General features: G+C 36.4%; 6 protein-coding genes and 1 long non-coding RNA gene across 13 annotated transcripts; 4 read left to right on the top strand and 3 right to left on the bottom strand.

The window, feature by feature from the left end:
- Positions 1-4,746: 4,746 nt before the first annotated feature.
- LOC106074952 (uncharacterized) lies at positions 4,747-24,022 on the bottom strand. Its single transcript, XM_056016582.1, has 6 exons — positions 23,799-24,022; positions 22,699-23,469; positions 20,091-20,329; positions 15,998-16,137; positions 7,163-7,251; positions 4,747-6,113 (listed from the first exon to the last, which is right to left on the bottom strand). Exons 2-6 carry the CDS (start codon positions 22,927-22,929, stop codon positions 5,562-5,564), a joined length of 1,251 nt encoding a protein of 416 aa, XP_055872557.1. The 5' UTR covers positions 22,930-23,469; positions 23,799-24,022; the 3' UTR covers positions 4,747-5,561.
- An 18,801-nt stretch (positions 24,023-42,823) lies between these two features.
- On the top strand, positions 42,824-49,035 carry LOC129923952 (uncharacterized). The gene is made up of 2 exons (XR_008775909.1): positions 42,824-43,007; positions 46,169-49,035. It is a non-coding gene; the product is annotated as an uncharacterized LOC129923952 (long non-coding RNA).
- Positions 49,036-53,217: 4,182 nt separating this feature from the next.
- LOC106079076 (zinc finger protein 708-like) lies at positions 53,218-58,999 on the top strand. Of its 2 annotated transcripts, none has more exons than XM_056017689.1 (3): positions 53,218-53,291; positions 55,425-55,540; positions 56,322-58,999. In XM_056017689.1, exon 3 carries the CDS (start codon positions 56,418-56,420, stop codon positions 58,494-58,496), a length of 2,079 nt encoding a protein of 692 aa, XP_055873664.1. In that variant the 5' UTR covers positions 53,218-53,291; positions 55,425-55,540; positions 56,322-56,417; the 3' UTR covers positions 58,497-58,999. The 2 variants fall into 2 exon arrangements, with proteins under 2 accessions (XP_055873664.1, XP_055873665.1); XM_056017690.1 differs by lacking the exon at positions 53,218-53,291 and adding an exon at positions 54,943-54,966.
- Positions 59,000-59,716: 717 nt separating this feature from the next.
- On the bottom strand, positions 59,717-68,129 carry LOC129924050 (uncharacterized). The gene is made up of 3 exons (XM_056017692.1): positions 67,992-68,129; positions 62,517-62,567; positions 59,717-61,118 (listed from the first exon to the last, which is right to left on the bottom strand). The coding sequence occupies exons 1-3, from the start codon at positions 68,029-68,031 to the stop codon at positions 60,196-60,198; spliced, it is 1,014 nt and encodes a 337-aa protein (XP_055873667.1). The 5' UTR covers positions 68,032-68,129; the 3' UTR covers positions 59,717-60,195.
- On the top strand, positions 67,968-80,776 carry LOC106079066 (zinc finger protein OZF-like). 2 transcript variants are annotated; one of them, XM_056017691.1, is made up of 3 exons: positions 67,968-68,091; positions 74,603-74,834; positions 77,051-80,776. In XM_056017691.1, the coding sequence occupies exon 3, from the start codon at positions 77,122-77,124 to the stop codon at positions 78,646-78,648; it is 1,527 nt and encodes a 508-aa protein (XP_055873666.1). In that variant the 5' UTR covers positions 67,968-68,091; positions 74,603-74,834; positions 77,051-77,121; the 3' UTR covers positions 78,649-80,776. The 2 variants fall into 2 exon arrangements, with proteins under 2 accessions (XP_055873666.1, XP_013095641.2); XM_013240187.2 differs by lacking the exon at positions 67,968-68,091 and adding an exon at positions 72,264-72,448.
- Positions 80,777-81,247: 471 nt separating this feature from the next.
- Positions 81,248-94,615, bottom strand: LOC106079058 (uncharacterized). 5 transcript variants are annotated; one of them, XM_056017697.1, is made up of 3 exons: positions 94,525-94,615; positions 85,253-85,360; positions 81,248-84,438 (listed from the first exon to the last, which is right to left on the bottom strand). In XM_056017697.1, exons 2-3 carry the CDS (start codon positions 85,305-85,307, stop codon positions 83,519-83,521), a joined length of 975 nt encoding a protein of 324 aa, XP_055873672.1. In that variant the 5' UTR covers positions 85,308-85,360; positions 94,525-94,615; the 3' UTR covers positions 81,248-83,518. The 5 variants fall into 5 exon arrangements, with proteins under 5 accessions (XP_055873672.1, XP_055873671.1, XP_055873670.1 ...); XM_056017696.1 differs by lacking the exon at positions 94,525-94,615 and adding an exon at positions 91,466-91,625; XM_056017695.1 differs by lacking the exon at positions 94,525-94,615 and adding an exon at positions 87,046-87,282.
- Positions 94,616-107,551: 12,936 nt separating this feature from the next.
- LOC106052736 (uncharacterized) lies at positions 107,552-140,530 on the top strand. Its single transcript, XM_056017070.1, has 2 exons — positions 107,552-107,763; positions 137,926-140,530. Exons 1-2 carry the CDS (start codon positions 107,688-107,690, stop codon positions 138,846-138,848), a joined length of 999 nt encoding a protein of 332 aa, XP_055873045.1. The 5' UTR covers positions 107,552-107,687; the 3' UTR covers positions 138,849-140,530.
- The last annotated feature ends 3,649 nt before the right edge of the window (positions 140,531-144,179 follow it).

The raw sequence follows: 144,179 nt of genomic DNA, 5'->3' as shown, positions 1-144,179 counted from the left end.
ATATAGACATAACGAGAACGATTTTATAACATTAGCAAATGTTCATTGACCTAGGCCTATGGATGAAAAAGAAAAAATACGGTTGGGGGTCGCTGTCTAGTGGGGAATCGTTTTGGGGGGTCGCGGCAACAAAAAGGTTGAGAACCGCTGTTTTAGAACCTTGCCTCTCTACAGCCACGTCACATCAGTGTGAAATAGAGGAAGACGTTGAAGCCACCAAGCTCAGTACAAAGAAGTAATTATCAATAAAAAAATGACATGTTACACTCACTAACTTTAATTGCCATCTTTATCCTCCAGCAAAATACCCTTCTTAAATATGTCACTCTAATTTTTTATTAAATTTCATTTTGACGATGGTTTCCATTTGTTACATTGTAGGCTATATGAATAGTGTCTCTTTGTTTTGTTATACCAAATGAACATGTATACAACCTATGGTGCCTAATATGCTTGTTACAAAAAAAATAAATAAATAATTTTTAAAAAAATCAGATGATAAATAAAAAAATTTTAAAACCCAAATTTTCGATGGTCTTAGACGACTCCTGACAAATGATCATTCGACCTCCATAGGGGTCGCGACCCACAGGCTGAGAACCCCTGCTTTAGACATTGCCAGTGACAGATTTTTGTGGAAGCAGCTTGCCGCACAATGATAAACGGCGCCTGAGGATCTAAGTCAGTAAGAATAGCAGATTTGGTTTTTGAAATAAAACTTTTTAATAGCAGGATAATTCACAGTAGATACCTCAGAATATGCATTTTGTTGGCTTTCAATACCGGAAATGGTATTTGGCGGTGGGGGGGGGGGACATCACGGTGCTGGCGTGGGCGGGGAGTCTACAATTTTTCCACTAACTCCAGAACCTATTCTAGGGTACAATAAACGTCTTCCGACAGGACGAAGGGTCAGAATGTATTAAAGATTAATTGTGCACACACACACACTCATATATATATATATATATCTATATACAAACATATATATATATATATATGTGTGTGTGTGTGTGTGTTTGGCGGGGGGAATTTCCCTGAAACCCCCCCCCCACCCGCCAAAAAAAAAATAATCTTGGCTACGCCCATGATGATGTTCCTATAACTCAAGAGACATTTCAGATTTTTCCTTTATTTATTTATACATTCAGATTTAACAACAATCAAGTTTATGATTTTTATGCATGAAATGATGAACATTGGTGTGAAAACAAATACATAGGAATGACACTGTAGCAAGTTGAAAATACATATCAAATGAGAGATATATTACAATGACATTTTTGTATTGCAATGGAAAACATGAGACATTTGCGTTTTATACTATCACGAAACAAGGGAGATGATGCAGGACTATAAACCGTTCAGAAGTAAAATGAATCCAAATATTGAATTCAATTACAGCTTAAAGAGTTAATAAGAGATTATATCTAATTATGAATAGTTTTTATTCTGATGATTTAAATATTTAATTAATTAAACACAAACCAAAATACGAGTAGATATTTCATTTTCATCCTAAAACAATTTTTCATATTTTCTAAAATTATAATCTTTAAATAAAAAGACTCTCTGGCCTGCGAGGATAACCCACCCCATTCTATAAGAGTAGACTGCGGTAATAAATAATTGTATATAGACTTAGACTATTTCCACGTATGTTCAAAACAAAAAAAAAATAGAAGCAAAGAAGAAAAGATAACACGCGATGACACTGTCATGATGTTAATTCTGTTTGGGTTCATTCCCTTGACTTGGACATAATTATCCACATATAATTTTGTGTGTGAGTGAGTGAGTGAGTGAGTGAGTGAGTTGGAAAGACGTATACAAAGTTATAAATACAAGTTTGATCCCATTCTCTAACTAAATGTATTTGGAATCATGATTATCATAATTAAAACTTTGGAAACTTATAACATATATCTTTAGATTATTTTCTTGACGTCCCCTGATGTAAAAGTTTGAGTAATTTTTACTTTAAAAGTGGAACAGATGCGAGAGACGTAGTTCCCTCCCCTCTACCCACACTTCACACACACACACACACACATCACATGCATTCATTCGTGAGTGGATATGTTTGATAATGGTGGGGTGCTTCCCGTTTCTCGACGATACATTGTGGACATTGCTTACTACATATAGAATGGTCTATGTTTGACTATAGAATGGTCTATGTTTGACTATAGAATGGTCTATGTTTGACTATAGAATGGTCTATGTTTGACTATAGAATGGTCTATGTTTGACTATAGAATGGTCTATGTTTGACTATAGAATGGTCTATGTTTGACTATAGAATGGTCTATGTTTGACTATAGAATGGTCTATGTTTGACTATAGAATGGTCTATGTTTGACTATAGATTGGTCTATGTTTGACTATAGAATGGTCTATGTTTGACTATAGAATGGTCTATGTTTGACTATAACATGATTGAAAGATATCAGAAACCTACACCAACTCAATCCTGTATCTTTGAAAACAACCAGAATCAATAAAAATGTGAACTTTTGCGAAACTGAAATTACTTTCTAAATTCTGAGGGCAACTGTCGGTGTTTGTCGTTTCCAAACGAGGCCGTCTCGTTGTTTTTGAAGGTCATGTCAAGTCTTCCAGTAAATCTAATTTTTTTTATGTCAGTCTTAAAAGTTAAGAGTACAGTAGGGCGTAGTGATGACCCCTTGTAGTGATAACCCCTTGTAGTGATGACCCCTTGTAGTGACTCCTTTTGTGATGAATTCACTTCAACCAATGTGATCTGCTTCAACTTCCTCATTGTCCTGTGTAAATGTTGACTACTTGCGTCACTAGCATCGGTTAAACTTCAAGAGAGCAGGAAACAAACGAATCATGTGAGCCTGACACTCATTTAATTCCTATTACTATTATTTGAGTCTTACACTGATTTAATTCTTAGAACTGCCGTTTAGAATCCCAGCAACGCAGAAATACCAACAACAAAATCTGCCATTTACTTTGGGCATTTATGCAAAGGAAGTTAGGGCGAAGACTTGAAAAATAAAGCGCATCTTATGTTGAGTCATCAAATAAAGAAAGTAATATATATGTACATCTTTAAAAAAATCGAAAACCGGATAAAATCATAGCTAGTAGATATATATAGACTGGATAATGTTTTAATTCCTATTTGATCATTTTGATATTTTTTCTAGTCTGATTTTGAGAAAAAAAAAAAAAGGTCGTTAACTATGAATTCGCGCTTCATCCAATTAAAACAAGGTTACAAAGACAGTTTGTGTGAAAACACAAACTCAAAATCGGCCCCCGAAGTGGTCCACCCAGGCAGGTAAAAAGGCAGGTTTCAATATTTTCAGAAAAAACATCAGAATGAAATTCTATCAAAGACAAATGACAGAGAAGAATGGAAAAAACAAGGTTGACTGATCTTGTGTGATGCCCTAGCGGTCCTGCAGACCAAAGGATAGATGAAAGTGAATGTGAAGTTAGATGTGAACCTGGCCTAGCTGATGTCTTCTAATGAATATCTAATTAATCTGTTTTGAAAAGGGTCAGTCTCTTATTTAAATCCTCAAGAAATGTAAATTAACGTAAAAAAATTCCTATAGTTTAGTTTTCTATAGTTCCAGTATCACACTGTAGCTCACGCGATAATATAAAAAACTACTTATTAATTGTTGTTTTAAAATATGTACAACTAATATGCATATTAAATAGAGGTTTTCTCATTTTAAAAAAGTAAAAAAAAATGTGTATGTGTAAATGTAATAATTAGTATGACAGAACTTACGTAACTTACCAATACAAATGTAAAAACATCTAAAACCATTTGCATAAATATGTTTAAAATATGGTGTATGGCAGTTAACCCTACTAAAGAGCCTTCAGTGTTTTTTACTATTAATAGTGAATAGTTGTAAAAGTGGTGTATTTTCACGAAAAAACTGCTTCTATAAGTGATTTTAAAAATTAGATTTTTTGCTTTCAGAAAAGAAAAAAGTAGCCGTTGCATCAGAACTTTGAATTTGACTAAAATATTATGATGTCGGATTTTCACTTTCTTTGCTAGTTTACGAGATCTAAACGGGGCGGACGGACGGATAAACACAAAACTAATAGCGTTTTTTCCCCTTTTTGGGGCCGCTAAAAAACCTGCAATCTTCAGTTTTATAAATACAAACCCATTGCCATATTCTATCAAATCTTCGCAATGATTATATTTTTGTTTTATGCCTTTCCGGCAGTCACGAAGCTATAACAAAATAATATGGCTGACATCTCAGCACTGCTTTTAATTGTTAAATCTATATAGTTGCAAAAATTGTAGAATAAACTGATCAGGGGCAACTAAAACACTACAAAGATCAGGTTAGTTATTTTTAACAACAATATAGACTCTAGATTTAGAACTAGATCTCTAGACCCAGTAGAAGCTTTGTCTATATGTTTATATAGGTTATAATGCAGTGCGGCTCAGTTTAGAACAGCAGGCCACTTCTCCCTTGCAGACAGAAAAGAGCCAACAGTAACATCAGAGGAAATCTTGCCAGATGGAGAAGAAATATAGCTTATAACAAGTTTACATTTCTTGATCGGTTAAATAGACATTGTTTGTGGTTGAAATTGAAATGATTCCATGACATTTTATTGCAAAATGTATTTCTTCTCCAATGGTAATTATATTGTGTAAGCAATGTTTTCAAATACAAATAAATAACATGAACAAAATATGTCACAACATACAAGACACACAGCAATGTATGCATTTCACAAAATTTAGTAAACTAAAGGAGAACATTTCTATTATACTAATAAATACATCATTTCATGCTGTACTAGGCTTATTTCAGAGAGTCGTCATATACAGCGCTCTCAACATCATGGACATGTCAGTTGTCAATCAAACTAGCAAGACAAAGCTCCCTGACAGCAGTGCACATCCGACCAGCCATTCATCACTCAGTGAGATCAATAGAGCGTCAACATACAAAAAATAAATACATAAAAACTACATTGGCTGGTTCAAATGTTAGAGGGTTTGGTGCAATATCATTACACACTTAGAAATGTTTGAGCCACTGAGATCATAGGAAAGGCATGGGCCACCACAAATTGAGCACAGTAGATAAAATGTTGACTCAGCTATAGAAATATTAAACTAAACTAAAACAAACATACATAGTCCATGCAGTATTATTTTCAACTCAAATCTATGATTTATCTTTTTTTAAAATGAACACTCCATATCATAGAGAGTTGAGAGGAACTTTACTTTTATATCATGTAGCCCTATTAGGATTTTTTGTTCTCAAGGCGAATGGCTAGATTAGGGCTGCACAAAAAGATTTTGCTTCTGTTGTTTCCTTTTTTTCTATGATAGGGATTTACGGTAATCTCCCATTTTCATCGACTTGACTGATTGTATATTGAAAATGAAAAACAGTCAAAACAGTCAATGACTGATTGGTCCATCATGTGGGTTCATTTGGAGACAAAATGTCCTTCAAGTACAATATTATGCACTCACTAACTATGGACACACATGGCTGAGAACACAATGTTAACACACTCAACAGTTAGGGACAGACTTGAACTGAACACATGTCCTCGCACGATTCACTCGGACAGTAGGACGAACACCAGCCATTGAGTCCTGGAGTTTTGCTCCACAGTGGCGTGGTTTTGTAACAAAGGGATTTCCCGTTAGCTAAAGAGTTCGGGTGGAATTGTTTGCTGGTCGCCACCCACTCGAAGGCCGAGGGGTCAATGTGAATTTTAAACGTTGGATACTTGCAGAAGCAGGTGCAAAATTCAGACCTGCAGCTTCCTGCCTGACAGGTCCGCAGGCACCAAGTGCCCATTCCGGGTATAAGCTTTTGAATTCCACGAGCCTCGCAGGTCACGTGCTCCGCCAGTGGCGTGCAGGGTTGCCGGATGTCGGCGGTCACGTGACTCGGCCTGGTGGATGGAAGGGTGGTCACTTGTGTGGAACTAGAAGGGACTGTTGTTGAAGTGGTCACTGCTGGCTTGCTGCTGGTGGTAGGTAGTATGCTGTTGGATGTCGCTGTGGATTTACTTGTGGCTACACCAGCTTCAGGGTCCGTTTGGTAAACACCTTCTCCTAAAATCTATAATATAAAAAAAGCATAAATATATTGACACCACTTTGTATTTTTAATTAATAGTCATGACATGTAGCAGCACCATGTACACAAATTACTGGGTGAGGAAAGGGAAGAAACTGACTCCGACCAGAACATCGCCTAGCCGAAGGAACAAAGCTTACACTTTACTTGACCACCCAAAAATAACTTTTAAAAAGCTAATAGAGTTATCTGGACCTTTATAATGCCTGAGGGGAACGTCGTACAGACCTGTGACGAGCTATTGGTCTAAACTGCCCAGATGTGACGTTGCAGGTCAGTGTTCAGGTCTTCTATAATGATTGGTCTTGGATCTGCCAACATCCATCCACACTCGCTTACACCAAAATTAGAATCTTTACATGAATAGTTGGGTTATTTCAATCGCTATTTCAAGTGTAAGTTTCGGGTTTTACTCAGCATTTCATCTTGAAAACCAACAATTTATGAGTAGATACGGTTTTATATCGAAATATTTGGTTTTAAGAAAACAAACAAAAACTAGATCTACCAATGTTGGCTTCAGAATGACAAATTATTTCTTTTCGGGAAAAAAGCATATACAATACTGTAAACTGTCTTATGTGCTGAAGATATAAATATCCAACCTAACGATGTATTGGCATATCATGGGATAAAGGTAAAGAGGCTATAATTTCCAATAATAATCTATTACTTTATGATCTCAAATTGGAATGACAAAATCAATCGGCCCACCTATTACTTCAACTAATGGACACAATATAAATCAATTCTGAACAATAAATGTACATGGATAGTGACGAAATCAAACGCACTAAGTAATGGACCCCCAAATGTCCAGTTTCTCTCCCTTTTGTCCCCGGCTATCTCGCTACTCTGTAAATTAAATGTATTTCTAATTATTTCCTTGACGTACAAACGTCCACTGATTTCTGGACTTTAACGGGAAGCAAAGCAAACTGGGGTTCTGTCGACCTTGACACATTTTATCACGTGATGACGGGAAATTAAAAATAGACAATTTTTTGGCTTTGTAAAGTGTTCTCACTTACCTCTATATCTGCACAGTTGACGAAGCGTTCTTGCGGTTCACATCCCAAACATGATTCACACTGACTGTTGACTTTATGTTCTCTGTAACCTGGAAACACAAACAGAATGAAGTACTCAGTTGGAATACATGACTCAGTCATCATAAGATAAGATAAGATAAGATTGTCTCACTGATAATCTCATACTTTCAAAAAAGAAAACGCATTCAAGTGTTAGACTCCTAGAGCAAGTTTCATTTCAGATTCGACTTTAGTTTGTCATTGTTCTTAGCTGATATTTTCCTTGTTTGATTGTCACTCGGAACACTCGTAAGTGGAGATTTATCTCAGATAATCCTGATTTTCTATCATTTATAAGATTTTTATTTATTTTCCTGTCATGGACTTGTGATCGAGATTTGAACCAGAAAATCCGGACATTTTATTAAATTAGATTTTTAAAATGTATTTGTCAGTTTTTGCTTTGTGTTTTCTACACAGATGCATGTAAAACTAATTCCACAACTAATGGGGGCCCGAAAGATAAAACCTCTTTTAATTTTTCTATGTCACCTTAACATCTCAAAAACTCAAAGCGCCATTGAAAATTTCAATTTTCTCATCGCATTGACCATGCTTGAACCCGATGCAAAGTCTACTTGAGACTCTCTGAATGCAAACTTTTTTTTTCAATTTATTATGTAAACAGTTGTTGTAAATAGTTCCATTATTTTAAAAGTAGATTCAAAACTGATATGTGAGATTACTGATTACTTCTACAAAGCAGTGCACGTATAACTTAAGAGTTTGTAAGATTACTGATTACTTCTACAAAGTAGTGCACATATAACTGATGAGTATGTAAGATTACTGATTACTTCTACAAAGCAGTGCACGTATAACTTAAGAGTTTGTAAGATTACTGATTACTTCTACAAAGTAGTGCACATATAACTGATGAGTATGTAAGCTTACTGATTACTTCTACAAAGTAGTGCACCTATAACTGATGAGTATGTAAGCTTACTGATTACTTCTACAAAGTAGTGCACCTATAACTGATGAGTATGTAAGCTTACTGATTACTTCTACAAAGTATTGCACGTATAACTGATGAGTATGTAAGATTACTGATTACTTCTACAAAGTAGTGCACCTATAACTGATGAGTATGAAAGATTACTGATTACTTCTACAAAGTAGTGCACATATAACTGATGAATGAAATGTTTAGATCAGTGATTCCCAAAGTGGTCTATATAGACCCCCAGGGGTCTACGAAGACCTCCAAGGGGTCTACGAAAGTAAAAAAATAAATTGGGGGTCTATGAGATGTCCACGGGGGTCTACGGTAATAGATTTCATTTAAGCAGGTCGTTACTTAATTTTCACATTCCATTAATATAATTATTTCATACACTAATATATGATTTGTACCCAAGTTAATCCTTTCAATATTTATCCTGCTATTGAAACGAAACATTGTTGTATTCAATTTCAATACTTATTTAAATAGCTTAATTTTGTCTACATATAACTAATATTTAGAAAAAAAAGAAATGTAGACAGTACAGCATTAATTATTTAAAATTGGGATTCATTCCTTCCTTGTTAAACACACAGTTGCCTAAGTGACTCTTTTATGACAATATGAGACCAGTTACGCTGGAGGATCATCTGAGACAATGCCACCCTGACAAAAATTAAGATTTGAACAACTTTCGAACACTCAAAGTTCAGAATAGACCCACAAAATCTCTGCTCGACATCATATAGAGAAGATGATGGTTTGTGAGCGTCTTTCAAGATTTCTTTACTTATAGCAAAATACGGAAAATAGCAAAGGTCAAACATTGATTTTACCAGCCGTTTTACAAAAACCTAGATCTGTTACTATTAAAAGAATTTCTTTAAGCGACAATACAGTTTAAGGTCGCTTCGGTGGCATGAGTTATAAAATTAAAAGCTTCTTATGTAAATCTTTGCAAAAGATATAAATATAGTTTGGTCAGACAAGGTGTAGCGCTGTGTGCTACAAACTGTCTAATTGTCACCATCTTATCTCATCTCTGCCTGTGGTCCTTTCTGTGCATAGGCCACCAACCAGCTTCCTCCAGGCATCTCGGTTCTTGGCGAATATCTTCAACTATTCCCACGTCTTGCCCATCTGCTTGGCATCTGCTTCCAAATCGCGGTGCCATGGTAAAGCTCGAGCAGCCTTCCATCAGCTTATCAACACCTGGGGATCTTGGGGAAAAAGCACCACCACCAAGATTAGGCTATGTAACACCATTGTTAAGCCAATACTACTTTATGGATCAGAGACCTGGAGAACTACCATCAACACCATGAAACAATCCAGGTATTCATCAATACCTGCCTGAGGAAGATTCTTATAATCCGCTGGCCAGACAAGATCTCGAATGAGGAAATGTGGCAAAGAACAAAGCAGCAGCCCATTGAAGTAGATATCCTTCAGAGACGCTGGAGATGGATAGGTCACACCCTTCGCCAGCCTGCATCCAGCATAACAAGGCAAGCCCTAACCTGGAAACCACAAGGAAAGAAGAAAAGGGGACGGCCCAGGAATACATGGCGCGAATGGTCACCGTCTCCTTATATTTCCTTAAGGTTGACCCACGAGACCTGGTTTAGGCTCCAGTTATTCACCTTTGCCCCTCTCCTGTTAATGAAAACAGTTCCGCAGATTTAATATCTGAGCCACACGTGAAAGATCAAGAAATACACTAGCAACTGCTATTTGCGAAACTTTTTACAACGATACTTAAGGCATATTCATTAATTAATTAATTAACATTTTATGTTAGAAAGACTAATTCATAGAAAAACAGATTCGTATATAAAACATAATATCCTTAGTTGTGTAGTTTTAAATTACTATTTCACTCTTCAACGCACTAAAGCTAGAAATTGGTTTAAAAATATTGTTCATGAATTAGCAAAAATTGGCAAGTTGAGTAGGGGGTCTACCGAAAACCAGAAAACATGCCAAGGGGTCTACGAGACAAAAAAGTTTGGGAACCACTGGTTTAGATGTACATGTTTGTCCTGTAGATGGTACTGTGAAGATCGAAACGTGACAGACTGACAGGCAGCACAAAGACATCAGCGATTAGTCCCTGGAAGACTGTCAAAAAATGTATCAATTATTTTTTTTTTGCTTCACTTTTAACATGAACTTTGGAGCTCTATGTGTGTATGAGCACATGTCGTGTGTGTGTGTGATGTGTGAGTGGGTGTGACAATGTATCTGTGTGTATATTTCTTGGCACTGTCTGAAGACTGCAGGACGTGTAAAGCTCGGGCCCTAGTGTGACGTGATTGCATTAGTGTCACCGAGACAGCCGTGTGTCATTTATTGCCTTGACGTGACGTCACTCGTGGGTTTCTGTTCAGCTCGACAGTATTATGTCAGGGAGCGGATCATTTCAACACCGCACACCACACAACATCGAAAACCACAAACTGTAATTGAATGCTAATAACATTCAACACCGCACACCACACACTGTAATTGAGTGCTCATAACATTATTTGATCTTATTAATATGGAAAAGTAATATTCAAATCTGCCTTCGAGTGTGTGCAACTGTGTGGCCAGCAAATCCTTTCCCCAAAATCACTTTTCTACATGCTCATATTAGGCGAGAGAGAAAGAGTGTGTGTGTGTGTGTTAGAGAGAGAGAGAGAGATAGTGTGTGTGTGTTAGAGAGAGTGTGTGTGTGTGTGTGTTAGAGAGAGAGAGAGTGTGTGTGTGTGTGTGTGTGTGTTAGAGAGAGAGAGACGTCTTAAGCATAACATGAGAGCATTGATGTAAATGGTTGTTATTAATTTTGCTTTAATTGTAAGGCTTACATAAATCTATCTTATATGACAACTTTAAAAAAAAATTACATTCTTCTCTTGAATACATCAAATCTATTGTGTTGATTTCAATATTTGGGCTGTAAATTAAATGCTAATTCATAAGCTTATGGCAGTGGCTTGGGCAAATAGCATTTCCAACCTAGACTTCCGCATTCTTTAGAATTACCGTTTTGTTGACGTAGTGGCTAGACTAAGTCGAATAGACATGATTCTAACTTTAGGACTAGACTAGGTTTTAACGTAACAACTAAACGTAAACATTGTATTGGATTTAGTTTAATTTTTACAAGTGAATTACGACTAGATCTAAATGATCTTTTTTCCGCCACATGACACCCTCGTTAACCGTTGGCCTACAGATGACCTTTACACCATCTGCCCATATAGTATACTGGGAGAGCGTTACTTTTTTTTTTTTTTTACTTTACTAAATGATCTAAATTTTAGGTCTAGACTAGGTTTTAAACCTTCCAACTAAAAAGCTTTTCCATTAGATTAGGTTTAAACTGAACAAGTAGCCTTAAACTGTACAACTGGATTAGGTTTAAACTGAACAAGTAGCCTTAAACTGTACAACTGGATTAGGTTTAAACTGAACAAGTAGCCTTAAACTGTACAACTGGATTAGGTTTAAACTGAACAAGTAGCCTTAAACTGTACAACTGGATTAGGTTTAAACTGAACAAGTAGAATTAAACTGTACAACTGGATTAGGTTTAAACTGAACAAGTAGCCTTAAACTGTACAACTGGATTAGGTTTAAACTGAACAAGTAGAATTAAACTGTACAACTGGATTAGGTTTAAACTGAACAAGTAACCTTAAACTGTACAACTGGATTAGGTTTAAACTGAACAAGTAGCCTTAAACTGTACAACTGGATTAGGTTTAAACTGAACAAGTAGCCTTAAACTGTACAACTGGATTAGGTTTAAACTGAACAAGTAGAATTAAACTGTACAACTGGATTAGGTTTAAACTGAACAAGTAACCTTAAACTGTACAACTGGATTAGGTTTAAACTGAACAAGTAGCCTTAAACTGTACAACTGGATTAGGTTTAAACTGAACAAGTAGCCTTAAACTGTACAACTGGATTAGGTTTAAACTGAACAAGTAGCCTTAAACTGTACAACTGGATTAGGTTTAAACTGAACAAGTAGCCTTAAACTGTACAACTGGATTAGGTTTAAACTGAACAAGTAGCCTTAAACTGTACAACTGGATTAGATTTAAACTTAAACAAGAGAGTAAACAAATTAATTAGAAAGTATCCTGATTGCACTAATGAATCTTGTTTGTGATGCTTCATCATTTATTGAAATGATTTTAGATAGTGGAAACACAAACTCAAAATCGGCCCCCGAAGTGGTCCACCCAGGCAGGTAAAAAGGCAGGTTTCAATATTTTCAGAAATAATATCATAATGAGATTCTATCAAAGGCAAATGACAGAGAAGAATGGAGAAAGAAGGTTGACAGATCGTGTGTGGTGCCCCAAAGGTCCAGCAGACCAAGGGAAACGTGAAAGTGAAGCTGAAGTTAGATTTGAACTTGACCTAACTGATGAAATATAATGATTATCTAATTGATCTAATTGTTTTGTAAAGGGTCAATCACTTATTGAAAGCCTTAAGAATAAAACATTTTTGTAAAAAAAACAAAATTCCTTTAGTTTTGTGTTCCACTAATTGTATATTTGATTTCTGCAGTTCTCGCGATAATATGAAAAACTACTTATTAATTGTTCTTTTAAATTATGTCCAACTTATTTGCATAGTAAATAATTTTTTTCTTTAAAAAAAAACAACTTTTTTTTTGTCATTGTAGTATTTACATAACTTAGCAAAAAAATTGTAAAAAAAAAATATTTTTTGACCAAAAATCTAAAATCCTTTGTATAAATGTGTCATCTCCCGTATTAAAAAGCCTCTAGTGTTTGTTACTATTAATAATGAATAGTTGTAAAAAATGGTGTAGTTTTATGAAGAAAAAAAACCCTGCATTCATAGTTGATTTTAAAAATTAAATTTTTCGCTTTCAAAAAAAAAAAAAAGTAGCCGTTGCTTCAGAACTTTGAACGGTCTAAAATATCATGATGTCCGATTTTCATTTTCTCTTCTAGTTTGTGAGATCTAAACTAGACGGACGGGCGGACGGACAGACGGACAGACAGACAGGCCACACAAAACTAATAGCGTCTTTTCTCCTGTCTAGGGCCGCAAAAAATAGGGGGATTTTTCCACTAAAAGTTAATGAGACACAATTATCTGTTCTTTACATTATATCCATAACATTCTGTCAAAGAAAAAAAAAATAAACGAAATAAAAACGACAAGATGAAATGTGAGAGAGATATTGAAAGGTTAAGACAAAGTCACAAATGTCAAGGCCGCTCTATTAAAAGATGAAATGTGAGATATTGAAAGGTTAAGACAAAGTCACAAATGTCAAGGCCGCTCTATTGGAAGATGAAATGTGAGAGAGATATTGAAAGGTTAAGACAAAGTCACAAATGTCAAGGCCGCTCTATTGGAAGATGAAATGTGAGAGAGATATTGAAAGGTTAAGACAAAGTCACAAATGTCAAGGCCGCTCTATTGAAAGATGAAATGTGAGAGAGATATTGAAAGGTTAAGACAAAGTCACAAATGTCAAGGCCGCTCTATTAAAAGATGAAATGTGAGATATTGAAAGGTTAAGACAAAGTCACAAATGTCAAGGCCGCTCTATTGGAAGATGAAATGTGAGAGAGATATTGAAAGGTTAAGACAAAGTCACAAATGTCAAGGCCGCTCTATTGAAAGATGAAATGTGAGAGAGATATTGAAAGATTAAGACAAAGTCACAAATGTCAAGGCCGCTCTATTGGAAGATGACGGCTGCCAACTAAATAATGCTAACTACTAAATGTTATTAGTGATAGAACTTAGAACCTTGATTCTTGGTCACACATTAATTAACACCTCTGTATTAAGGACACCGGATGCACTCAAACGCTGGCTTGAAATAAAACTTGTCTAATAGATCATCAATTTGAAACTATTTCAAATATTCTTAAAGTAAACATGCAGACATAAAATAAGGGACATTACTACCATACAAAGCAAAAAAAAAAAAAAACAATAAAAAACCAAACAAACTAGGTCACAGTGTCCTAGTCCTGGTGATTCTTGTGTTTAATAAGCGTTTGAAGTATTTTATATCTGTTTCACGAGTTTTTATGTGTATAATTGTTTATGTTTTTCATGTGTTTAAGCGTTTATATGTTTTTCGTGTGTTTTTGTGGTTTATATGGGTTTCACAAGTTTTATATGACTTTTATGTGTTTCGCAAATGTTATGGTGTTATTTTTAAAATATGTTTTATGTGTTTTATATGAGTTTTGTACGTTTTATATGTCTTTCATATTTGTATGGTTTTTTTTTAATGTGTCTTAAATGTGTTTCGTTTTATGTTTCGTGTTTTTGTGTGTTTAATGTGTTTTGTATGTGCTTTATATAGATCTATGTTGCGTGTGTTTTATTTTATTTTTATATGTTTTTTTGTTTATTTCCAGTGATCTATTTGAGCACCTCGTACATTTCCTATGTGCACATTGTGTGTTTCATTTGAGAATTTCATGTTTGTGCATTTCGTGATTTATATTTTCTACATAAAAAGCGATAAATCTAAAAGTTGAAACGACGATCACCTTTACATTTGAGCTTAGTTCACTTATCCTGTCAGAAATACAAGCCGACAGATTGATTCCCAACGAATTATTCTTACTGCCAGAATATTGCATACACTAGTGTCTTCCTTATCACAAGTCTAGCCCTCTCTGTTTATTACTGGTGTCAAGGTGACCTCGTAACAGTCAAGTTTTGTTGACTTAGTGGTTGTTCACTGCCACTACTAGACCGGCTTTAATTCATCTCGTTTGTAGAACATTGTCTTATTTATTTACATTATACATGGTGCTGTTTTACGTGCTATGCATTTGTAGATCATTGTGTTTTGTGTTTTCTACTGGAAGATCTAAACTTAAGTCTGAATCTTGAGTCAGATTATTAAGTTTAAACTATGGTATTAAATAGATTTATTTCTCTCCAAGATTTGCTTAGAATATTATCTAAAAAAAAATTATCATAAATAGCGAACCAAAAGATTATTTTAAAAAAAAAAGATAATTTATGTTCTACTAGACAGGCAGTGGTATACTGGGTGAATCACCGCTGTATCTGTCAGACGAACTCATAACATCCTGTGAATATACCTGGTGACCTCAACTTAGTTATGAAATATTCAGTCTGCGCTTTGAACATTGAAAATTAGAGATACGCTGAACATTAAAACAGAGAGCTTTATAGAATCAGAGGTCAGGTCAGGCTTCTCACCGATCTCTCTCTGTCCGAAGGTTCCCCAATTAGAGGATAATTTCATCACATCCGTTTATATTGGGGTCACAACTCCTTGAGTCACATTAAGTTTTTCCCTACGAGGGATTCCTTCAAAATCCTACAATGTACCGCCACATAACCGTGAAAGGACCACATTAACAGAGTGTGTCTGGAACGGCGTGGTGGTTGGGAAATGCTCTTTCTTCCTTTTTTTCCCTTCTGTGGAAGCCCTCGGGAGGCTGTAATTCCATTTCCTGTTTATCTATCAACATCCTCCTCAGAACGTTGTCAAAACGGCGCCACATTTAGGATTGGAAAGATTGTACACTCGAGTGACAGAAACTTGACCTCTTCAGAGCTTCTCAATTTATAACTTTATTTTTTTTACGCAAATTTTTAAAAATATCTCCTGGAAACAATTATATCTTAAGACAATACACTTTTCTTTGTATAACTTTTTAAAGGGTCTGTTTCGCTTTTAGTGTTGGTTAAATACTGCTCATTGACATAATTTATGCATGTTTCCCCCCCCCACACACACACACCAAATGCTTAGACAATATCACGTGACTAGCGCACCTACTTACCAGTTATGTAATTCCATTGCAGTATACAGTGCTGACACGACAGATTGGCTGGGATGATAAGGTGAAGGTCGTGGAAGCCTTTTAAGCTGCCCGGGTAGTAGCGAGTAGATCCAGTTTCATTGATGACCAGTGGACTGCGACTAAACAGAAACATCGGATAGAAACAAATATTTAAATAATAGAATCATTTTCCAGTGGAAAAAAAACATTTACATTTGTAATTAATTTCTTTTTCTTTGTTTAAGCTTATCTCATTGTCTGACTTCAAGACATTATAAGATGCAGTAAAAATGTATCTGTCCCAAAGTCCCTTTCCTGTTTAGGTACAACGAACTCATGAGTACTTTCGACCGCACAAAGTTTCAACCATTTAAAAGTATATTTAAAAAATAACTATTAAAAACAAACTATGACTTCAAATATAAATGAGAACTTTAGCTCTGACCAAACTCAATACTGTAATGTTTGTGTGTTCTGTCATCAAAGAGTTAAAGGTTAAAGAGAATACATTTTCCGCGATGTTTTCTTCTGTCCTTGACCGTCTTCGCCTTCTGCCCCCGCCCCCTCTTCTCTCACCCTTCCACTTTCAATATTTTATATCATATCTATTTGAATACAAAGAAGTTACTAGACATCACGTATCTCTAAATAAAACATTGATTGCAAAGCTGTTTACATGTCCACATGAGAAGGAAAGTGATTGGGCACTTACTAAAACAAAACAAAATGGAATGGACAAACAGACAGGGTCTACCTGTTCTGACTGACCTAGTTTCTGTTACTTTGAGACACACACAAACAAATGTATATTTAAAAAACTCATACGCGACACACACACACATAAGCGTACGTTAATTAATGCGAATACAAATACACACAGACACACACACACACACACACATAAGCGTACGTTAATGAATGCGAATACAAATACATACAGACACATACAGTGAAGAGACGCTAGAAAATATATTTTATTTCTTTTTATGCGCTGTCAACATTTTGGCACTATCTAATCAATATTTATCTCTGTATAATCATTCTATGATCCATCTACCTGAATCTAGACAGCTTAAACAAAGGCGATGGTTCAAACATTTAGAATATAATTAAAATTATTCGAATTTTGTATAATAATGAAAATAGCCACCCTAAGGAACAAGTTATAACAATAGATGTATGGTGAGCATATTTAATTTATTTATCAGGCAACTCTAGTTTACTTTTTAGTTTAGTTACGTTTATTCGATGCAATGAGGATTTACTGTTTTCTACTTTCTACCCCGAAGGATACCGAGGTACCTAGAATGAAAGCTTCCCCATCACCGACCTATAAAAAAGATTTAAAGTTACTCTGTTTCTAATGCAATGAGCACACTAATGACAATCACCCATTAGAGCTGGATGGAGCTCAGGCACTTCCTAGCAATCCCGAAGCTCAAATTCCAAGTCTGATTTTAGCTTTTGCTATACGTACATGAGTAGCATATATAGTGTGACCTATAGTTTCTTTAGGAAGCTCTCAAAATGTTGCTGTTTACACGTTTTTAGTAAGGCCAACATGTTTAAGAATATCAGTTCTTATCTGCCAGGTCATCAGACCATCGTTCTGCTCTAAGACCTCGTAAAGTCAATGGCTGCACGTCGGAAACATGGGCTTGAGAAAGCGTGATATCTAAGCATATTTCAATGTTCCCTAACGACAGGGAAGTGACTCAGGTTGTTACATTTATCTCCCCTTCCTTTTTTTTTTATTACTTTGTTCTCACGCAATTAACTACGCTCTTAGAACTTTTGATTAATATGACATTTATGAATGATGTTTGCGTATGGAGATTCAAAGGAATGGTCAAACAAGGTCTATAGTCATTCATCTTGAAATAGGTGCCCATTGCGTTGTCTAGCTGATGGATGTGATTTGGCGTGTTCACAACCTGGAAATGAAAATCCTTGGTCAAGGGGAAACTACTAGACACGAGGTAAATGAATGAGAAAGAATTAATCAAGTACCAATTAAAAGGAAAGATGTACGTTTATGTACAAGGGGGAGATAACCTCACTGGAAATCGTCGAATCGGTGACGAGTTACTGCTGCTTGTAAAACTAAAGGAAACAATTAGGAGTTTGTTTCTTCCTTATTTTTGTAGGGAAATCAAAATTAATTTGAGGAAATAAAAAAAAAAACCTTTTTAAAAGGGTGGGGTCAGGCGCACATGAACACTTTCAAAACGTTAGCTAGTTAAAAATAGACCGACCACTGACTGGTTAGTTAGAATTACATCTAATGGAAATTACCGGAAATTTTCTCCATGGAAAAGTCGTCCATAAACATTTTATTTTTATACGAGGAAATCGAAGTAGGTTTCCATGTCTGGATTGACTTTTCCTCTCCAGAATACTACAAATCAACAGGTCATTGTTGCTACTTTGTGTTCTGGATTATGATTTATTAACTTCCTAACATTTTGCTAATCAAGCTTGCTATATGTCATCTATCTGTTTGACTTGAAAAAAACATTATATAAGAAACAAATGAATAGAACTGATTTTTTTTTTAAGAAATTGATTTTATAATATATTCTTTCTTACGAGGTTGAAAACAGAAATATATCAATAGAATAGGCTAGATTCATGAGTATTATATTATTGGTATCTATTTTTACTTTTACCTTGTATTAACTCACTCCGTCTGTCTGTCTGTCTGTCTGGGTGAAATCTTTTACAGGTTATTTCTCCCACTTTCCATTCTCGGCTCAAGTTCAAACTTTTTACAATTATTCATTGACAATGACAACACATGAACCAATCAAAAACTTAACCAACTAGTTTGTAAAATGTTTTACATGTTTCGGATGTTCCTTCAGAGTTGAAGATAGTTTACTTCCTAGTCCAAACCTCCCGCAGGACGACGGTGGATGGGAGCGGGCAGGGTTTGAACCCTCGACCGTCGATAAATCCGAACGACAGTCCAGCGCACAAACCGCACGACCAGGCAGCCATGTTTGTAGTTAATCAATAAGTCTTAATTAATTAATTTTGTTTTATATTGAAAATGCAATAAGCTAAGGCTGATAAGCCTTGCGTAGAGAATAAGGTCGCTACAAATTTTAAACTTATAATAGATTATAAAACCTTTTATTCTTAACAGTACTTCAATAGCTTAGTGGTAAACACGTAGGAATTTCGTCGGGGTGGCTCGAGTTAGAATTCATAATAAAGCAACTTTTTTAAAAATTGCTTTTGAAAAAGCAGTACAGAAACCTTCTCCCAGATACCCTTTACCCCCCCCCCCCCCAAAAAAAAAAACAAAAAAAACTCGTCCACAAAAGTGATTAAAGCGCAAAGAGTATGAGGAAAGTTGCGTTAAAATATTTCCATTCTCACAAATTTAATATGTTAAATTAATTACAATAATGATTCAAAATAAATGATGCATATAGCTCAATAATAAACTTTGCTTTATTTTTTTTTTTTTAATTTTATATTTTTACTTGTTTTGTCTTTGGTTCTGTAGCAATGTCTGGAGTGAATGTGAGGCAGTTTGATGTAGCAATGTTTGTATTGAATGTGAGGCAGTTTGATGTAGCAATGTCTAGAGTGAATGTGAGGCAGTTTAATGTAGCAATGTCTAGAGTGAATGTGATGCAGTTTGATGTAGCAATGTTTGTATTGAATGTGATGCAGTTTGATGTAGCAATGTTTGTATTGAATGTGAGGCAGTTTGATGTAGCAATGTCTAGAGTGAATGTGAGGCAGTTCAATGTAGCAATGTTTGTATTGAATGTGAGGCATTTTGATGCAGCAATGTCTGGAGTGAATGTGAGGCAGTTCGATGTAGCAATGTTTGTTTTGAATGTGAGGCAGTTTGATGTAGCAATGTCTGGAGTGAATGTGAGGCAGTTTGATGTAGCAATGTCTAGAGTGAATGTGATGCAGTTTGATGTAGCAATGTTTGTATTGAATGTGATGCAGTTTGATGTAGCAATGTTTGTATTGAATGTGAGGCAGTTTGATGTAGCAATGTCTAGAGTGAATGAGAGGCAGTTTGATGTAGCAATGTCTGTAGTGGATGCGAGACGTAAAACACACGTACCTTGTAAAGCAAGTATCCAGATCCAGCAAGTTAGGCCCATCTCGAAAGGGACAGATGCGAAAGAAAAAATATCCCAGCAGATTGCCTGAAGTGTACACCGTCACGTTAATTTCTTTGCCACTCCTGTAGGCTCTCTGAGCAGGAGCATTGGAATATTTTCCTGGGTACTCGTTCTCCTTGATTCCAAAGACTCTATCCCCACAAGCGCCACACTGCCCTTTCCCTGGTCCCCACATGTACTGAGGAAACAAATAGACATGAAATAATGAGATTAGCACAGAGAAAAAAAAATATAATCCGTACCGGAACTTTGGGGACGCGGTGGTGTCCTGGGTTCGAATCCCGGTGAAGACTGGGATTTTTTATTTCGGGATTATTATGGCGCCCTTAGTCTACCCAATTCTAATGGGTACCTGACTTTACTTGTTGAAAGTAAAGGCGGTTGGTCGTTGTGCTGGCCACATAACACCCTGCTCGTTAACCGTTGGCCAAAGAAACAGATGACCTTAACATCATCTGCCCCATAGATTGCAAGGTCTGAAAGGGGAAACTTTACTACCGGAACTTAAGTAGAAATAGCTTCTGAAGTATTTTGGTCTGCAATAAGACGGAGCGTCTAAATGAATGTTCCATCTATTGTAACAGAACACACACTTTTTTTAAAAACAAAGTTTAGTATTCTTCATTCGCACACTCCGAGATAAGCTTCCAGCGACTACAGTTCATTTCGGAAGTTTTTTAAGCACTAGTCTTTAAAAACTAAAAACTGGTTTTAACAAAAGTGAAATGCTGTATAATGAAACAAATAAAACAAAAACCTTCAAATTATCAGACAGTTTTCACGGCCAACGTCATGAAAACATTTTTAGAAAAGAATTTTGATTAGGACTAACTAAAGGAACCCAAGTTTCTCCTCTCGTTCTCATACTCTCCCTCTCTCTCTCTCTCTCTCTCTCTCCCTCTCTCTCTCTCTCTCTCTCTCCCTCTCTCTCTCTCTCTGTATTGTATTCTATTTTTTCCCATGATAATGACAACTCAAGTTAATGTGCATCTAATCTGATGACGTCAAATGGCATTCTTCAGTGACAGATTTGGTTTAAAACGTGTGCCACCAATTAGTAGAGCTTGCTTTTCAAACCACTTTTTTCCCCTCAGCCTAAGTTTCGTATAAATATGTTAATGTGTCTAGAAAAAAAACAACATTGTCTTGTATAACTGTAGCCTTAACAATGAGTAAGGACGTAATTATATTTTTGCTCGTATTGTTATTCTCAGAAATCGGAGATTAAAAAAAAAAACAGTATTCTTTGTATTATTTTTGACTCTATTTAAATGACAACATGTGTGCTAATTTTGTCCCTTTTTTTAGTACAATAGGTAAAAGTTAAGAATTTTGATAATGAATTGAACAGAATGGAAGTTGTCCCACTGATCAATCCAATGTCTTATAACCATTCACTTCCTATGACCACAAAGTAAGTAACAGAGCCAATCAACCAGTTCACTAGTGAACATATCACTAGCTACATAGTATGCAAGATAGCAAGAGAAGACAACAACATTGTGATTTGTTGAGTTGAAAGCAATGCTACATAGAAGCCTCATTGCCTCCCTTCTATCAACAGACCATCTGTTCTATATCTATTTGATCTCTCTCATTTAAATCAAGAAGTAATTACATTTGGTATGCAAGTTTTAAAATAAAACATATAAAACACCAAAAGCTTTATTGGCGCAAGTCAACGACAAACTTGAAGGGTTTTACTTGGACAGAAAAACAGTAAACCGGTCAGCGCTTGAAACAATAGATTTAATAACATACCTTTAGAAAAACGACTTTTGAGTTTGTATGGTATAATGAACTTAGTTTTGTATCAGCCAATTTAGAAAGAGCTTTAGAGCGACAACTGTTAAGCTTGCAAGCCTCTAAATGAAAGAATTTTGTCCTAGGGAACATTGCACATGCAATCAAGTAGTGCTTGATGGCAAAATGAAAGAATCGAACAAGGAAGATTTAAAGTGTAAATCTGACTGCAGTGAAAGACGCTCAATAGGAACCTTTTTTTTTTTTAGATAGAAAAAGGATCTTAATACTATGATTAGATGTTCTTTGATATTGTAAGCATGGAAAAGTAACACGTTAGCATTGAACAAAAAATACAACAAATCGTTGATCTGTAAAACCTCAATTTAAAATTATTTTGACTTTATTGTAATAAAAAAGACAACAACTAAAGAATAGCAACTCTTCTCCTACTTCTTGTCATCGGTAGCACTCGAACTTTCCTAAATCTCAGTCCCATAATGCTAAGTCTAAAACTAATTTAAATAGTTAATTAACCGTAATCTCAATCTTTATATTAACCCTCACCAAATCTCTAGTACTCAACAAACAATCCATCTAATATCTCAATCTTCTAGAATAAAAGAGAATAATGGCGTCCTTAGTGACCGCACTAGGACAATAGATAAAAAAAATAAAGACACGCATAACTTTTTCTTTCTTTTGACAGGGCATTCGGTAAGATCAAAAAATGTGTGCCAAGGCCTATGGTAGATTGTAGCGAAACTATGCACTAGATCTGCACTAGGTGGCGTATGGACCTACCTCAAACCCGCCGCAATTCAGTTGTTCGTCATAGTCATTGACAGATGCGTCCGCCACTCCCTCTCTCCAGTAGCTTGACCTCATCGGGGGCTCGACCAGCCTGGCCCTTGCCCCGGTGTCTTGGCCTTGGACGAGATGGACGACTAAAGACAGCAAGAAGGCCAGGACACACTGGTAGTGGCCACTGCTTCTCCTGGGCGAAGTGTTACAGTGGAAAGACCATGACGTCATATTTCGGTAAATCAGCGCCCCCTGTCTTGTGTGAAAGCCAAGGTCGGACAGGTGAATGGATATCTCCGAGGGACGATTGGTAGATATAAATGCTTTTACCTACAATTTAAGTCTTTCTTGTAGTCCAACCACCTATCAACGTCAGTGGTAAGGTTAAATACTTTGGTCGATAGGTAACTTTCTTTGCTACAGGCAGTCCTGGTTTAACTTTACTCACACTGTGAACTACTCTAGCGCCTACAAAAATCTCAGTTTTATTTTCAGGCTAGTCCGCGATTGAATTAAATATCACTCCTGAACTAATCCCTTTATTACCAACAAAGGGCCCAGTTTCCTGTGAAGGAAATTTATCAAGATCGTGACGAGCTTGCCAACTTCAACACTTAAACTTTCAAGTTAGATCAATTTGCAGAAATGGCTTCAGAACCGCCAGCAACAAAATGTAGATTACGTCAGACAAGAGAGATAAACGTGGAAGATTTTCTTGCTTATTTGCTGTTTCTGACTGCCTTTGTTTACTCCAGTTATATCCCTTGTTCTCTACAACGAAATAAAACAACACAAATCGAATATTCAATGAAAAGTAAAATAAGAACCACGAACATTAAAAAATACTATTAAAATACTTGGCACATTTTTAAATTCCAATAACAGGCCTACCATTTGTGCAAATCTAGTTAGGAAACAAATGTATATTTTATGGCTTGTATTCTTAATAATCTGAATTTAAAAAACATTTGTTTTGCAATATCTTCATTTCCCCCCCCCCCTTTTTTTTCTCTTTGGTCTATTGTTGTTTTTTTTTTAATTTAGTAGTAGACTAACACTAAAAGCCAGAGTTACTGAGCTTTAAAAACAAAAATACCTACACACACTGTCTCTAAAGCTAACACTGGCGGTCGGTCAAACTGTTTCTCACTAAATGATGAGTTAGTAAAACCCCATTGTATTTGTAGTTTAGCGTGTCTTTTTTTTTTTTTTTTTTAATCGCTTGTCACACATACACAAAAAATACATCATTTCCTATTTTTAGCTCTTCTTCACTGACCTGTACATAAAACATTAATGGCTACGTCAACACACACACGCACGCACTAATCTATGAGATCCTTTACGTCTAAGGGAGGTAAAAAAAAACAACCACCAACCAATTGACAGGTTATAAAAACCTACAGGCCGCGCCATGGGAGACAACTCTCTTACTGTTCAGCGTGCGCGGAAGTACGAAGATCAACGGAAAATATGTACTACGGTTCGAGGTGTGAACTGTCAATTTGTTATGATTAAATCTTTGATTTGATTTCAGCAGCTCAGAAAGCTGTCCATGAACCGGAGTCTCGAGGGTAACGAGCTAGAGCGGAAGGGTATCCCACGGACAGCAAAAAATGACCTCAAAACAGCTGTCAAGAAGATATTGTTTAAATAGAAAGCCAAGCCCTGCGGCCGACATAGGTACATTGTTCTTTGCTGGCGGCGGTGTTGTAGATAATAGCCATGTTGTTGATAATAGCGGTGTCGTTGATAAAAGCCATGTTGTTGATAATACCGGTGTCGTTGATAAAAGCCATGTTGTTGATAATACCGGTGTCGTTGATAAAAGCCATGTTGTTGATAATAGCGGTGTCGTTGATAAAAGCCATGTTGTTGATAATAGCGGTGTCGTTGATAATAGCCATGTTGTTGATAATACCGGTGTCGTTGATAATAGCGGTGTCTTTGATAATAGCGATGTCGTTGATCATCTTGGTGTTATTGTTGATGTTTTTGTTGACACTGTTGTTGTTATTGTTGATGATGTTGGTAGTATGGAAGTAGATTTTGTTTTAAAATTCAATGTTTTTTTTAGTTGCTATTCATTGTTGTTGCTGGTGGTGTTTTTGTTGTTGTTAACCGTGATGGTGGAGGTGGTAGAGTTAGTTTTGTTCGTGTTGCTGTAATCGCAGGGCTTGCTTATGTTGTTGAAAGTGGTGTTGATGTTGTTGGTGCAGTGCTGTTGGTGGTGTTGTTGATGTTAGTGTTGTTGTTGATGATGTTGTTAATTTTGTTGGTGCTCTGGTATACGTTGGTCATGTTTTTGTTTTTGGTTGCTATTGCTGTGGATGACGCTGATATAACACTATTGGCACAGAACGCGAAAGAAAAGCTATTTCATCATCTGAAAATGGTTGTCAGGATGTTATTTGAAGAGATAGACTTGTGTTACATCTTGTCCCAATCCTCTGGCATGTGGATTCAGAGGTGCCGTTGATATAAGACAAACGCTACTGAGTGGCAATAAAATGAAACAGTGTAGACATTATTTTTTAGCGGCCCCCAAAAGGGGAAAAGACGCTATTAGTTTTGTGCGAAATGTCTGTCCGTCTGTCCGTCCGTCCCGTTTAGATCTCGTAAACTACAAGAGATATTGAAAATCCGACTTCACAATATTTTAGACCATTCAAAGTTCTGATGCAACGGCTACTTTTTTTTTTCCTGAAAGCGAAAATTCTAATTTTTAAAATTAATTATGCAAGCAGTTTTTTATAAGAAAAAGCTAATTAGTATGCATTATATGTTAGACCTAATTTAAGACAAATAGTAATCTTATAAACATCATTTTCGTGAACATTTTCTATATAGCAGATTTCTTTTTTTTTTTTTTTTTTTTTTTTTTTTATGAGATTGAGCCTTTTCAAAACAATTAACTTATTTAGTTCGAGCCGAGGGTCCCGGGTTCGAATCCTGGTGAAGACTGGGATTTTCAACTTCTGAGTCTACCCAGCTCTAATGGGTTCCTGACATTAGTTGGGGAAAAGCAAAGGCGGTTGGTCGTTGTGCTGGCTACATGACACCCTCGTTAACCGTAGGCCACAAAAACAGATGAACTTTACATCATCTGCCCTATAGACCACAAACTAGTTAGGCCAGGTTCACATCTAACTTTACATTCACTTTCACGTATCCTTTGATCTGCGGGACGGTTGGGGCACTACACAAGATCTGTTAACCTTCTTTCTCCATTCTTATCTCTCATTTGTCTTTGATATAATTTCATTCGGATGTTCTTTCTGAAAATATTGAAGCCTACCTGGGTGGACCACTGGTCGTGCGGTTTGCGCGCTGGACTGTCGTTTGGATTTATCGACGATCGAAGGTTCAAACCCTGTCTGCTCCCATCCCCCGTCGTCCTGCGGGAGGTTTGGACTAGGAAGTAAACTATCTTCAACTCTGAAGGATTATCCGAATTATGTAAAACATTTTACTTCGGGGGCCGATTTTGAGTTTGTGTTTCCACACAAACTGTCTTTTGTAACCTTGTTTTTTATTTTAATTCTTTCAAACTCGGAAATTAAAACAATAAATATAGATACAGTAACTACAGGATGCAATAGGATGGATGACAATCGCATCCCGAAAATCATTCTCTACAGGCAACTCGCGTCTGGCTCAAGAAAAACGGGTTGCCCCCACATCCTTTACGTGGATGTAATAAAGCGGGACCTCAAAACAGTGAACATCGATACTGACCATTGGGAAGACATAGCCCTAGACCGCACTAGATGGAGAGAGACGGTGACCAAGAAAGCTATGGACAATGAAAAAACATGGGCCTTAGATCTGGAAGAAAAGCGTGGTATACGAAGGATGGCCAGCTCCTTTATCACCTAAGCGAAAGCCACCTTGACTTGCGATATTTGTGAACAAGAGTGTCTTTCCAAAATAGGGCTCCACAGTCATACGAAGAAGTGTTCGAGATGAGCCATAGTCGCTCTACGACTGAAGGTGGCCAACAGGATGCTATAATATTAGTAATGATTAAATAAACTAAGCAACTTTGTACTTACGACATCTATTTCTAGGTCCGAACTCTAACTAACTCAAAAATAACAACTTCAACTACTTAAATAGTTTCGTTCCCAAAATCTCTAGAATTTTCTTTTCAGGTCCACGATATCTTAACCTTCACCTTTCTTTTCCAGCCTTTTTGTTACCTTACCTAACTCACGCACATTGACCTTGTACTCATGATCATCTGATTATTCTTGCAACTAACCTTGACCTTGTGTCCGTTCTACACATTATAGCGTGACAATGGTATTTAAGTTTACCTATAAGAATGTCAAGAACGAAAAGATAACTTTATATTGACTCAAGTTGGGGTATTATTTTACCCATGAACATATTGCCGTGATTGTTTTAGCGAAACTACTCAATTAAGTAAACCTGGGCATGGTGGACAAGCGGTAAAGCGCTGGGCCTCTGAACGAGGGGTCTCGAACTGGAATTCCGGTGGAGAGTGAGATTTAATCTCTTTTATTTCCTTGGACGCCCCTGAGTGAAACCGGCTCTAAAGGATACCTGACATACATAGTGGTCATTGTGCTGGCCACATGACACCTTCGTTAACCGTCTGCCATAGAGACAGATGAGCTTGAAATGATCTGCCCCCATTGATCGCAAGGCATGAAAGTTTTTTTTTCACTAGTAAACAGTTGAATATGTTTTGTTTGACATGTTTCGGATGTTCCTTCAGAGTTGAAGATAGTTTACTTCCTAGTCCAAACCTCCCGCAGGACGACGGGGGATGGGAGCGGGCAGGGCTTGAACCCTCGACCGTCGATAAATCCGAACGACAGTCCAGCGCGCAAACCGCACGACCAGGCAGCCATCATCATAATAAGGGAGGGGGTAGTAAAGAGGGAATGTTGGCAAGTGGTAGAGCCCTCGATTTCTAAACGAAGGAACTTGAGTCAAAGCATGAGCTTATAGCCTTATATGCTTTCAATAACCTTTGAATAGGCCAACTTGAATACCGATAATTCTCTGAGACAAAGTGAAAGCGATAGGTCGTTGTGTTGGTCACGTGACGCTTTTAAAAACTCATTCTTATATCTCCCCCATGGGTCTGAAATCAGTGTTCATTTAGAAAAGTATTTGAAGAATTCCATTTTTATGCCTAAAATAGTGACCACATTAACCGCCTAGGCCTGTCCCAGGCTTCGGGCTAACTGCACTCCCAGACACTGTTTTGCCCTCCCCCCCCCCCCCAATTTCTGTTAACGAAGCTAACCTATCGATATAAACTTGAAAAAAAAAATAGCACAGCTTGTCTGACCCACCTGTGTTCCAAATATAGCAATGTCGTTTTATTTAGAGATCTAATTGTGTACTTATTAAACCGCATTCATTTTAGTTCTTTCCTTTTTTTTTAAACATGAATGGTGTTCAATTAAATTCTTTTGATTACAACATAAGAATTTATATTTTTGACTCATTGACCTTTCACTGTACACTCCCACTTTCAAAATGTAGTTCGCATTAGCGCTAATGTCGCTATTTGTTTTTAAAAACTAGATCGAAGATTTAATAGTCATCTAAAAAAAAACTTAACGGAGAGAGATGCGAGATCAACATTATATTTACATTGATGAATTCATGAAGGTCCTCATTTAATATTCATGTCTATCTATCTATCTGTCTATCTATCTATCTATATCTATCTATCTATCTATCTATCTAACTATCTATCTATCTATCTATCTATCTATCTATCTATCTATCTATCTATCTATCTATCTATCTATCTATCTATCTATCTATCAACCTATCTATCTTTCTTTCTTTCTTTCTATCTATCTATCAATCTATCGATCTATCTATCTATCGATTGATCGATCGATCGATCTATCTATCGATCTGTCTGTCTGTCTAAAACTAAAACCAGAGAGTAACTTTTGCATCGATACACTGAATGTTTGTGTGTGACAATGGTTTCTTCCTAATATAGGTTAGGCTCTTGTCTGTCTCGAAGTTGTCACTTATCATGACGTCATGTCAGTTAACGTCAGCTCCCAAGAAGGATGCCCCAGTAATTTGCCGGCACGTATCGCCAGCCATCGTTTTTTATCTCAGAACTTATTCGATGCGCTTTGCTGTTTCATTTCAATGTCCTCATTTGTTCTCCTACACCTTTGTCAGCCGTGGGAGAAGGGGGGACTATGGGAGGGTATGAACATTTCTTACGCAGGCCTCATCAAAGCAAGACATCTTCACATCCAATGGAACTGAGGTGTTGATGCTTCATTATGCACTGTGGCCAAGTGTTTCAATGGGGCAGGATAGCACAGCCTTACGGGTCGGATAAAGCCCTCGGGCCGTTCTTTGAGCATCACTGTGATTCATTGAGGTCAGGTTATGAACTGAAATTCTGACTAATTGTGCAGGGTTTAAATAAAGAAACAAAGGACTTTATTTGAATGTTTAAGAAAGAAAAAAAAGTGACAGATATTTTCAAACATGGAAGCACATTTATTAATAAAAATCTTTTCGTTGTATCCGGTGTAGAGAAAACATGGGGGGGGGGGGGGGGGGATAGTGTTGGGTACAAAATGTTCCTTTAATAAATTCTATTATTCATTAGTTATTAAAAGTAAAGTTATGGCTCTTGTAAAAAGTTGTAGCTTCATAAAGGAGGAATTTAAAAAAAAAAAACACTTTTTTTAAAAATGTTACTTATTAATTAGTTGAGAACAGTGGTCTCTCTCTATGGCATCTTTGACAATGTTTGTTTTGTTTAAATCTATTTCGACATTTCCCTCAATCTGCCTCTTTTTATTTTTTACTTTTTTTTTTTCATTAGCTTCCACTATGGCGTCACCACTTCACTTTTTTTTCTTTTTTTCTATCTTATAGTATTTTTTAGCTAACAACAAAGGGGGATATCATAATGGGTATGTAAACAAAGGGCAGATTACTGTGATTTATTTTAGTGTGAAAATCCACAGTACGAGTAAGAGTTATAGTGCCTGCTCTAAATCGTTGCTCCAGGTTGACTGATTGAGAAACTGCTATCTGGAGGAAGAAATAAGTATATAATTTAAGACTAAATCTAAAATAGGGAATCCAATATGTTCACCTTGACCTACTCTTTTGTCTGTTGAACCAGTGTGGCACCACAAATGATCTGTCGACTGTCTTTCTCCACTCCTGTTTTTTTTCCATCGAGAAGAATCTCTTTCAACGACAGGCCCTTCCATTCTTTAATGTTGGCTTCACATTACTTTCTCTATCTGCTTCTTCTTCGTTTTCTTGGTGCTGTTTCCTAAAGGAAAGTATTGGCAAAGTCCAATATGCTAAAACAAGTTAAATATTAAAAAAAAAAACTCTTATATTGAGTGAGTTTGCATTAATTAATTATTTTAATCAATCGTGTAATTAATTTTTAATGACTCAAAATTGAACCAATTAGGCCTACAAGCAACACCATATGTTGTTTAAAAAGGATAAACCGTTTAGTTCATTATTGCACCTGACTTAATCCGACTTGACTTGACCTGACCTGACATGACAAGAGCGCTATTAGAATTTCTTAAGTCACTGTATGTATTTGTCATCGTATTGGTAATTTTGGTTAACTATTATTTCAGATGGGGGTGCGGTGGCTGAGTGGTTAAGCACTTAGGGGTCCTGGGTTCGATTCTCGGTGAAGAGATTTTGAATTTTTAGGGAGCCCCTGAGCCCACCCAACTCTAATGGGTACCTGACTTTAGTTGGAGAAAGTAAAGCCGGTTGGTCGTTGTGCTGGCCATATGACACCCTGCTCGTTAACCTTTGGCCAAAGAAAACAGATGACCTAGACATCATCTGCTCTATAGATCACAAGGTCTGAAAGGCAAACTTTTATTATTTTGGATGGCATTTAGTGAGATATTCAATTGTTACGAACATAATAAGAGAGTCGAAAACCATGTTGGCTTAGTCTGGCTTGAATACACTGAATGACTACACAGTCTGGCTTGAATACACTGAATGACTACACAGTCTGGCTTGAATACACTGAATGACTACACAGTCTGGCTTGAATACACTGAATGACTACACAGTCTGGCTTGAATACACTGAATGACTACACAGTCTGGCTTGAATACACTGAATAACTACACAGTCTGGCTTGAATACACTGAATGACTACACAGTCTGGCTTGAATACACTGAATGACTACACAGTCTGGCTTGAATACACTGAATGACTACACAGTCTGGCTTGAATACACTGAATGACTACACAGTCTGGCTCGAATACACTGAATGACTACACAGTCTGGCTCGAATACACTGAATGACTACACAGTCTGGCTCGAATACACTGAATGACTACACAGTCTGGCTCGAATACACTGAATGACTACACAGTCTGGCTTGAATACACTGAATGACTACACAGTCTGGCTTGAATACACTGAATGACTACACAGTCTGGCTTGAATACACTGAATGACTACACAGTCTGGCTTAAATACACTGAATGACTACACAGTCTGGCTTGAATACACTGAATGACTACACAGTCTTCTTATCTTATCTTATATAATACAGACGTTACTTCAAAAAGAAGATGATTACGTCCTACGCGTCATGCATTTAGTCATGCATATTAACCAATGACTTAAATTCTGCCAAGTCACTGGTTTTCCTGGCTAGCTCAGGCAACCCATTCCATGCTCTAATAGCACTAGGGAAGAAGGAGTATTTGTACAAATTTGTCCTAGCATATGGGACGAGGAATGTGCCTTTATCTTTGTGTCTTTCAGAGTATTTTATTAAATTTTGTTTTTGTATTTGAAGTTTATGGTTCAGTGTTTTATGTATTATTGCTACTTTACTTTTGAGCCTTCTGTCCTGAAGGCTTTCTAAATTTAGTGATTTTACTAAAGGTGTTACTCTAGTCAAATGTGAATATTCGTTTGTTATGAATCTCACTGCTCTATTTTGTGTCTGTTCCAGTTTCTTAATGTTTTCTTGAGTTGAGGGGTCCCAAACGGAGGATGCATATTCTATTATTGGCCTAACCAAGGTTAAGTAACATTTTAGTTTTATGTTCTTATTTGATTTATAGAAATTTCTTTTAATAAATCCTAATGCTTTGTTTGATTTTTTTGTAGTTTCATCAATATGTGGATTCCATGATAGTTTTTCATTTATTATAACACCTAGGTATTTTGCGTTTTTAGTCTGTGATACTGGTTTGCCATGAATAAGATAAGTGGAATTAATTTGTTTTAGTTTTTTTGTTACTCTTAACAACTGACATTTTTCTGGGTGGAAAGACATGCTCCAATTTGATTCCCATTTCTGTAATTCATCTAATTCTCTTTGTAAAATATCTGTGTCTTGTGTTGTTTTTATTGTTCTATATATTATGCAATCGTCTGCAAATAATCTGACTTTTGTTCCTGAAGTAATGCAATTTGGTAAATCATTTATGTAAATTAAAAATAGTAGTGGACCCAAGACTGTTCCTTGAGGTACACCTGAGTTTACTGTTATCGGTGTTGATTTAGAACCATTTATTATTACAGTTTGTTCTCTCCCTATCAGAAAGTCTGGCTTGAATACACTGAATGACTACACAGTCTGGCTTGAATACACTGAATGACTACACAGTCTGGCTTGAATACACTGAATGACTGCACAGTCTGGCTTGAATACACTGAATGACTGCACAGTCTGGCTTGAATACACTGAATGACTGCACAGTCTGGTTTGAATACACTGAATGACTGCACAGTCTGGCTTGAATACACTGAATGACTGCACAGTCTGGCTTGAATACACTGAATGACTGCACAGTCTGGCTTGAATACACTGAATGACTACACAGTCTGGCTTGAATACACTGAATGACTACACAGTCTGGCTTTAATACACTGAATGACTGCACAGTCTGGCTTGAATACACTGAATGACTACACAGTCTGGCTTGAATACACTGAATGACTACACAGTCTGGCTTGAATACACTGAATGACTACACAGTCTGGCTTGAATACACTGAATGACTGCACAGTCTGGCTTGAATACACTGAATGACTGCACAGTCTGGCTTGAATACACTGAATGACTGCACAGTCTGGCTTGAATACACTGAATGACTGCACAGTCTGGCTTGAATACACTGAATGACTGCACAGTCTGGCTTGAATACACTGAATGACTGCACAGTATGGCTTTAATACACTGAATGACTACACAGTCTGGCTTTAATACACTGAATGACTACACAGTCTGGCTTTAATACACTGAATGACTACACAACACACATCACTAACATTTCGTGAACACATTGTTAAGAACGAGCACATGTAAACATTAGAACCACAACCGATACAGTATATGATTTTCATAACACTTACTAATAACTACATAAATGCGTAAGTTACTATCCTGGTCTTGTTACTTTTACAAGTCTGTTATCTTACACTAGTCGCTATTTTGAAGGGCCGGCCTTAGGCTACTACAACCTATGCGACAGCAGTAGGCCTTGCACTTTCATAGGACCCGCGCTAATTCTAGGTGTAAATTATTAAATTAAACCATTTTATAACAGGTTTACCGCGGCCTCCTGATTTACCAAGAGCTCCCGGTAATCTCCTGACATTGCAAAATATACGAAAAAGTCCTGGAAATATTGGGAAATTATTAAAATCTTTTGAAAACTCATACAAATCTTCTGAAATATATAGACACAAACTTGTCATTTTGGGGTGTCATTCAATATGGAAAACGCCAATCCTACGCGCGATTAAAAAAAACGGCATTATGCAATACCCGTAATTGTGGAATCTGGTGAAAGAAGCTTCTCGCGCCTCAATCTAATGAAGTATTACTTGAGGTCAACAAATCTTGAAGATAGATTGAAACATTTGGTAATTCTTGCTATTGAGCGTGATCTATGTAGGAAACAGAATTTTTATGATATACTGTATGACTTCGTAAAGTAATTCTTTACTTAGTAAAGAATGAATAAAATGCCAAGATGAATTTATTTTCTAATACAAACTCTTAATTTTCACTTTTATCCGTATCCCTACCCAAACCTGGCCACGCGAAATGCGTTTTGCATTGGGCCCCACAATGGTAAGTCCGGCCCTTCTGTTTAGTGACGGGTGAATACAAAGTAGATTACTTGTTCTTCTCTCCCCCCTCTTTTTTTTTCGCCGCTTAAGTGACGTGGGATAACTCTAGTCCGATTTGCAAAAATAAAACAGTGATCTTTCCATGTCCTCTAGATGTCAGAATGGTTGAGCCATGAAGAGAATTAAATATATAAATAGATGCTGGCAAGAGTCCAATTCGCGCTGTGCTATAGGCGAGGTAAAAGACAAAGTACCTGAGTCTGAATTGAACTCGAGCCTCCACGATGAAAAGCCGACTTGTTTTTCCACTCAGCTATTCAAGTACTTATGAAAAAAAAGAGGCTTCATTTGTCTATTATTAGTTTAAAGTTTAAAAACAAGAAAAACAAAAGACATAGCTTATACGAAGTATAATTGTATCGATTAGTCTGGATCAGTCATGTAACTAAATTTGTGTATCCATAAATCTAATCTAGACCAAAAACATTAAATCTGTGCAATTAATAATATTTTTACCAATTGATTTTGTTAGCGCTATTTCATGCTTTTACCTTTGTCAATACTCTATGATCCTATCACTAATCTGGAAATTTGGGGGAAAGGGGTGTCGAAGAAATTGATATCTGGGTGAATTTTACCGTATTTTTTTATTTGAAATCATTTTAAAAAAAAAAAAGGATGAAAAAAATGTTAACGACATGAATTGAAACTCATAGCTCACGCCTCTTCGGGCCGACATGCTAACCACTCTGCTGGTGAGGTACTTATGACTAAAATTTAAATCAATCCAGGTATTATCCAGGTGTTCCAAATTTGTTTTTCAATCAGTTTTAATCTGTCATAAAGTGAAAGTCTTGTGCTTCCTTCATATGGACAGGACTTTATACTACAAAGGGAGATGTTTGGAAATTAAATTATGCAGTTTTATAATGCACACACAATTATCCCATGCCTTACAAAACAAAAGGTGATCAACACATTCCCTTTAGTTTGTACACAGGAGACACCAAAAAGATAGCTATTTATAGCGTTGCCGCCATTATGAAAATCTCCAACATACTGACGTGCTTTAAATGTATTTTTTAAATGGGAGTGTAGATTAGCAGACGAAAAGAGGTAGACCTAGAAATAGATAGATAGACAGACAGACCAACAGATAGATGGATAGATAGCTAGACAGACAGTCAGACCTACAGATAGATAGATAGATTGTAGATGACAGACAGATAGATAGATAGATAGATAGATAGATAGATAGATAGATAGATAGATAGATAGATAGATAGATAGATAGATAGATAGATAGATAGATAGATAGATAGATAGATAGATAGATAGATAAGTTCAGAAGCGCTGTCTAAATCGAACCATGTAACCCAGGGAAAAAATTCATATAAGGCATTTCAACGTGTGGTAAGAACATGACATTTATAGTTGTCTAGTGGCCAAGTTCTTGTTCTTATTATCCGAACCAAAAGTTGTGCACGAGTCAGTAGGGCACGTAATGAAATCGCTCATAATAAAGCCTCAACGTTGTCAACAAACTTCAGCGTCTGTGGCAATCAGACGTCAGGAAATGAATGATAGCTATCCGGCAGACGACATTCTACGCCGCTACGTGTTTCCGACATTTTGTTCTTTTTATCTTTGACGTAATCGCGCCCGTAGCTCGTGTGGCAAGAGAAAAAAAAAAGTAGGCCTAATATGTATGTAAAGAAACTGTCTGTGTCTGTGTGAACACGTGAAGTAAATAAGTAAATCTACCTCTTTCAGACTTTACGATCTTCTATAAAGGGCAGGTGATGTAAAGCTCACCCATGTCTTCGGCCGACGGTTAACTAGGGTATTGGTTTTCAAACTGTGGTACGCGGACGCCCAGGGGTTCGCGAGACGACCGTGGGAAGGTTAACAAAAAAATGAAAATTGTATACAACTATAATAACTTGTTCTCTAAATCCAGTTCAATACGATCGGATAATTTGAATAATAATCAGCTGGCACCGCACTACTATTTAATATGTCTATTACGAACTATTCTATGACTATTGTGGGCGTAACTTGACTAAACAACACTGATTTGTTTTTTGCGCATGAATATCAAATTTACTAATTTTACAAACTAATTAACTTTTTTATTCTCTACCTTATCGCGGCATTGAAAGAATATAACAGTACTTATATACTAATAGTAATACAGTAATACTAAGGTTATACGATCTCTGGACCAAGCCGTAGGCTACAAAGGAAAAAGCAACAATGTGTCAAATGTTGAATGCGTTTTCGAACGAAAGTTTAAAACCTGCGCAACTGAAGCGTCATCTTATAATAAATAATAATGAACTATAAGAAAAACTCATACATTTCTTTAAACGTTAAGCAGGAAATTATTAGCTCTGCGACAACAGTGAATGAATCTCAATGAAAAGCTCTTAAGGTTCACTATTTTATTGCGAATTGAGCACAGCATAAAACCACACACGGTTGCGGGGAGTCGGATTATACCAGCGGCTTTAGAAATATGGGATTTGGGAAGACTAAGGGAAGAACTATGGCTGCGTCGTATGGCTTGAAAAGGTGTCCCTGAACTGAAAAAGTTTGAGAACCTCTGAACTAAGGTTTCTTGCGTCCAGCCCCACCGACGAAGTGTACTACTCTTACAACGATTGAGAGGTACCCATTAGATTAAGAGCCGATAGTATTGTATTGTGGTGTATATGTAAATAAAATATGTGAGTTAACCCCCCGTTTATAGTTAAAATTAATTAGTAGTTTTATCTAGATTTATTTCCGATTGGTATTCTGTTGTTGTTATTTTTTTTTATATAGAATTTATCTGTAAGATATCATGTCTAATTGAATGGCTGCAGTGGGGTCGCTTGGTGGTGCCAGGGGTGCGGACCGTAACTAGTGACTCCCATCAAGGGTTGACACCAAAATGAAAAAAAAAAATATTTTTTTAAATTGACAGTTGATAGGCTACATAAAGATTCTGCACATTTATTTTTTCTTTTAAAAAAAAATGTGTTGAAAGTCCAAATGTCCAAAACGTTTTGATGTCAAGTCGCTAAACTGAGGAAACGTCTCGCCCAGATTTCTTCATATGAAACTGATTTCAAGGCTGAATTAGACATTCCGTAGCCGCGTTGATTGAACAGCGATCATTTCTTGAATACATTGGAAACAATCAGCAAAACAATGTGAGATAAAGAAGCAGTAATGCATACAAAGCATCAGTTTCTTACTTTTCAACGCCAACTCATAATAAGTTGATTCATGTCATAGAAAACATGACAGGAACAATAAACTGAAATGCACCGTTATTTTGTTTTACAGCACAATTAACATCGCACAGACAGATCAAATGTCCGGAGTAAAACTAATTTTTACAATACCTCTATTCATAATTCAAGTCAAAACTTCATGGAACCTGCACGCACAGCGCGGATCTCAAAAACGGCTCTATGATTTTCCTAGAAATTTAACAGTTGATGTATATCGCTGAGAAAAGAATTACAAGCTCGTTGGACACACGGGGAAAACTCTTTTTTGACCGTTATAATTTTTCAAAGTAAAAAATAAATCCTATAATTTTGAGTGATCAATTTTAGTATGTATGTATATATATTTATATATATATAAATTTTATTTCGAAAACGGCTCTAACGATTTTCTTTAAAATTTCAAGGTATGTGCATAATAGTGAGAAAAAAAATTCTCAACTCATTGGCCACATAGGGAAAACTCGAAGTCGACCATTATATCCAAAACTTTGGAGTCGGGGGGGGGGCAATTTTTTTCCAAACACTAACCCTAACGCCCAGTAAACCTTAACCCTATGCATAAACGTGCGTACAGTACACACACACACACACACACACACATATATATATATATATATATGAATTAAAAAAGCAGCATTTCTCAACCTTCGGCGAAAAACAAAACAACTGGGGCAGCGCTATAAGGTTCTCTTGTGGCGAAGCCCCGACGCCAAAAGCGTTTTCTTGCATTTTTCATTGCAGAAGGGCATTCTCCTGACTTCTACAGCTCATTATAAATCAATGGAGTTCGATGCCAAAAGCATTTTCTTCTTTTTTCACTGCAGAAGGGCATTCTCCTGACATCTACAGCTCATTATTCATCAATGGAGTTCGAAGCTCATTATTCATACTATTAAAAAAGGACCTTTTGAATAATGTTGTACTTGAAAATTATTCTAATATGAATTTATAGGCCCTTAATACATTGCAAATAAAACCGATTTGTTCCTTGAAAAGATAAGATACCCACATATTTAGATTTTGGCTTTGAGGATCGCCGCCGAAAAAAAAATTATTCAATAAATAGTATTCAATAAAATTAAGGTATAAATTGTGAGTTATAGTCCCAAATTTATTTAACTAGAAAAATATCAGATTGAGTAAAGGTTGGTAAAAGGTGACTAAGAAGAGATTATCTGGGTTTAGAACTCATCTCAATCATGACTCTTATACTAAAAAATTTTGTTTGAATTCTTACTTTTCCAATGCAAAGTCTTTCTTAAAATAATTATGATAAATTCATGGGAAATTACATAAACTTTGTCTGGAAAGGGAAGGGGCGGTAGAGTGAAAATGATTAATCCTCGCTCCTTTAATAATGTCTGCTAAAGATTGCATTAGGCATTAAAGAATAGGGTAATTTCTTAACTATAATACAAAAAGAAAAAGTATTGGTTTGTCCGATGGGGGAAATGCGATTGCATGTATCGCCCCTCCCACCTGGTACAACCCTTTTTCATTTAAATTTACTAATGATAAAATTTGACATTAGTGTGTGGTACGACATAATATACAATGGGTTCACATATCAATACGTAGTTTATATTATATAGATATTAAACTAATTTTGTTCACAAACTATGATTCTCCACAAAAATAGGACCGCCCCCCCCCCAGCACTCAGAGGGCTAGAGTGGGGAGGGCAGTACATGCAATCGCCCCCCCCCCCCCCTCAACCCACCGAATCGGCCAAAATACCAGAAAGGGAGCGACATAATATAAAATTCATATATTTATTCAACTAATTTTGTTCACAAACTATGATTTCTCCATAAAAACGGACCGCCCCCCCCCACTCAAAGGGTTTAGATGGGAAGGGCAGTAGAGGTATTCGCCCCCCCCCCCTCCACCAATCGGCAAACAGGGAACGACATAATATAAAGATTGGTTAAAATATCAATAACAAACTCGACTACCAAGCTGTGATTTCTACTAATAAATTGGACCGCCCCCCCCCCACTCTAAAGTTTAGGGGAGGGGGCGGGATTGATACCATCGCCCCCTCCCGACCCCACCAAATCGGCCAACATACTAGAGGGGGGGGCGAAATAATCTAAAAATAGGTTGAAATATAAATAATTAGTATATATTTTTAACATAAGTAATAAATTCGTATAGAAATTGTGTGAATCCTTTACTAAAGTTCGCCCGCCCCCCACCTGAGGGGGGGTGTCGGCCGAGGGGGGGGGGCGATCGCCCCTACCGCCCCCCCCCCCTGGATCCGCCAGTGTCCCCTATGGGTGGGGATGGCGAGTACCTCAAATTGGGGGAGGGGGTAACGCAACTTCCTAACAAAAATGGGTGTTATAGAGTGTGTATGTGTTTCCTGGCGGCGGTAAGAAGAGGTTAAGCGATTAATTTGTGTTTATGCATTGAGGATGATGAAATTAGCATAATACAAATGTTAAATCGCAGACAATCTTGAGACATGAAAAAGTAAAGACGTTGTTTCGTGGTGAGCTAGATTTCGTTTAAATATCAGTATATTTCATTAATATTATATCTCTATGTCAAGTTAAATATGTGAATATTGTAATAACAGTTAGGCTACATTGAGTTGTTCACATAAGAAATTTCTTTTAAATTTTATTAAGGAAAAATATGAAACGCCTTTATTGATTCAATTGTACTAGCTGTTTTGTAATCGACAAACCAACTACCAACTAACAAGGAGAGGGGCGTCGAAAAAAATGTTTTCTTTTCAGTGTAACTAATCTGAATATTAATAAAATGACATGTTTAAAAATTAAAATATATTAAGTAATTAAATTAATTTTTGTGGTATCTGGAACAAGGGTAACAAGTTTTACTTAACTGATGTGGTGGTATAAATTGAATTAGCCACCTTTTATACTTTGTAGGTCACTGCTTCAATGTTTGAAACTAACAATAGAATATATATATATATAATCTTCTTATTGTTGCTTCAAAAGTTAAACGTTAATGAAAAGACAAACGAACAAAGTGACGTCATGTAAAGCAGTGTTCTGCAATAACTCTCGAAATCCAAACATACTTTTTTTTTCTCGGTGTGTCTGTCGACTACAAGTAGGACCAACTCAATACCCCGTTTGCCTGCCAGCAGTCTCGCCCTCCTTAAGATGCCATCCTTGAAGTGTTCCTCAACTTGGCCAAGTTGGTATTTATGTCATTAATGTGACTGCTGATGTGCTGTTAAGCGGCCACTTTTGCTAAGATGGACAGACTGCAACAGCACGGAAACTGATTCATGAAGAGATGAATAATGGACAATTAAAAGACAAATCAGAAACGCATGAGGAGCAGGCACAGATTACACATATACAGTTTGTCAGGTTTCACTTACAGCAGTTATTTTAAAATACGCCAAACAGTCAAATATCTTTTCAAAGTTGTGACTTAAAGCGCGAATAACTTCGTATTTTCAGTCCATCGCATTTCGTTCTTTGTCCTGATGCTTGACATCTTTCTGGGATACAAGTTTATTAATATCAGGTGGAAGTTTGTTTGTCACTGACACTATCATCACTGACGACAAATTTTGATCAGATAATCTCGGAGGGTGAGGTGATTTGTAGCTTTCATTCTAGAAAAGAAATGCTCACAGAGAACAGTGCTTGCAAAAATAGCTAGAATTCTGGCTGCAAATTTCCGCAATTCAACGTACCGTTTAGGTAAATGACTAAATTTGGGCGCAGCCACTTCTTTATACTTCGCTCTCAAAAAAAAATCTAACTGCTATTCTATCAGCTCTAGTTGCACATTACCAGCAGCATTTTCAGAAGCAAATGAAAATGGAGATAAAAATAACGAAAATTCTTGCTCGTATCAAACGAAGTCATGAAAATGGCCAGTGGAAGCATTTACTAACGATTCCAGGTGTAAAAAGACAAATTTACCAAATGTTGTAGCTGTATTTAATCTTTTTAGTTCATGACACGTTGAGAAGTGAACAATATTTTCTCTTCATATTTGGTTTATCCACAGTCGTAATTTTGCTTGAAAGCACTTCACATGGTCACACGCAGTTGTGACAATTTAGTCTTTACTTTGAAGTTTCAAATTCAAGTCTTGCAGGTGACCAGTGAGATAAACTGCAAATGCCTAATCCTGAACCCATTCGTCAGTATGGAAATGTTCAACAGGTTCACCTTTCATGTTCAGAAACAATACTATTTCTTCACGCAGTAGGCCTACAACAAATCTCTTTAATTCTTTATGACAGGAGAGCCAGCAAATTTCGTGTCCAATGTCATACAGAAACATTGAAAATTGGCGATGATGAAAAGAATAAAATTGATATTGACTGAAACCAATTTTATGAAATGTTGGAATTATAATTGCGTTATGTTTCTTGGTAAATGATGCACTGAAAATGAGCAAATTTAAAATTTGCATTAGTCTCTCTTATTTTTGCAAGTAGCTTTGCATCAAAACCATTTCATAATGGTTAGTGCGCCATCCGTTGTTAGACTAGCTAGCTTTACCAAAGGTAAATTGTACTGCAATATCACCTGTTATTTCTCAAAAACATCCTCGCTTGTTGTGGCGTTATGCATAGAACAAGTAGCTCCTCATGTATCTCAAAATTCTTGTCACAGGTCCTTATGAATATAGCCAACTGTGCTACACCCGTTATATCAGTTGACTCATCGAGAGCCAATGAAAATAATTCAAAATCTATTTTTTTCTTATTCACGCGAGCTGATTGACATGTCATTTATTCTCTCTGCCACAGTGTTCCTAGTTAACACAATTACTTTGAATACTTTTCACCTTTTCTGGACAAATTATTTCGGCAGCTTTAACGATACACTCCTTCATAAAATCCCTTTGACTAAATGATTTGCTATGGCTTGCAATTAAGTTTGAAAAATGTAGCTGGCCTTCACTGCAGACTCAATCTCGTTCACAGTTTAACAAATACTATTTTCAATTCAAGTAGCTTGTCATCTTTTATTTTCCAGCGTTATAGTTTAACATTATTTTGATAATTTTTTAAGTGACCAAACGGGCCGCATGCAAGGTGGTCCATGCGGCCCCCGAACGCCTTGTTTGACATGCCTGTCCTAAACAGTAGTGATTTGACGGGCGAAATGATTATTATTCAAATTATCCAATCGGATTAACTGTTTTTACGAAGAAATTATTTTAATTGAATAGAATTTTATTTCTTCGGACACCTTACACTTACAGTCATCTTTCGGACCCTGTGGGACCGTGGACATTAGTTTTAGAATCACTGTAATAAATAATAAAATTGACCATCACCACGTTTTATATTTGTATCCATAATATATCTAATATCTAGATCTAGAATTCTAGGTCTAGATCAATCTAGAATAGATTTAGAATCTAGACTAGATCATTATTATAATTATTTTATTTTTGATTTTGTAGTTTTTGTTTTGAATGGATCTTTATTTTTTTAAAATAGAAATTCATTTTATATAAATATAATAAACAAGGCCGAAATTGCGGAAAAAAAAAGGTAGACAGAGTAAAAAAAGAAGCAACAACAAAAAACAAAGTTTAAACATTTTTATGTCTAAATCTATATCTAGAATCTATATAAATAAAATAAATTAGATATAAATTTAATCTAGTTCTAGATATAGCTACTTATGGTGTAATAATTAACACAAAAAATAGATTCGTAAAAAGTATTTTTTCTTTTGAAAGTTAAACATTTTATAATACTGGACGCTATTTTTTTTTTCTATTTTTTTTTTATTAGTAATTAGAGTCTATTTTCTTACTCAACGTTTTGCTCATAAGATTGACAGTAAATATGATAATCTAATTATCTAATACTGTATAGATCTAAATAGAAAAATAAAACTAAATCTAGTATCTTTATTGCAACACTAGATCTACTGATCTAGTAAGTGATTGTCTAAAGATTAGTACTAGTAGTTACTTAGTAGTAGTAGATAGATCTAGATCTAGTAGATCTAGACTAATCTTAGTATTCTTAATTCTTAGACTAATAAATCTAGAGTGACTAGACTCTAGAGTAATCTTACTTAAGTTAAATCTAGATCTAGACTTAGATTCTAGAATCTAGATCTAGAGACTAGTCACTAGATGATCATGATTCATGATGATCTAGTCTAGATCTAGATTAGTTGATTAGTCACTAGAGACCCAGTAGTTAAAAACTCAAAGACTCAGTAGTTTATTTATTCTGCCTTTCTGTTTCACAACTGTTTGAAAGTGTTTCTCAACTTTCTGGACATGTCACATTACCTGAAATGAATCCATACAACTCGTTTTTTGTATTCATTACATTTACATCTTTATTTTGATTAATAAAATATTAATATGAAACTAGTGCTGTTTAATAATTAATTTTCATGTCCATTTTTAGATTTTTCACTGGACTGAAGTGATTCTGACCAAATTTCCTTCCTTTTATTTACTTAATCCTGTGTACTCCCAGGGGAGCATAGGGCCGCAACCACATCTCTCCACTGAACTCGGTTCTGAGCAGCTTTCTTCATCTGCTCCCATGACCATGTCATTCCAGTACTAGGCAGTACCCTCAGCTTCAGTAATGACTGAACTCTTCCAGGTTTGCTTGGGTCTGCCCACTTTCCTTGTGGGTTCCAGTCAAGTGTCTGCCTTGCAACGTTGGTAGCTGGTTGTCGCAGGGTGTGTCCTATCCAGCTCCATTTTCATTTTGTGATGTCTTGGGCTATGGGGCTTTTGTCTAGTTCTCTCCCACAAATCGATAGTAGTTATCTTTTCTGGCCACCTAATTCCTAGTATCCAGCGTAGGCATTTTCTGCATAATCTGTTAACAAAAGTCTGGAGCTATTCCATTTTCTCTCCAAGTTTGTATTATAGATTCGTATTTTGTTATGTAGAGATAGTGCCTTAGAGCACCAGATTGTTTGAAGAGTTGAAAAGGCAGACCTAGCTTTATTGATCCAAATTAGTAATATATATATCATCATCAATTCCGCCGCCTTTACAACTCTACTTCCCAGATAAGTGAAGTGGTCCGTATCAAGGATGTAGAACGTCAAATATCCAGAACTGCTTTTTTTTTAACAGCATGATATCTAAGCGGTCTTGCTTAACCTGCTGATGTGCAGCAATAAATAGCAGTTATTTCTCTCTACAGTGGTTGGTTATTATGTATAACACTTTGTTCCCCTGTATATTTTACTTGAATTTTAGGTTTACACATGGCGGAATACACAATACCTCCAAATGAATTTTCTTTCTTTTTTTGATAAAATGGACAGTTTTCCACATTTGATTATTAAATCCGGACGATCAATTATCCAGACATACGCTGTTAAGTTTTGTAATATCATGTATACTTGAGTCAAAGAGATTTTGAAAAAATTTGAATTATGCTACATAATAATTCTGAAGTGGGCCTCAGTTTAAAACGTATTTCTTTTCATACATTTATCTCAAGTTAATTTTAGTATGATGACCCTTTATAGTTTAGAAATTTTATTTTGTCTTTCTACCATGTTTGTAAAGTAGGCTAATGATGCATTTCACTTTAACCTAGCATATTTATATTATGGATATAGTTCGTCCATCGTGGTTCGATGATGACCACTTTTGTTATCCAGGGGGCTGAGGGCTTTGCACTGGGGTGAGACCTATGTGAGCCCGGAATGTTCGACTGCACACTGGGCAGGTTATTCCAGCTGGGGCTGGTGTCAATGGCCTTGCTTTTCTTCTCTGGCTTTTTTTCTGCCAGCGTTGTTCTCTTTTCCTCAGCAACCTGTGCGCCAGTTTTCACAGCGCGACGCCATGATGCTCTGTCATGTGCCTCTGTCTCCCAGGTGGCTAGGTCTATGCTGAAAGCCTCCAGAGAAGCGTTTTCTTTAACTGCCTTGCGAGCTTTTTCCTTCCCTTAATTGGCCATACAGGAGTCGTTTAGGGATGCAGTGGTCTTCCATTCTGCAGACGTGTCCTGCCCATCGCAGCTGGGATTGCATCAGGATTGTGTGGATGCTTTGCAGACCCACTCTTCGAAGGACTTCAGTATCTGATATTTTTTCTTGCCATTTGACATTCAGTATTTATATTGTAGATGATCAGTGGCTGGACTCAAATTGGATTCAATTGTTAATGTTCAGTTTACAATATATCTAGATAACTTGAGTATGCTTCAATTCTTAGAAGTCTTTCTTGTAAATAAATTGCAGAGGGCTTGGCTACTGAATCAGTAGTTTCAGGTTTATATCTTGCACTAGCAAGTAGAGTTGCCAAAAACAGTTTCTTGACTTAGAAAAAGCTGATTGAATATCAGACTTGCCATGGAGAGATTAGAATGTGTTTTGTAGTCTTCCTGTATGTCCCCCTCCCTTTTCAAGTCGAAGAAAGCTATATGTAACATTATCTTGTCTGTAAAGTTTGCAAACTCCACCAACTGGGTTTCAGAGCTAGGTCCCAGTGCCAAATGATTGATTCTTGCATTTGCCATCCACATTTTATATTATTACAAAGAGTACAGATAAAATAATGAAAGAGCAGGATGAAAAGGCATATAACGATGTACTGGTAGTCAGTGGATAGAACTGAATTATGAAAGACATTTGTAGTATATATGTAGTCTACATGTGATGTTGGATTATCCTAAGATTTCTGTACAGGACCTGTAGACTTAGCAAATTTTTTTACATTTATTAACAGCAAAAAATTTATTTATTTTTTCATTGAAATATTGTGTACAAGTACACCTATGTACAGGCACAATGTAGAAATTACAATTAAGCCTAAAGTTCGTCTTTGAGATCAATTTTCCTAGTACATTACATTTCAGGGTTACGGTACTTAAGAATTTTAATAGGTCAATTGAATTTATATTTTTTTTTTTTTTTGTCATTAAGGGGTATAGGCTAATATGTAAAGTCATTCTAATGTTAAAAACTTTTCTTTGTCTCTAAGAAGAGTGACATTAAGCTAAGAAAATATTTAAATTCAATTAGATTTTTTAAAAGTATTACATATATATTGATTTTAAAAAATTCAATTTTTAACTTTTAGTGATGATTTTTATTTTTATAATTTCAGATGAATTTGATGAGCATACTGAGCACAACATTTATATTGAAGTAAAATCTCTTGTTTTTAGAGATATTTACCAAAGTAATTGGTACAGTTCCTCAATCATCAAAGACAAAGTGTGTTCTCAGAACTTACTATTTGTTCTTCATAGAACATATCAACACAGTGCTCTGAGTACATTAAGTAGAAAATGGAGAATGCAGGTGTAACCCTTAGTGATTGTGCTATGGTGGCTGGCAGTGACCAATTAGGCAAGAGGAAAAACTCACCTGGTGCTGAAAATAACATTGAGAGTAAAGTTCCCAAAGTTGGTGAATCAAAAGAAGAATCAGAAAGCCAAAACCAGCGTGGTAATAAGAAAAAGGGCTCAGCTGGAAAGCATCTCAAATGTGATGTCTGCAGCAGGTTATTTGGGGATAACTATAAATTAAATAGGCATAAACTTATTCACACTGGAGAAAAGCCTTTTAAGTGTGAGTACTGCCAGAAATGTTTTGCACGGAAGGACAAATACACACCACATGTCAGACGTCATGTGGAGAACGGCACAGACAAAGTAACGGCTGTTAAAAGTCACTAAAAGTGCATTAACTTGAAACTTTGCAAATCTTGTATGTTGTTGTTAGGATGTTTTGCTGATTTAGTTTTATGTTCTTGAAGTTGACCAGATATATTCCAAGCAAAGCATTTCTATTACTGTTCTAGGGTGGGATGATTACAAATTTACACTTTAAAGAATTCACTTAATAATTTGTTTTCTGGATAAAATTTAGATCAGGGGTTCTCAACCTATAGGTCGCGGCCCTCTTGGAGGTCAAATGACAATTTTCCAGAGGTTTCCTAAGACAATTAAAAAATAGATTTTTGTCTAAAAACTTGACATTAGTCACATTATACAAAATTTGCATGGGTAGCTACTTTTTTTTTTTTTTCGTACTATGATTCTCAGAATAGATGTTGCATACAACTAAATTAGAATACTTCCAATCTTCTAATTGTCACAGTATAAGTATTTGTAACAGTTTAAACTACTGTCCATCAATCAGTGTAACAAAACGCAATGATACACATTGCAGAAGCCAATGTATTATTACTGTGGTGAAGATTTACTCACTTAATTTAAAACAACATCTGTTTATAAATGGTAATATGCCATCAATTTATAGTCTGTGCTAGAAAAGGTAATGATTTCATGATGGAACAACCTGTGAAAATGAATCTAATGAAAAGAAAATATTACGATTTTCACTTCTGGTATATGGTTTTACTTCAATAATTAAAGCATGAATTGAGAAACCACAATGTAATGTAATTAGTAATGAAGTTGTTTTAACAGAATCAATGAAGCCAAACAATCTGAAACATCAAACAAGCTTTATCGATGACTGCATAAAGTTTTTATTTAGAAAACACAACCAGAATTGTAAGCATATTATAATGGTGAAAATGAACTACAGAAAATATCTCCTGTTTGACATTTTGGTCATCCTAAATGGGTTCAATTTCCAAAAACATATCTTTGCAAAACAGAATTGTCCAACTTGTTCAATACAGAAGTAGGTGACATTCATTGTGATCTTGTACAACCTAAACAATGACGTTGATGTTTTTCACAAACTGGCGCAACAATTTTGCTGCAATGTAGAATACAGTTGCCTTAGCTGTTTACTTTTCTCCTTAGTGCTTTCTAATTGCCATATAAGTATAAAAGATGAATATGGTGACCATGCGATATAAAAGTAAATAAATGCAGGTAATATAATTATTATAAAGGTAAAATTTCATTTAATTGTAATTAAGTTATTAGCAGAAATATTTAGTGTTTCGTGATTAAACATACAGCTTTTGCAATTCTTATAAGATATTTACATTATGATTACGATTTATAACATTAGCAAAAACATATTTTAGTTTTGAAAGTCGCAATTTAGTAGACAATTGTAAAAAGGGGCAGCAGGACTAAAAAGGTTGAGAACCGCTGATTTAGATAGAGATATGTCTAGAATGATAAGAGATAGAGATATGTCTAGAATGATAAGCCAAAATTACACATATTTTTTTTAAATAGAACACATTATTTTTTTAAGTGGAGCCTATGACCTTTATAAAATATAGTTTTAAATTGAATACTCAAATGATTTACACTTATGATATGCCAGCTGCAAAGTTACATACTTCATTGTGTGAGCATCCAACAAGCCCCATGACATAATGCATGTTTTTTCTCTTGGGCTTGGAATGATCCAACTGTAATTATTCATTTTAGCTGAACTTTTTATGAAGTTAATATCACTGAAAAAAATGATTAAGTTCTTATTTGTTCAGTCTGTAATATGTGCATCTAATTATCAACAAAGTAAATAATTTGACTTCATTAAACAACCAACCTTGCAACAAAAATTTTTCTTGTAAAAAAAAATTGATGTATGATCTCTTTTACAGCATTTTTCATTTTATTGTCACTTTTTTGTTTCCTCATGTACTTGTTCTACATTAATTATTGTTCTCTCCTTAGAAATATATTATCATATATATATATATATATATATATATAGACTTATTGATTGCATTATTTTAAGTCTTTTTTTTTATTTCCTCACTTGCATCTTTTTATGTATATACTTTAAAGCGTTTTTTTTTTTTTCGGCTTATAAATTGGGATAAAGTATTTTTACAAAATTAGGAATTTAACCAGGAGATACAATGTTAAGGGTTGAGTAATTTTTATTAATTGTAAACTCATGATTAATAAATTAATTTCATTTTGATTGATTTAACAAAATTCTGTAAATGTTATATGATTAAAAAAAAGATTACTTGTATCCGCTAATCTTTATATATTAAACAGTCTGAAAAGTGTCATTTTAACTGAAGTTAATGTTGTTGTTTTTTATATTAAATACATAATGTTGATCAATGAGTAAAATATAATACAAATTAATATTGCTAAGTAAAATTTTTACTTTGAAAAGTTTTAGTATTTGCTAGAGTTTTCTTTTATCATAATGGAACTATTCAATATATTACTGGATAAATAACTAATTGGTAAAGTTAGCAGTATAACTTTTAGTATTTAGTTTAAATCCTGGTGGTGGATTAGAATTTCTGGGTAATTTTAATAAAACAAATCTTCTCTCACATTGCCAATTCTAGTTAGGTCTACAGTTACTAATATAAAAATAATAACAAAGCAAATTAGTACAAATACCGACAATGCAATAACGATAAAAATATTTGTAATTCCTTTCGCTAAGACAGATTCTTCATAGAAAATATACAGACGTTACTATAAAAACAAAAGATGACTACGTCCTATGCTTGTCCCTTATTGATTCATACAAATTTTGTATTCAGAATAACATTTTTGCTTGAAATGTTAGGTAATAATGTTTTGAATGAAGTTTCTATACTTCTTATAAATATTTGGGAGTCGTTAAGAAGAGAGGCAGAATGCAACAATTAAAAAAACTGAATTAGAAATAGATTCTTAGTGTGTGTTTCCATGTTAACATTACGGAGTCATTCCCTTGTACTCGCTTTTTTTTTTTTTTAACTCCTTTTAATCATTGGAGAAGTCTTAACTAGATCTTCTTAAAATTCAACTATGTACAGAACCATTGGAGGCGCGGTGGCTGAGAGATAAGCCGCTTGGTTTCCGAACTGGGGGGTCCCGGGTTTGAGTCCTAGTGAAGAATTTTTTGGGTACCTCTGAGTCCACCCATCTCTAATGGGTACCTGACATTAGTTGGGGAAAAGCAAAGGCGGTTGGGTTGTTGTGCTGGCCAACCGTAGGCCTCGGAAACAGATGACCTTTACATCATCTGCCCTATAGACCACAAGGTCTGAAAGAGGAACTTTACAGAATTATTAATTAATAATATATGCAAATGTAATTCAAGCGTAAATATGAATATATGGTTTCCCAAAAAGCTTGTATTATTATTATTGATTTTTAAATAGTGTCGTGATACAGTACATCATGTACATGATGAAACACTGTTGATGGTGAAGTAATGAGGCGAAAGATATAAGTACTGGTATTATTTTGTAAAGTACAGCTTTACATGTTATTGCACGCATGCATTTTTAGCGGTTATGTAAAACTGGACACGTATTTGAAAAGCGACCCACAACCACACTGTTACAATAAAGTAGGCCTACTGCTTTACATTGCTTGCATCTCGAGCCTGGTGAGTATTGTACAGTAGAAAATAATCTAGCTCTTGTAGAACCAAAAAATATATATTGAGAAATAAAATTGTATCTAGGCTTAAAATGGGATCAGATTGCGTGCTAAAACAGAAGAATAGTCTACTTTGATTGTTGTGTTTAAAGGCACCCAGCTAGTCTTAAGTTGTAGTCCGTAAAGGGGAAACAAAAGGGAACTGTTTACTTGTACAAGGTTCAGATCATGGGCGTAGTCTGGGGGATTCCCCCCCCCCCAACTGAAAGCCCCTCGCAGGAGGGTGGTGGAATATTAGGACTGTATTGCTTGAATTTTCTTTATTGGTGGGGAGATTTTAATGTTAAATCAGTATTGCCAGGGGTTTTTGAGGTTACCCCCCCCCTTCTCCCTCTTCAATATAAATAAAGGAGAACTACAGTCTCTAAATACCAAGTGGGTTCTGAGGTAAAAAAAAACTCCCTTTCAATTTTTTTTTTTTAAAAAGCAAATCCAAAGTAGCTAAAATGGGATTTTTATTTTAACCTTTTTTTTTTTTTTTGAATACAAAAGTGAAGTAGCCTATAACTAGTGACTAGTCACCTAATTCCATACCTCTGTCTCAGGAGTGCATCTTGTCTACCTTCCTTTTCCTTCTTGACATCGACTACAAAATTGAGGAGACAAATGAATCAGGCTGCCTTAGGAATTCTGAGGCGTGAACAGAATCGATTGACGGACTTGGACTTCGCTGACGACGAAATTGGTCTCCTCATAAACTTCGATTAAACTAAAATTGTGCGAGTGGGGTATGAGGCGATGTGTGTCAGACTTTGTGAGTCAGAGCTTGAAGAGATGTTCACATAACCTATCATGACGTAGTATGCCGAATAGGAAAGGCTAGGGATCATTTTCCAAATGATGCGGCCTATTGGGACAAGCCAAGCTATTGGACTTAAGACAAATATCCACACAGCAACGCATGTGAGCCTATGCTTGCGAGATATGGAAGGCATCTGCCGAAATCGAGGAAAGACTAAATGTGGCTCAACAAAGATGGGCTAAGACTGATTTTAGGAGTCAGCTACAGAGATCGGGTCTCAAACAAAGAAATCCTATGCCGAACTGGGACACGACCACTTAATGAAGTTGTGACCCAGCGTCGCAAGAGGTTTGGTGGACATGTTCTCAGAGTGAATGAATTACCAAGAGTTGCAATGACATGGGGGCATATATGAGGAAAGCGCAAACAGGGGCGTCCTCGTTTAACTTGGCGACGCACGTTCATAGAGTACCTCTAATCAGAGCAGTGCAAATGGATACCAGGTAGAAGGATGCTTCAGACATTGACAGATCTTTAGGGCAGGGCCGGTCTTAGGCCACTGCAACCTATGCGGTCGCAGTGGGCCCCACGCTAATTCTATGTGTAATTATTAAATTGTAAAATATATACAAAAAATTCCTGGAAATGTCCTGCATTTATTTAAATCTCCTAAAAACTCATACAAATCACCCCAAAAATAGACAAAATTAACATTTGTGGGTCTCATTACGGAAAACGCAAATCCTACGCGCGATAAAAAAAAAAAAAAAAAGCAATGGTCAGCTTTCATGTAATAAAATGTAATAATCGGACGAATTTTCTCCTAAACCTATAAATAAAGTTCCAATACCTTATTTTCTTTTATAGGTTGCAAGATTCGTAAATTAAAGTTAATTTGATCGCAATTTTGTACTTAGTAAAGAATGAACAAAATGCAAAGTCGAATTTATTTTCTAATACAAAATCTTAATTTTCACTTATTATCCTTATTCCCACATAGACTAGGCCCCGCGCAATCAGTTTCGCATAATATAGGGCCCCACAATTGTTAGGACCGGCCCTGCTTTATGGAGACAGCTTGTCGTCCAATGCTCCGAACGGCGCATTACTCTAAGTAGCTTTCATAATCTTAGCCGGTGAGGGGGGGGGGTTACGTTTTAAAATTCCCCTTCAAATTAAAAAAAAAGCTACAGCCACTAGTATACCTTACATGAGTGTAGCAAAGAGAGGGTTTGAGGTTTAAACTCCCTCTAATAAAAACAAAACAAACAAAAACAATTTCTGTGATAGTAAAATCACAGCCCAAATTAACCACACTCGAATATATATGCGAACGCCGGTATGGACAGTTTAGAGGGACTTCTTTTGGTCCGACAGTTACGCTGGGTAGGGCATGTATCCCGTATGGGAGTCGAACGTATGCCAAATTCAGTCTTTTTTGGTGAGCTAAAAGGTGGTCGACGTAACAGAGGCGCCCCCCGGAAACGCTCCAAAGACCAGCTTAGGCGTCAACTTGGCTGACAAAGAAGAGAGCACCTGTTTGCATGCGGCCTCAGAACGAGACAGCTGGAGGTCACTCACGAAGGCCACGGGATACACATTTGAGACCAAAAGAAAATCTTCTGCCGAGGACAAACGCAGACGGCCAAAAAAATCTAAATCGACCACCTGCGGACAATGGTTATGCTTGCCCTGGATGTGGCAACATATGTAGGTCACAGCTGGGACTGCGCAGTCACGGGAAATACTGCATACTTCACTGATCTTCGGACTCGAAGACTATAATAGCCTTAAAATTATATACATGGTTATATTTTTTTCAAATTAAAATAAATATAAGATTTGGTAAAAAGTGAAAGTAAAAAGGTTGATTTTAACCAAGTGGGGGCCAATTATATTGTTGTAAGAGCGAGTTTTTTTTTTTGTTTTTTTTTTACAAAACTTATGCCTATATTAACTCACTCCGTCTGTCTGTCTTGTACAAACAGACAGACAGAGTTGATATAAGCTTTTTTTTTTTTCACTACCAACTCTTCAATTTTTAGAAAATAATGCGCATGCGTTTGTATTTTTGTTTTCAAAGTTTCCGGTCGTTTATATTCACATTTTTCCTTTTCAATTTCCAAATAATTCTTGAATATGAGGTAGAGTCTAGATCTAGTCTAGAATAAAGATTTCTTGAAAATTAGATTAAGTATTTGATCTTGATAGTCTATAGATGTACTAATTTAACTTTTACTACTAGATTTAAAGAAGTCTAGTTGATGAGATCTTTATTTTAGATTATAATTATTAAATATTAATAATAATTAATATTATTATTTAATTTATTATTATAAAAAATATTATTATTGTAAGAATTAAAGAATATTTAAAATCAGTACTGTTCGTCTGTTGTCAGTGCTGACTGTTGTGTTAAAAAAAGTGTTTAACTGTTACTCAGTTACTGTTGTTAATGTTAGTGACTAACAGTTAGTCATAATAATAATAATCTTTATTATCCGTAAGCCGTAAGGAAATTTGTCTTACAATTTGTGCATTACAATTACACCAAACAAAAAAAAATTATAACTATAAGAAACCAAAGTGTACATTCACACCAGACTCACTCATAATTTACATACATGTGACAAAGTTTATACCAGATTGTTCTTATTTAATGATTTGATTGCCATGGGAACAAAAGAGTGTTTGTGTCTGTTTGTCTTTGCTATCTGTGTCTTAATGTATCTCTTTTGTGATGGTAAAATCACGAAATCCTGACACAAAGGGTGATTCTTTATTTCGAGGATCTTGTTAGCTTTTTTAGAGATGTTTGTCTCAAACAACTGCCCAAATGGGGTTTGTTTTTTGCCAATATTACTGAGTAGACTAACGACTAAGTCTGACTAAGTATAGTCAGGGTCTACTAGACTAGATGAGTAGATCTACATATATATATTATTTAAAATTATTACAATATAGATTCTAGATTAGTAGATATATATTATTTAATTAATTTGAATTATTAAATATAATAATTTTATATATTGACAGTCAGTGAGTCAGGACTCAGTAGGTCTATTAGTATTATTAAACTATTAGATTTGGTTCTTAGATATCTAGATCTAGATTTACATCTTGATTCTAGATTTAGATCTAGACAATCTAGTCAACTAATATGTAGAAATAGTAATAAGCATGTCTTATCTTATTATATATAATACAGACGTTACTTCAAAAAAGATGATTATGTCATACGTATCATGCATTTAGTCATGCATATTAACCAATTCATAACTTAAATTCTGCCAAGTCACTGGTTTTCCTGGGTAGCTCAGCCTCAGGCAACCCATTCCATGCTCTAATAGCACTAGGGAAGAAGGAGTATTTGTACAAATTTGTCCTAGCATATGGGACAAGGAATGTGCCTTTATCTTTATGTCTTTCAGAGTATTTTATTAAATTTTGTATTTGAAGATTATGGTTCAGTGTTTTATGTATAGTTGCTACTTTACTTTTGAGTCTTCTGTCCTGAAGGCTTTCTAAATTTAGTGATTTTTCTAAAGGTGTTACTCTGGTTAAGTGTGAATATTCGTTTGTTATGAATCTCACTGCTCTATGATCATATGTGCGGATAGACAGCTGCCAAATAATTGACCTGAAAAACTAGGGGCCTTCGATGTAAATTTTTACTGGTTAAATAACATTTTAGTTTTATGTTCTTATTTGATTTATAAAAATTTCTTTTAATAAATCCTAATGCTTTGTGTTTGATTTTTTTATAGTTTCATCAATATGTGGATTCCATGACAGTTTTTCATTTATTATAACACCTAGGTATTTTGCGTTTTTAGTCTGTGTTACTGGTTTGCCATGAATAAGATAAGTGGAATTAATTCGTTTTAGTTTTTTTGTAACTCTTAACAACTGACATTTTTCTGGGTGGAAAGACATGCTCCAATTTGATTCCCATTTCTGTAATTCATCTAATTCTCTTTGTAAAATATCTGTGTCTTGTGTTGTTTTTATTGATCTATATATTATGCAATCGTCTGCAAATAATCTGACTTTTGTTCCTGAGGTAATGCAATTTGGTAAATCATTTATGTAAATTAAGAATAGTAGTGGACCTAAGACAGTTCCTTGTCTATCTCACTCAGGCTAAACAAATCCTCCACCCAAACCATTACATCATACTACCTCTATGATCAAATATAACTTATTATGATATAAAGTTTAAGTTTAAGAAAATTTTAATTGTTATTCATTATAAAAATTGCTCATTTTTATTAAAGCTGTACTAGAATGCAGTCAAAGCCAAACAAATGGAAGCAAGATAATGCTCAATCGCATTTATTGTCTAGTGAGTGTGAGACTGTTATGTGACCATAAACCAATCTGTCCTTAACAAGTAAGTAGCGACATTGAGTAGGACAGTATTGTTTATTCCCAGCTCTTCTCAAAATATCCTAGCATCAAGACTTGTTTATACTTATTAGGCAAAGTTATTATATTAATGATATGCCCTAGAATTTGTTTGCCAGTTTTTTTTAAACACAAACAGATCATTTCACTTCTAAATTTTAGTTAAATTATACATTCAGTTTAATACTATTGCACAAGTCACTTATACTTTAAACTTTTGATACTAATTAAGTCTTTCTTTTCAAAACTAAGAATAATGATTTTGAGAGGCTTATTTTTAGCACCAGTTTGCCTTATAATGATTGCTATTAAAATGATTAAAAATAGATTTATATTTGAAAAACTATATAGTAACAATTGTAATGACTTTCAATGGACAATACCAAAAAGTTTCTCATTAATGTTTTTTTAAATATTGCGGCACAAACATTCACAAAATACAAAATTCTCTCTTTCTATCAAAACTTCAGAACACACCTCTATTCTAGTAGATTAGGTTTAAAAACATTTTCGTTTGGTTACAAACCCTCCTCCTCTTAATAAGATCATGTATTTAAAATATTTAAAAAAATTAATAGAATTTCTGTCTGAAATCTTCAGCTTTGGCTGAGCCGTGTATTAAAGCTTCTACCTAACCCTAAAAATTAATTAAGTTTTGTCAGAATACTTCAATGGTCATTTTTGTCATGAATGACATTGTAGCTCTAGATATCTGTATTTTAAAAAATGAATGTTAAATGTAATTTTTGTTATTATTCTATTTTTAGGAAGTAACTGGGTCATCAAAGGCATGAGTAAATGTAAGAGAGAGAACAAAAACATCTGTTTGCTGATGGAGCCAGACTTGAGAACTTTGAAATAAGATGGAGGCCGAGGTTGAGCAGCTGCCTGAAGGAGATGATCTTGTTCGTGAGATCAGAGAGAAGTATTTTAAAATCAAGTTGAAGCATGACATATTGAAGAAGAAGTATGAAGAGATCAGGAGAGAGTACTGTGATGTTAGGAAGGAGCTTGACATTGTCCTAGAAGAGCTGGACAAGCATGAATCAGGTATCATTCAAAGAAAGAATTCAGCTGTTTTAAGTCACATTCGCAATGGAGTCAAACCCAATTCTTTACCTAATGATGATCTAGAGAAGCATACATTCAATAATGTTTTGATTAAACGTGAAGTTAATGAAAATGAAGAGACGGCTTATTCTTCTGATGAGCGCCACTACATCATGACTCTCAACCCTAATATTTCTTGTGATGACATCAGCAATGAATTTGGGGATACAGTAGTAAAAGTGAATGTTAATGGCAGACTTAAGAAAAGGTCTAGAGATTTTTACAAGCGTCACAATGAGTTCATGCAAAACAGTTGTCATAAAGACCTGGCAAATGACCACCAGGTTTCTCCCTACCCTAACATTTCCCCTGTCCAGTGTTATTATAGTGGAGATAATCCTAAATCAGAAATTATTGATGGTGATGTAATTGGTGAGGATAGTTGGGCACTTGGCAGCTGTGGTTTGACACACACTCCAGACTCGTTTAAGGACTGTAAAATTTGTTCAGTAGATACACAGTCAGATGACAACATTTCTCACTCATTACTGCACCTTTATGGTGACCTGTCATCTACACCTGGAACTTGGCGCAAACGTAAAAAGCTTTCAACACAGCCTTACAAATGTGAAATTTGTGGCAATTATTTTGCAGGTACCTATAATTACAACCGTCATAAGCTCATTCATACTGGGGAAAAACCATTTAAGTGTGATCTTTGTGACAAGACATTTAACAGGAAAGATAAATACAAAGTGCACATTAGGTCACATCATGAGACCACAAACCTTAACAATTACCTGAATGATCAATCTGTTCAACCTGATAACTCTGTTACCATTGATCCTAGCCTTATCAAAATTGAACCTGTTGATGAAATGTCAGCAGCAATTATCAATGGTTCCCTCTTGCCCAGTGTTAAAACAGGCAAGAAGAAAATCAATAACATTACCTTCGAATGTGATATTTGTTATAAGAAAGTCCAAGGCTCTTTGAGTCTTATCCGACACAAGGAGAGACATGCTGCCAAAAAGCCTAAAGAATGTGATGTGTGTGGGAAAGTGTTCATCAAGACATACAGTTTTAACAGGCACAGAATGTTACACACTGGGGAGAAGCCCTTCATTTGCAACCTGTGTGGGGAGGGCTTTTCCAGAAATGATAAGCTTCTGGTTCACACTAGGAAGCACAAACGATATTCCCCAGATAAAATGAAGTTCAAGTGTGATGTCTGTGATCTATTTTTCTCAGAGTCCGAGCATGTGACCAAACACCAGTCCATGCACAATGGTGAAGAGTGGTTCACTTGTGATATTTGTTTCAAAAGTTTCAAGCTTGAGTTGGACCTCATTGTGCACAGAAGAAGCAGACATATAATTAGGGATGAAACTAAAAAAAGGAATGATAGTTTTTCTCAGTTGATTGAAACCTATGCCAAATCAAAAGTCCCATATATCTGTAAGAAGCAACACAAGTGCAATGATTGCGGGAAGGGGTTTGCCGATAGATTTCGTCTGGCTAGACATAAAAGGGCACACACAAGTGGGAAATCCCACAAGTGTTTAGAGTGTGGGAAAGAATTTTTAGAAAAGTTTGTGCTGAACAGGCATGAGAAAACACACAGCAAAGACAAGCCTCACAAGTGTGAGGTTTGTGGTAAGAATTTTCTAGAAAAGTCCAAGTTAATGAGGCATAAAAAGATCCATGATAATGTTAGGCCATTCCAATGTGGAGACTGTGGCAAAGCCTTTATAGAGAAGCACAGGCTAGTGAACCACCAGAGAATCCACGCCACTACCAAGTGTAACTTATGTGATGAATACTTTACAGATCCTGATGCCTATCGTGATCACCAGCTTCTTCATAATGAAGACAAATTAATTTTCACTTGATAGATATTTGTTATTTAGGCACTGTTGACTTGGTGATTTTTTTTTATTTTTTTTTTTACATACTGTTGATTTGACGAATGTTTGGTTTCGTTGGCAATGTTACATTGAAGAATTTTTTGATTAATGCACTGTTGACAATGAGTGTTGTGTTCGTATGCAATTCTGATCTATATGTTGATTCTAATTATAACGTTCATTTATTAAAATGCAAAAAAAAATATTATTCTATTAATATATTCTATTTAATAAACTTATAAGAATAGCAATTATCATAAACGACTTTCTATTTTGTCACTGTATAAATGTATATCTAAACAGGACCAACAAAAAAATGTAAATAATGTATCAACCTTTTCTACTCTAGCACTACTTGGTTGCATGGTTACTTTGCTCTAGCAAGAGTTGACTTGTGTTATGTGCTGCATGCATTATTGTCATGTACTTTGTCACTCTTGACCAGGGCAAAGATTGTTTTGTGTTGATAATAAATCATGCATTATCTACTTACAACTTTTGTTTTATGGTCTTTCACTCTATGAAAATGTTCATATGAATATTACATTTTTAAACATATTATTGGTACCAGTATTGTAAATGAACTAAATTGAAAGATTAGGCCTGTAAAATATTAGTAAATCTATCTTATAAGATTTAAGTTGTGGAATTAAAATAAGAATGCTCTTTATTAACTCTTTCTCTCCGTAATTATTTATCACATTCTGGTGGAATCAACGCTGGTATAGAGTTAATACTACTTTTTATTTCTAAGAAACTTTGCTGCCAGTTAACTATACAATACTGGTGATGCTTGTTTACAATACTATCTTGTTTGTAAGATTTTGATATCACAAAATAACATGAACCCAGAATTATAATTTCTACTTAAAGCTAGTTCTCAGGTTCTTGACCAAATTACATGTACCTGTAACAAGTGTTTTAGTTAGCCAGCTAAATGTTTGGTATTGAAAATCATATTTCAAATATTCCATGCAGTAACTAGTCCACTTTGGCTCTTTTAATTGACTGAACTCTTCCATTCCATTTCTAAGAACAAACATCAGAACATTCAAGTAAGCAATGAAAATAATTCTGTTTAAATGAGAACACACAAATGTATTTGTAGAGATGAGGCTTTAATAAGTGTCAATTTGAAGAGGTGAGGCTCTAATAAGTGTCGATTTGAAGAGAAATCACTTCGTTCAAAGAGAAACAAAACAAAGTTTGAATTGTCTAAATGTTTTATTTATTTATTGTGTTGTAAAGAACTCATAACCTTTAGCAAATGGAAAGTATGTTGGATCAGTTAAAAATACAAGCTTAAATGTATGCAGTTTATAACACCACACTCAAAACCCAATAAAAGAAAAAAGCATTGAAGAAACTAAAACAATAGTGCCATAAACAAATTATTTACTCTGTCACTGACCAAAGACTTGTAGGCTCATGCTTAATCTACCGGTATAATCCGAAGATTTAATAAAAGCAAAAATTAAAGTAGACATATGGAAGATTTCACGAGGAAAGTTTGATGTCCTGATCATGTTCCAGGGTCTACAGGTACAGCTAGTGATGTAGCGCCTTATTCGAAAGATTAATTGATATCAAACTTACAATATCTAAAAGCTCAATAGAAAAGAAAAAAGGGGGGGGGGGGCATATCACCCTCTTGCAAGCCTACAAAAAGCTATCTGTCCTAGTACTAATCGCAGCCAGTTCCGCTGTAGTTAAACCTGTTGTTGCTATCATAGCCACTGTGTACTTGGTTGTACCACAGTTTCCACTTTCGTCCCAGAATATACAGAGTAGCCCCACTTGACCCTTGGCAAGTTGCTGTTGTGTAGTTATACTTGACATAAGGGTGGCCTTCTGATGACTTGTCACCAGTCTCATCTCTGTATATCCAGTCACCTATGGACACTTGTTTGGGGCACCCATGCGGGTGGGCAACGATTATGACTAGCTTGTCGTCAAGAGCGGTGAACTTTTTCAAGACATTGCTGTGATAAATGGGATAACTACTCCACTTGGGTTTTATCTTCTGAAGCAATGAAACATCGTGAGTGACACACGAGAGATGACACCGGTCGTCATTTGTATCCGCCCTCTCCATGCCTACGCCTTCCAAAAGAGTGGGAACAGCGTCCAAGCTGTCGAATCCGAACAGACACTCGGAACGAAGTGCTTCCTTTTGGTCAAAAACAACGTGCACAGCGGTGATAACTCTTATCAAACCCCAGACCTTGGTTGGATTACCCGAGTTGTGGCACTTTGAACAAGGGCATGGCTTATCGTCGTTTTCCGAATAACTCCAGACAGTACCGATTCTTCCTGTACCGAAATGAGAATCTTCGCTTCCCCTGAATTCTGCTAGAGGATACGGCTGATTAAATTCATCTAACAGAGGTCGATCTTGACTTACACATTTGACGATGATTTTGACAGTCAAAAAAGCAATAATGTGCACAATCTGCAGCAAATCAATGTCCCTGTAATGTTCTGGAAAGTCCATCATTGAAAACATCTTGTAAGGAATGAACTCCTTATGTTTTATTTTTTTCTCGCAGTTTAAAACTTTGGTCGGTGAAGCTACCACCTCAGGACATAGGCCTATTTCGTGACGACCTGAAATAAAAAAAAAATTGGCTTAATTTGTTTTTTTAAAGAGGAAGGTATAACATTAAAAAACAAAAACATATTGTACAGTGAAATACTGAAAAGACAGTGATCCCATTACGTAGCATGATAACTTATTGACCTCTCCGGCTAAATATAAAGGGCGTGATTAGTTATGGTGTAGATATGTTACAGATATTTAAAAAGTATGTTATATCCATTACCGGATATATGTAAGTAAAGGCCCCGTGAAGATTTTTGTGGAAGCCTCTAAACACTTCCATATGCTTTAATAAAAAATGCTCTTAATAAAAATAATTTAATTTAAAATTAAGCCATATAAAAAAATGAGCGGACCTAGTTGTATTTTTTTTTTAATTACAATTTTCATTCTTTATGTGTATTAGAAAAAAAAAAAGGCTATAGTTGAGTTTCCATTGTTGTTTGTTATTAAACTGAAGATCTATTTTTTTCTTTAGTACCAGTCTTTTTTCGCAATGTATCAAATTCTCTTATATCTACCTTCTGTTTTCATTTGCATCGTTATCTCCCTTTGTGTTTATCTCCTGTTATATCTACCTTCTGTTTTCATTTGTATCGCTAACCCCTTTGTATTTATCTTCTGTTAAATATACCTTCTGTTTTCATTTATATCGCTAACCCCTTTGTATTTATCTCCTGTTATATCTACCTTCAGTTTTCTTTTGTATCGTTATCTCCCTTTGTGTTTATCTCCTGTTATATCTACCTTCAGTTTTCTTTTGTATCGTTATCTCCCTTTGTATTTATCTCCTGTTATATCTACCTTCAGTTTTCTTTTGTATCGTTAACCCCTTTGTATTTATCTCCTGTTATATCTACCTTCAGTTTTCTTTTGTATCGTTAACCCCTTTGTATTTATCTCCTGTTATATCTACCTTCAGTTTTCTTTTGTATCGTTAACCCCTTTGTATTTATCTCCTGTTATATCTACCTTCAGTTTTCTTTTGTATCGTTATCTCCCTTTGTATTTATCTCCTGTTATATCTACCTTCAGTTTTCTTTTGTATCGTTAACCCCTTTGTATTTATCTCCTGTTATATCTACCTTCAGTTTTCTTTTGTATCGTTAACCCCTTTGTATTTATCTCCTGTTATATCTACCTTCAGTTTTCTTTTGTATCGTTAACTCCTTTGTATTTATCTCCTGTTATATCTACCTTCAGTTTTCTTTGGTATCGTTAACCCCTTTGTGTTTATCTCCTGTTATATCTACCTTCAGTTTTCTTTTGTATCGTTATCTCCCTTTGTGTTTATCTCCTGTTATATCTACCTTCAGTTTTCTTTTGTATCGTTATCTCCCTTTGTGTTTATCTCCTGTTATATCTACCTTCAGTTTTCTTTTGTATCCTTCTATTCTTGCACTTACCTCTATAACGTCCTTGGTACTTCAGTGTGTCATTGCTGTCTATATTTTGGTCTTTGAAAAACAAAAAAAAAACAAAAAAAACTATTGTATTAAAATTGTTGGAATTGCTTCTATTGTACGACACCCATAGACATATGACAACAGTGTGTGTCACAAGCCAATTGTACGACACCCATAGACATATGACAACAGTGTGTTTCACAAGCAAATTGTACGACACCCATAGACATATGACAACAGTGTGTTTCACAAGCCAATTGTACGACACCCATAGACATATGACAACAGTGTGTTTCACAAGCCAATTGTACGACACCCATAGACATATGACAACAGTGTGTTGCACAAGCAAATTGTGCGACTTTATGGTTTTAATAATCATATTACGAAACAAAGACTAGGTGGCCTTAACCATTAATAATGTCCCACTTGCTTTAGTGCATTGGTCTTTTTTACGAGTCTGCGAAATGGGAAAATGCTTCATCGACTGCAATCAAGTTACAGAAGGCCTATGTTTCATAATTCATTTTAAAAACGCCACACTCATTCTCATCTTTCTTTATATATGCTAAGCTCATGAGCCATAAGGGTTTGGTTAGACTCCGCGGGAGGTAAGCAAAGATGACGGTAAACATGGTTAGAACTCATAAAGACAGTCACGTGGTCATACATTCGTGTACTTTACTGCAAAATAGTATTTTGAACTCTTTAAAATCTACTATTAATTTGACTTCTGCAAGCAAAATATATTGCTAATCAGTAATTTATCGTTCTTAGGCTATATAATCTTAAATAATGATCGACCAGCTAATTAATCGAGACGGGTGGCTCCTCCTCCAGGGATGCCCTATCAGACGTCTGGTCGACATCTGGGAGAGCAGGAGACGTCTCAAAACCGGCCCTGCTTCAAGCATGTGGAGGATGGGCTGGTCAGAGAGATGAATCTGCCGGTGGAGCTGCTCTTTCCCCATCCGGTTCTTTCTTCCCGATGGAGGCTCACTGCATGCCGGCGATACGGAAGTGCCTCCTTGACCCAGTGGTAACAAGGCAGAGTCATCCCACACGGCTACCTTATGCAGCCAGAGAGACTATCGCATCGTATCCAGCTGGAGTGACCACCTTCTACACAGCTCTGTGCAGACGCTCGAGGGCACTGTGAAAGCTGGGTATGGGGCGGTAGTTCGACTGAGCTCATGGGACCCTGCCGGGAAAAATTTGCATCGAGGCTGAACTGGAGGCAATGTTCCAGGCACTGGAATTGGTGGAAGTGCCACCCAACGACGTGGTCTTGTTTACAGACTCGATGTCCTCTCTAGAGGCATTAGAGGGGCTAGAAGAAGGTGTCACAAAGGTATGGGACCTCCTCATGGTCGGAGAGGTGTGAATGGGTGCCCGCCCATTGTGGAGTGGTCAGTAGACCAGACAGAAAGGATGCGTGGTGATAACTCAGTCGTGCGGAACAGGCCGTCCTAGCCCAGTTTCGAGTCGGTCACTGTCCAATAACAATTAGTGTTTACTGCGGACAGTGGAGGGAAAAATACGACACACGGTGCCGCCACTGCATGGAGGACGACGAGACAATAGAACACATTCTTTACGAATGCCGAGTTCTGCATGAAAGACAATCGGGACAAAGATTAGATAGAGAGAAAACTGGTACATGTCCGACATTAGGGCTGTCCTTGTACGGGGACAAGGTGACCTTAAGACTCACTGCTTGCTTCCTTTCACGTGCTCTAAGGAGTAGTTCTCAGCATGGTTCGCTACCAATGGGGTTTCTGATTCGACTCCTCCTCCATGTAAAAAAAAAAATAGTTATACTAACTTCCGTATTGGCTAATTTTAACTTTAATCTACAGCGATTGAAAACTCATATTTAAGCATATTGATTAAATGATTAAAGTGTTTAACCTTATAAAAATAAAACTGGTATTCCCGCAGAAACTTTTTTTTTTCTCTTGTTCGAATTTCTTGGAAACTTTATTTTAAATCCCCGAAAGGAGAAAAAGCGCTATTAGCTTTGCGTGCTGCCCTTCTAGCACGTTTAGAGAATCAAAACTACAAAAGGTTTTGAAAATCCGATATCATGGTATCTTGCAGCTTGTAAAGTTCTGGTGCATCTGCTACTTTGTATCTTCTGCAAGTGAATCTTTTGTTTATAAAATTATATACTTAATGGCGGTTTTTTGTTTAAAAAAAAAAAAAAACATTTTCAAAACCTATTCACTATTGATAATAACATACACAGGGTGATTTATTAAGAAGAGGAAATAGTAGCCCTTTAATAACATTTATGTAAACGGTTTTGTTATTTCTGAATATATAAATGCTGTAAATAAATAAAATACTAAATAGTGTATTTTATGTCATAGAAGCTTCTATTAGCAGAATACGTATATTTTTGTTTTTACAAAAGAAAGAAGGCATTTTGTACGTACATAATTAATACATATTTTAAAATAAAGTTTAATAAGCAGTGTTAATAAGCCATGAATGACATATTGCCCCTTACAGATTTATTACTCACGCTGAGCCATATTTTCATAACCAACAATTCATGGACTAGTAATGATGCAATAATATTGTTATGACTTTGGGATTATAGGCGACTCAACGAGAGGAGGTAGGATTCTAGCACAATGGTATCTTTGAAACAACTAGACCAGCTTTTAGTTAAAGAGCTAAGCAGAACTTCGTTACAGACGTCTGAAGCTTGGTGGTAGCAAGGAGGTGCTTACAGCTCGTCTTCGGCAAGCCCTAATTGATGAAGACGAAGATCCGGAGACCTACCTATTTGAAATTGAACCGGAGATTTATGAGCTTATTGGCAAGATAAATGAAGGTATTGATGCAATGTGTGAACAAATTAACAGTATGGGGAACAAGGTAGATAAAATGGTGTCTCAATTGAAAGAAGGAGTAGACTCGTTGGTAAAAGAGCAGTTGCCTGTAGACTCGTTGGTAAAGAAATTGCGTGGTCAAGACTGTGGATGCACAAACAGTGGTGACGGAGACGCTGGGGATTGGAGCGCCGTCTGTGTTGTGAGCAAGTCTTGTGGTTGTGACTTTCAAGACGAGAAACGTAACAATGATTGCTGTGATGATCTCAAATCGAAGGGAAAGAGACAAATGAAGGAACTGAAGACTTACGTGCCTGAAGCGTTTGTTCCTGTTGTACCTGATACATGTATCTCAATTAGCCGGACAGATGAAGACAACGTTGGGTCTGCGTCTAAGCCTGTTGCTGTAGACCTTAAGGACCTCTGCCTATCTGCCGGTGCTTACGAGGGAAATTCGAAGCTTGACAACTGGATCCAGAAGTTTACCATGAATTGTACGTGCGGCGCTTCACACATAGAATTTAGATGCCAAGAAAACCACCAACAGGACATATGTACTTCTACCATCATCATCGACATTGGCATAGATGAATGTCAATCAAACCACTCTAAATCTGAGCTGTCAAGAGGAAGACATTTTCCACTTGAACCTGAAGAGACCTATCTTCTGGACGTAAGACTGTTGTCTGAGGATGACTGCGGTGCATTGGACTTTGCTTGCAACGTGGCTGCAAGCGAACCTGCAGCTCCCTTGAGAGGCGTCTGTCGGGAAGGTCTGCTGAGACAGCGTGTCCAATCAACGGCTGTGCTGAAGAAAACAGTGCTCGACAATATCTCTTTGTGTGTCAAACGGCCACGTCATCGTCGCAACAACAGCCTGGTCAACTGGAGAAAGAGAAAGCGGCACTGGAGGAAAACAATGCGGATGGCTTCGTGGGGAACACGCTCCATGCCGCCTGTGGCTCCCACTGATTGACCTCCACCTGAACTGTCAAACCTCAGCTGCACTGTTTCTTTTCGGGACGAAAAGTGCTAAGACGGGGGCAATGTTATGACTTTGCCATGCGCACCGCCATCCAAGATAGTGCAGAAAGAAGGTGCGCACTATCTGTGACTAAACAAGTCGGATGTTGACATTAGGACTAACGATTTCCGCCCAAGGAGAGAGCCAATATGGAGATGCTGTACTCAAGGCAGATGCCCTCTGTGTTTGTCATGTCTCTATGTAAATAAACATCTATGTCCTCGTTGAGTTTGCCTCCCTTCAGTTATTACAATATTAATAACATATTAGCATACCTCGGCACTCGTGCACCCTACCGAGGACCCGCACACGTTTTTTATTGACTGAGTTAGGGTTAGGGTTAGAGTTGTGATTGTTGATTGCTTGTTTATTAATAACTTCTAATATTCGTACTGAAAATATTGAAACCTGCCTTTTAAGCTAGAGCTGCCTTGGTGGACCACTTTGTAATCTTGATTTCATTTTTTTTTTACATTGGCCTATTTTAAAATTATCCTCCTCCCCTTTTGAAAAATCATTGTTTAGATTTGTTTAGAATGTTTACTGATATACTGATAGATACAGAAATATAAAGACTAGTCACATGATTCTATTTGCTTTTTTAATCGAACTGTCTTGATATAGACGGTGAAAATGGTCATGAAGGATTCTGTCGATTCACTCTTCACTCAAAAGAAACTTGTCAATTATGAGATACAACAGTAACGACACTATATTATGTTTGTAAAATGTTTTACATGTTTCGGATGTTCCTTCAGAGATGAAAATAATTTACTTCCTAGTCCAAAGCTCCCGCAGGATGAGGGGGGGATGGGAGCGGGCAAGGTTTGAACCCGGGAACATCGTTTAAGTCCGAACGACAGTCCAGCGCGCAAACCACACGACTAGGCAGCCATCCTATCGAGATTTTGCTTTTTTTTTTTTTAAAGAGATCTAAACAATTCTTAATACTCAATTATATTTTTTTTAGCGGCCCTCACAATGGAAACACCCGTAATCAGTTTTGTGTAGTCTGTCTGTTTGTCTGTCCGTCCGTTACGTTTAACTCTCAAGAACTATAAAAGCACAATTTTTGCATATTTTGTGGATTGCTAAGTTTTGATGACACGGCATGTCGTGTGAAAGTCAACCGGGAAAATCTTGACGAAAAAAAAAAAATATAAATCAAATTTAGAATTTTCTTGAGTGTTCAAGAAAGAGTTGAGCTTAAGGCCGTTGAGATTCTTAATCAGCTAACAAAGTAATAATGAGTACTGTCGTGTAATTAACTACTTTGGTTAGAGCTATCACACTGTGGAATCACACATTATTTAAACTCAAATCAACAAATGCGACTATAGCAAGATTTTTTTTGGTTTATCAGTAATACAAATAGGTCATTCCCACATGATCATTTTTTCCTATTATTGATAAGAACTTTTGCCGAGTTCAACAATGTAAATGTTATTCAAAATAAAATAGCAGTCAAAAGTAATGCTGCAGCCTAATTCTTTTAAGCTCAATAAAATATTAACACATCAATTTTCAATGTTATTATACTATAAATTAGAGGTACACCTTATAGACTACAGCCTATTTTCTTTTTTTTTTTAGTTTTGATTTACAACTAACCTGAGTTCGTCTTCACTGACTGTGTCGAGAGGTCCTCCATGGTGCACTGAATGATTTAGGACATGCGTCAGTAGGCACGGCTGAATCGTAACACCAACAGGTAAAAAAAAATGTATTCCCGATCGTGATAACATAAATAGCCTGCAACAGCTGGGCTACATGTTTGTAGTTCAAGAAATACTTTCGGAAATACCTGGTAAGTTTCAAATAATGATTTAGCTTTCCCAAAGTGGGTGTGTCATTTTATTAGTTTGTGTGTGAGGAGAGGGAAGGTGTAAAGATCCAAAACCAAATAGTTTTTTTTGTTTTTTTCGTCCTCTATCTGGGACCCCCTCAACTCCAGAAAACACAAAGAAACTAGAACAGCCACAAAATAGAGCAGTGAGATTTGTAACAAACGAATATTTATATTTGATCATAGTAACTCCATTAGTAAAATCACTAAATTTAGAGACACTTCAGGGCAGAAAACTTAAAAGAAAAGCAGCAGTAATAGTTAGACATAAAGATTACATATGCTAGAACAATTTCGTACAAGTGCTCCTTCTTCCCTAGAGCATGCATTCGATTGGGTTACCTGATTCAATCAGAAAAACCAACGACTTGGCAGTGGACTACCATGCGTGACTTGATTGACACATGAAATACGTATTACGTAATAATATCCTCTCGTTGAAATACCGGTAATGTCTGTAATCTATAAGATAAGATAAGATCATTTATGCAAATGAGAAACTACAGTGGGCAGTTTTTTAAGCGACAATGAGTTTACGGTCACAAATTATAGAGGCCCTTTGAAAAAAGATAATAAAGCAGTTGCTCTCAAAACCCTTTTATGGGTCCCTATATAGCTGAGACAAGGTTGCCGCCTATGACACATCAATCAAAGGTATTTCCGCTCCATGTATAATAGCTAGTGTTTCCGCTTTCAAAACGACACTACATAAAAACAGTGTTCTTCGGAGCGCCAATATGGACAGCGTAGAGGCGCTACATATAGTTAGCTTGGTTGGTTACCTATCCCGGGTGAGGCATGGCCGTTGGCGAAAGACGAACTTTCGCCCCGTAATGGAAGGTGTACCTTATAGCATTGGTACCTCATGTGCTCGCGAGAAGCGCTTGTTTCAAGATCAACTCAAAAAAATTAATAGATTATTAGGCAGAAAATGGAATCCGAAAGTGACGAATGAAGAACTCTTACAAAAGCCACGGGACATTTGAAATCAAAAGAAGAAAAAAAAAAGGCTACAGCCGAAGGATTCATAATTATATATACATAAATAAGCAGAAAGTAAGGCGTATGTATGTGTGTGTGTGTGTGTATGTATGTATGTATGTATGTATGTATGTATGTATGTATGTATGTATGTATGTATGTATGTATGTATGTATGTATGTATGTATGTATGTATGTATGTATGTATGTATGTATGTATGTCACTGGCGGATTCAGGGGGGGGCGGTAGGGGCGAAGAGGGTGGCGGACGATTATTAGTAGAGAAATCACACAATTTATATACGAATATTTACGAATTCTATACTTATGTTAATAATATATACTAATAATTTATATTTTAACCTATTTTTGGATTTTATCGTCCTGTGACAAGGTGGATTAAAGTTTGACCGTTTTGGGTGTCTAGGGGGTTTTATGAGGCAGCAATTGCACGAAAGCATCTACATCAGGTTTCGTTCAGACGGCAATGTGTTCAATCTTCGACGTCTACTATCCCATACAAAAAACAAGAGATGGTCATACCGGAGCTTCTCTATGCCGATGATTGCGCCCTGCTAGCTCACAAGGAACATGACCTCCAGAACGCGGTCAACGAATTTGCAAACGCTGCCGCATCTTTCGTTTATCTATAAACCTCGGGAAAACAGAAGTTATGTTCCAGAAGTCACCAAAAAAAACAACAACAACAACTACTTAGCCCCAAAGATCACTGTAAACGGACAGCCCATTAACGTGGTAGACCACATCACATATCTGGGTAGTATAGTATCAAATGGCGCCTTACTTTCAGTGGAAGTTTAATACCGTCTGACCAGGGCCAGTAACGCTTTTGGACGCCTTCAGGCTAGAGTTTGGCGGAACAAATCGCTCCGCCTGCCTACAAAAATCAATGTCTACCAGGCGGTGGTTCTCTCAACACTTCTATATGAATCTTATTTCCACGGGAAATACTGCATTCCTCGCTTGTCTTCGAGTCCGATGATTAGTGAGGAATACAATGTGCTACGCTACGCAGCCCCAGCTGTGACCTACATATTTTCCCACAACCATAGCAAGCATAACCATTGTCCGACGTGGTCGATTAAGATTTTCTTTTCGCCGTCTGCGTCTGTCCTCGGCAGCAGATTTCCTTTTGGTCTCAAATGTGCATCCCGCAGCCTTTGTGAGTAACCTCTAGCTGTCGTTCTGAGGTTGCATGCAATCATGTGCTCTCTTCTATGTCTGCTAAGGCAAGTTGGCGCCTAAGCTGGTCTTTAAAGCATTTCCATGGGACACTTTTGTTACGTCGACCACCTTTTAGCTTACCAAAAAACGACTACTTTTGGCAGGCGGAGCGATTTATTCCGCCAAACTCTCGCCTGAAGGCATCCTAAAGCGCTACTGGCCCTGACCCTATATATATATATATATATATTATAGCTTTTATATATATATATATATGTATATGTATATATATATATACAGGGCCGCCGCAAGGGGTGTGACCGCCTGCGTGCGAAATTTTAAAATGCCGCTCCCCCCTCCCCTCTTTTTATTTCCAGAAAAAAAACATCATATAACTGATCTGGACACTGTACCAAAAGTGCCCTTTGATTTAAAACCATTTTTGTAGATTATTCCATTTTTTCCTTTCATATTCGCCCCGTTGTATCCCTCAAGTACAACTATGAATCATGCACTAGGAACAATTTTGGATTTATGTGCATTCAGAATTATTAATTCTTTCTGATATATATCAAAAACGCATCTTATTCTGACTACTCGCTTATAGTTGCGACGATGGTATATTACAATAAACAGTGTAAATGATCTTGATCAAAAACAGTTTCTCGATAACCTTGACTGCTCAACAGTGTTATATGGTCTGGACAATTATATGTTAACTAAAAAGACTCGAAATACAAAAGCCATTGACGGTGCAACTTTTTCAACTTTTTAACTTTAATTATAACGATTGTATTTTGGAGAAATGGGCATTGTATCCACGATCTTCTGACAGACGCGGTTTCAGAGGTGCCTACAAATTTATCCAACACCACTAGCACAAAATAAAGCAACTCAGCGCTGAATTGAAATTAAAAAAAAAAAAAAAACAAGTCAAGTGTTTCTCACATTTCAGGGGGCGACCTCCTAGATAACAAAATTTTCGTTCGAACCCCCTTAGAAGCTGGTGTTTTCTTTAAGAACGCACTATTAGTCGTAGTAAAAAAAAAAAAAGTCGAGGGTCATATAAAGCTTAATAAGATGCAGCCTGGGTCAATAGTATTATGCGAGGGACATTTTAGGTACATATAGTGCACGGACGTCTGTAATTGGCGTGATCTTTTTTTAGTTAGACATTTCTGTTGCGGACCTTTTTTTTCACAAAAAAAGTCATCACTATAATGACGAAGAAGAAATTCGACCATTCTAAGACAAACAAAAATCCAAAGAATGACCCATTTTTTGCATACGCCTCTTGACAAGGTCTTATTTAATTTTTAAAACATTGAAATAATGTTATTTTACCAATATTCTGATATGGATTAATAACTACAATGAAAATAAAACATTTATTTGTCGCCGCCCTCCCCCCTTTTCATATCGTTTGCTTGTAGCTCCAGACAGCTAGTAGGCCTACAACTGACACCGATGGAAGCGTTTTATAGTTTCTAATAAATAAACTTACAATAACTTGACCTGTGGAAAACATTGTAATCCCTCGCGTACTGCACTATTTGATTTCTTCGAAAGTTTACAAAATAATTTCTTATTTATGAATATCTTTTTTTTAAGTTTTCAAAGGATAATGGAATAATTAGAATGTAGACTATTAATTAGAATATATAAAATATTTAAGTATTTTGTTTTATTTTACTTAATAAAAAACAAACTTTAAATAATGATTTGGCCGCCCCTGGGATTCGGCCGCCTGCGTGCAACATTGCACAATAGGCAGCGGCGGCCCTGGATGTATATATAGATATAGATATATAGATCTAGATATAGAAATAGGTTTGTGATTTTTCGAGTTACATTTTGAAATTGCCAAGGCCAGTAACTCTAATAGGTTGACAATATTGACATTTAGTTTGTATAGATTATATAGAGTCTAGATCTCTAGTCTAGATTTTCTAAAACTAAAAGGGAAAATTACTTAGACTAGATCTAGACTTACGAGAAACAAAAAATATGGCTTATTATAAAATAATAAGGACTTGTCACGCCAGTCACAGTCACGGTAAAACTTAAAACTTCCCATCAAACTTTATTAATTAACTCATCATCACCTGAGCCTGAGCCTGATTGATATGATTTTATGATGATCAATAAATAATGATCATGAATATTGAATGACATGACGTCACATGATGATGATGTCGATGATAATAATCATCATTATCTGATTATGATAATTAATCATGACCATGATTTATTGATTATGATTGATCATAAACATGTTATTGTTCATGATGTTATTGTAATCATGGTACTAATCAAATTTAAAATTAAAGGCCTCACTGTTTGAAGATAATATTAAATTAAATAGTTAATTAGATCTAAATAATCTAATAATTCTGATCTATTATATTATATTAAATTATTATATATATCTAATTATATTATATTATATATTGCAACTTTGAAGTTTGAACTAGACTAGACTAGAATTGACTAGATCTATTTTAATTTTAGTCTTAGTATTAGTGTCTACACTACAGACTATACTTTACTAGGTCTAGATCTAGATTGACCTTAACTGTCTGGTCTGAGTGTTAGAGTCAAACTCTAATACAGATAGGCCGTTCAGTCCGCCCGGAAAAAATGTCCGTATTTTTTTTTCCCACTTCACTGTGAAATGAGGTTAGGGTATATCCATTTTCTATTTAAAAGCCTCTTGTGAATATAAGTCGTAGATACACCGTTGTACACAGAAATGGATGACGTTTCAATTACTGTTTGAAATTTTAAGATAGCTATAAAAGCAAGTACGAAACTGTTGCAGGTGGAAGAAGTTTTCTCTTTGTAATATCTTCATATTCTGTTTAACCCCCCAAAAAATTTCAAACATCGTTTTAAAGCTCATCAATTGCCGATTCTATGTGTGAAATTAGTTTTTTTGTAAGTATTGACAATTCCAGCGGCTTTTGATTGAAAGTAATCTTTTATTTTGGTCCAATCAAATCACTCGCTCAGCCCTCTTTTTTTCCCTTTGCATCATTTTAAGATAGCTATAAAAGCAAGTCTTGTACGAAACTGTTGCAGGTGGAAGAAGTTTTCTCTTTGTAATATCTTCATATTCTGTTTAACCCCAAAGAAAATTTCAAACATCGTTTTAAAGCTCATCAATTGCCGATTCTTTGTGTGAAATTAGTTTTTTTGTAAGTATTGACAATTCCAGTGGCTTTTGATTGAAAGTAATCTTTTATTTTGGTCCAATCAAATCACTCGCTCAGCCCTCTTTTTTTCCCTTTGCATCATTCGCGATGTTAAAAGTAGGTCACGTGACTGGGCCCAGCCAATCATCTTGTGCTGTATAAATGGGTCAAATGAATTTTTCCTTTATTATGTTTATAAATGTATTTAGCCGTAAAAACAAACATTTTAGTTGATTTTGTATTTATTTAATTACACTTTTGATTTTAGGCCATCTTTGTATGACATGGTCATAACTCCAATAAGTCAGATCATGTACATTAGAATTAGATCTAGACTAAATCTAGACATTGCGTAGGGAGGGGGGGGGGGCCGGAAGTGCCATGAATGAATGCCATGTCAGATGAACATATTGTTATAACCCCAGTTGCGGACTGAAAGGGTTAATGTGTGATTGGCCTGAATCATGTGTGTCAGTAGGCCGCACACACATTTACCCTTTCAGTCCGCAACCCGCAACTAGGGTTATAAAAATATTTTCTCACTTAAAATATTATTTCATAATGTTAATTAACAGTTAAATAACATTGAAAAAATCACAGGAATATTGATTTTAATGTATCTTAAAATATATATTTAAAAGCTAAATAATATTTAGATCTATATAGATTTTAAAAAATAATTCAAAGTGGCAATGTAAGACAAGACAACCAAAGTGGGACAAAAAAATAAGTAAAATACAAAGGCAAAGAAGAGGTCTAAATAATTAACTAAAAAAAATTATAACTTTTGAACTAATTATAAATCCGATTTTCAAAATTCTTTTTGTGTCATTTATATCTAAAATTATCCATCTAGCTATAGTAGTTTCATTGCATATAAGTAAATAACTATTTTATCACTGAATGCCCTAATATAGATCTGAAATTCTAGATCTAGATGAGCTATAATATATAAATATATATAGAATAAGACCTAACATTTCTATTGTTAACTTGTCTGAATTTTTTTTTTTCAGCAACCCCTGGATATTCCTTACTTCTTTCTTCTTATCTTATAAATTCAGACTAACATTGCTTTGTTGATCCTTATGGAAATTTGTGATTACAACACAAACAGAAACATACACATAAATACAACCTGAGGTAGACAAAACAGAAAGAGTTCATTCAGCGACTACACACAGGCATCTTGGTGCTTTTCCTGTTTCCTGATCAACGAGTGGTGGTGATAAAGTCTGACCTAGTGAGGTATGAACATGTTTTTGTACCGCTCTGTTCTTGTTTTGATTGACAGCAGTCACCCACTTCTGGACGACCTGACGTAGTTCTGGTGGAGCGGGTGGCTGTTGTCTTCCAAGATTTTTTCGATTTTTCTTAGACACTTTTGTTCAAAAAGTTTCTTTAAATGTGGTAATTTTGTGAGTGTGATTTGTGATGCCCCATAACATTTTATGATGTTTTCTAGACGGCGTAACAGTTTAGATGAAGTGTTGCGTTGCCAACAACTTATTCCGTAGGTTAGCAGATTTTTTATAGTCGCGCCCAAAAAAATATCTAGGATCTTCTTGTTTAGTTTAAAGCTATTGAGTTTGTATAGAAAAAAATTTAAAAAGTCTCTGGGCTGTTTTCATTGTCAGAGTTCCAAGGTGGTCTTCCCATGAAAGTTTGTTATTAATTGTAACACCTAGATATTTATGCCTTCACTTGTTCTATAGATGCAGTGTTTATTTGCAGTTCACATATAGTTTGTTTTTTCTTTCTGAAATCTATTATAAAAGTTCTTTAGTTTTTGTGACATTCAGTTCTAGAAAGTTGTCAGTGCACCAGTTTGTAAACTCTTCTATCGAGCTTCGATACTGAGTTTCGTCTCCTGAAATAAGACCAACTATGGCAGTATCATGAGCGAATTTAATGAGTTTAACTGAGTCATAGATGCTTCTTATGTCATTAGTGTAAAGAGTGTACAGTACAGGAGAAAGTACACAACCTTGTGGAGCACCTTTACATAGTACTCGAGTTGAAGATTTGGTGTTGTTGACTTTAACATACTGGGGACGTTGGGTTAAAAAGTTTAGAACCCATGCTTGTATGTAAGGGCTTACATTTAAGTTACTCAGTTTGTTTATCATTAGATGTGGCTGTATGGTATTGAAAGCTGAGGAGAAATCTATGAAGAGGACTCGTGCATATGTTTTGGATGTATCGAGATGCTTATAAAGCTGGTCCAAAAGCAATAGAATTGCATCCTCAGTTCCCCTAGCTGCTTTATATGCAAATTGGTGAGGGTCTAGGCTGTTATTGACTTTTGCTACAAGTTGTTTAAGCATATATTTTTCAAAAGATTTCATAACTATAGGGGTTAGTGCTACTGGGTGGAAATCATTTAAGCTATAGATCTATTATTGGTTTCTTTGGCACTGGTACGATCTCTGAAGTTTTCCAGATGTGTGGAATTACACACAATTGCTGTGGTTAAAGATGTGAGAGAAGATAAATGAGATTTGTTCTGCACATAGCTTGATCAGCTTGCCACTAATTTTATCTGGTCCAGAAGCTTTTGTTACGTTTACTCTTAAATAATAAGGTCACCTCATCTTCAGTTACAAAATTGTCCTAGGGTTCTTGTTTTTCCTTGGTCAGTGTTGAAAATTTCTTTGTGTAGATCAACAAAATCTTCTTTGAGAAACAATAATAAAAATCATTTAGTTCTTTGGTGAATTTCTCCTCATCCACTGAAAATCGTTCTCATTTTGAGGCGCAGCCTGTTATTTTCTTTAATCCCTCCCAGCATACTTTTGAGTTGTTATTTACAAAGAAATTCTCAATTTTTTCTTTGTATGTTTTTTCCCTTCAATTATTGCTTTTTTCGTTTTATTTTTAGCATTTTTAAAGTCTTCGTTGCTAGCCTTATACTTTCTTTTCTTTTCTATAATAAGATGTTTGATTTTTTTGGTCATCCAGGGCTTATTATTTCCATAGACTTGTATTGTTTTTGTTGGAATTGTTAACTCCTCGCAGAATAATAGATACGAGTTAACAGTTTCTGTTAGTTCACTTATGTCTGGACAGTTCTCAGTAATGATTTCCCAGTTAGTTTTCTCAATGCATCCTCATAGTTTTTTACCACCTCTTCAAACCACATCTTAACTGTTTTTATTACTCTCTTTGTAGTTTTAAGAGTAGGTTTGTAATTTAGTATAAGATGGACTAGTGCATGGTCAGATTCTCTAAGTGGGAACAAATGCTAAATTTGCTTTTTTGGAAATTCCATTGACTTATTTTGTGTATAGGGTTATGGCTAGGGTTGATAATATCTTTTGATCAAAATGTTAGGTCACTCTGATAGTTTTACTATGTGCTCCTGGAAAAAATGCTGAGAGAGTGTTATACCCTAGAAAATGTTTTTCAGTTTTCCATGATGTATATAAAGAAAATAAAGTGAACTAATAATGTTTTCTTTTCAGGTGGACTATGGATGTAAAGAACTTTTTAAAATAGGAAACGAGGATTAGAGTAGTTGTTTCATGCTGAAACTATGGAACTACTAGTGCATACCGATAGTAATGAAAACTTACTGGCAAAAACTATGTCAGTCAAAACTATCAAAGAAGAGCTCCTGGAGAACTGTGAATGTGACAGCAGTAGTGTCTCACTCAATCAGCATTTTCTCTCTGCAAGTGATGGAGCATTGACTACAGATATGAAGCCAATCTTATCAGAAGTACTAGAATCTGAAACAAATGAGAGTGATGATCCAAAAGTGAAACCTAATGACCCATGCCCAACGTCTTTAAAATGGTTTTCAGGCCATGATTCCATAAAGCAAGAACTTAAACCTAATATTTTGGAAATAGATCCACTCTTGTATGAGAATGTCAAGCGAGATATATCTACTGCTCATTCACCATCACTCAACTCACTTCAGAGCCTAGAGGATGTTAAGCCTGACATAAGTAGTAACAACGTAACATTTCATGCTAGGAACACAACAGCTTGTGCATTAAATTCTGTTAAACAAGAAATAATACATACAAAGGAGACAGTTTTACATGAGTTAGATGCAATACAACCATTTTCTTCCACTGTTAATTCAATTAAATTTGAAGCTAAGCAAGAGCCAGTGTCTGATGAAGAATCACACTGTAGAGATCATTTGAATACAATGGAAACTGGCTTTCCAGAAAGTCATGAAATACCACAGAGAGGAAGGAGGAGAAAAGTACAAGAGATATTTGAATGTGAAATCTGCAGCAAAATTTTCTCTTATCGCTGTCGACTTTTAAGCCATCTTAACAGACATGCTGATGTAAAGAGATTTAAATGTGAGCGATGCAACAAGTGTTTCTCTCAGAATCATACTTTAAAAGTACATCATTGCAAAACTAGCACAAAACAAAATGATTTAAAAAAGAAAGTCAAGTTAGTTCAACCTAAGGTGAAGAAATGTAATAGTGATCAAGTGCTACATTTTTGTGATGTATGTGGCAAGAGTTCTCCAAGGAAAACAGATATTGTGATCCATAAAAGAATGCATACTGGAGAGAAGCCCTACTGTTGTGTCTTCTGTGACAGGAGGTTTGCTAGAAACTCTGATTTACATGTGCACCTCAGGAGGCACTTGGGAGAGAAACAATTTTCTTGTGAATTATGTGGGATACAGTACCATAGAAAAAATCACCTGAATGTACATAAGTTGCAGAACCATAGCAACAAGAGGCCATTAAGTTGTGAGTTCTGTGGCAAAACATTTGTGGTCAGAGCAAGCATGCTTGTGCACAGAATGACTCACACTGGAGAAAAGCTACACAAGTGTAGCAAGTGTGGCAAAGCGTTCACCCACTTTACCTCTCTGAAGAAACATCTGATGGGGCACACAGGGGAGAAGCCCTATCAATGTGAAATATGCTTCAAAGGATTTAAGACCAAGCATGATATGACTTCACACAAGAGGAAACATACTGGAGAAAAACCGTATAACTGTGATTTGTGTGATAAATCATTTTCTTTTCAGACTTCTTATCGGAGGCATAAACTCATTCATATTAAGAAAACAAATATATAACATATAACTGAGATTGGTGTGATAAATCCTTATCTTTTCAGACTTCTTATCAGAGGCATAAACTCATTCATATTATATATATTTTTAAAAATAATTTGTACATCAGTATGTATACCTTTAGTGGGCATATAAATCTGGTCAAATTAGTGACCTCAAACATTTAAATGCTGGCCAGCATTACACTAACATTAGTAACTTCAATAGAAGACCAAGCTATTTAAATTGTCAATTTGTTTCATTGTTTTTTTGTCTGAACAATGTGTTACACTTTTAAAGGAATTTTCAACATTGGTTGCATTTTTGATGTAGTATATCTAAAAATAATTTCTAATTTTTATGACGGTTTTTTTTTTTTTTTTTTTTTGCTCACAAATTAGTACTTTTGCACATTATTGTAAAAGACAAAGCAAAAATGCATAATTAAAATTGTTTAGTAAAAATCTATAATGGAGATAATTAAAATGGGCACAGTGTCACTAACAGAACTAGTTGTTGCCTACTGTTTGACACAAACTTGTCTCCTACATGCTACTTTATATTCTGCCAGATGTTGTTTTTTTTTCTATATCATTTAGATCTTCCATGTTTCCATTCTAGTAATCCAATTGCTTAACCCCTTTAAGGAACATGGAACCTGTTATTATCTGTGGGTGGAACCTAAAATTCGTAAGTTGCTTATACGTCTGCTCTGTCATTACATTACTGTTGGCTGTGGCAAACTTCAATGTTCCTCTTATTTCTTGTTCAACATTTCACTCATTGAACAGTTTGTTATATGTATAATCATTTCAGCGCAGAATGCTTTGTTATATAAGTGTCACAGCCTCTTTTGTTGAGGTATAGCAAGATGTTCCTGTGACGTGCCGGGGATTCTGTAGATATATCTCTAGATCTAAATACGTCTTAGAGATTCAAGTAACGAAGATTCTTTTAATTCAAATACAGAACTTTAATTCAATAACTAGGAATCATTGTAACCACCACTGTAATGTACAGATTATACAAAAAATAAAACTGTATCTGATGAATATCTTCTTTCAAGCTTAATTACAAATAGATTCAGATTAATACTAGATCTAATTTCACACTTATAAAATATATGACTTATGATGATTTATCACTTCAAGTTACATCTCCAAACTAATTCTCTAAATCCCGCTCTATTGAATCATTTCCTTAGCTCCTCCCCCAGTCCACGTGATAATATTGATAAAACAATGAAAAAAACGTATCACGTGACAGCCTTTAAGGATTACGTATTTAGTATAGTAGAGATAAAGAACAACGTGGCTAAATGTTGTTTGTTTACGATTGGTGAATGAGGTCCATTATTCCCAGAGTTAGCACGTGTCATGACGTCATGGGTTTTTCTATACACTCGCGCGTGGTGTTTTTCCTTCAGCTGGGATATATTATACTAAGTTTATTACCCTAGATTAGGTTTAGTTAAACTGATACGTGACAATATCTATATAAAATACAACTTAAACTGTCACACACAGTGTTAATCAATCAGATGAATGATACATCATCATTGCCTTTACCTTAAAAGATGTTTTCAAATAGAAATTAACGTTCAATTTTGTCAATGAGTTCACCACATACGACTCAGTGTTGTACATTTTAAAACATCAGGATGACAGGTTTGACCTTATATTCCAGGCATTGTGTCCCAGAGATTGCATTGAATTATATAGTTTTTATAGGTACTGGTTTCTTTGACTTCTTTGTTACTGTCACATTTATCTGTATTGTACAGACACTATTTTCTGAAACCAAAGCATTACAGAGGCTTAAGGTACAAAGAGAAGGCAATGAGACTTTCATCCTGATGGGTGGGCTGAAAACTGGATGAGATCACCATAGATTCTTATGTAATACAGACGTTACTTCAAAAAAGAAAATCATTATTTTTCTATAAGTGTTTTTTTTACTTGTGAAACAATTTTGTCAAAATTAGGAGGTAATATGTATATGTATATTTGTTAACTGGTTTCCAGTCAGCTAGATGTATGGGACCTTTATTTTACTGGGATCTTTATTTTACTGGTAATTTTTTTTTTTTATGAGTTGTATTTGTACATTTTTATAATGAAAAAAAAAAAGGTAAAATAAAAGTAATAGTAAACTTATCATGTAAGTTCATTTTTTTTAAAGAGCGTTGATCTTTGCTAGATTTACAATTAACATAGCAAGTTCAACTGTTGGTATTCAAACCAAACAGATTTTTATATTCTTTGAATCATATCAATGACACATTGCAGCTACAGCTCAGCCTGCTGTATAAAACAACCAAATATTGGACACTTCATGTAACATAGAAGAAATCATCACCAAAGTCAATGGTAATCAAAGTCAAGAGTTCTGTATGTTGTTCCATTGCATTGCTTCAAACTGAAAAAGGACACAACTTGACAATAATAAACTATTGTTGTCCATTTTAATTAAATATTGAATCCACACACAGCTCTAGATTCAACCCACACACTTGTTGTAGCTGGTCGTTGGCTTGTAGCACCAAACTGCTGGTAGACAACTAAACGGCTGTAGGCATAATATATCTTATGTAATAAAACTTCAAATGACTTGAATAACTTCCTTGTGAACAATACTAAATTTAACTTTATTTATAATATAGACAAAATCAACTTATAATAAAATGAAATAAATGTAGTAGACTTTAGTAATAATATTTTTTAACAAAATAAGTCACTATAACAACACAACCTTTCACTCTCGCGTTCTGGAGTTCTAAGACCAAAAGACGACACTGCCACCTATGTTGCATCATTCACAACCAATCAACCTCTTCCCATCCTCACCACACACTACAGAACAACACTGCACTAGGCTGTGTGGTTTAAAGTTGTTTTCATTTGCTACATAACAACACTGCACTAGGCTGTGGTGTTTAAAGTTGTTTTCATTTGGTCCGAATTGGTTAGGCCAATAATAGAATATGTATCCTCTGTTTGGGACCCCTCAACTCAAGAAAACATTAAGAAACAGACACTTAGATTCAAAGCAAACAAATATTCACATTTGATAAGAGTTACACCTTTAGTAAAATCACTAAAATTAGAGACACTTCAGGATGGAAGACTTGAAAGTAAAGTAGCAATTATACATAAAACATTGAACCATAATCTTCAAATACAAAAACAAAATTTAATAAAATACTCAGAAAGACACAAAGATAAAGGCACATTCCTCATTCCATATACTAGGACAAATTTGTACAAATGCTCCTTCTTCCCAAGTGCTACTAGAGCATGGAATCGGTTGCCTGAGTCAGCCATGAAAACCAATGACTTGGCAGAATTTAAGTTATTAATTAAAATGCATGACTAGATTGACCTATGAACATGCTGGGACGTAATTATCTTTTTTTTTAAAGTAACGTCTGTATTTTATAAGATAAAGTAAGTAAAAAAAAAAAAAGTAAAGTTCCCATTTCAGACCTTGTGGTCTTTAGGGCAGATGATGTAAAGGTCATCTGTTTCTAAGGCCTACGGTTAACGAAGGTGTCATGTGGCTAGCACAACGATCAACCGTCTTTACTTTTCGCCAACTAATGTCAGGTACCCATTAGAGCTGGGGGGACTCAGAGCGTGACCTCCGTGACCGCTCAGAGGCGCCCGAAGATCCCGAAATTAAAAATCCCAGGATTCGGTGCCTGGTTCGAAAGCAAAGCGCTTTACCGCTCAGCCACCGCACATCCAAGATAAAGATAAAATGCAAAAAATAGTTCAAGGGAATAAACATTTAAAAGAATTAAAGGGACGAAAATCTGTGCGTTTTTTTTTTAAAGTAAACGCCATGTTATATTTAAATAGATCTTCATACAATTGATTAAGTGGACAAGACATTGGCTTACTTGGGCTCATTTTGTTACGCATATGTCATTAACATATCAATGTATTACTATGTCTGAAAAGTCGACCTTCCTGACCTACTGGTAAGAATCGCGTTTTGAAACGTCTTCTTCAAAAGGTTTTGAATTGTTGCAGACCTCATTCTCGAAAACAGTCTACATTTTGAAAGGTTTAACTTAAAAGATGAAACAAAGTCTTTTACTTCAAATAGTTTATTTTTATAACATGATGCAGTGAGTCGAACATGTGTTAGTGTGGAAGCTAATATTGTTATTTATTTCCTAGTAGGGCCTATACTGCGGGTTTTCAAGATGTCAAGGTTGCGATATTGTATCTTAAATGTTGCCAACTTAATTTTAAAAAAATGAGATACGAACTGAAGAGCTTAGAATCTGCAGTGCTAAAAATAAAATTATCACAGGACGTAAAAACAAGATTGTTAATGGAAACTGCGAGTTTAAAATGTTCTTGTTCTAAAAATCTGGCTAGTCACGTACGGCACATCACTTAACATCAATGAGTCAACAGCCAGTCACGTACGGCACATCACTTAACATCAATGAGTCAACAGCCAGTCACGTACGGCACATCACTTAACATCAATGAGTCAACAGCCAGTCACGTACGGCACATCACTTAACATCAATGAGTCAACAGCCAGTCACGTATGGCACATCACTTAACATCAATGAGTCAACAGCCAGTCACGTACGGCACATCACTTAACATCAATGAGTCAACAGCCAGTCACGCCCGACACTTTAAATTGAAAGTGTGCGTAGATGAGACGGATACTACTTCCGCTGTCTTGATGTTCTCTTTTTCCCACCCAAAAGCCTTTCTAAGAGTTTTGTCTGTAATGTAAACCTAGGTCATATCCTCCAGGTAGACTAGACCATATCCTCCAGGTAGACTAGACCATGCCCTCTGGGTAGACTGACAATACTAAGCCATGACCTCTGGGTAGACTGACAATACTAAGCCATGTTGTCTACTCAATCACATCCGTTGCCACTGAAGTTGTATTGTTCATGATCGTTAAAGCCACTGTGTATTTGATTATACCAAAGTGCCCAGGACCTGCCCATGATGTACACGGTTGCCCCACTTGACCCTCTGCAAGTGGCGGTCGTGTAGGTGTACTTTACAAATGGGTGCCCAGGCGAAGACTCGCCGGTGACATCCCTGTGCGTCCACTCGCCAAGTGAAATTTGTTTGGAACACCCGTGAGGGTGAGACACGACGGCGACCAGTCTGTCCTCGGGGCTTCGAAATCTGCCCATAACTTTTTTGTGCAGGGTGGTGTAGCGACTCCACTGGCCTTTTAGACTGTCAATGAGCGCCACGTTATGTGTGACGCACGACAGGTGACATCTATCGTCATTCACGTCTGCCCTCTCCATGTCCACGCCCTGGAACACGACTTCCGGGCTGCAACTGTCATTGAAGCCAAAGCGGCAAGTCGATTGGACAGCTTCAGATGTGTCGTAAACTACATGGACAGCGGTGATAACTCGGATCAATCCCCAGGTTTTCTTTGGGTTATCTGATCTTTGGCACTCAGTGCAAGGGCAACTACGGCCGTCTGCCTCACCAAATTTCCAAACAGTCCCGATTCGTCCCGTGCCTACCCGAGTTTTGGAGCTCCCTCTCTCAGCACCAAACGGATACGGACGATTAGTGTTCTGTACATGCTGCGGCCTGTTGAGGCTGGTGTACTGAACAGTAACCTTCACCGTCAAGAAAGAGATGACCTGGATCAGTTGAAACAGATTGATGTCACGATAGCGTTCAGGAAGATCTTGATAGGAAAACACATTGGCAGGTATGTACTCTTTGTGCCTTTTCTCTTTCGGACAACCAAACACAAACTGGAGGCTGCATTCATATTCATCTTCGCCAATTTCGTAAATACCTGTCAAAGAGACGTGAACATTTTCAAATGTAATTTATTTCAATGAGCTCTTTAATAGAATACTTTCAGTTGGCAGTTTAGCTCTTCAAAGACATTTAAATTAATACTCAAACATCTTTTTATGTTTTCTTGTTAGTAGATCTAAGTTGCACGATATAATAAGCTTACGCTACTGACTAATTCAAAGATCTGGTATTTTTCTCCATTTAATTTCATCAGTAATTGTCAGAGTTAAAGCTACGATATTTTGAAAGACAAAAGTATAAATATAATTAGTCTAGTAACAAGGTAAAGCTAGACCCGGAAGTAGAAAAAAATTTAAGAACAGAAAAGGTTACGAACGAGGCTGATGTATTTGGAGTGTAGATTTACACATTCATGTTATAAGTAAATGTTATGTATACCAAATGTTATTCTCTTATTATATAATTTGCATGATACTATATGAAAATTATACTAACTAAACCAGCAATTAAACAGCTAGTTAAATATTTCATGCTAATTTTGAACAGTAGAATGGGTATTCTGGAAGGTTTATCAAGAGTGAAAGCCTAGGCTCGTAGCATGAAAGTTCCCTCGCCCACTGCGCTATCTGGACATATTTGTAAATATAGCTCTAGATCTGTGTTGTACATGGATCCAGTCACAAGGCAATACCCGGGACTCATTATGAGTCCAGCAATGTATATTGATCTGTGCCCTAACCATGCAAATAATACTTGACCATGTCAAATGCTCTATATAAATAGGCAAAGAAAAAAAAACAACACGACAACAGATGTTAGTCTGAAGTGGCATACTAAATGTGACTCACCCTCGTATCGTCCTCCAGCAAGTTCAGTCGACATGATGGCCTTGTTTTCATTCATGTTAGTCTAATTAGTGTATGCTAATTCCGGTTTGCTGAACAGTTGTAAGTATTCTGAAACCAAAGGAAGAGCAATAATACGAAAAGTTCAGATATAATTAATTCGCTTAGACAACAAACTTTTTGACACGGCCACTACTTCTGATAACGTTAAGCGTTTTCTTGACCACTGCGCAACTATTAGAGAGCAATATTTGTTTGCCACAACTTCTCTTGCCCAGATAACGCCTGGGTAGAGAGAGGCAAAACAACGAACTGTTCAACACAAATTTAAGTTCAATCACACACACACACGATATGTTGGTAAAGAACTAAATATGTAAGAAAGTGAGCTTGAGAATGTCAAAAGACATTTTAGGCTATCAATCTAGAATCTGGAAGGAGAAAAGACCCTATTGATTTTTGTGTGGTTTGCGTCCGTCCGTCCCGTTTAGATCTCTTAATCTAGAAAAGATAGTGAAAATCCATCATAATATTTTAGATCTTTCAAAGTTCTGATGCAACGGGTACTTTTTCCTTTTCTGAAAGCGAAAAATCTAATTTTTAGAATCAAGTAAGCAAGCAGTTTTTTTTTCATAAAAATACACCATTTTAACAACTATTCACTATTAATAATAACAAACACGGGAGGCTATTTAGTAAAGGAGATGACTATTCACCATACTTTTAACATATTTATGAAAACGGCTTTAGATTTTTTGTCGAATAGTTGTTTTTTTACAATTTTATTATTAAGTTAAACGTTCTGTCATTATTAACTACCGGTACCACATTTACAAAAAAAAGTTTACTGTTTGTTAAAGAGAAAAAATCTATTTAGTATGCATACAAATGGAACATAATTAAAAAAAACAATTAATTTAATAAGTAGTTTTTCATATTATTGCGTGTTCTGCGGAGCTGCACTACGACTATGGAACTCATTAGTAAAGCAATTTTTTTTTTAGGCATTGATTAAGAGATTGACCCTTTACAAAAATAATTAGATCTATTAGATATTCATTAAAAGACACCAGTTAGGCCAGGTTCACATCTAACTTCATATTTACTTTCACCTATCCATTGGTCTGCTGGGCCGATGGGGCACCACAAAAGATCTGTCAACCATTTTTCTCCATTCTTCTCTGTCATTTACCTTTGCTAGAATTTTATTCTGATATTGTTTCTGAAAATATTGAAACCTGCCTTTTTACCTGCCCGGTAAGACCACTTCGAAGGCTGATATAGAGTTTGTGTTTCCACACAAACTGTTTGTGTTTCCACACAAACTGTCTTTGTAACCTTGTATTTATTTTAAAAGTGAACTATAAAACTTTATTTTACCCAATTGTGTTGCACGACCCAAGGCATAGAAATATATAAACTGGTCAACGAAGGGTCAGAATGTAATAAAGATTAATTACATACACGCGCGCACACACACACACACACACATATATATATATATATATATATATATATATATCGGGGTGGGGGCACCCAACAAAAAAAAAATCCTGGCTACGCCCATGCAATGAGAGTTGTTTACTATGACAATACGTTTTCAAACAACAGCCTGCATAAAACGTATCGAATTTAATTGCAACAACTAAGAATAGATGTTCATTTTAATTATTTAAATTAAATTAAATCTTTTAATCTTTTCAATATCTTTTCAATATTAGTGCTAGAAATGTGAACTGTAAATTAGATTTTGTAATTTTTAAATCGTATTTAGTCATTAGAAAATACTATGTTACCGGTACCCAGAAACAGTCCTGAAATGAGCAACAGTCAGAGAATCTTTGAATACAGTAGTTACCATGTGAATGTTAGAGAAGCTACTTCCATTATTTGATGTCCAGGCGTGTGAAACAAATACCAAGAAAGGCACGACATAAACACAACTGTTCTACGCGAATGATACCAGCATTTATAAATAGAAGCTGTTGTGCTCAGAAACAAAAACCAATGGCGTAGATAACTTCCCATGTAATTTATATAGCACTAGCACAGGCACACAATGTAGAGGTCAAGGTCAGGGTGTTTAGTTTAAGCCACGAGATTTTGTGTGACGTGTTTTGCCTCAGGCTTAAATTTCGCAGAAGTCTATTAATAGCTTTTTCGCAGAAGTCAATTAATAGCTTTTTAAGCTCCTTTTTTTTATATACAAAGCTTATAATACCTTTCTCCGTCTCTCTATCTGTCTGGGTGGATTATTATTTTTATATCTGCTATATTAAAAATAATTAATTAATATGTACTTATTGATTAGCTTATTGGTTAATTTTTGGATTGATCTGTTATCGACTATGAATAATTCTGCAAAATTTTAACTTGATCCGAGAATGGGAATTGGGAGAAAAAAAAAAGTCAAAATGTGATATGATGATTAAATCCATATGTACATCCACATCTCTCATTAATTAAGTAGCATTTATTCCCATTGTTTTGATATCAAAATATAATATATATATATATATATATATATATATATATATATATATATATATATATATATATATATATATATATATATATATATATATATAATTAAATCACCAACAATTAACTTACTAATTGGTTATTTTTTTTTTATTATTACTTTATGTCTTGTCAGGTTCAATGTATAATTGTGCAAAATTTTAACTTGATCCGAGAATGGAAAATTGGGGAAAAACATGTTCAAGCTTTTTAACGGACAGACAGAGTGAATTGATAAAAGCTTTGTAAAAATAAACAAATGAAAAATAAAATGTTCATCATAAAATTAGTTACTTTATAAATAACATTTACTTCGATCAATTAGAATGTGGAAATTGTTTGTGCTGCGATGACAGATCATCATCATTTGTTTCCCTTGTTTTTTTTTTATTTTATCTGAGATGCACGTCCAATAGTCTGGGTTTTTTTTTTTTCACCATAATGTCAACAGTTGCTGAAAAAGCAGCTTCACATAAATATTAAGTTGGAAAGGAAAGATGTATTGCAGAACTTTTTCTGTTAAAACCGGATACATCTGTTGCATTTGTAACCTGAGATAAACTTCAATTGGTAGCAAGGCTGGAGAGGCTATTTCTCCCATAGAGCCTTGGCAAGAAATTCTGCTGTTCGGTGTAGTGCCTCATAGCTCCCATACAGGTCAAGTGACACTGCAGACACATCCCCCCTTCGCTTTCGGAGCTGCGGACACTCGTGCAAGATGCGCGCCACTGTTTCAACCGACTTTTCACAGTGTCGGCATTGGGGATCAAAATTTTTGCCGGAACCTGGCAAAATAAGCACTTACAGGGCAGTGCCCCGACCTACACTGCGTATTTTTTTTATTAAATTGTTCAGTACACGGGTTTCATCTAAATCTAGATTTTATAAATATGCCTCTTGACTCTAGTTAATATAAGATGTAGCTTATTTTAGTTTCATTGTGATTCTTTTTAGTTTTAGTCATTCTAGAAAGAATTTACTACTTCTTTTCAGTTTTAATGCCCATATTTTTATATTTTGACTTTTATTTTCGGCGCATTTTTTGTTTCATCTGATCATCATTGTAATGTTGAAATGTAAACACAAACTCAGCAATAGCACAAGCCAGAAAACTTTGGAAAGTCTCCTTCTTCCAGCTAATGCCAAGGTTTTGAGAAAGTGGATGTATTACTAAAAAAAATGTTTTTTTTTGATACCCCTGCTTACTCTTCTCAACAAGGTAAAGTACTACATCTACATTTAAATCCAACGACAGATTCAATGAGTAATGGAGGTTATCTATGAAAATGGAAAACTATAAATGTGACCAACAGAGCTAACATTCAGCAATCGCTTGGAGGGAACTTTTAGTTGTCTGCGAGTAGGGAACTGTATTGACAGCAAGGCGCCAAGGCGCAAGATTAAATTAAAGAATAGGGAAAGAGTACAGAGATTATCTAAAGAGAATCTTGGACATCATTCGTTTTCTCTCAAAGCAAATTCTGACACTCCATGGACATCGCAAAGTTACAGTAGTAGTGGAGGGTAAAAAATGAAAGCAATTTCTTGGATTTGGTGAAACCATTATCCAAGAACAAACCACTCCTGACATAACATGTGCTTCGAACCAAGCTTAGTTCCACACCGAATGCGTAAATGTCCCCACAAATACAAAACGAGTTTATTGTAATTTTGGACGACTACGAAATCAAATCCTACAGCAAGTGAAACAATTTTCAAAAATTTCATTTTTATTGGACAGTAGCCTTCACCTGACATGTCAATGCTGGATTAAACTTCCAAAACTAGTGCAATATTGGCTGCATGAAAATATCAGGCAAAAGCACAAAGATTCTGTAGAAACACACATATTAGAGCTACGGATGGATTGTTTTCTCATTGGACCAAATTCTTCTAGAAATTATCATCAAATTTTAGCAATATTATGATGCGGTATGAATTTGTGTCGCTTTCCCTATTATTGAATCCTCAGATGAAAAAAACACCTGATGGTATTCATAGAAATATTGACAAAAACAAATTTCCTATGAATAGAAAGAGTCTTATAATGAATATCTAATTGATCTAATTGTTTTGTAAAGGGTCAATCTCTTATTCAAATCCTCAAGAAAAAAACATTTCCGTATTTTTTGTCCCCTTTAGTTCGGTGTTTTACAGCAGCGAGACAGTGCTGCAGTTCACACGATAATATGAAAAACTGCATATTAATTATTGTTTTAAATTATGTCCAACTTATATGCACACTAAATAGATTTTTTCTCTTTAAAAAAGGTAATCTTTTTTGTGTATTAATGTAGTAGTTAGTATGACAGAACTTACGTAACATAGCAATACAAATGTAAAAAAAAAATTGACAAAAAATCTAAAACCATTTGCATAAATGAGTTAAAAATATGGTAGATAGTAACCTCCCTCACTAACGAGCCTCCCATGTTATAGTGAATAATTGTGGGGTGGGGGGGCATCATGAGGACCTGCCGCACCAGGCATCAAATACCCTAGCTACGCCACTGCACGTGTGTTTATTGTCTGTAAATGGCAGCAGTTTTGAAGTGAATTGTAAGGCGTAATAAAATATTTCTATATCTTGTTATTTTATTTGCGTTTCTACATATAACTACTAGTCCCATTTAAATCGTGTATAAAACAGAAACTGAGGAGGCGACAGTTTTAGCGAAGTGACACACTAGCCTACTACCTTCACCCTGCACAATTACCTACTAGATTTACCCTGCAGGAAACAGGAACATATTTTGAGGCTTTACAATGAGAAAACCTTTTACTATCTATCTCAAATGGTCGTAATTCAAATTTTTCGATGTTCCCAGCTCATCATGGGTATGATATAGATGTACCGGCTTCAGTTCTCGCACCCTGTTATGAACATTCATTCCGCAGACAGAGAAGCAAAGAGAACCCTAAATCAAGCGGTGTAGGAACCCCAAATCGCTGCTCGGACCTGAGACAAAGTGTTGCCTCTGCCACCTATCGAGAGTGGCAGGATCGGTGGGAGGCTGAGACCCACAATAAACTCAGACAGATTGTGGCGGATGTCAGGTGGCGGCCCACATCTAAGGGTCCAGCACGACCATGTTCAGACTTAGGATTGACAACACCTACATCACGCACTCCTTTGTGCTGAAGAGAGAGGAGACCCCATTTTATGAGTACTGTGACTCTCGCCTCACCGTGGAACATATCCTCATTGATTGCCCCAGATACCAGGATATTAGGGGACAATTTTTCAGAGCGCACAATTTAAAAACACTGTTCGATAATGTCGACCCTGGGAAGGTACTGGGCTTTGTCCCGGAGGTGGGGTTCTCTACGAAGATTTGATTTCTGAAATTGTGAACATATAATATTTACAAAAGATTTTTACTAAATTATTAAATTTTTACTACCTTTACTATTTTAACTGTGAATAGACCTTGGTTTTAATTCTTTAACTGTATGGAATTTAGCCCTTGTGATATAAAGGGAGAGTAATCCTTGAAGGGTTACGGGCACAATATGGCCTAAAGTGTGCCCAAAACATTCATTAAAATAAAAGACTAGGCTACAAGAAAGATTGAACATGTCCTAGGCTACAAGAAAGATCGAACATGTCCTAGGCTACCACGAGTATCTGAGATTGTATTGCACTTTTTGTATACGCAGATACTACGAATTACAATGTACACAGACAGTACTGACTCTGGTGTACACTCTCTAATCTAAATCGTCACTAGGAGCCTCTCTCTGGTCAATCTTTCCCTGCAGGTCGTGGTAATAGAACTGTTCAAGTTCCAGGGATTCAAGGAACTCATAGCGAGGGTCATCTCTTGGCTTCATCCAGTTGGCACAATGGTCTCAGAATGAGAGTTGAACCTAATTGTCGTTTCGTCTTGTACACAATCTTTATTTGTAGGAGAAATCAGAAACAATTTTTTTTAACAAACAGGATAACAAAAACAGTAGGTGTGAAATATTCTTAGAAACCATGTTATCTTAGGCATTGAGAGTTATTTTAAAAAATAAAGATCCTGTTTTGACGCCTTGTTGAACTATTCAGATGTTATCTGTTGGCATGGTACTACGCACCTACATAGAGATAAAGTATTTTTTGTTGACAAATCGCCAGGAGCAAAAGGAAAGACCGGAAGATAACAATCATATCTCTTTTGTTTGAAATTATTTTTGAAAGAAAAATATTATGTTCGGTTTTGGTCAGTTGACCCTGTTAGTTAATCGTCGAAAAAAACTTTCCTAGTTTGCAAAGGCGTTGTAAACATGACTTTTATAGACTCTAGGAATGTTCAAATATTTCAACTGGGTCTTCGTGGGTGAAGAGAAAATACGTGTTTCGTATAGTGTCAGGGTGGGTATGATATTACGGTCCCGTATCCCCAGCCTGAACACTGTAACGCAAGAACCTAAAGGTAATAGCATGTAAAATACGAACATTGAATTAAAGTTATTTAACTGAACATTTAGTGAATAACAACAGTTGTCAACAGGAACAATATTTAATAATAGGCCTACTTAATTGTAAGTTAACAACATATTTACATATACATCAATATCATTGATGCTAGCATTTGATTAATAATTAGTCCAATATCACACCAATAAGTTTCAATAACACACCTTTCACGCTCACACTCCATCTCGGCGCACTACAGAACATCAACTCCCTACACCTCAACAACGATAGTTAATATACGACTCCAAGGGCGGAAAGGCGACACACTTTCTCATAGCCCAAAGCCTAACACCATGAAACGAAAAGAAAACCTAGATCTAGCGATGTCGCTACAAAAAAGAACTTTTCAATAGCGACACCCATACCGAAAGATCAGCTTACTTAATAAAACTATGTACTTACGTACCGTTACAATGGGTAAACAGAAAACTAGCTAACCAGCTACAAAAGAAGCTCTCTCTCTCTCTCTCTCTCTTTCTCTTGTGGAAACTAAGGATGACGTAAACACAGACATACACAATATTCTAGACAACAAAACGCACCTAAAAGAAACTACTTCCTATATACTAAAACTCCAATATTTAATACAAAGAAAACTTCATGCCCGCACGACATGTGGGTCTCTCAAGATGGTTCCAGGTGATTATGTTTGTCATCCACAGGACTGGTGGCTTTCACTGCATTTTTGTGCCTTGTTGAGTTCTATGTCTTCTCGAAATGTTTGGCACACACAAGGTAAACTATTTTAGTTGAGCTTTAGTGAGATGTCTTGATTTTCTTCTCTGGCGCTTTTCTACAGCTTAGGATGTTTTCTTGTTAGGGCGAGTTTCCAGCCAGTTTTCACAGCGCGGCTCCACGATGCTCTATCATTTGCTTCCTTCTCCCAGACGGCAGTGTCAATGTTGATGCCTCTAAGAGTGGCTTTGATGGTATTCTTGAGGCATTTTCCTTGGCCACCCTGAACTCGCTTTCCGTCCGTTAATTGGACTTAAAGAAGCCTTTTAGAGATGCGGAAGTCCCACGATCTGCTGACTAAAAGTGTGAATGAAAATCTGATTTTATCATTTTCTGTATCGTGATAAAAATAGGTGCACCGGTTACTTCTGGTGAACGCTTTTCTTTGTAAAATACACAAATAACTTTTTTTTATACAGCTACACCATTTATCAAGCAAATATAAACAAAAAAAAAATTAAAGTATATCTAAGGGGAAAACTGTATATTTATTGCATGTATATTTATAAAAAGTAAATTTCCCTTTCACACCTTGCGATTTATAGGGCAGATAATGTAAAGGTCATCTGTTTCTGTGGCCCACGGTTAACGAGGGTATCATGTGGCCAGCACAACGACCAACCGCCTTTACTTTCCCCAACTAATGCCAAGTACTCAAAGAGGCGCCCAAATATCCCAAAATTAAATATCACAGTCTCCACAAGGATTCGAACCCGAGACTCCGGTTCAGAAGCCAAGAGCTTTACCGTTTAGCCACCACGCCTCCATGTATATTCATACTATAAGATTTATTTCCCTTGATCAATATCAAACTAAATTTATTACTTATTACTAAAAAAATACATTATTTTTAAAAAAATTATCGATGAATATTTTGTTTGAAATAAAGAATGACTGTGCAAAGAATTGATGTGGTAGAAATAACGTGTACAAAAAACGTGCCAGACAGAGGGATACAAGTTTTGTATAAAATCTTATATTGGTGATGTCCCCCACTATAAGCTATATCACAATAATCTCTTCTTTGTCTACACTTTGATATTTCAGATTCCGTTTACTAAATATTTTTTTTTAAAGCCAAACAATTCAACAAAAAAAAAAAAAGAAAAAAGAAGGCGATATGAACCAATGTGGTGGCACTATCATGGTAGCTAAAGAAAAAAACGTAAGAAAACGAAAAGATTTAGACATTTTTGAAAAATAAATAGACAAAAATAAATAGAAAAAAATAAATAGACAAAAATAAATAGACAAAAATAAATAGACAAAAATAGACAAAAATAAATAGACAAAAAAAATAGACAAAAAATAAATAGACAAAAATAAATAGACACAAATAAATAGACAAAAATAAATAGAAAAAAATAAATAGACAAAAATAAATAGACAAAAATATACAAAAATAGATAGACAAAAAATAAATAGACAAAAATAAATAGACAAAAATAAATAGACAAAAATAAATAGACAAAAAAAAAGACAAAAATAAATAATGTCAATGATGTTATATTGAAAGTCAGCTGTTGCCAAAAAAAATACATGAAATCAAACTTACTTCGTGCTGCAATGAAGGGATTAGAAATTGGATATTACAGCAGTGAAAGCTGCACACCAATCATTAGTTGGTTTATTCAAAGACTTCACTTATTTATACCTTGTTACTCTGTGCATCAGAAACACCTAAAGGTTTGCTATTTATGGATTGGCCCCCCTCCATGGAGGCTAGAACTGTCAGCCAGGGTGCTTCAAGGTCATTTGTTGTAAGTGAAAAACAGAAGGCTATTGATAATGTTGATGTCATGTTTAGGATTTGATTGATAATGCTTCATTATGTATAGTAACAGTCCATGTCTGTTGATTTGTTTATCTTGGCCTAAAATTCCCTCCTCTTTTTTTTTTGGAACTTCCTATAAACGAGCCACACTTTAACGACCCCCTTAACATACTTTTTAGCCCGTTAATTATTGTATCTCTCTTTCTCTCTCTCTCTCTCTCTTTCTCTTTTCTCTCTATCTCTCTCTCTCTCTTCTCTCTGGAACCTTTCCCTTCCCTTTTATTGTTCAGCCAGCGCATCATAACGTTCTCTGACATAGACTTTTGACATACATTGGATCGACCCGCTATATAATGCCCCCCTCCATTTTTGACACACACACACAAGCAGACACACTTTTAGACTTTTACTTCCCCCTCCCCCAATGTACATTTTATTTTACGTAAGTCTTTATTGCGCAATTGAAAATGTGTATTTTGGCTACATTTTATATCTAGACTGCGTCCATTTTGAGAAATACCAAAAATTAAAGTTTGTGTGTGCGTGTTTGGGAATCAATTAAAACCGCGAGCACCTGAAAGATAAAAGGAACCTGTGTACAAATTTCCTGCAAATCTGCTCGGCAGTTCCAGAAATCTCTTAACTCTTTCTTTACGTAATTATTTACCACATTCTCCATTCTGGTGGAATCAACGCTGGTATCGTCAGTTAGGAGAGAAAGAGTTAATAGAAGAATGCTTGCTATTTAGCGTATTTATACGTTTATCTGTAACAATTGTTTTCTCTTTATGGAGCGATTTGATAATATTTTTTTTTTGCTCTTGTTTTTGTTTTTATTCAGTATATTTTTAGTTACATCAAAACAAAGGGCAACAAAACAAAGCGATAATGAACTTTGAGGGCGCAGTCGGCATAATTATGATATACTATAGTTAAAAAATATTGCCACAGATAGGCATTTAAGATAAGAATAATACGTGAGAGAAAGAGAGAGAGAGAAAGAGATAGAGAGAGAGAGAGCCCAAGAGCTCATTGTTTAATCTCTGCTGTACTCGTACTTTGAAAACTTCTGCATCAATTATTTCTGTATAGTCTCCCTTTATTTGCCGTTAGTCTAGTGACACTAGTCTATGTGTGTTAATTAAATCAGTCACATTGGAGAAATACTTTTTTTATAAGGATAACAATTGCGTATATGTGGGGAGAGGGGTGATCTAACGACTTTACCTGTACTCGCGTGATCTACCTTATAGAATGAAAGTATTGACTGTATAAAACAAGGGATTTTCCCGTAAAAGCCTTTGTATGGAAAAGATTTGTTATCAAAATAGGACTTGAATTATATTTTCTTATCATGGGAATTTCAGTTTACTAAATTAAGAATGAAGACCTGACTGAATAGGCAAACTTCACATGGTTTCACAGAAGTATACGATCATTATTTTTTATACATGTCACTGTGTTATTTTATATGTTATGAATGTGGCTGTGGTTATCATTGTAGGCGTGGTGGTGACATTGGGTTCTTGTTACAAATCACAGAATAATGAAATGACGCGGGGTGTAGCAGACACAATAAGTTTAATATAACACCACATAGTGAATACACCATACAATTCGACCCAGGAATGGTCAGTATTAATCCAACAGTAATATACGAATATCACAACTTAGTACTTATTCTATAACCAACTACTTTAAACATCTAACTCTACTGCTTATATCTTAAGTGACTCAATACAAGTGCTTGCTACAAGATCTCTATGTGGACTGACTGCCTTTAACTCTCTGGTTCACCTAAGGTCAAAAGTGTTCACCTTAGTGCCACATGGGTTGTGAATAAGATTCACAATATGGAATTAACATACACAATACAGAATTAGGGTTTCTACTCTATGGCACCAACTTTGAGGTGGTGACATTACCTATCACCCCCCTTTTGAAAAAAATTTTGAAGAAATTTTTTTCAGCTTGACGACATAATTATCAAAAGTAGGATCAATTGGAATTCTTGGGGTCTATGAAATGTACAATTGCAGAGTTCAAATAGAACTACAAACTTGCAATAAAATATATAATACGACAGTGTTACACAAAATATTTGCTGAATCAAAAAAAAATTCATACAATTCTCTAATCCATCATATTCTTGTAAGGCTATTGAAATAATTCTCTGAGTCAAATACTTAACATCCCAAATAATTCTTTACATGTAGTTCTAATATATACATCAATATTCAAATGTGTTCAATATTTACAAGTCTTTTTCATAATAATATGTGCAAAGTGTGACGAAAATTTCAATGACAATCTCCTATGTCACAATGTGAAAAATTAATAGAAGTTTTTATTCACAATATCTATTTATAAAAAATCTTTGACACTATAGAAATGTTAGAAGTCTGGTTTTTTTTTTTTTTAACACCAATAGTACAATATGTACAAATCATGTAGAAAATGTTACAAGTAAGTCTCAATATGTAAGTGATAAGTATAGAAAAATTCAAAATATGTGTCAAAATTCAACATCAAATTGATTAATGATCATTGTTACAAATTCAATGTATCTGTTTACTTCAATATGAGGTTTGACATCTCCATAAAAAATTGTTGTGCATTAATATTACACAAGTAAATATGTATAATTCAAGTATCAAAATCTGGATCAAAAGTATGAACATCAAATCAAAATGAATATCTTTCATAGTGCTTGTTGCATGCACCTTATGTTTCAATTAAGTATTTCTCCATATGACAGTTCAAATAATTTGTAGCTAGTAATGGCAAAAGTTTAATGTTACATTGTTTATCAAATAATTATTGAGTACAAAGTTCAAAAAACTCTTTTGTCAAAAAAGATTCAACTGAGAAAATGTGTCAGTTGTGATACAATCTTTGAGTTTACATTAATTTGTTCAAGCATATATATACAAGCATAACATCCTACTAGTTCAATTTAAAAGAATAATATCAAGTGTCTCTTTCAGTACTTGAAATATCAAAAAGTTTGTACAACAATCTTCTTGTTTACATCAATGATTGTTACAAAAAATATAGTCCATAAGAATAGTTTGACAAAAATGTTTTCAAAAAAATACAAGTGTATGTCAATATTTGATTACACTAATTGACATTAAATAAATAAGTTACATTATGAATCAATCTCCTTTTTCAATAGTATTGAAAAATGTGACTAAGTTATATAATTGTGATAAATGACATAGTAAAAAAAATTGCAATCTTGTTTACAATAGCTGTAGAAAAAATTCAAAGTTGTTCTCAATACAATGAGAAAAAATAATGTTTACATTGTATGGAAAAAAATTAAGCTAGGTACTGAATAAGTTTGGAAAAAATCAATGTTTGTTTACATTGTTGAGTACAAAAATATTCTTGTTGACAAAAGAATGTGAAAAAAATTGTTGGTTACAATGTAGTAATCAAATTCCAAAGTTTGTTTACAAATAGAGTTTTTAAAAAAATGGTTTCTAGTTCAATGTTTACAAATAGTACTCAATGTTTACAAAATAATGCTCAATGTTTACAGAATAATGCTCAATGTTTACCAGATGCGATGTATTAAGTCAACAACACTGATGTTAATTGTGAGTCCCTTAATTGGTGTTCCGTATATTTTATGTAATAACTCTTTGTAATGGCCAAAGTTTTTTATTTGTACCCACATTGACTCTCCAAGTTCTGGATGTTTCCAAACTTTTTTATATCCAAAATCACAAGTTATATTTTGTACTATTTGAAAAATTTCTTTCTGAAAATCAGAATCAGACAGGTCATAAAACCATATTGTTTTATGTATTACTGGCTTTTGATGCACTTTAACTTTTGGATAAGATCCAATAATTACTGGACTGATAGTATTTTCAAGTACTACAACTTTTATTTTCCCTTTTATAAATGGTGATTTGATTTCAGCAATGGCAGTTTTACATTCTATCTTTCTAGAGTTTGGTAAGGTTACAATGGCTATATCATTCAAATAATCTTCTTTTTCTACTAAATTGGGCTCTACAAAAGTGATTGTGGATTCTTCATCAACTATGCATACAACATCCTGATAATTGACTTCTAGATCATATACTTCTATCTGTTTGCTATTTTTAAATGTCAAGGCTAATATCTTTTCTGTTATTATTATTTTAGGTGAGCTAGTGTTAATGTCATTTTGTATTTCTTGTTTTTCAGCTTTATCTTTATAATCTATTTGTATTTCATCTGTTTGTATTTCACTATCATTTGTTTGTGTGTTAATTGTTTGGCAATCTTTATTTAGTTTAGATGCTTCTGTTAGCAAATGAGTTTGACATTCTACATCTATTTTATTTGTATTTGTAATTGACTGTTTAGTTGCTTCATGTATACTGACATTGTTGTAATCATGTGAATTAGTAGTTGATGCTAACTCAATATTTTCTTGATTCACACTATTAGCCCATTTTACTAAGGCTTCTTCTGATAGTTCAACTATACTCTCTATGTTCCCTATAATTAGTTCTTCAGCTGGGTTGTTCATTACTATGGCTTTGTATTGACCAGTGAACCATGGTGATTCAATGAAAACTAATGCTGTTTCACATACTTCCCATAAGTCTTTATTCGCATAAGTCAGTGTGACCTTGTCTTCAAGTATCTGTTCAGGTTTTACTAGTGATTTCTTCACAATGATTGAGGTGCAGCCGCTGTCACGTAATGCATATACCTTAATGCCATCCACATAGGCAGGATACACTTTTAATTTGGCTACCTTTGTCTGTATATATGCTACTGTTTCATATTCTATTGGTCTTTCAGTTGCTACAGCTGCTATGTTTTGTCTGGTATGATTGTTATTGTGGTAAGTATGTTGTCTATCTTGAAATTGATCTCTTCTAGACATTCTGTTGTTTTGCCATCTTCTGTTTGTTTGATGTGATCTACTGTTAGTTGGACTGTAGCTTTGCCATGTTCTTCTGTTATATTGTTGTTGATAGGATCTATTGTAGTTAGGACTGAAGCTCTGGAAAGTTCTGTTATCTCTTCCATATTTATGGTTTCTATTTACATATTGCTGTTTTTCTGATGCCATTCTCTTTCTGCACTCTGCTTTGGTGTGACCCAATATGCCACAGAAAAAACATTGTATGCTCTTGGCATATTTAAATTTATTTGTAGTTCTTGGATGGTTTTCTGTCACTGTTGCAGCTACATTGTACAATTCCCTTTTGTCAATGGTGATGTTTGGGTGTGAGTCTTTGTATGTTGTTAAGTTTGATATCAATTCAGCTTCATTTTTTATTTTTCTCTCCTTCAGGAATGAGAATGCTGCATCTGTAACATTAATTAGCACATTCTCAATGAGAAAGAAATCTAATATCTGTTTGGGGTCATCTAAGTTACAGTTTGCGAGTTGTAGCCACTTTGTCATGTTCTGGCGCATGTCATGCACTGTTCTTTTTAAATCTGCATTCTTGGCTAGTTTTATTTCCCTAAAAAGTTTTCGATAGTGCTCCTCCGTTTTGCCAAAATGTTCAATAAGTCTTTGTTTTACTGTGTTGTAGTCTTTTCTTTGCTCCATAGTTAGTGTGTCGATGATGTTTAGTGGTTCACCTCTTAGGTTAGCTAGAAGTTGTTGAGCCATTTGTGTACTATTCATATTTGCTGTTTGACAGATGTATTCAAATTGTATTATGAAATTTTCTAATGTGTCTTCTTTTGGGTCAAAGTTCCTAAATTTGCTATGATACTGATGATGAGATGAAGTTTGACTTGCTGAATTGTCTTTATTTTCTTTTGCTAGTTTTGCCATTTTTTCTTCATGTTCTTTTAATTTTATTTCATGCTGGCGTTCTTTTTCTTTCTCTAAGTTTTCTTGTTCTTTCTCTCTCAGTCTTCTTTCATGTAGCCTTTCTTCCCGTTGCTTGTCTTTTTCTACTCTAATTCTGTCTATTTCAATTTTAATGAATGCAGCTCTATCATCTTCTTTTAACTTTAGTTTATCCACTATCTCTATTAGTTTTTCATACTCAGCCATTTTCAAAGATTCAAATTAGTAATATAGTTTAGTAATAGATATGTGTACTAGATATTTGTAAATGAAATATTGTACAATAAATACTTATTATAGCTCAAATAGTAATTGCAGGTAATAGTAGATATATATTTTGTGCGAAACAATTGAGGTTATGAGGTATCTTAAGTTATTCTTGGTACTTTGTCTAGTTCATAATGTAATACTTTACTGATCAATTATGTGATTATGTTTTTCTAGTATCTCCACTTGCAATGTAAAAGTTTATTGCAACAAATAATTCACAATTATGTGAGCCTTATTAGTCTGGTAAATAGTGGTCAATGTATCAATAGTATCAAAATAGTTAAACGTGTTTGAAGAGTATATACAATATAAATCTTGTCAATCTCAAATCAAAATATATCCCATAGTGTATCAATTGTGTAGTGTAGTATTGATAATAATAAAAAATAGGTTGAAATAAGAAGTAAAATAAATATATATATTAATAAGTAATTAGACAAACATAAATACACTATAGATACTAAACAGTCTGCTTTAAAGAGACATTACAAAATAGTAGAAATAGTAGACAAAAGAATTACAATGAGAAATAACAATGACGCAAAAGAAAATTCAACAAATGTAAACAAGACAATATCAATACAAGAGTTTAACAATATGATAGATACTTGACAAATACAAACTTGACTAATACAGCTATACGATCAAGTATTTACTTTATCTAAAGAGTCCCTACCAATACCTGGATGCTTACTTGAAAAAAAAATATAAATGCTCAGACTCAATAGATAATTAAATTTAGTCCCTAAAGTCAAATGTATATATAAATACAAATGTAAACAATGAAAAAAAATTGTGGTGTAGTTCAAGAGAACTAATCAATATTCATTAATACTAAAGGTAATTAAAGTTACTTCCCTTAAATATTCACTTGATGCTTGACTTGTACATAAAGTTCCGGTGATGCTCCACATAAAATATGTCCACGGTACAGTTCATATGTAATCCACTTTCTAAATCCGCAGCACAACGGTACAGTTCATAAGTAATCCACTTGTTAAATCCACAGCACAATAGTACAGTTCATAAGTAATCCACTTGTTAAATCCACAGTACAATGTTACAGTTCATAAGTAATCCACTTGTTAAATCCACAGTACAATGTTAAATGATACGGTACTCAAGTTCTTGAACAATAGTAATCCAATAAATACTTCATATGTTTGACAGATAATCCATTAAACAATTCATATAGTTGACAAGTAATCCAATAAATAATTCATGTGCTTGATAGGTAATCCACTGTTTCGTACAGTTGCTGAAACAAATATAAATTTAACTAAAAATGACCTTAGGTAGTGACGACAAGAGAGGTCTAAGAGTGAGAGCGCTCTCTTATTAAATGTGCTGTTAGACAGCGACAATATGAGTGTGTCATTAGAATTATGACGAGCACTCGACGTAGATGATCTTGAATATGTCAGCTACTTCGACTGACCATATATCAGCTGTCTTCAAACGATGACTTGAATGACTTGTAGTACTAGATTTTCACCCACACCGGTTGTAGTATCACGGTTGTCTAGTTTCACCCACACAGGTTGTAAGATCAGGTTGTCTCAGCATATCATGTTTGATCTCTTTTGCTTAGGTTGTTAAAGTGACTTTGAGCAATACTGTGCTCTTAAAGCTATCTCAACTGGTGTAAAAGTACAACCACATAAATCAGGCTTCCAGATAAATGACACTTAGGACAGTAGTCAACTGGAAAAGTTGAAAATACAGCTCAGACAGGAACAGTTCAAATTGTTCATTTCATCACAGATGAAAAAATAGCTTGCTAATGGTAACTGTGTCATGGCAGGTCAATGTGACATGTAGTAGTAGCTCTAGATACCAAGTGTGTAGTCAAAAAATTTAATAAATTCTGGATTAGTTGCAATTCATGTAAAGTTCAATCTTGAAGTACAAGTTAAAATAGTAGGCACAGTTAACTTTCAATTTCAGCTCTGTTTTTTGTTAGTAGTGTTAGACTAGCTGAAGATAATAATAATGAATAATGTCACTCTTGGATCACGTGAATCTCACTTGAAAAATTGTGTGCTGGTCTCAATAAATGTAGATCTAGGTCATCTCTATAATGTTGAATGTGTCGCTGAACGACTAAATGAGAAAAATAGTAGAGTCTGTAATAATCAGGTTTTAGCTTTCTTGCTCGTTGAGTGGCGTCATGATTTGTGTAAAAAAATATTTTAGAGTTACTTTTTCATGTGTTAACTAAATAGTTCACTTGCCAACTTCAAAAATATCCGTATAAATGTTACTGTAAGTAACTGTAGTATTAAAATACTTCTGACAGCAATAGGAAAAATTCTTGACTTGTTCCTCTGGTGCTCATAAATCCTTTAAGTTAGTAGATCTGACTTCTGACATCATAAAATATCGTTTGCTGACACTTCTGACACTATAAATGCTGTTTGCTGACACTTCTGACACCAAAGATGTCATTTTCTGACAATAAATGACTTGCACTTTGGACACTTCTGACACCATAAATGTCGTTTTCTGGCACCACTTCTGACACCATAAATGTCACTGTGTTATTTTATATGTTATGAATGTGGCTGTGGTTATCATTGTAGGCGTGGTGGTGACATTGGGTTCTTGTTACAAATCACAGAATAATGAAATGACGCGGGGTGTAGCAGACACAATAAGTTTAATATAACACCACATAGTGAATACACCATACAATTCGACCCAGGAATGGTCAGTATTAATCCAACAGTAATATACGAATATCACAACTTAGTACTTATTCTATAACCAACTACTTTAAACATCTAACTCTACTGCTTATATCTTAAGTGACTCAATACAAGTGCTTGCTACAAGATCTCTATGTGGACTGACTGCCTTTAACTCTCTGGTTCACCTAAGGTCAAAAGTGTTCACCTTAGTGCCACATGGGTTGTGAATAAGATTCACAATATGGAATTAACATACACAATACAGAATTAGGGTTTCTACTCTATGGCACCAACTTTGAGGTGGTGACAATACACATATGACTGATTTGTTCATCTGACATCTCTCTATTCTAGACATCCAAAGCAGTCATGTCTCAGGACGGTCGTGTACGATGTTGAAAGTGACATCAATGCAGCCCAATAGGCTTCAACTATTCAACTTTGATGTTTACGATAGCGAATGGAGGTCCAAGATTGGGCTGTGCTTGTGCTAGAAATCAATATTAGTGAGTTCAAAGACTACTAGGTAAAGCGGACCATTTCCTCTGATCAATATTATTCAACGCAATTAAATTAAAAACAATATTAACCTCTCATGTTCCAGACAATAATGAACTTTTCAATTCAAAGTGAAAAAAGACTTCAATGCTATGCATGTTTAGATTACGAAAGGGGATGTATTAATACTTCAGTGTTATCTTTATTTAGATTACGAAAGGGGATGTATGAATACTTCAGAGTTAAGACGAGACCAACGAATGGTCTCGGTTAAGATGGCCATTCAAAGCAAAACATTATAGTTCATGTATTTATTTCAGCTAACAGTATACATCTAACTTTGTGGGGAAAATGAGAAAAAGATATATATATATAGAGAGAGAGAGAGAGATAGAGAGAGAGAGGTGGGAGACAAAATCGGGTTTTCTTTTTGTCATTTTTTTTTTGTCTTAAACTATATTTCGTGCCTTTACTATTTATTTGAAAGTTTCCAGTGAATCTGATCAAACAATGTATCTTGAAACATTGAGTCTTATAACCATTTCAAAGCTCATTTAGTTTAGTTATTGTCTACTAGTATTTGGTTGCGTTTTATCTCTCTCCACTGACTTGCTAGAATTATTGTTATGTGTAATCGCGGATAGCGCCTTTTATAGCGTTAGTGTCTGATTAGTACAACCCTCTTACTCTCCTTAAATGTAAAAGGGGGTGCGGCCTCGTTCGTTAATATTTCAGCGACGTTTGTTGGGCTCGTCTTAAAGGTGCCGATAAAAAAAAATTATGGTATGAGCCTGTACCCGGCCGAGTGATTCGAGAGCCTTCTTGCTTGCGTACACTTGAACGGTCAAGCTGTACTTTATCTGCGATCCGATGGGTCCTAGGCACAGTGAGTATAGCATGTCAGCTCTAGCGTTCCACTTTGTATTGGCTAAGTAGCGGTAACTACTCCGAGGTCTTTCTTTCAACCTCCTGGATTTATTCTGATTAAAAGCAATATTTGCAGCACATTCCCCGAAAGTTATCCCTCTTTTTAAAATTAAAGCGAAGATAGGACGGAATAAGGACAACACTATGTAGATTGCGAAAGTTGGATTTTACATAAAGATGGACATTCAAACCAAGAGATTTTATCCAGTGTATCTCATTTCACTAACAAAGTCAATGCGTTAAGAATTACTTAAATAAACCATGGAACTATACTAAAGGAACTACGACTTCCCGTTTTTTTTTTTTTTACAAAGCCGTATAGAAAACAGGTTCTTTGCTCATGTTCTCGAGCATCCTGCAATGCCTACAAAATACAATTACAGAGACAAAGAAGGATTTTATGCCTAGAACGCGCGCAATTTACCCGTGATGCTTAGATTTTTTTTTTGGCTTTTTATAAACAGATCAATAAAAACTTTATCCATTTTGAGACAAGCTGTTGTAGTAGATATAATTTATTAGAGTAAGAGATTATCACAGATAATTTTATTTTTGATCACCCTTCGCGTCTAATTCACTCAAAGCTTATGCTTCTGTTTTGAAGTTGCCGTTCGTTAAGTAAATTTCATGTTAGGTATTTTCTACTAGATCTGGGTAATTTTAATGTGCTTATTATCATATAGTATTGCTCTTACGCATTAAAAAAAAAAAAAACGAAATTCATAAAGAATGTTATTTCTATCTCTCATTAGGTTAATTCATATTTGCATAAGAACCGTCATCAGTAATTAATACAAAACGTAAGCCCACATTTAGGCCTAATGTAAACGAAGTTAATAAACGTGCGATCGATAGCAAGGACCCCTTTTATTAAACAGTAAATTTTTATTGATATATTATCTATCTATAGTATTAAAGAGATTTTTAAAAAATCTAGATTATGAAAAAAAATGCCTATTAGGTCTATTGATAGTAGACTTATTCGCAGACGGTAGGCCTATATTTAGAGACTTAGATCTAATGATGCCATTCTATTTTTAGCAATGTTTCTAAAAGTCGAGCTCAACTATTTAAATCTTTACGACATTAGACACGGACATTTTAATTCGAGACAATATTTAAAAATAATCAAATGAAATCAACTTATTTAATGTACGATAGCCTATCAGATATAGTATGTTTTTTTTGCAGACGATTTTTATAGTTATCAAATATAATAATAATAATAAGGCTTGTCTTCGAGTCCGAAGATAAATGAAGAATGCAGTATTTCCTGTGACTGATCATCCCCAGCTGTGACCTACATGTTTTGCCACTCCCAGGGCAAGCATAACCATTGTCCGCAGGTGGTCGATTTAGATTTTCTTTACGCCGTCAGCGTTTGTCCTCGGCTTAGGCGTCAACATTCCTTGGCTGACATAGAAGAGAGCACCTGGTTGCATGCGGCCTCAGAACGAGACAGCTGGGGGTCACTCTCGAAGGCCGCGGGATACACATTTGAGACCAAAAGAGATCTAATATATGATGCTACTTAAAACCATGTTAATAAAGTAACTATTAATCTGGGTATATTTAAAACTAGAAAATAGATCTAGGCATTTTCCATAACGGAAATAGATCTACAGTGTTTACAAACAAAGTAAAATGCCGTAATCTAAAGTAATACTAGATAAAGCGCTATATCTAGAAAATAGAATCTAAATCTATTATCAGTTTGATTATTACTACGTTTATATATTACGACTGTGTAGAACAGGCATCTAGATTGATTGTAAACACTGTAGATCAATATTCGATAACGAAAATGCCTAAATCCATGGGCGTAGCCGGGGGGGGCGGTTTGGGGGGTTCAACCCCCCCGGGGGGGGGGATCGGAATTTAGTGACTGATTTTTGCTTTGATTTTGTTTATTTTAGGTAAGATTTTAATGCTAAACCATCACTTTCCCCAAATGTAGGCTACAATAGGACGAAATATAAACAATAAATGAATTGCCTATTTTTACATTAATAAAAAATAATGGTGATTTATTTTGTCGGATTTGGACTTTGCGGAACACAATAAAACTGCCAATGAGAAACGCCGCAACACATGAGTTATTATTTTTTCATGTTTTAGCGGGACGGTTCCGCTTAATGAGGAACGGTAGGCGCATCTGCAAGTAGCATATGAAACTGCACCATATCTAGTAGAAAAAAACCAACGTTGGAATCCCTTAGAACATATAATTTTGAGTAGGATGATCAAAAATAAAATAATTTTATGATGATCTCTTACTCTAAAAAAATATATCTACCATAACAGCTTGTCTGAAAATGGATAAAGTTTTTAAGAATCTGTTTATAAAGAGCTAAATAACATTTTCTAAGCAACACTGGTAAATCGCGTGCCTTGGAGGCGTACAATCCTTCTTTGTCTATGTCATTGTCTTTTAAATACAGTGCAGGATGCGCAAAGATCTGTTTGAAGTCGTAGTTCCTTTAGTATAGTTCCATGATTAAACAACATAACTATATATAGGATGCATGAGAAAAATCGGGTATTCTTATATTATGTCATTTTCAGGGTTTTCCCGTAGCTTTTTTTTAGTACCTTTTAGAGCGTATTTTGAAATCTCCAATAAATGGGACATTCCAAGATACTTTTTACTGTTCAATTATTGCCTAGTTTATCTATTGTCTATGTTGTTACATCAATTCTAGATTTTGATTGAGTTTGTATTGTATCTCATAAAAAATATGACAAGTTCAAGTCATTTTAATTCACATGTAGATTATTTTCCAATAGGAACCGATTTTAGCAAAATTCATCCAGGTAAGTGTGTAATACCTGTGTAAGACACTGTGTAAGACCTGTGTAAGTCTTGTGCTGGGTTTGTCTAATAGACAACATAAGCTATAGCCTAGAGCTCCCACTTGTTGCTAATGGGCACCCCAAAAATCTTTTCTGTAATAGTTGTAATCATTTTGAAAAAAGGGCAAATGAGAAATTGCCTAATGTTGATTACACGGGGCCTTATCAAGTCTAAGTCTTAGAGAGAGATAAAGAGCCCACCTCCACCCTACCTCACATTAGTCCATATTAGCATAAGAACAGTCCCTAGTAAGCTATTAAACTTCCATGTTCTGATAATACAAAGGATATTAAAACTGTAAGTTTATATATAAAAAAAATAAATATAGGAAACTTAATAGGAAAAAAATACATCACAGTTAGTCCACAAAATTATTAACTTTAAGTATTGGTAAGGTGCTAATGATATATAGGTTATATGTGAATGTTACAGAGCAATTTGTATTACTTATAAAAGGTTTCGATGAAACTTTTGTTGTTGTAGAGTTAGCATTCGTGCACTCCTTAAGGGAGCAACAAAAAGGCCAAATAGTTTTTATGCATTTATTGAAAGTGTAAGAAGTGGCGTCACTAGGGTCGGTGTCACCCGGTGCGGTTAGCTCAGGGTGTCACCCCCCCCCCGACCATAAACTATCTTACATCCTTTTTGTTGATCAACAGTAAACTGATTACCTACTTTTTTTTGCACAGATTTAAAATGAGTGGCAATTCTATTTTAAAATCCCATTGTTTATGACATTTAACAAATAGTTTTGCACATTTTACAATGTATATCTATTAACATTACCTAAATATGTTTCTTTTGTTAGACTTACAGACGGAAAACAATATAACATTATACTGTGTTATTTAAACTTTGACTACCACCTAAAGGAGAAAATGTACTTTGCCCTACCTTAGTCATCTATTGGTTTCGGGAAGCACTTACAAATCCACCAGCGATGTCCGGGGCGAAGCCCCGAGCGTCAAGCATTTTTCAGCATTTCTGAGCTTCAAAAATTCATGCTCCTTAAGTCTAGCTTGTACTATTTCTAGTAGTAAGAATATTGCAGCTCAAATATAATTCAATTAAGAAGAGGTTGGCCGTACTGACCTGTTAAAGACATTCGAGGCAAATGAACAGTGCTTCTAAAACTTTAAGCGTTGGCGCCCCTGCCAGCTAAACGTTAAGTCTTTTTTGTTTCAAAAATAGGGTTATGTATATAGTTTTAAACTGTTTTGTTGTATAAGCGAAAAAGTTCTTTTTGGAAAATTATAGAGGCGTCGGGTTCCCTATCGATCCAGCAAGGTGGTCTGTTGAAGCGCCCTTAGCTCCTCCACGCGTTTTCCTTCGTACTCAGCTTGTGTCGTCTTCAACGCATTTTTCTTCCCGTAGTAAGAAGAGCTTATGTCAGTGTTAAATTATAACGGGGTGGGACGTTCCGATAATGAGAGCAATATTTATACTAGTTAAAAAATAGTTGCTCAAATATAGTCCAATAAAGAAGAAGGCAGAATTGGTCATTTCAATTATACGAGAGATGTTCGAGGTACATATAACGAAAGTATGTCTTAACACCATGTTAGTGCTCAGTAAGAACTTTTCGTTTTTTGTGACAACATAACGATGTTAAACACTTGGGAGAGTTTGAACCATTCTGACCATTCAAAAAGAATCACGTCAGCAGAGACATTTTGAAATATCTTCTTCAAAATGTTTTTAATAGATATTTATGCAGAAGCCTCACACAAAAATGGTATGCATTTAAAAAGAACCTTATTAGTAGATGATTCGAAGTCTTAATCCAACAATATTTTAAACTTTTAAACATTGATAATGTCATTTCACTGGGTTTATGTATGTTTTCTTGAAAAGAGCCTTTTGAATCGATCGTACTGCTAACGTAGGAAAGTTCTAATTGGACGACAAAACGACGTCAAATAATTAACAATTTAAGTTTTCTTAAAGTATATTAATAAAGTCGCTTTCACCTAATTAATACTACAATATATATATAACTATGCAAATATAACTAATTTTTGTTGTTAAAAAAAAAAACTGCCGTTGCATCCCCCTTTTTATCACGTAACTTTTTGGAGATTTATACCAAATAATAAAAACAAAAAACTTAAATAGAGCCTAAAATAAAATATATAGATTTAGTTTAGTACAGTAGATATTCCTATACATATTTTTGAATTTATCTAGAGACTTTTTTTTATTTTGAAGTTTTTGCCAATATTTTTTTTTCCCATTCGGGTGTCACCCCCTCCCCAACGGTTGTCACCCGTTGCGGACCGCACCCCCCGCACCTCCCTAGTGACGCCACTGCCTTCATCACTAATATGCATTTTACAATAGATGGAGTTTAGCGGCAAATATGAGGGAAATTTCTGGATTGTCACTCAAAATTACTCTCGAACTACAAAGCACGAGGCAAGTTGATGGTAAATTGAAAAGATTTTCAAAAACTTCAGTGCTATTGAAAACGATTGAGATATTTTCAACATGTGGATTGAGAAGTAGTGAAACCAGACTTGCAACTTGAAATAATTGCTATCAAATAATCATCTCAAACATTTCTAACTGTTCAGAATTAAACATCTACACAGGCTTGTCGAAAGTTGCCCAAATGTAATATCTCATGCTTGGAGATTATGTGCAATGTATCAGACTATAATTGTGAGCTGTTTAGGAAATGCTATGTTAGAACTAGACTGACGGGTGAACTACTAGGTTCGTGTTAAATAAGTACTGCGGTACTTTCAAAGCTGAACCAAATTAAAAAGAACTCTCAGCCTCGTAGCTTCACACATTGAAATAGTTCTATGTTGAAATCATTAAGTCTGATACTAAATTTCTGTATCTTCTTAATTACCAAAAAGTATGGATCCACATTTTTCCATTAGTTTTTCGACCCGCTTTTTAAAAAGTTTGCCCATCACTGGTTTACTTCATAAGATAAGATTCTGACCATCTTCTGGAGCGCATCGTGTTAGCGCAAATTCTTTCTCATCTTGAACAGTACTGTCTCTTGGAAGAATTTCAATCTGCATATAGGAAGTGCCGTAGCACAGAGACAGCAGTGGTCAGGGTACTAAACGACTTACTTCACAATTCCGACAAAGGCCACATATCAATTCTTTCCATGCTGGACTTGTCCGCTGCCTTTGATACGCTAGACCATGAAATTATGATGGCCAGATTCTCTGCAACTTTTGGTTTAGCAGGAGTCGTCCTAAAGTGGCTTGGATCCTACCTGACGGAACGCACCCAAAGTGTCGTTGTTAGCGGGACGGAATCAACAAGTTTACTTTTGAAGTACGGAGTACCCCAAGGATCAGTTCTAGGCCCAGTACTGTTCACTATGTACACATATCCACTCAGCAGTGTCATACGGCCAACCGGCATCTTATACCACTTCTTTGCCGATGACTCACAGTTATACGATTCATCAGTACCCTCAGAGGTGTCGCATCTGGCAGAGAAAATCAGTACTACCGTTGCAAGGGTGAGCGATTGGATGGTTGAAAATAAACTCAAGATGAACGAAGACAAGACAGAAATAATTAAGATTGGCACTAGGAACAATGTCTCAAAAGTTGAAAGCACAGATTCTCTCTTTATCACGAACTGTCATGTTCCTTTTGTCCATGTAGTGCGGAATCTTGGAGTTTTCTTCGACTCAACACTATCTTTCGACCCACACATACGTCAGCTCTGCAAACGTCTTTATCTGCAGCTGGCAGATTAGGCCAGATCCGACCATATTTAACAACGGAGTCAACGAAAACGCTAGCTGTGGCATTCATACTCTCCCGCCTTGACTACTGCAACGCCGTGCTAGCAGGTATACCTGATGACAAAATAGCCAAGCTGCAACGTATACAGAACAACGCCGCTCGAATAGTTCTTAAAAAAACTAGACAAGATTCTGCTACTACGCTCTTGCGCACGCTCCATTGGCTTCCCGTGAAAGCGAGAATCGATTACAAGGTCGCCACACTTTGTCATCAGTGTATATATAACAATGAGATGCCCCTGTACCTTATATGGCTCCTTTTGTCTCGAAAAGCAATGGATGCGCCCAAGTGAGTCACTGGTTTTGGCTTAATCTTGAGACGGGGCAGAATCTGGTGTGGCTAATCAAGCCAATTCTAGAACGGCAGACTTTGCCACAATTCGTACATGTGTATGCCTCTGATTTAGGGCTAGCAGACAGGGCAGCTTTCTTTTTTTCCCTCTTGATTAAAGCCGCTTCAATTCTTTTGTTCGCAGCAAGGGTTTTCCCAGCACGCACAGTCTGTCTCCATGCACTCCGGTCTTTGGCTATGTTTTCCCACATACTTTCACTGATGCCTGAGGCTCTCATGTCTCGCTTGCAGACATCTCTATATGTTAGTCTTGGGCGGCCCATGGGTCTGACTCCTTCCACAAGCTCAGCATATAAGATATCTTTCGGGATTCTACCATCTGGCATTCGGGTGACATGTCCGAGCCAGCGTAATCTTCTTTGTGTCAGGAGAGCATACATGCTGTTCATATTGGCCAATCTCAAAACTTCCTGATTGGAGACATGGTCCCTCCAAGAGATGCCCATTATGCGTCTCAGGCAGCGCAAGTGGAAACTATTCAATCTGTGCTCTTGGTACATGTATGTTGACCAGCTTTCACTGCCATAAAGGAGAGTGCTCACAACACAGGCGTTGTAGACTAGGATTTTGGTCGCTGTGGTCAATTTACCATTTTCCCAGACGCGATTGGAGAGTTTTGCCAATGCTGTGGTAGCTTTTCCTATCCTTTTTGTCAGCTCGATGTCTAAGTCTAGGTTACTGACAATTGTTGAACCCAAGTAGGTAAATTCCTGCACCACTGAAAGGGTGTGGTTCCCAATTTGTATTATAGGTATTTCTGCGACGTCTTGTGCCAGGATTTCGGTCTTGGAGAGACTTATAGTAAGGCTAAACTCTTGACAAGCAGCTGCTAAGGCGTTCACTAGCTTCTGTAGACCTCCTTGTGAGTGAGATACGAGTGCCGCGTCATCGGCAAACAGCAGCTCCCTTATCAAGATACGACGCCTTTTCGTTTTGGCTTTAAGACGTGCCAGGTTAAAGAGCCTTCCATCGGATCTGCTATGGATGTATATTCCGTCTTCCAGGGATTTAAAAGCACTGGATAGTACGACTGAGAAGAAGATGCCAAATAGTGTAGGGGCCAGAACACATCCTTGTTTTACACCGCTCTTAATGGAGAATGGCCTGGAGGAAGAACTTTCAAACTGAACGGTGCCCTGCATATTTTCGTGAAAAGCTGACACTAGTTTTCTTAACTTATTTGGGCAGCCGATTCTCTCTAGTACAGCAAACAGACCGCTTCTGCTAACAAGGTTAAAGGCCTTGGTCAAATCAATAAAAGCTATGAAGAGGGGCTGCTTTTGTTCTCTGCTCTTCTCCTGTAGCTGCCGCAGAGAGAAAATCATATCTGTTGTAGATCTACCTGCCCTAAAGCCACACTGCGACTCTGGATAAACACGATCTGCTAGGATCTGTAATCGCTTTAGTAATACTCTAGCAAAAGCCTTTCCGACTATGCTAAGCAGTGAGATGCATCTGTAATTGTTACAATCAGAGCGGTCGCCTTTATTTTTATAAATTGTAACAATGTTGGAGTCTTTCAATTCCTGGGGGACCATTCCTTGTTCCCAGCACAAGCTTAGCAGTTCATGGAGTGGTTTGATTAGGGCATGTTTTCCAGCCTGAATTACTTCAGCAGGAATGCCATCTCCTCCGGGTGTTTTCCCATGTGCAAGCATGTCAATGGCAATGCTCAGCTCCTTTACTGAGGGCGTTTCGTCTAATTCCGTCAAAACTGGAAGTGATGGGAAGTTGGAAACAGCATTTGGTGAGATGGCGTTTTCAATCTGGTAGAGTTCTGCATAGTGTTCTACCCATCGTTCCATTTGCAGCGCACGATCGCTGATGATTGAGCCATCTTTTGACTTTAGCGGAGCACACTTGCTGGTGTGAGGTCCAAAGGCTTTTCTCATGCCCTCATATAGTCCTCTTATGTTACCACAGTCGGCACAAGATTGAATGTCTTCGCATAGCTCCTGCCAGTATTTGTTAGCACATTGTCTCGCTACTCTTTGGGCATTGTTACGTGCAGCTCTGAGCCTTTTTAAGTTGCTTGGAGTGGGATCCTTCTTGTAGATTAGCATGGCTGCTCTCTTGTTCGTGGTGGCAGTTTCCATTTCTGGTAGACTAGCTTCAAACCAGTCTTCGCTTTTCTTGGTTTTGTTTCCAAAGACCAGTGATGATGTTTGGTAGATTGTATCACGCATAAACGTCCAGCCTTTTTCTACCTCAGTCACAGAGAAGTTTTTGAAAGCTTCCTCTAATTTGTTCTCAAATTCGGTGCAAAGATCAGGATTTTTTGTGCTAGTAGTATTTAGGCGTGATTTTTTTTCCCTGTGAAGTGTGGATCTTAGTTGGCAGCAGTCTTGTCCGGCAGGACACTAAAGTATGATCAGTATCACAATCCGCGCTTTGGTAGCTACGTGTCAGCAGTATATTTCCAATGTCCTTTTTTCGTGTCAGTATCATATCCAGCTGGTGCCAGTGCCCAGACCTAGGGTGCCTCCATGAGACACAGTGCTGTGGTTTTGTTCTGAAGTATGTGTTGGTAATGCAGAGCTTATGGTATGTGCAGAATTCAAGCAGTCTTTGTCCGTTCTCATTCATCTTTCCGATTCCAAAAAGCCCAAGACAGTCTGGCCAGGTAGTGTGATCTGATCCTACTCTGGCATTGAAGTCACCTAGAAGGATCATATGTTCTTTTTGAGGAATGTTTGCAATGGCTTCTTTGAGGTCTTCATAGAACTTGTCTTTGTCCTCCTGAAGTGAGCATAGTGTGGGGGCATAGGCACTAATTAGAGTGACTTTTCCAGATGCTGTCATCATACTTATGCTTAGTAGCCGTTCCGAGCCACCAACTGGAGGGACTATCATGGGAAGAAGACTGTTCTTGACAGCAAATCCCACACCATGTATTCGAGTCTCATCCTGTGCTTTCCCTTTCCAAAAGAAAGTGTAGTCAGTCTCGCGGAGCATGCCGTTTTCGGCCAGTCGGGTTTCTTGCAGGGCTGCAATGTCAATATGTAGCCTTTTTAGCTCGTTGTTTATAACTGCCGTCTTCCATGCATCGTCGATCTGCCTTAGATCATCAGTGAGACCAGGACACATTGTCCTGACATTCCAAGTGGCCAGTCGCATGACAGGGATTTTCTTTTTCAGTTTAATTTTTCTTCTTTTGTTGCTTGGTGCAAGTTTCCAGCCTACTTGTCGTTTTAAACTAAGCTCTAAGCACCCATTAGAGCAGGCAGGCTGTGGCGGATCAGCACCTAACTGACTGGGGGCTGCCCAGGTTGAGGTGGGCGGTAGCTGATCAGTGAGGCGCGAAGACCTCTCCCACCGTCAGAGACAACCCGTGGCGTCCATACATTACGCCAATCAAGTTGGACTTATAACCCGTAACTGTTGTCTCCCGTGTTGTTTTAGCCGCTTTGCAGCAGCACCAGAGTTTCCTCTCCGGGGCGCATTCCTGGGCCTTGGATAAAGGGGTCATGGGTGGCCCATTCGTCATGATCCCTCTCTCGACCTTGCTGATGTGATCCAAAGGAACGCATCGCATTACATTTGGCACCAACTCAGTTGCAGAAGCTGCCGGAGGGAATTTCGTAGCTGATACTCCCAACGCCTAAGGGGCTTCACTCCTGATTTCTCCTCGAGGTTGTCTCCTGAAGCCTCAGTACCGCAAGGCAGCGGGGGTTTGAAGTCAGAGTACCCCTCTCCTAGATGAACTGCCTTACTAGGCTGACGAGCTCCATCTGCCCGAAGCTCCCGGTTTTGTGGCGCCAGGTATCCGCCTTCACCCCTTCACCTGTTAGTAAGAGCAGTTTCGCCGGGCTTAATATCTAAGCCACACGAGCAGGCCAGGTGCTGGACTTAGTTGTCAGAGGCTATTTGAGACGCATGCCATTAGGAGTACTTTATAGACAATGGGAGCTTAACCCCATTGACACCCCTGGCCATGACAACCTTTGAAACCCACCCGACACTTTCCCTGTACCTTAGCGAACTGATTACTCCATATGTCCCCCAGAGAGCCCTGCACTCAATGGACTCAACGCTTTTAGTAGTGCCACGTTTCTCCCTCAAAAGCTACGGTCTGCGGGCTTTTTCAGTGCACGGACCAAAGGTTTGGAACTCACTCCCCATTGATCTCAGACAGACAACATGCTTCACCACTTTTAAGAAGAACATTAAGACCTACTTGTTTAAAACTTTTTTGGATTAACTGCTATTGTAACTATAGTGTTTTTGTTTGTAATGTTGTTACAGCGCCTTGAGCCTACATTTTGTTTGTTAACAGCGCTTTATAAAAAAAATTATTATTATTATTATCAGGAAAAGCGACACTTTCGCTACATTTTGCCCATGGGCGAAGCCAGGATCTTTTTTTGGGGTGGGATATATATATATATATACCTCCTTGATATATATCAAGGATATATATATATATATATATATATATATGTGTGTGTGTGGAGGCGCGGTGGCTGAGCGGTAAAGCGCTTGACTTCTGAACCGGGGGTCCCGGGTTCGACTCCTGGTGAAGACTGGGATTTTTTAATTTCAAGATCCTGAGTCCACCCAGCTCTAATGGGTACCTGACATTAGTTGGGGAAAAGTAAAGGCGGTTTGCCATTGTGCTGGCCACATGACACCCTCGTTAACCGTAGGCCATAGAATCAAATGACCTTTACATCATCTGCCCTATAGACCACAAGGTCTGAAGGGAACTTACTACTACCATATATATATACCATAGCGCCTTTGTCTCGGAAGACAATTGATGTGCCCAGATGAGTCACTGGCTTTGGTTACGAGATGGGGCAGAATCTGGAGTGACTGATCAAGCCAATTCTGGAGCGGCAGAGTTTACCACAGTTCGTGCATGTATATTTATCTGACTTAGGGCTAGTTGACATGGCAGCTTTGTTCTTCTTTCTCTTGGCTGACGCAGCTTCGTTTCTTTTGCATTCGGCGAAGTTCGTACCAACACGTACAGTCTGTCACCATGCTGTCAGGTCTTGGGCTATCTCCTCCCTCATACTTTGTTCGATGCCCGTGGCTATCATGTCTCGCTTGCAGACATCTCTGTAGGTTAGTCTTGGGCGGCCCTTGGGTCTGGCTCCCTCTGCAAGCTCAGAGTATAGGATGTCTTTGGGGATTCTTCCATCTGGCATATGAGTAACATGACCGAGCCAGCGTAGTCTTCTCTGTTGAAGGAGAGCATAGATGCTGTGTATGTTGGCCCGTGTCAAAACTTCCTGGTTGGTGACATGATTCCTCCAGGAGATGCACATTATGCGTCGCAGGCAGCGTAGGTGGAAGCTATTTAATCTGTGTTCTTGACGCATGTAAGTTGCCCAGCTCTCACTGACATTAAGAAGTGTGCTCAGAACGCAGGCATTGTAGACCAGGTTTTTCGTTGCCGTGGTCAATTTGGTACTTTCACACACACGCTTGTAGAGTTTTGCCATTGCTGCAGAAGCCTTTTCTATTCTTTTTGTTAGTTCAGTGTCTAGATCTAGGTTGCTGGCTATTGTTGGTCCAAAATATGTGAATTCCTGCACCACCGTAAGTGCGTGATTACCAATATGTATCACTGGTGTTTCTGCGACATCTCGTGCGATAATTTCAGTCTTGGAAAGGCTTATTGTAAGACTAAACTCCTAACAAGCAGCTGCCAGAGCATTCACAAGCCTCTGCAATCCTTCTTGTGAATGGGATATGAGTGCGGCATCATTGGCGAACAGCAGTTCCCTAATCAAGATACGCAATCTCTTGGTTTTGGCTTTAAGGCATGCCAGGTGAAATAGCTTTCCATCGGATCTACTGTGGACATATACTCCATCTTCCAGGGATTTAAAGCGCTGGTGAGTACAACTGAAAAGAAGATGCCGAATAGTGTTGGAGCCAGAACACATCCTTGTTTTACTCCGCTCTTGATGGAGAATGGCCTAGAGGCGGAACTGTCAAACTGTACGGTGCCCTGCATGTTTTCATGAAAAGCTGAAACTAGTTTCCGTAGCTTGTTTGGACAGCCGATTCTCTCTAATACGGCAAACATGCAGGTTCTGCTGACAACGTCAAACGCCTTGGATAAGTCAATAAAACCTCAAAACTCCACTGAGGGGAATTTCAAACTCCAAACCATCTTGCCTGCGCTTGTGCAAGTGATGGCTTAGCATTAAAATCTCATCAAAATAAACAAAATGAAAGCAAAAAAATCAGTCGCATAATTCTACCCTCCCCGGGAGGGGGGGAGATTTCATTTCGGATAGGGGTGAACTCCCCTCCCCCCCCCACCCCCCGGTTACGCGAATGATTTTGTCTTTCAAATTAGATATTTTTTATGCTTATCTGGATAACACACTTCAAAAAACATAACTTGGTTGTGTACATATCCCAGACGTTTTTAATTAGTTCATTACATTGCAACTCGGGTTGTTACTACTTTTTTTCTTTCGGCAAAAGACAAAAGGCTTTGATTTCAGAGGTTACATTTTACCAACATGCCAGCTTTTTCTTGTTAATATTACGCATTACACAATACATGTTGCTACCTTTTCATTTTATAATGCTAGAGTTTATGACGTGATCCGCAATAGTAGAGTCTATATTAGCTGTTACGTCTGTTTAACATAAAAAGTTAGCCTACTAGACATAATTTACCCGCGGCCCAGGAGTCTTAATTTGCGTATCACTTTCCATATAGTCACCGAGATTGCTTTGTAAATAATTAAACATAATAATATTGTTATAAACCTGGTGGTGGCACAGATGGGGGTAGTGGTGTGTGTGTAGTCAACCGATGCAAATCGCCCCAGGCCAGCTCTAGACGAGCGGTCAACCGTGACGAGCTACGATGGTCAGCCGAGTCGAGTGTCAACAGGACGGTTCGGGAAGGATCGCCGTCGTGAACAGAGCTCAGGAGCGTCACGAGAGTTGTAGTCATCTGACCACCTAGAAACGTCGAGCGGCGTTCTGTCCGGTACGAGAAAGCCAGTAGGGACCATATATAATGCGGAGGTGACGCAGTCAAGACGGTTCAGAAAGGAGGTTCACGACAAGAGTTCAGAACACGGTCGACTACAGCACAGTTCAACGGTGTGGTTCTGTATGGAGCATTACGACGGTTCAGTGCGTAGTACTATCAAGTACAGTTGAGACGAACAGCGTCTAGATCTTGGTCTGTGATCGAGTCCGACACAACGAGCCTAGTGTGTGAAGTCAGTCCTGAACTGTTGAACCCAGTGCAAGCCAGGAACGAGACGGAGAGGCCAGTGCAAGAGTTGATACGGCGGTACGGTGTTATAGGAGAGATATTTGTACAGTCTTGTGTTACGTGTTGCCAATTGTACAGTATTGGCTGTTATTTATTCAACTATTAAAGTGTTACGTTACTTTGGAGCCCTGAGTTGTCAAGTTCTTTAAGTTGGTGGTGTATGGTGCAGTTTGCAGAGAGCCTGGATAGTGAGATTCGTAACAATATATTTATAAGTAAAGGGAATGCGTGAATGTAAAAATAGTATGAATGGAGCTATCAAAATAGCTAATGGACTTAAATCCATTTTTAGAAATAAAAACATTTGCTTGTAGGCCTACATATATTTGATTAAAATTTGAAATGAATAGACTTAATTTTGTATGTTCATGTGTTAAAGTATAAAGTAGATCTTGAGTTAGACATAAATCTAGATCTAGACTAATCTAGAGTCTAGAGTTCATTCTGCGCGTGCGTGAAAGCTTCGCTCTGTGCACGCGTGACCTTTTTTTTAATTAGATGTACTCGATTCATGGATGAAACTATTAGAATATATCTCAACACGGCTTCGCAGCTTTAACGAACGAATGTATAAAAATGCTTTAGAAAAACAAATTTAAATGTTAATTTGATTAAAATTTAAAATATGAAATGAATGGACTATATTAGTATGTTCATGTGTTAAAATATAAAACTATCTTCACGAAGAGAAGTCACTTCACGAAGAGAAGTTATATCATCTTAGAGTTGAATTAGAAATTTAGACCTAGGGATAGAAAGATGTGTAACATTACGGTATTGTCTAAAGAAAGAATGTACGCTAGCAATTCTAATTTCGCAGATATAAGGAACAAAAAAAATGCTTTCGAAACACAAATTTGAAGGTTAATTTTATTAAATAATGAAATCAATGGACTATATTTTGTATTTTCATGTGTCAAAGTAAAATAACTATCTGGCAAAGTGTAGTTTTTAAAATTAAATCTAGATCCTTTCGATTTTTTCTCATGTAAACATAGTGAACATAGCCTAGATCGATGAAGTTATAATGCTTTCATAGAGTTGGACAACTAGGGTCTTTAGTTTGCTTAAGGGCTACTATACATACGTCACGGTTCCAGTTAGCCCCCAAGGAACATTTGTGCAAAGTGTTATTAAGATTGGTTTAACGGTTTTGATTTCTATGCGGGACATACATACATACATACATAGATACATACATACATACATACGCCTTACTTTCTACTTTATATATTAGATAAACATAACTTATAACGTATAATAGAAGTGCCAGAGTAGACTAGTTAAAAAAAAGACGTGTAAGACAATTTGGTGATACAGATGATTGAGCAAAGGATTTAACCACGGACCTGCTACTTGACAGCATCACAAAACAGTAACACTACAAACAACTTGACAGCATCACAAAGCAGTAACACTACAAACATCTTGACAGCATCACAAAGCAGTAACACTACAAACATCTTGACAGCATCACAAAGCAGTAACACTACAAACATCTTGACAGCATTACAAAGCAGTAACACTACAAACATCTTGACAGCATCACAAAGCAGTAACACAACAAACATCTTGACAGCATCACAAAGCAGTAACACTACAAACATCTTGACAGCATCACAAAGCAGAAACACAACAAACATCTTGACAGCATCACAAAGCAGTAACACTACAAACATCTTGACAGCATCACAAAGCAGTAACACTACAAACATCACAAAGCAGTAACACTACAAACATCACAAAGCAGTAACACTACAAACATCACAAAGCAGTAACACTACAAACATCACAAAGCAGTAACACTACAAACAACTGGGATGAGATCTGACTTTGTCCCATACACAAAAAATAGTTTTAAGTCTTTCAACGCTATCCATGATTTGATTTCCATCCATCCATCCCAGCGGCGCTACAGCCCATGGAGGGCTCTGGCCTGCTTCAACACGTCCTTCCTTTCAGATCTCTCCTGGGCCTTTCGTCTCCACGCCCTAACCCCAAGCTGTTACAGATCTGCTTCCACATCATCAATCCATCGCATTCGGGGTCTGCCTTTGGGTCGCCTGCCTTTTAATATTTGCCCATGATTTAATTTACCTTCTATAGTGCTGCTTGGTGGCCAAGTTAAAAGAGAAGTGGTGTGATTTACAGGAGTACAAACACTTATAGAAAGTAAATTGTAATATAATTTTATTTAGAGATAATAAAAACAGAATATTATTAATAACAACATACTGAGCATTTCATAGTTCCCAGGACGTGTTGAAAGTGTGTATCATGAGACACAAATTAGCACTGCTCAGAGTGTTTTGGAAAACTTATGTCAGTTCATTTGATGTGATTCCCGCTTTGCATTGATTCTGTTCGTTTTTAAACTCTTCAATTGTATCGGGTTATTACTGTACAATTTACACTTTAAGTCATCCCAAAAACAAAACTCACAAGCATAAAGATAGATCGGGTGATCTGTGAGGTTTTAAACTCGAGGCCACTTTTATCTGGCCACCCTGTATGTTACATACCACCTTTATCTGGCCACCCTGTATGTTACATACCACCTTTATCTGGCCACCCTGTATGTTACATACCACCTTTATCTTGCCACCTTGTATGTTACATACCACATTTATCTGGCCACCCTTTATGTTACATACCGCCTTTATCTGGTCATCCTGTATGTTACATACCACCTTTATCTTGCCACCCTGTATGTTACATACCACCTTAATCTGGCCACCTTGTATGTTACATACCACCTTTATCTGGCCACTTTGTATGTTACATACCACATTTATCTGGCCACCCTTTATGTTACATACCGCCTTTATCTGGTCATCCTGTATGTTACATACCACCTTTATCTTGCCACCCTGTATGTTACATACCACCTTTATCTGGCCACTTTGTATGTTACATACCACATTTATCTGGCCACCCTTTATGTTACATACCGCCTTTATCTGGTCATCCTGTATGTTATATACCGCCTTTATCTGGCCACCCTGTATGTTACATACCGCCTTTATCTGGCCACCTTGTATGTTACATACCACCTTTATCTTGCCACCCTGTATGTTACACACCGCCTTTATCTGGTCATCCTGTATGTTACATACCACCTTTATCTGGCCACCTTGTATGTTACATACCACCTTTATCTGGCCACCCTGTATGTTACATACCACCTTTATCTGGTCATCCTGTATGTTACATACCGCCTTTATCTGGCTACCCTGTATGTTACATACCACCTTTATCTGGCCACTTTGTATGTTACATACCACCTATATCTGGCCACCCTGTATGTTACATACCACCTTTATCTGGCCACCTTGTATGTTACATACCACCTTTATCTGGCCACCCTGTATGTTACATACCACCTTTATCTGGTCATCCTGTATGTTACATACCGCCTTTATCTGGCTACCCTGTATGTTACATACCACCTTTATCTGGCCACCCTGTATGTTACATACCACCTTTATCTGGCCACCCTGTATGTTACTGTCACCGGGTTATTTTATATAGTATAAATGTGGCTGTGGTTATCAATGTAGGCGTGGTGGTGACATTGGGTTCTTGTTACAGATCACAGAATAATGAAATGACGCTGGGTGTAGCAGACACAATAAGTTTAATATAACACCACATAGTGAATACACCATACAATTCGACCCAGGAATGGTCAGTATTAATCCAACAGTAATATACGAATATCACAACTTAGTACTTCTTCTATAACCAACTACTTTAAACATCTAACTCTACTGCTTATATCTTAAGTGACTCAATACAAGTGCTTGCTACAAGATCTCTATGTGGACTGACTTCCTTTAACTCTCTGGTTCACCTAAGGTCAAAAGTGTTCACCTTAGTGCAACATGGGTTGTGAATAAGATTCACAATATGGAATTAACATATACAATACAGAATTAGGGTTTCTACTCTATGGCACCAACTTTGAGGTGGTGACATTACCTATCACCCCCCTTTTGAAAAAAATTTTGAAGAAATTTTTTTCAGCTTGACGACATAATTATCATAAGTAGGATCAATTGGAATTCTTGGGGTCTATGAAATGTACAATTGCAGAGTTCAAATAGAACTACAAACTTGCAATAAAATATATAATATGACAGTGTTACACAAAATATTTGCTGAATCAAAAAAAATTCATACAAGGGCAAAATTCTCTAATTCATCATATTCTTGTAAGGCAATTCAAATAATTCTCTGAGTCAAATACTTAACATCCCAAATAATTCTTTACATGTAGTTCTAATATATACATCAATATTCAAATGTGTTCAATATTTACAAGTCTTTTTCATAATAATATGTGCAAAGTGTGACGAAAATTTCAATGACAATCTCCTATGTCACAATGTGAAAAATTAATACAAGTTTTTATTCACAATATCTATTTATAAAAAAATCTTTGATAGAAATGTTAGAAGTCTGGTTTTTGACACCAATAATACAATATGTATAAATCATGTAGAAAATGTTACAAGTAAGTCTCAATATGTAAGTGATAAGTATAGAAAAATTCAAAATATATGTGTCAAAATTCAAGATTAAATTGATTAATGATCATTGTTACAAATTCAATGTATCCATTTACTTCAATATGAGGTTTGACATCTCCATAAATAATTGTTGTGCATTAATATTACACAAGTAAATATGTATAATTCAAGTATCAAAATATTGGATCAAAAGTATCAACATGAAATCAAAATAAATATCCTTCATAGTGCTTTTACATGCACCTTATGTTTCCATTAAGTATTTCTCTATATGTCAGTTCAATTAATTTGTAGCTAGTAATGGCAAAAGTTTAATGTTACATTGTTTATCAAATAATTATTGAGTACAAAGTTCAAAAAAATCTTTGTCGAAAAACTTCAACTGAGAAAATGTGTCAGTTGTGATACAATCTTTGAGGTTACATTAATTTGTTCAAGCATATACATACAAGCATAACATCATAATGGTTTAGTTGTATTTATTTTAATCTGTTGTGAAAAAATGTGTAAGTCCAATTTAAAAGAATAATATCAAGTGTCTCTTTCAGCACTTGAAATATCAAAAAGTTTGTACAACAATCTTCTTGTTTACATCAATGATTGTTACAAAAAAATATAGTCCATAAGAATAGTTTGACAAAAATGTTTTCAAAAAAATACAAGTGTATGTCAATATTTAATTACACTAATTGACGTTAAATAAATAAGTTACATTATGAATCAATCTCCTTTTTCAATAGTATTGAAAAATGTGACTAAGTTATATAATTGTGATAAATGACATAGTAAAAAATTCCAATCTTGTTTACAATAGCTGTAGAAAATTTTTTTTGTCCAAGTTGTTCTCAATACAATGAGAAAAAATAATGTTTACATTGCATGGAAAAAAAAAATTAAGCTAGGTACTGAATAAGTTGGGAAAAAAATTCAATGTTTGTTTACATTGTTGAGTACAAAAATGTTATTCTTGTTGACAAAAGAATGTGAAAAAATGTAGGTTACAATGTAGTAATCAAATTTCAAAGTTTGTTTACAAATAGAGTTTTTTTTTAAAAATGGTTTCTAGTTCAATGTTTAAAAATAGTACTCAATGTTTACAAAATAATGCTCAATGTTTACAGAATAATGCTCAATGTTTACAGAATAATGCTCATAGTTGGTTGTAAAAATATTTTTTTTTTTTTTACTTTAAGGTGTGAATCTTAAATCTTTGACATTTAGCAATACAAGTTTTGACTAACATGACATAGATCATTATCTAAGTCATTCTGATTATCTTGAATATATCTGGACATAAAATCAGCAATAACATTATCTTTCCCTTTTATTTGTTTTATTTCAAAATGGAAATCAGCTAGGATCATGGTCCATCTTGTAATTCTACTATTAGTATTTGCTTTAACATTTAGAGTGGTTAATGGTTTATGATCTGTAAATATTAGGAAAAATCTGCCTAACAGATGTCTTTTTAGTCGCAGTGTACACCACACTATGGCTAAACATTCTTTTTCTATGGTGCTGTATCTTGTTTCTGCCCTGGATAATCTTCTACTAAGATATTCTATGGGGACCAGATTATTCTTATCATCTCTATGCATAAGACATGCTCCTATGGCAGTGTCAGATGCGTCTGTGTTTAATTCAAATACTTTATCTTTACTGGGTATATGTAATCTCTTATCATCATTAAATATTTCTTTGAGTTTATCTACTGCTTCTCTACATTCTTTAGAAGCTGCAATTATTTTCTTATATGTGTCCTTGTTGCTGTTTCATATTGTATTGGTCTTTCAGATGCTACAGCTGCCATGTTTTGTCTGGTATGATTGTTATTGTGGTAAGTATGTTGTCTATCTTGAAATTGGTCTCTTCTAGACATTCTGTTGTTTTGCCATCTTCTGTTTGTTTGATGTGATCTACTGTTAGTTGGACTGTAGCTTTGCCATGTTCTTCTGTTATATTGTTGTTGATAGGATCTATTGTAGTTAGGACTGAAGCTCTGGAAAGTTCTGTTATCTCTTCCATATTTATGGTTTCTATTTACATATTGCTGTTTTTCTGATGCCATTCTCTTTCTGCACTCTGCTTTGGTGTGACCCAATATGCCACAGAAAAAACATTGTATGCTCTTGGCATATTTAAATTTATTTGTAGTTCTTGGATGGTTTTTTGTCACTGTTGCAGCTACATTGTACAATTCCCTTTTGTCAATGGTGATGTTTGGGTGGGAGTCCTTGTATGTTGTTAAGTTTGATATCAATTCAGCTTCATTTTTTATTTTTCTCTCCTTCAGGAATGAGAATGCTGCATCTGTAACATTTGTTAACACATTTTCAATGAGAAAGAAATCTAAGATCTGTTTGGGGTCTTCTAAGTTACAGTTTGCGAGTTGTAGCCACTTTGTCATGTTCTGGCGCATGTCATGCACTGTTCTTTTTAAATCTGCATTCTTGGCTAGTTTTATTTCCCTAAAAAGTTTTCGATAGTGCTCCTCCGTTTTGCCAAAATGTTCAATAAGTCTTTGTTTTACTGTGTTGTAGTCTTTTCTTTGCTCCATAGTTAGTGTGTCGATGATGTTTAGTGGTTCACCTCTTAGGTTAGCTAGAAGTTGTTGAGCCATTTGTGCACTATTCATATTTGCTGTTTGACAGATGTATTCAAATTGAATTATGAAATTTTCCAATGTGTCTTCTTTTGGGTCAAAGTTCCTAAATTTGCTGTGGTACTGATAATTGTAGGCAGATGAAGTTTGACTTGCTGAATTGTCTTTATTTTCTTTTGCTAGCTTGGCCATTTTTTCTTCATGTTCTTTTAATTTTATTTCATGCTGGCGTTCTTTTTCTTTCTCTAAGTTTTCTTGTTCTTTCTCTCTCAGTCTTCTTTCATGTAGCCTTTCTTCCCGTTGCTTGTCTTTTTCTACTCTAATTCTATCTATTTCAATTTTAATGAATGCAGCTCTATCATCTTCTTTTAACTTTAGTTTATCCACTATCTCTATTAGTTTTTCATACTCAGCCATTTTCAAAGATTCAAATTAGTAATATAGTTTAGTAATAGATATGTGTACTAGATATTTGTAAATGAAATATTGTACAATAAATACTTATTATTGCTCAAATAGTAATTACAGGTAATAGTAGATATATATTTTGTGCGAAACAATTGAGGTTATGAGGTATCTTCAGTTATTCTTGGTACTTTGTCTAGTTCGTAATGTAATACTTTACTGATCAATTATGTGATTATGTATTTTTAGTATCTCCACTTGCAATGTAAAAATTTATTGCAACAAATAATTCACAATTATGTGAGCCTTATTAGTCTGATAAATAGTGATCAATGTATCAATAGTATCAAAATAGTTGAATGTGCTCAAAGTATATATTATATACAATCAATCTTGTCACAATCTCAAATCAAAATATATCCCATAGTGTATCAAGTGTGTAGTGTAGTGTTGATAATAATAAAAAATAGGTTGAAATAAGAAGTAAAATAAATATCTATATTAATAAGTAATTAGACAAACATAAATACACTATAGATACTAAACAGTCTGCTTTAAAGAGACATTACAAGATAGTAGAAATAGTAGACAAAAGAATTACAATGAGAAATAACAATGACGCAAAAAGAAAATTCAACAGATGTAAACAAGACAATACAAGAGTTTAACAATATGATAGATACTTAACGAAATACATACTTGACTAATACAGCTATACGATCAAGTATTTACTTTATCTAAAGAGTCCCTACCAATACCTGGATGCTTACTTGAAAAAAAATATAAATGCTCAGACTCAATAGATAATTAAATTTAGTCCCTAAAGTCAAATGTATATATAAATACAAATGTAAAAAATTGTGGTGTAGTTCAAGAGAACTAATCAATACTGATAATACTAAGGGTAATTAAAGTTACTTCCCTTAAATATTCACTTGATGCTTGACTTGTACATAAAGTTCCGGTGATGCTCCACATAAAATATGTCCACGGTACAGTTCGTAAGTAATCCACTTGCTAAATCCGCAGCACAACGGTACAGTTCATAAGTAATCCACTTGCTAAATCCACAGCACAATGGTACAGTTCATAAGTAATCCACTTGTTAAATCCACAGTTCATAAGTAATCCACTTGTTAAATCCACAGTACAATGTTACAGTTCATAAGTAATCCACTTGTTAAATCCACAGCACAATGGTACAGTTCATAAGTAATCCACTTGTTAAATCCACAGTACAATGTTAAATGATACGGTACTCAAGTTCTTGAACAATAGTAATCCATTTTCATACAGTTGCTGAAACAAATATAAATAACTAAAAAATAACCTTAGGTAGTGACGACAAGAGAGGTCTAAGAGTGAGAGCGCTTTCTTATTAAATGTGCTGTTAGACAGCGACAATAGGAGTGTGTCATTAGAATTATGACGAGCACTCGATGTAGATGATTCTTGAATATGTCAGCTACTTCGACTGACCATATATCAGCTGTCTTCAAACGATGACTTGAATGACTTGTAGTACTAGATTTTCACCCACATCGGTTGTAGTATCACGGTTGTCTAGTTTCACCCACACAGGCTGTAGTATCCAGGTTGTCTCAGCGTATCATGTTTGATCTCTTTCGCTTAGGATGTTAAAATAACTTTGAACAATGCTGTGCTCCTAAAGCTATCTCAACTGGTGTAAAAAAAAGTACAACCACATAAATCAGGCTTCCAGATAAATGACACTTAGGACAGTAGTCAACTGGAAAAGTTGAAAATACAGCTCACACAGGAACAGTTCAAATTGTTCAGTTCATCACAGATGAAAAAATAGCTTGCTAATGGTAACTGTGTCATGGCAGGTCAACATGACATGTAGTAGTAGATCTACATACCAAGTGTGTAGTCAAAAAAATTTAATAAATTCTGGATTAGTTGCAATTCATGTTAAGTTCAATCTTGAAGTACAAGTTAAAATAGTAGGCACAGTTAACTTTCAATTTCAGCTCTGTTTTCTGTTAGAGTGTTAGACTAGCTGAAGATAATAATAATGTCACTCTTGGGTCACGTGAATCTTACTTGAAAAATTGTGTGCTGGTCTCAATAAATGTAGATCTAGGTCATCTCTATAATGTTGAATGTGTCGCTGAACGACCAAATGAGAAAAATAGTAGAGTCTGTAATCAGGTTTTAGCTTTCTTGCTCGTTGAGTGGCGTCATGATTTGTGTAAACAAATATTTTTTAGAGTTACTTTTTCATGTGTTAACTAAATAGTTCACTTGCCAACTTCAAAAATATCCGTATAAATGTTACTGTAAGTAACTGTAGTATTAAAATACTTCTGACAGCAATAGGAAAAAAATTCTTGACTTGTTCCTCTGGTGCTCATAAATCCTTTAAGTTAGCAGTTCTGACTTTTGACATCATAAAATATCGTTTGCTGACACTTCTGACACTATAAATGCTGTTTGCTGGCACTTCTGACACCATAAATGTCACCGTTCTTTTATATATTATGAATGTGGCTGTGGTTATCAATGTAGGCGTGGTGGTGACATTGGGTTCTTGTTACAGATCACAGAATAATGAAATGACGCTGGGTGTAGCAGACACAATAAGTTTAATATAACACCACATAGTGAATACACCATACAATTCGACCCAGGAATGGTCAGTATTAATCCAACAGTAATATACGAATATCACAACTTAGTACTTCTTCTATAACCAACTACTTTAAACATCTAACTCTACTGCTTATATCTTAAGTGACTCAATACAAGTGCTTGCTACAAGATCTCTATGTGGACTGACTTCCTTTAACTCTCTGGTTCACCTAAGGTCAAAAGTGTTCACCTTAGTGCAACATGGGTTGTGAATAAGATTCACAATATGGAATTAACATATACAATACAGAATTAGGGTTTCTACTCTATGGCACCAACTTTGAGGTGGTGACAGTTACATACCACCTTTATCTGGTCATCCTGTATGTTACATACCACCTTTATCTGGCCACCTTGTATGTTACATACCACCTTTATCTGGTCACCCTGTATGTTACATACCGCCTTTATCTGGCCACCCTGTATGTTACATACCGCCTTTATCTGGTCATCCTGAATGTTACATACCACCTTTATCTGGTCATCCTGTATGTTACATACCGCCTTTATCTGGCTACCCTGTATGTTACATACCACCTTTATCTGGCCACTTTGTATGTTACATACCACCTTTATCTGGCCACCCTTTATGTTACATACCGCCTTTATCTGGTCATCCTGAATGTTATATACCGCCTTTATCTGGCCACCCTGTATGTTACATACCGCCTTTATCTGGCCACCCTGTATGTTACACACCGCCTTTATCTGGTCATCCTGTATGTTACATACCACCTTTATCTGGTCACCCTGTATGTTATATACCACCTTTATCTGGCCACCCTGTATGTTACATACCACCTTTATCTGGTCATCCTGTATGTTACATACCACCTTTATCTTGCCACCTTGTATGTTACACACCGCCTTTATCTGGTCATCCTGTATGTTACATACCACCTTTATCTGGTCATCCTGTATGTTACATACCACCTTTATCTTGCCACCCTGTATGTTACACACCGCCTTTATCTGGTCATCCTGTATGTTACATACCACCTTTATCTGGTCACCCTGTATGTTATATACCACCTTTATCTGGCCACCCTGTATGTTACATACCACCTTTATCTGGTCATCCTGTATGTTACATACCACCTTTATCTTGCCACCCTGTATGTTACACACCGCCTTTATCTGGTCATCCTGTATGTTACATACCACCTTTATCTGGTCACCCTGTATGTTATATACCACCTTTATCTGGCCACCCTGTATGTTACATACCACCTTTATCTGGTCATCCTGTATGTTACATACCACCTTTATCTTGCCACCTTGTATGTTACATACCACCTTTATCTGGCCACCCTTTATGTTACATACCGCCTTTATCTGGTCATCCTGTATGTTATATACCGCCTTTATCTGGCCACCCTGTATGTTACATACCGCCTTTATCTGGCCACCTTGTATGTTACATACCACCTTTATCTTGCCACCCTGTATGTTACACACCGCCTTTATCTGGTCATCCTGTATGTTACATACCACCTTTATCTGGTCACCCTGTATGTTACATACCACCTTTATCTGGCCACCCTGTATGTTACATACCACCTTTATCTGGTCATCCTGTATGTTACATACCGCCTTTATCTGGCTACCCTGTATGTTACACACCGCCTTTATCTGGTCATCCTGTATGTTACATACCACCTTTATCTGGTCACCCTGTATGTTACATACCACCTTTATCTGGTCACCCTGTATGTTACATACCACCTTTATCTGGCCACCCTGTATGTTACATACCACCTTTATCTGGCCACCCTGTATGTTACATACCACCTTTATCTGGTCATCCTGTATGTTACATACCACCTTTATCTGGTCACCCTGTATGTTACATACCACCTTTATCTGGTCACCCTGTATGTTACATACCACCTTTATCTGGTCACCCTGTATGTTACATACCACCTTTATCTGGTCACCCTGTATGTTACATACCGCCTTTATCTGGTCACCCTGTATGTTACATACCACCTTTATCTGGCCACCCTGTATGTTACATACCACCTTTATCTGGCCACCCTGTATGTTACATACCACCTTTATCTGGCCACCTTGTATGTTACATACCGCCTTTATCTGGCCACCTTGTATGTTACATACCGCCTTTATCTGGCCACCTTGTATGTTACATACCACCTTTATCTGGCCACCCTGTATGTTATATACCACCTTTATCTGGTCATCCTGTATGTTACATACCACCTTTATCTGGTCATCCTGTATGTTACATACCACCTTTATCTGGTCATCCTGTATGTTACATACCACCTTTATCTGGCCACCCTGTATGTTATATACCACATTTATCTGGCCACCCTGTATGTTATTTACCACTTTTATCTGGCCACCCTGTATGTTACATACCACCTTTATCTGGCCACCCTGTATGTTACATACCACCTTTATCTGGCCACCTTGTATGTTACATACCACCTTTATCTGGTCATCCTGTATGTTACATACCACCTTTATCTGGCCACCCTGTATGTTACATACCACCTTTATCTGGTCACCCTGTATGTTACATACCACCTTTATCTGGTCACCCTGTATGTTACATACCACCTTTATCTGGTCACCCTGTATGTTACATACCACCTTTATCTGGTCACCCTGTATGTTACATACCGCCTTTATCTGGTCACCCTGTATGTTACATACCACCTTTATCTGGCCACCCTGTATGTTACATACCACCTTTATCTGGCCACCCTGTATGTTACATACCACCTTTATCTGGCCACCTTGTATGTTACATACCGCCTTTATCTGGCCACCTTGTATGTTACATACCGCCTTTATCTGGCCACCTTGTATGTTACATACCACCTTTATCTGGCCACCCTGTATGTTATATACCACCTTTATCTGGTCATCCTGTATGTTACATACCACCTTTATCTGGTCATCCTGTATGTTACATACCACCTTTATCTGGTCATCCTGTATGTTACATACCACCTTTATCTGGCCACCCTGTATGTTATATACCACCTTTATCTGGCCACCCTGTATGTTATTTACCACTTTTATCTGGCCACCCTGTATGTTACATACCACCTTTATCTGGCCACCTTGTATGTTACATACCACCTTTATCTGGCCACTTTGTATGTTACATACCACATTTATCTGGCCACCCTTTATGTTACATACCGCCTTTATCTGGTCATCCTGTATGTTACATACCACCTTTATCTTGCCACCCTGTATGTTACATACCACCTTTATCTGGCCACTTTGTATGTTACATACCACATTTATCTGGCCACCCTTTATGTTACATACCGCCTTTATCTGGTCATCCTGTATGTTATATACCGCCTTTATCTGGCCACCCTGTATGTTACATACCGCATTTATCTGGCCACCTTGTATGTTACATACCACCTTTATCTTGCCACCCTGTATGTTACACACCGCCTTTATCTGGTCATCCTGTATGTTACATACCACCTTTATCTGGCCACCTTGTATGTTACATACCACCTTTATCTGGCCACCCTGTATGTTACATACCACCTTTATCTGGTCATCCTGTATGTTACATACCGCCTTTATCTGGCTACCCTGTATGTTACATACCACCTTTTTCTGGCCACTTTGTATGTTACATACCACCTATATCTGGCCACCCTGTATGTTACATACCACCTTTATCTGGCCACCTTGTATGTTACATACCACCTTTATCTGGCCACCCTGTATGTTACATACCACCTTTATCTGGTCATCCTGTATGTTACATACCGCCTTTATCTGGCTACCCTGTATGTTACATACCACCTTTATCTGGCCACCCTGTATGTTACATACCACCTTTATCTGGCCACCTTGTATGTTACATACCACCTTTATCTGGCCACCCTGTATGTTACATACCACCTTTATCTGGTCATCCTGTATGTTACATACCACCTTTATCTGGCCACCTTGTATGTTACATACCACCTTTATCTGGTCACCCTGTATGTTACATACCGCCTTTATCTGGCCACCCTGTATGTTACATACCGCCTTTATCTGGTCATCCTGAATGTTACATACCACCTTTATCTGGTCATCCTGTATGTTACATACCGCCTTTATCTGGCTACCCTGTATGTTACATACCACCTTTATCTGGCCACTTTGTATGTTACATACCACCTTTATCTGGCCACCCTTTATGTTACATACCGCCTTTATCTGGTCATCCTGAATGTTATATACCGCCTTTATCTGGCCACCCTGTATGTTACATACCGCCTTTATCTGGCCACCCTGTATGTTACACACCGCCTTTATCTGGTCATCCTGTATGTTACATACCACCTTTATCTGGTCACCCTGTATGTTATATACCACCTTTATCTGGCCACCCTGTATGTTACATACCACCTTTATCTGGTCATCCTGTATGTTACATACCACCTTTATCTTGCCACCTTGTATGTTACACACCGCCTTTATCTGGTCATCCTGTATGTTACATACCACCTTTATCTGGTCATCCTGTATGTTACATACCACCTTTATCTTGCCACCCTGTATGTTACACACCGCCTTTATCTGGTCATCCTGTATGTTACATACCACCTTTATCTGGTCACCCTGTATGTTATATACCACCTTTATCTGGCCACCCTGTATGTTACATACCACCTTTATCTGGTCATCCTGTATGTTACATACCACCTTTATCTTGCCACCCTGTATGTTACACACCGCCTTTATCTGGTCATCCTGTATGTTACATACCACCTTTATCTGGTCACCCTGTATGTTATATACCACCTTTATCTGGCCACCCTGTATGTTACATACCACCTTTATCTGGTCATCCTGTATGTTACATACCACCTTTATCTTGCCACCTTGTATGTTACATACCACCTTTATCTGGCCACCCTTTATGTTACATACCGCCTTTATCTGGTCATCCTGTATGTTATATACCGCCTTTATCTGGCCACCCTGTATGTTACATACCGCCTTTATCTGGCCACCTTGTATGTTACATACCACCTTTATCTTGCCACCCTGTATGTTACACACCGCCTTTATCTGGTCATCCTGTATGTTACATACCACCTTTATCTGGTCACCCTGTATGTTACATACCACCTTTATCTGGCCACCCTGTATGTTACATACCACCTTTATCTGGTCATCCTGTATGTTACATACCGCCTTTATCTGGCTACCCTGTATGTTACACACCGCCTTTATCTGGTCATCCTGTATGTTACATACCACCTTTATCTGGTCACCCTGTATGTTACATACCACCTTTATCTGGTCACCCTGTATGTTACATACCACCTTTATCTGGCCACCCTGTATGTTACATACCACCTTTATCTGGCCACCCTGTATGTTACATACCACCTTTATCTGGTCATCCTGTATGTTACATACCACCTTTATCTGGTCACCCTGTATGTTACATACCACCTTTATCTGGTCACCCTGTATGTTACATACCACCTTTATCTGGTCACCCTGTATGTTACATACCACCTTTATCTGGTCACCCTGTATGTTACATACCGCCTTTATCTGGTCACCCTGTATGTTACATACCACCTTTATCTGGCCACCCTGTATGTTACATACCACCTTTATCTGGCCACCCTGTATGTTACATACCACCTTTATCTGGCCACCTTGTATGTTACATACCGCCTTTATCTGGCCACCTTGTATGTTACATACCGCCTTTATCTGGCCACCTTGTATGTTACATACCACCTTTATCTGGCCACCCTGTATGTTATATACCACCTTTATCTGGTCATCCTGTATGTTACATACCACCTTTATCTGGTCATCCTGTATGTTACATACCACCTTTATCTGGTCATCCTGTATGTTACATACCACCTTTATCTGGCCACCCTGTATGTTATATACCACATTTATCTGGCCACCCTGTATGTTATTTACCACTTTTATCTGGCCACCCTGTATGTTACATACCACCTTTATCTGGCCACCCTGTATGTTACATACCACCTTTATCTGGTCACCTTGTATGTTACATACCACCTTTATCTGGTCATCCTGTATGTTACATACCACCTTTATCTGGCCACCCTGTATGTTACATACCACCTTTATCTGGTCACCCTGTATGTTACATACCACCTTTATCTTGTCACCCTGTATGTTACATACCACCTTTATCTGGTCACCCTGTATGTTACATACCACCTTTATCTGGTCACCCTGTATGTTACATACCGCCTTTATCTGGTCACCCTGTATGTTACATACCACCTTTATCTGGCCACCCTGTATGTTACATACCACCTTTATCTGGCCACCCTGTATGTTACATACCACCTTTATCTGGCCACCTTGTATGTTACATACCGCCTTTATCTGGCCACCTTGTATGTTACATACCGCCTTTATCTGGCCATATACCACCTTTATCTGGTCATCCTGTATGTTACATACCACCTTTATCTGGTCATCCTGTATGTTACATACCACCTTTATCTGGTCATCCTGTATGTTACATACCACCTTTATCTGGCCACCCTGTATGTTATATACCACCTTTATCTGGCCACCCTGTATGTTATTTACCACTTTTATCTGGCCACCCTGTATGTTACATACCACCTTTATCTGGCCACCCTGTATGTTACATACCACCTTTATCTGGCCACCCTGTATGTTACATACACCTTTATCTGGTCATCCTGTATGTTACATACCACCTTTATCTGGCCACCCTGTATGTTATTTACCACTTTTATCTGGCCACCCTGTATGTTACATACCACCTTTATCTGGCCACCCTGTATGTTACATACCACCTTTATCTGGCCACCCTGTATGTTACATACACCTTTATCTGGTCATCCTGTATGTTACATACCACCTTTATCTGGTCATCCTGTATGTTACATACCACCTTTATCTGGCCACCCTGTATGTTATATACCACCTTTATCTTGCCACCCTGTATGTTACATACCACCTTTATCTGGCCACCCTTTATGTTACATACCACCTTTATCTGGCCACCCTGTATGTTATTTACCACTTTTATCTGGCCACCCTGTATGTTACATACCACCTTTATCTGGTCATCCTGTATGTTACATACCACCTTTATCTGGTCATCCTGTATGTTACATACCACCTTTATCTGGCCACCCTGTATGTTATTTACCACTTTTATCTGGCCACCCTGTATGTTACATACCACCTTTATCTGGCCACCTTGTATGTTACATACCACCTTTATCTGGCCACCCTGTATGTTACATACCACCTTTATCTGGTCATCCTGTATGTTACATACCACCTTTATCTGGCCACCCTGTATGTTATTTACCACTTTTATCTGGCCACCCTGTATGTTACATACCACCTTTATCTGGCCACCCTGTATGTTATATACCACCTTTATCTTGCCACCCTGTATGTTACATACCACCTTTATCTGGTCATCCTGTATGTTACATACCACCTTTATCTGGCCACCCTGTATGTTATTTACCACTTTTATCTGGCCACCCTGTATGTTATATACCACCTTTATCTGGCCACCCTGTATGTTATTTACCACTTTTATCTGGCCACCCTGTATGTTACATACCACCTTTATCTGGTCATCCTGTATGTTACATACCACCTTTATCTGGTCATCCTGTATGTTACATACCACCTTTATCTGGTCATCCTGTATGTTACATACCACCTTTATCTGGCCACCCTGTATGTTACATACCACCTTTATCTGGTCATCCTGTATGTTACATACCACCTTTATCTGGTCATCCTGTATGTTACATACCACCTTTATCTTGCCACCCTGTATGTTACATACCACCTTTATCTGGTCATCCTGTATGTTACATACCACCTTTATCTGGTCATCCTGTATGTTACATACCACCTTTATCTGGTCACCCTGTATGTTACATACCACCTTTATCTGGCCACCTTGTATGTTACATACCACCTTTATCTGGCCACCCTGTATGTTACATACCACCTTTATCTGGCCACCCTGTATGTTACATACCACCTTTATCTGGCCACCCTGTATGTTACATACCACCTTTATCTGGCCACCCTGTATGTTACATACCGCCTTTATCTGGCCACCCTGTATGTTACATACCACCTTTATCCGTCTTTTACTTCAGCACTTAAACTTAAACCTTTAACTCCACTTATGTTTCACTGTTTCCTTCCCGAGACGTTAAACTGCGCTTCTCTTTGATTAGCACTTTGCGAGCTCAAAAGTGCCCTACTTCCTTTCTATCATTGTGTCTGCCTCCTGTTTTCCTCAGTCTGCTTTCATTACCCATCACTTTGTCTTCGCATCTTAAAAACTTCCCGGATTTCGGGCACGACATGGTCTAAATTGTGCCGATGTGCCAAGACCCAAAAATATCAAAATATATGTTTCACTGTTGCACGTAGTCACTATTACTCCATTACGCCACTTAGCCATTAACTTCTTTGCAAAGATCAAAAGATAATGCTCTGTTTTTTTTTTTTATTTTCCTTAGATGATCATGAATGTGAATTAAGCTTTAGTGGAGAATCAGAACTTTTAGAAAAGAAGAAAGCCTGTAAGAAATATCCAGGACATCCATATCCAACATTCATTTCTTTACCAACATTTAAGATTGAGAATTTTCCCCTGGCTTATCAAGACAAAGATTTGTATGAACTAACACGGACAACGGCGGCTCTTACAGTTAGAATAAGCACTTCAGTTGTTAGCCACGACAGACCAGATTGTTATCCACAGACAGGTCACCCCTATCCGTTAAATAAATATAAAGGGAGAAATATAATGAACGTAGGCACAGGCCGGGTTGCTCGAATAGACATAGCAGATAAGCATCAAGGAAAGGAAGTATGTCATTGCTCTACGTGTGAAGGCTCTTCCACTCCAAACACAGTCAAAGGTAAGGTCATCATTCACACTGCACGTCACGTAATTTATGATGACATCGAGGCTGCAAAGACCGACATGAATTTGTGGTACGACCACGATGGTAGCGCATGTGTTAAGTTGAAAGGGTTACGATTGATGGAAAAAGACTCAACATATGATCTTTGCAAGCTTGTCTGCCATGTTTGTGATACTGAACTTTTAAAAAGATTGGACAATTTGGTAAAAAGTTGGACTGATTTATGCAGAAAAGTTCGAGATAAATTCAGAAACTCTAGCAGCACAGACAGACTGACGGTCATTGTGTCACACCCACACGGGTGTTATAAGCAAGTGACCATTGGCTACTGGAGTGAAGCGCGTGAGTTAGAAGATGCAAGGACAAAGTATTTTTACGACACTGCCACATGTCCAGGGAGCAGCGGTGCTTTTGTCTTCACACTGGGTCGTGAAATGGCTTGGTTCAATGAGCATGTCCACAGTGGAAAACTGAAAGGGAGAAACATGAGCGGAGCTGGACTTGATTTCTAGCTTTTTATTTTGTGTCCCGAAACAATCCGAGTTGACAACTCTTAAAAAACTCTTTAAGACATGGGACTGCTGTGAGGATCCATGCAGCCAAATTTTCCTACTGCCCATGCACCACATATTATCATCCATAATTAACATGTTGCTGAAATGATAATATAGAATTAGATTAGGTAAAATTAATCCTCGGAATTTTCAATATAATTCATGCAATTTAACTGTATATGTATGTGCAAGTGTTTTTGGCATGTTTAAATAGAAAGGACATATATATATATATACATGGGCGTAGCCAGGATTTTTTTTCGGGGGGGGGGGGGGTTTAGGGGGGGATTTTTAGGGGTTTTAAACTCAAAACCCCCTGGTAGTGGTTTTAAACTCAAAACCCCTTTAGCTGTGCTGGGGCAAGTGATAGTTTAATATTAAAATCTCACCTAAAATTAACAAAATCAAAGCAAAAAAACATGTCACTAAATTCCGTCTCCCCCCCCCCCCCGTGGTAGGGGGTTTCAAACTCAAAACCCCATGGTAGGGGTTTTATACGGGGCAAGTGATGGTTTAGTATTAAAATCTTACATAAAATAAAGAAAATCAAAGCAAAAAATCAGTCACTAAAGTCCGTCTCCCCCCCCCTCCCCGAGGGGGGGATTTCATTTCGGGGGGGGGGGGGGGTTTGAACCCCAAACCCCCCCCCCCCCCTGGCTACGCCCATGTATATATATATCACCAAACTTCTAAGATTTTTTATTATACATGTATTTATTGTAATTGGTATTAAACAGATATCTATGTTGCTAGTTTATTTTTTTCCCCCTTTAAATTGTACTCAAAGTCATAATTAGATGTATTATGTTTTTCTTTATATTGTAACATTACAAGCTTTATATATATATATATTGTGAAACTATTACTTAGCAGTTCACATACTTAGGCAGCGTCATAACAAACAATTGAGATGCCTACCATGACATAACATGTCGAATGGGAAAGGCAGGGAGCATTTTTCTATTTGTCCTATTTGGACAATCCAAGCTATTGGACTTGAGACACCTATTTAAGAAAGTCGTCCTCCCAACAGCACCGTATGCTTGCGAGACGTAGACGTCATCTTCCAAAACTGAGAAAAGACTAAAGGAGGCTCAACAGAAATGGCTAAGACGGATTTTTGAAGGCAGTTACAAAGATCGGGTCTCAACGAAATCCTTTGCCGAACTGGGATTCGACCACCTAATGAGGTTATGACTGAACGTCACGTGAGGTTTACGGGGCATGCCCTCCAACAGAATGAACTAAGCATACCAAGAGTTGCAATGACATGAAGGCCAATACGAGGAAATCGCAAACAGGGACGTCCTCGTATAACTCAGAGCAGTGGACACCAGCTGGGAAGAGGCTTCAGATGTTGCCAGTGACAGATCTTTATGAAGTCAGCTTGCCGCCCAATGAGACGAACAGTGCGGGAGGATCTAAGTCGAAGTCTCAAGTTATAATTTGACTCGTCGTTTAATTTCGATAAAAAACTGTATGGCTTTTTAAACCATTAATCACTTTCAATAATTTGTGTACATTTTTTTGTCGTTTGATAACTTCATTAGTAAAGGAATTGGATCTCACTGTTAGTGCAAAGGACTGCTTTTGTATGTTTTACACATTTGTGTTTGATATAATAAAATAGTACTACAGAAGTGTGTCTTTTTACATAATATGTTATTTTTTTAGTTAAGTTAAAATAATTAAAACTATATATATATACATGAAAAACTTTACCTTGTAATCTTGTATCTTTTAAACAGCCTTAAAATGCGACTATCTAGATCAGTGGTTCCCAAACTTTTTCGTCTCGTAGACCCCTTGCCTTGTTTTCTGGTTTTCGGTAGACCCCTTGTTTAACTTAAATTTTTTAAAATTCATCAACATTTTTTTTACAACTAATTTCTATCTGTAGTGAGTTGAAAAGTGAGAAAGTAATTTAAAGCTACATATTAAGTTCTAGAGATCTATCTTTTTTTTTATTGATAAAATTCAAATTGAAACCAATTAAAATAAAAATTAATATGTACTGCTGGAATCACCAAACAAACTGGAAATGTCTTTTTGCCAGTTTATCATCCGTTGCTACAGATGTTATGTTTCAAATAGGAATGTGTTGTTCTATGAAGTAGTGCTTCAAACATTAAATATTAATTAATAACGTTTTCGCAAAGAGCAGTTTCTGGTGTATTTCTTGATCTTTCAAGTGTTGCTCATATATTGAGTCCACAAACATGTTATCTCTAACAGGAGAAGGGGCGAAGCCAGTAACGTCAAGCATGAAGGGCTCATTAGCCGAAGTAAAACTGAATTCAAAACTCTCCTGCCTTGCAACTATATTCAAACATGGGAAAGGTTTTTTGGGTCAATCCTGAGTAAAAAAAAGGAGCCGGCGACCCTAATGCAGTTTGCGACACACATCACTACACCCTGTCATAGCCTTTGACATCGCTGATCTCAAACTGTATATATTTCGTTTGCAAATAATAATAAGCTTTTAATTTTATAACTCATGCCACGACGTGTCCTTGAACTGTAGTGTTGCTTAAAGCAGTTCTTTTAATAATATCAGATGTAGGTTTGTGTAAAACAGTTATTACAACTACTACGGCTGGTAAAATCAATGTTTTACCTTTAATGTTTTACGTATTTTGTCATAAAAAGTAAAGTTCCCTTTTAAGACCTTGTGATGATGTTAAGGTCATCTGTTTCTTTGGCCAACGGTTAACGAGCATGTGGGCAGCACAACGACCAACCGCCTTTACTTTTCCTAACATAAGTCAGGTACCCATTAGAGTTGGGTGGACTCAAGGGAGCCCTAAAAATCATGAAATTAAAAATTCACCGAAATTCAAATCCAGGAGCCCAGGTTCGGAAGCCAAGCGCCTATTTTGCTCTAAGTAAACAGAGAGTGTAAGACACCCACAAACCTTCATCTTCTCTATAGGATGTCGAAGAGATATTCTGAACTTTATCTTTGAATATTCGAAAGTTTTTCTTTTTTTTTTATCAGGGTGACATTGTCTCAGTTGATACTCCAGCGTAATTGGTTTCATATCGTCATAAAAAAGGCAATTGGCATGTTTGATAAGGAAGGAATGAACAATTTTCAGCAATCAACGCTATACAGTTTACATTTCTTTTTGCTAAACATTACTTACATGTAGACAAAATTAAGTTATTTAAAAAATTATTGAAATTAAATACAACAATTTTTCGTTTGAAAAGCAAGATAAAAATTCAAAGGATTAACTAAGGTACACATTATATATTAGTGTGAAGAATTAAACTAATAGGATGTAAAAATTAAAGTCACGACCTGCTTAAATGAAATCTATTATTGTGGACCCCGTGGACATCTCATAGACCCCCAATTTGTTTTTTCACTTTCGTAGACCCTTTGGAAGTCTTTGTAGACCCCTGGGGGTCTATATAGACCACTTTGGGAATCACTGATCTAGATTCAAATGTATCTTAATGAATTGTTTAAGAAATAAAAAGAAATTTTTAAAGTAATTTTTAATGGACTTTCATAAGAGATTTATGGTGTTTTATTAGGGGGGCTAACCAATGAACAGCCAAACCACTGAACAGACTTTATTCCGAGGAAACTCCTTAGAAAGAAACAAATGCTATTCCTCATAATGCATTATTGAACTTTGCGATACACTTTCATTCATATTGTTATTATGACCTCCTTCAGACGCAAAGCGACTATGGATCTACTCCTGAAAATGAGATGCATTCCCGGGCATTCCCCCCTTTCCACGCAGCTTCAAAGGAGCGGGAAGTGCCGATACAGTTTGGGATCAGCTACATTGCAGACTCTGACAGGGTGTAGCACTGAGCGTAGCAAACTGCCTAAGGGTCGCCGGCTCCTGATTTTTCCTCAGGGTTGACTCTCGAAGCCGAACCACTCTGCTTAGAAAAGTGCTATGTTTTATAAAACTACTTTTCTTATCACTACTTCCCTAACAATGAAAGCTTGCTGTTTAGTGATGAGCCTCTTTCCATGAAAATCTAGCGTGAGGTGTCTACTGTCTTTCCACTAACTCCAGAAAGAACCGAGTCTAGAGGTTCAGAATGTAATGGACATTACTTACGTACACACATACACACATATTTGTGGGGGGTGAGAAAGAAAAAATCCCTCCCCCCTCCGAAAAAAATCCTGGCTGAGGGGATGAATTACTGTCCCTAAAGAATATCATCATATTTCTGACTGGTGTAGCACGTGTGGTCATTGCCTCCGAGGAAGCCATAGTCTTAACCCTCTCTTTCCTTCTCCTCCCCCATCACTTTGCACAAGTGTCCAAAACACACTGAATGGATCGCAGTGATGACGTCTGATCGATGGCTTCATTAGCTTCAAGATTCATTAGTCAGCGGTTAATGTTTAGCAATGTAAGCATTGAAACTCCAAACCCCAAGCGTTGAATCGTTTTGTACTAGGTCTTTATTAAAAAAACGATCGATGTTTTGGTCCTTCTGATACTTCCAGAGCAGCTAACTTAATAGGCTGGCTACATTCCTCTTACATAAGTATTTCAGGTAATCAGCTGGGTTGTAGAACTTGATATATTTTTATTTGCAAAGTTTTTCTGTAACGGATTTAGAGAATTTAACGGAACAATTAGTCCAACTTTTTTAGGTTGAATTGTGTCCTTTGTTTTAAAAAAGTAATTAAAGAATATTTTTTATAGCATTATTATTTATATGCATTTTTATTTCTATCAATATTTGTTTTTGTCAGTTAATACGTATTCCATTGCTGTTGAAACCTGTACACTTTTAATTATTGAATTTATTACGTAAAAGCAAGTTTCAGTCAGTAAATGAAATGTACAAAATGTTTGACCAATAGAGTTACTTGCACACTCCAAACTGTACTTAGGACCTAGATCAACCAATTTAGGCTACACATGGGGGAAATCTCACTATTCAATTGTCACTGACTTCAGTTTCGATGTTTTGTTTGGAGCCACGATATTCGCAATGCTTTTGATCAATTTTGAATGCAAATAAAGCGTATAAAGATGTTGTTACATAATTTCTAATGGAACACCTATATAGACCTCGTGGAACCCTGGTGATCCGCAGAATAGAGTTTGGGAAAACACTGATCTAAACTAATTGATGAAAGTAGGACTATAAGAAAACAATGGATGGAGTGGACAAGGGGGACAACTCAAATAGAAGTGTCAATTGCGTGCTTGTAATGTAGTATAGTGTAGACATACACGATAAACATAAATGTAGAAATTAAGAGGTACTTTAAAAAAAGAAGATAATTACGTCCAAATT

The sequence above is a fragment of the Biomphalaria glabrata genome, chromosome 18 (genome assembly GCF_947242115.1).
Source record: "Biomphalaria glabrata chromosome 18, xgBioGlab47.1, whole genome shotgun sequence".
Taxonomy (NCBI): domain Eukaryota; kingdom Metazoa; phylum Mollusca; class Gastropoda; family Planorbidae; genus Biomphalaria; species Biomphalaria glabrata.
Note: the sequence above shows the minus strand (reverse complement) of the source record. Positions and strands in the feature narration are given on the sequence as shown.

Excerpts from the sequence above, each read along its gene's own strand:
- LOC106074952 (XM_056016582.1), bottom strand. The coding sequence starts at position 22,929 with ATGACGTCATGGTCTTTCCACTGTAACACTTCGCCCAGGAGAAGCAGT. Across the intron at positions 20,330-22,698 it reads TGAATTGCGGCGGGTTTGAG|TACATGTGGGGACCAGGGAA; the intron begins GTAGGTCCATAC and ends TTGTTTCCTCAG. Across the intron at positions 16,138-20,090 it reads CTGGATACTTGCTTTACAAG|TCGCAGTCCACTGGTCATCA; the intron begins GTACGTGTGTTT and ends GTTTCTGTTTAG.
- LOC106079076 (XM_056017689.1), top strand. The coding sequence starts at position 56,418 with ATGGAGGCCGAGGTTGAGCAGCTGCCTGAAGGAGATGATCTTGTTCGT.
- LOC129924050 (XM_056017692.1), bottom strand. The coding sequence starts at position 68,031 with ATGGAGGACCTCTCGACACAGTCAGTGAAGACGAACTCAG. Across the intron at positions 62,568-67,991 it reads GTCAGTGAAGACGAACTCAG|ACCAAAATATAGACAGCAAT; the intron begins GTTAGTTGTAAA and ends TGTTTTTCAAAG. Across the intron at positions 61,119-62,516 it reads GTACCAAGGACGTTATAGAG|GTCGTCACGAAATAGGCCTA; the intron begins GTAAGTGCAAGA and ends TTTTTATTTCAG.
- LOC106079066 (XM_056017691.1), top strand. The coding sequence starts at position 77,122 with ATGGAACTACTAGTGCATACCGATAGTAATGAAAACTTACTGGCAAAA.
- LOC106079058 (XM_056017697.1), bottom strand. The coding sequence starts at position 85,307 with ATGAATGAAAACAAGGCCATCATGTCGACTGAACTTGCTGGAGGACGA. Across the intron at positions 84,439-85,252 it reads TGCTGGAGGACGATACGAGG|GTATTTACGAAATTGGCGAA; the intron begins GTGAGTCACATT and ends TCTCTTTGACAG.
- LOC106052736 (XM_056017070.1), top strand. The coding sequence starts at position 107,688 with ATGACAAGTTCAAGTCATTTTAATTCACATGTAGATTATTTTCCAATA. Across the intron at positions 107,764-137,925 it reads TTTTAGCAAAATTCATCCAG|ATGATCATGAATGTGAATTA; the intron begins GTAAGTGTGTAA and ends TATTTTCCTTAG.